Genomic DNA, 121,896 nt, shown 5'->3' with positions numbered 1-121,896 from the left:
GGAAGTACCTTCGGGGACTTCAGGGGGCTGGGGCTGCAGTTGAAGGAAGGCTCTGGGAGCCTTGGAAAAAGGGAGGCCGAAGGATGGAAGAAAACGAGGTTGCAAGGCAGTCCTGCAGAGAATATAAGCATGACAAACGTAAAGGGTGCAGAGAGTCGAGCGAGCATTGAGAGTGGGAGGTCGTGAGCATGATTGGAATCCCATCATTGTAAACCTTTCTTCGAAGAATTTAGCATGGATACTTGTCTTCTCTGCTTGGGATTTGAAGTTATTTTTTCCGAGAGAGAGAGAGAGAGAGAGAGAGTGTTATTCCATTATGCAAACCAATCGTTAAGCTATAAAAGACAAATGAGATGCAAACAAGAAAGTCTCTCATGCAAGCAACTCTCTCTCACTTGAACATGAGAGAGAGAGAAGAAGGGAGGAGAGAGGAATATATATATATATATATACACACACACACAATCCTTGTCTTCTCTGCTTGGGATTTGAAGTTATTTTTTCCTCTCCAGAGAGAGAGAGAGAGAGAGAGAGTTATTCCATTATGCAAACCAATTGTTAAGCTATAAAAGACAAATGAGATGCAAACAAGAAAGTCTCTCATGCAAGCAACTCTCTCTCACTTGAACATGAGAGAGAGAGAGAAGAAAGGAGGAGAGAGGAATATATATATATATATACACACACACACACAATCCTTGTCTTCTTTGCTTGGGATTTGAAGTTATTTTTTCCTCTCTAGAGAGAGAGAGAGAGAGAGTGTTATTCCATTATGCAAACCAATTGTTAAGCTATAAAAGACAAATGAGATGCAAACAAGAAAGTCTCTCATGCAAGCAACTCTCTCTCACTTGAACATGAGAGAGAGAGAAGCAGGGAGGAGAGAGGAATATATATATATATATACACACACACACAATCTATATAGAAACACACACACACACACACATACATATATATATATATATAGATTGTATGTATATGTATATATACAATCTATATATTTATGTTTGTTTCTATATAGATTGTATATATACATATATGTGTGTGTGTGTGTGTGTATACATACATACAGACATATGTATGTATATATATATGAGAGAGAGAGAGAGGGGGCGGATAGAGAGAGAGACAGAGGGGGGACAATGAGTGAGAGAGAGAGAGAGAGAAGGAAAAAAGCTCACTCTAGGAGAGAGGTTTCTTTTTTTTTAAATTGCTCGGTTGAACAAAAAATTGAAAAAAACTCCCTCAAAAAGCTCTCTTCATACCCCAACTCTCCTTTTGAGAAGTCTTATAGTCTTACAAGCCTCAACAAAAATCTTAACCATACCTATCTTGATAAGCCACATGTCAAGTTGCATAAGTGGGAATCTTAAGTGGTTTGATGTTCATCGAGTTGCATAGTTGAAATCTTGATTACTTTGATGCTAGTCTGCAAAAGGTCAATGAAGAGGCAAAACATGTCAATGTATTAGTTTTCCCATACCTAAACACTTTATCCACCAAGTGGACTCCTCAAGATTTTAATGTGGCACCCCAAGAGAGTGGGACATGCCTGCTAGGATTCACACCTGTGAATTACAAAATAATAATGCAAAGCACCAATTTTTAGCCTTTATATAGTTCATACTAGATGGTAGAATTTGTTGGCTTTTGGGTGGTGTTGTGAAGTGGATGGCGTAAGAGCTTACTTACGTTCAATTAAGCACGTGCAATTATGTTTCTTCTAAGTTTTAGAAAGAGATTGTGAGTTGAGGCCACCCTAACCAAGCTCAAAGCATTTGTCATGTGTCCCACCTTGCTAGTTTTCTCTGTTTTTGTGCTACTCCTCTGTTTTTGTGCTACTCCTCTTACAATCAATGCACCACTTGACAGTCTAGACTATCCTACTATTTATTCTTCCATAGCTCTTGAGCCGAGGCCCGGCACTTTATAACATCCTCGCCAAGTGTAGAAGTTTTGATTACTTATAGTAAGTACTAAACACTTGCTTGCCTTTAGTTGTACCATCTTCTCTACAAAATTGCCTCCAAAAAATCGAGCTCGTCTTATACTGTGTCCCTTCCTCACTAATGACATTGAGAACATCTACCTTTGACCTACCACCCTGCCTTTTTTCAACTATCACAAGCTTTCAAAAAGGCAACATGATCGAATTTCCTAGCAGTTGTAACATGTATGGTGCACTCTATTTAAAAGCTGCGGATTTTTCTTGCTCCATGGATGGTTCACTAATATGTATGGAGGGCCTACTCTTGCACCTTGGCCATGTTGCTTCAATTGTAGCCACTTTACATGTTATCTACGAGCCCACTTGTTGTAAATGTTGTGTTCACATCCAATAACATCTTGAGAGAGAGAGAGAGAGAGAGAGAGAGAGAGAGAGAGAGCTAGCTTAATAGATTGGCACCACTTTGATGGTGACTAGTAGTTGTTTGACGTCGTCTTTCTAAATGCAACATTACGCATTTTCAACTACCATTATTGTTAAAACTATGGTGCACCATAAGCGACGACAATTGTTGCATTCAAGGGTGTTGGAGGCAGAGAACATATTAAGGTCTTTGATACGTAGTTAGGTGGACATTTTCTATAGCCATAACAAGTTGTGCTTGGCTCAATCGACAAGGGCTTTAACACACATAGATAGAGAGAGAGAGAGAGAGAGAGAGAGAGAGAGAGAGAGAGAGAGAGAGAGAGAGAGAGAGAGAGAGAGAGAGAGAGAGAGAGAATTGCCTTGTAGGCCCTATGTCTCCTCTACGCTTGACTGTTGTAGCTTTTGATTGCATTTGCTGCATAGACAACAGGGGTTGAGATGCTTCTTGTCATGGGTTGAAGGTCGTTATGTAACAAAACTGCAAGGTGTCAATATCTGGGTAGTAGGAGAGAGAGAGAGAGAGAGAGAGAGAGAGAGAGAGAGAGAGAGAGAGAGAGGATCATCTGAAGGTAAGGTGCCCTTCCTAGTGGAGGTTGTTTGCAACGCGGTGGTTGATAGAGACCCTAGTTGACGCCGAGTTGCTTGGTGCTCAAGTCGACACTACGGTGGCGCTCAAATTTCTTTTTTTCCAAAACCTTGACAAACCTACATATGAGAAATTTAGAGGTCGACTACATTGGAAGGTTTCATACTATACTAGTACGGCCGACTGCCGAAGGTGGTCTCTCTTTCTCTCTCTCCCTCTTTATCGTGCGCAGAGGATTTTTGGAATGTAGCCTTCATTTCGCAGTTATCGACACGTGTAAAGTGCACTCTCTCTGTTGTTGCAGAATACATATAGCTTGTGTAGGTTTTCTCACCTTCAAATTTAAAAATTAGATTGAAATTTGCAAGTGGATTGCACGAAACCTAGATTCTCTTCGAGCATTGGGCGGCGTCTTGTTGTTTAAGAAGTCATTAGGCAAACCAAGCAACCAATTAGCACAATAATCTAAAAAAATTATGAAAATTGCTTGAAAAAAAAAAGAAAAATTGCATTGGCAGGAGCAAGGAAAGAGGCAGCAGGAAGTTCCCAGTTTCGGATGGGGCTGGAGCTGCTATGGCGGCTTCTCGTGGACAAGCTCTGTCTCTGATCAACTGCTTCCGTGCACACCAGTCGGACAAGACTCCGTGGCATAAGCGCTCTCTGGTTCGGCTCCCACAGCCAACACCGTCAGCTCTTGTTTCAGTTCTTTCCGAGCGTCAGCGCAGCAGGGAAATCCACCTCAAAGCTGGACCTAAGTGCTACAACCATGTAGACATAGAGCAGCCCCCTGCAGTTGATAGCGAGAAAGCTCCCGCTCCCAGGAAGGCCAGGCGAAGGAAACTGACCCCTACTGAATGTGAAGGAAACAATGGCAGCACTACGTCAAGAAGAAAAAAAAAGCAGGAAGTCTCCTCTCAAGTTAGGAGTGTAGAGAATGCCGAAGATACTTGTAATGAAAACAGAATGTTGCATTTTGCTGCATGCCACACATCAGGTGGAGAGAAGAACGAGAAGATGTCTGCCTCTGAAAGCAAACGGGCTTTATCAGACAATTCAGGCCATCCCGTTAGTCATGTAAGCCTAAAACATGAAGCAACTCGTGATGAGAAAAATACTTCTCGAGCTGCCTTAGAATCTCATTCAAGGCAGCACAACACAAGTCCTAGTGTTAACAAGATTGACTTTGGCAATGCCACTAGCAGTTGTAACACCTCATTGGAAGAATCTCAACGGCTACCTGCTAGTGAGAATAACTCTATACATTCAGTATCACCCAACAAAAGAAAGCCTGGGCAACGACGGCGTACGAAGAGTGATGGCGAGCTTTCTGAGCAGGCTTGCAGTTGTAAAAAGCCTGATAGAGTTAACAATCCTCAAGCAGCGACATTGGAGTATGATGCCAAGCTAGCAGAAAATGCCGTTAATCTCACAGAGCCTTTGATATCTTTGCCATCTGTGTCCTCTTTTCAGTCTGTTGTAAATTTTGACAAAGATGCAGACGTGGTTGTGGACAGCAATGCTGCAGGATTGAATGAAGAAGTTGTCAAGGTTAGAGGAGATAGGTCACATGCGGGAGGTGATGAAATGGCTTCTGAAGGTGTAGCAAAGGGGCGCAAAAGTCTTTTCAGAGCGCTCAAGAGTGTCAAGAAGAGAAATTTTTTTCAGAAGCAGCTTTCCACAGATGAGCTCAATGAATCTAAAGAGCATGGTGAAGGTCCTAGAGTTTTTGCACCTGATCAGGGTATGTGCACTGTGCGGTGGCTTGTGAAGACACATTTGGATGTGAACCAAAAACTTTTTTTGGTTGGAGGGCATCCTCAGATTGGTTCATGGCATCCCTCCATGGCGGTAGACTTCTCCTTGAGTGAAGAAACAGGGAACTCAAATTTGTGGCAAGGGCAAATTCAGGTTTGTTGTCGTTCTGCAAATATGTGTCGAGTTCTTGCTTGTGAGTTGCCCTTTATCCTTCTATCACAGCAATTGTTGATACTTTTTTTCTTAATTTTTGACTGGGCTTTAGGCAGTACATCCTATGCCACTAAAAAAATAATAGCCTAAAGTTTTTCTTACTGAAGTGATGGTACTGATCATGGTTTGGAAATACTAGCAACTTTCTGGGTTTTACACAGTGCACCTTATGAAGCTTACAACTTTATAGACTAAAAGATTCCTCGTCAGGAGATTGTACTGCTCCATAAAAAGAAGTGGCTTAACTGACCACATTTTGAGATACCGTTGGAGTTTCTTTATACATTGAATTGATGCTACTTATTTGAGTTCCTATCTTTTTATCAAGCCCGTCTATCGCCTTTAAAAAGTATGGCAGAAATTCAGGTAGAGGGCGAGCATGGAAGGTTTTGCAAAGCAAGATTTGTGTCAACAGGTGCAAATTGCAAATCAATGTACAGGATGGTAAAAGTTCTCAAAGATCTCTATCACGTAACGTACTAGAAGCGCATCTCTTGAGTAGCAGATATTATTGACGGCAGAGTCCTTACATTTCTTGAGCTATGGATTGCCATCTGACTGTTCTCTTACGTCTGTGTGGCATAAAATACGTGGGAACAACGTGGGACTTGATCTGGATTCTTGACTCTTCACCCTCCGATGAAGATTTTGCAGTACCTAGTCACCTTGTCATATTCATGCATGTGAGAGATGATGTTTGTATGGTTTTTTGGATGTTTAATGCGAGGTTAGGATCTGCTTCGTTTTAAGTGGATCTGGGAATGTTGTGGATTGTTTAGTGGTGTATTGAAGCCGTGTCAGCAGGTATGCGGGTTTCACATAGTCAAATTTTCCTTAGAGCTGTGGCAGCTGTTTAAGGTTGAGTAACTTATTTTCTTCATCTATAGTGTCACTGTGCTAATTCCTGATTTTTGAGGACTTTTCTTTTATGCTTAAGACCTATTAATACGAAGTCTTCCCTGCATCTTGATTCTTTTGGTATGGTAGAACCAAGCAGGTAGACCTTGGTTAATGCTAGAGTGTGTGTGTGGTAGCATTTGTTTGAATAGTTATTAGCAGAGCCTTGTGATGTTTGTTTGGACTGGTGCTACCAAATGATGATGTTGCAGTCATTGATGTGGCAGAGTGTTGGATGTAGTGACGATGTGGCAACAAATGCTAGAGTGTATGTGTGGTAGCATTTGTTTCGATAGTTATTAGCAGAGCCTTGTGGTGTTCGTGTGGATTGGTGTTACCAAATGATGATGTTGCAGAGTGTGGATGTAGTGATGATGTGGCAATTTTGATGACAGGGCAACTGTGAATGTGGCACTTGATGACATAGAATCCCGGTGGTGCATTATGTGTGTCAGTGGAGAGCTCCGCAAGGGCAACGAAACCCACTATGGTGCAAGCGGGTCGCTAGGCTTTTATAGTATGGCCTATGTGCCTCTTTCTAGCTGAAGTTGTACAATGAGACTCTCTTGCAAGTGGGCCGCATACCTGTTCTATGAGGTCTTGCATTGACATGTCATTGCTATTTTAATCACTACGATAGGACAATTATCAAGAGGTGATAGTTTTGCGGCCAATACCACCTCTAGAGCGGCAAAACTGCCAACTCTGGAGGGCAACTATTTCTGCTCCGCGCTATAGTTGGTGGGTGTTCTTTGAAGCATTCTTACATGGTCTCAACTTTTGGTTCTGCAATTTATTCTGTGATCGGAGTCTACAATCTTTTATCGCCTATCAAGCCTCAATGGCTGGTTTAAGTGTTATGTAAGGTAAGTTCTTTGCTTCCTATCAGGCAAACCGATATTACAATTTGTAGTAGATTTGATGAGGCATATTAGAATGATCAAGAGTCTCATTGGGAACAATATCTCCCGCTAGTACAAGCAATTTTGAACGACTTCTATTCCAGTCCATTGGTAGAACTCCGTATGAGGCAACATTTGGCCATCCGTTCAAGCCTTTGACTCAATCGGTCAGTTAGTTGCCTGATGTCAATGTTGAGAGCCAGCCCTTGGAAGAGGTTATTTGGAGTATGAAGCCTTGGTTGAGCAAGGTTCAGGAATCTTATTCAAGGCAAGCTAAGAAGCAACATCAGGATGCTACTATCAAGGAAGCGGATTGGGTTCATCTTAGAATCATGAAGCAAAGGCTTAAGCAAACATGAAAGAAGTGTCCCAAGTTGTCTTCGAGGATGTTGGTCCGTTTCTGGTCATTAAAATGATAAATGATGTGTCTATGAAATTGTGGTTACCTAATTTGTGGTCAATCCACAACGTTTTCCATGTTTCTTGGTTGAAGTTCTTCGAGAGGATGAACGAGAGATTGTAGACGAAGCTGGAGTCATGGAGTCGGAGTAGATTTTGCTGCATCGCTTTTGCAATGGTTCTAAGGAGCAAACACGGGAGTATTTTTTGACGTTCACGTTCGACTACTGTTCTACTTATCATACTATCCGCACACGAATAAATTTGCTAGATTGCACATTGCATTGAAAATTTACCTACTCATTTAAGTTATCAATTGGTACCAATATATTCCATGGGTCTGTACCTTGCACTTTCCTTTTAAGGGTGAATCTGGGCTTATCTTGGATTCATCTAGGTATATCAATTGGTACCAATATATTCATAAATCTTTTTTGTGTGCACAAAAATCATCTTCATTTATTTGTAGCCGTAGCTAAAAATATGACATCCCTCTAGTTGTCCTCAACTGTAGGGCTTTATGATACTTATACAGGATGTCTGGAAAATTAATCAGTTCTGATTCTGCCATCCACTGAGCATCTAGAGGGGAGTAATTCTTGAACTTTACGGAGTACTTACGAAGAGTTCTTCCAGACTTTAGCTGGCGCTTCTCATGGTGTATAATCTGTTCTGGAAGAAGTATTTCTTCAATTTCATGTATCTCAGGGGAATTTTTAGTAACTGGGGTTTGCCAACGAAGGGTTGTAGAAGGCTCATGTGAAAGCACTATGGATTTTCCAAGTCTTTGGAAGAATCAAATTTAAGTGCGACATCAATTATCTGTTCTAGAATCTTAAAGGACAATAATATCTGTTGGAAAGTTTTACAACTTTTCCTTTTTGATTGGCTCGTTTCTTAAGTCTAGCTTTGTTTTTTTTTTTTTTCGACACACCAGAGGGCCCACAAGGGGAGGTGCTTATCCCTTCCAAATATTAGCCATGTTACATGGTCGGGCAAGGGCCGCGTACCATCGGGCAAGAGCCACGCGTAGGCATCACCATGGCCACCTAATTGATGCACCACATGCTGGGAACGACAGAGAGAACTCGTAGCAACCAGCTAGGAACCTCCTCCTCGGGTGACCCACCCCAGGAGGAGGATGCACTCGAGTGTCCAAGGGCAAGAGCCCTAGCAACGTGAACACCAGGTGAGCACAAGGTGTCCCTCTAGAGTGTGACCCAACAGGGGATTTGAACCCACAACCCGTAGGTTGAGAGGCCAAAGCCTTACCGTTAGACCAACTCTTTGGGGACTAAGTCTAGCTTTGTTAAACTTGAGAAGAACAAATTGTCCTTCAGCTAGCTTGAGATCGTGATGATGTCTATTTGTTGCTTTCTTATGCTTTTATTGATATCTAAGGATAGCGTGTTTCACTTCCGTGTAAGCAGTATCCAGGTCTCGAACAAGTTCATCAGCTACGAATATCTTATCCTTGGTGAGAAGAATTGGGGGAAGGTGAAGTTTGCCGTAAATAACCTCGAAAGGAGCTGTTTTAGTAGAGGAATGTAGAGTGTTATTATGGGCAAATTCTGCGAGAGGTAGATACTTGTCTCATTCTTGTTGGTTATCTAAGACATAGCACTTCAAAATGTTTTAGGACTGTGGAATTAGCGATTTTGCTTTGTCCATCTGTTTGAGGATGATAAGTTGAAGAAAAATTTAGCTTAGTTTCTAGGTTCGTAAAAAGTGCCGCTAGAACTTACCGGTCATTTGTGGGTCTCGGTCATTAATAATCGTTTTAGGCATACCAGGATGTTTTAAAATCTGGCCACAAAGATCTTGGCCATGTGATCAGCTTCGATGGTCTCTTACTGGAATGAAACGAACTTGCTTATTGAATCTTCTATAATAGTCTAAATTGCATCATTTCCATTGGGAGTTTGTGGCAAATATATTATAAAATCCATGGCAATACTTTGCGAGGGTACTTGAGGTACCAATAGGGGTTGAAATAAGCCAGGAGTTTTATGGCGATTATAGTTGGCTTTTTTGCATGGTATACATTCTCTGACGTATTTATATCTGTCAGTTCGCTAATAAAAGTATCTTTCTAAGGCTTGTATTGTGGACATTATGCCTCTACTCGTGCATAAGGAGAAGCAAGACTTTGATGATCCGTCTTAATAGTAAAATTTGCACCCAGAGGGTAGTGCTTTTAAACTGAGAGCATGAATAACTTCCATGAGTCCCTTCTCATAGATGGAAGCATGAAGCTCTGCATCACGAAGTTGTCTACTTCGATAAGCTATTGCGTGGTCTTCTTGATTAAGAACTGAGCCAATGCGATCGCCATAAACATCACACTGTACTTCAAATGGTTTTTGAAGATCAGGTACAATGAGGATTGGTCCATAGGTGAGAAGGTACTTAAGCTTTTCACAAGCTTCCTTTGGTTTAGCCCCCCATACAAAGGATATTTTTTTCTTTGTGAGATCATGGAGAGGCGCAGCAACATGCGCGAAATGGCGAATAAAACGTCTGTTGTCACGAGTCTCTGGCAACTAACTTTACTTGTCGATTTCTTTTTGGGGGAATTTTGTTTGACTTGTTTTAAAGAATCCCTCTAGAGTTGCATGGTGTGAGGTGGACAGTAAGAGTCTAGGCCGGAAGGTTAGCGAGCACTAAAGTTGGACAAATGGATTAAGGTTAGCCACGGTGGGGCTACGAGTGTCAATCGCCTGATAGCTGGCCGACATTGCATTTTTCGATGTGGTTCCAGTGGTGATTGATGGTCAGACGATCCGTGTGAGTGCCATGGAAGCATCTCCTAAAATTTAGGGAACTACTATTTTGGACCTGAAAATGTGTTCGCGTCATTAGCTCTAGAATGACAAAGGGAACATTTTACTGCTCTGTTGCCAAGTAAACTGACGCACTAGTTGAGATATTTTTACCTAAGTTGGCCAAAGTCGGAAATTGTGTAACAAACTGCTGACGTGTAGACCTACTGAAGAACGGAGCTACCGGCCGAGGGGCCTAAACCCTAAGAAGAACAAGTAACAAAAGAAGTGCCACAAAGTGATGACGTGGTTGCCCGAGAGTAGAAATCCTAACCCTAATTTTTGCCAGAAACCCTTACTGCTAAAACCCTAATTTTGGAAATCCTAACCCTAAAACTTGCAAACCCTAATTTTGAAAACCCTAACCCTAGAACTTGCAAACCCTGATTCTGTTGCCAAAAACCCTAAAACTGCAAAAACCCTAACCCTAACCCTAAGGACAGATTTCCGCGTTTTGCGCTGGCTGATGACGTGGCAGGCTGTACGGATTTTCGTGATTTACGCTGGCAACTTTTGGCATTGCTTTTTGGACCAGAAGCTTTTGAGTTTTAAAAGCTTTTTACTGTAACTACTTTTCAGGCCAAGGGCCTTTAGATATGAGGTTAGGGCTCATTCTCTGGCATGCTTCCTGGCGAAGGTGCAGAGTCTGGAGTACCGGCTTGTACTTTGTTGATGCAATATAAAGAAATACCGAAAGGGGCGCCAAGGTTTGGGGCCAATACTCTCTGGGGTGGAATTCCGCCACTCCGTGTCACGTGTCGTCTCTCTCTCTCTCTCTCTCTCTCTTTCAGTTCAGTTGTTATTGAAGTGCTAAAAGTCTGTTCAGTCTGTTCTTTTCTATTGGCACGTGGTGCCCGCCTTGTGACAGTGGTATCAGATCATCAGGCGTGTGCTTTTTTGAAAGCGTCCTACGAAAGAGCAGACAAAGCAAACTGCTCATGTTTCACAGGGCATAAGCCATTAAGATCACTTGCAAACGAAGGATCCAAGATTTGTTTCGAGTCACTGTTTTTCTCAGAGGCAGGGCCATGTAGATGTTGATAGCTACCAAGTAGCATACTCCAAGTACTTGGCAAGATTTCAAGAAAAATTTTGCCCGAAGTTATATGGTTTCTGACATCTCCCTTCGGAGTGCAACTTCTGGCAGAGTGGGGTATCTTGAAATGCTTGCCATGGAAACCCTAGCAGATTATATCTTGAATTTTCTCGACATCTCTCAATAGATGTCTCCTCACGAGCAGATGACCTTGGAGGTTCGGTGTGATTGCTATCTCTTGGGACTACCATCGCCGCCAAAGAAACACTGTCTGTCCAAGAGCTGATGGACCATGCTGTGCTCGGCTATGACCTCATGGAAGGAACCTAACCCTAATTTTTGGTGCAGGTTTCAAGATGGAAAGTCAGTCGACTTTTCGAGCTCGACTGATGTCGAGATTGCTTTTTAAGTTTGAGTTCTGTTTGATCTTGTTTGGTGATCCTGTTTGGAATTTGTTTGAAATGGTTGGTATCTCTTTTGAACCTGTTTTAGTGTCGATTTAAATTGTTTGACTCTGGTTTGATACTGGTTTCAATGATTGGTGATTTTACTCCCGGGTGGAGAAGTGAGAAATACCGTTTTGGTATTGTTTGAACCTCGGAATGACGCAGGTTGATGCCTTGGGAGCGTTTGGTTGTATGCTTGTAAAATAATTGTTGTTGTGACTCCCGGCCCAAACCTGGATGGTTATGCGGGAGGAGTATTAAGAAGTCTTAGCAGTGGTTACTCTCAGCACCTCCAAACGACGCAGGCTGCGGTCTGGGGGGCGTTTGGTTGTAAAAGGCCTCTATATCTCCCAGCCCAGACCTTTTTAGGTTATGCGGGAGGAGTGATGAGAGAGTCGTTGAATATCTCCCGGCCCGGACCTTGTTAGGTTATGCGGGAGGAGTGTTCATGCGGCTTTATGTTTCTATATCTCGTAACATGCATATGTAATCATTTGTGTTGCATTGTGATGTGCCAACCACTGAATATTCCTAATTGGATGAGATTGCCTAGGTATGTAATTCTAGTGCATCAAGACACTTGTGGAAGATCAATACGGTCTAGATGTGATGGCTAATTTTACTACGCCGGAATATCAAGAGTTCCGATCTGGACGAAAGGAGAAGCTAACTCCTTGATCAAAACAGTCGAAAGGAGAAGCTAACTCCTTGATCAAAACAGCCGAAAGGAGAAACCAACTCCTTGATCAAAAGAGCAGAAAGGAGAAGCTAACTCCTTAATAAAAAGAGCAAACTGATTGTCCCTCAGAATGTCCCTCGAAAATTTTTGAGCTAACTTGAGTTGTTTTGCAGATATGCTATAATCGAGGACGATTACTCTCTATCAAGAAGGGGAGATGTAACAAACTCAGTGATATAAAAACGCGTTTCATGCAGATGAAACCCCGAAAGCCCGAAACCTATGAAACGTTTTGCCGAAACGCATGAAACAGACAGGCATTTTTTACGAAATGTTTAAAATTGGGGCTTTTTTTCCAGAAACTTTGTTCAATAGAAGTATTTTGCTAAATGAATCAATGATGCATCAGTTATGATTCATGAAACTAGTGGCTGTGTTTTAACTTTCATCAATACTGAACATCTCTTTGATCGTGCTGGCTTGAAGTCGCTTCTAAGCAGTGAGCACTGAACAATGAGCACGTCTCTCTCTCTCTCTCTCTCTCTCTCTCTCTCTTGTGGACATTAAAGTCTAGAGTCATGTGTGCTACATTGTATACATATTTATCATATTTTATTAATATATAATTTAATGTCGTTTATGAAACTTGTTTCATGTTTTTGATGCTATGAAATGAAACGTTTCAAAACCTCAAAACCTCGAAACGATCGAAACCACGAAACGTTTCATGTCACACTGAACAAACTGCTGACATGTCGACCTACTGAAGAATAGAGCTACCGGCCGAGGAGCCTAAACCCTAAGAAGAACAAGTAACAGAAGAAGTGTCACAAAGTGATGCCGTGGTTGCTCGAGAGCAGAAACCCTAACCCTAATTTTTGCCAGACACCCTAATTGCTAAAACCCTAATTCTAGAAACCCTAACACTAAAACCTGCAAACCCTAATTTTGGAAACCCTAACCCTAAAACCTGCAAACCCTAATTCTGCTGCCATAAACCTTGAAACTTCAAAAACCCTAACTCTAACCCTAACCCTAACCCTAAGGGCAGATTTTCGCGTTTTGCGCTGGCTGAAGACGTGGTAGGCTGTACGGATTTCCGTGATTTACGCTGGCAGCTTTTGGCATTGCTTTTTGGACCAAAAGCTTTTGAGTTTTAAAAGCTTTTTACTGTAACTGCTTTCCAGGCCGAGGGCCTTTAAATATGAGGTAATGGCTCATTCTCTGGCATGCTTCCTGGCGAAGGTGCAGAGTCTGGAGTACCGGCTTGTACTTTGTTGATGCAATATAAAGAAATACCGAAAGAGGCGCCAAGGTTTGGGGCCAATACTCTCTAAGGTGGAATTCCGCTAGTGCGTGTCGTGTGTCGTCTCTCTCTTTCTCTCTTTCAGTTCAGTTGTTATTGAAGTGTTAAAAGTCTGTTCACTCTGTTCTTTTCTATTGGCACGTGGTGCCCACCTTGTGACAAACTGGGCGAGGTGTCACGCTGTGAGCAATTCTGCCACTCTGGGAGAGATGGGGCGAGCCTACAAGAGAAAGGGGGTGCAATTTTCCGCAGCAAGCCAGATTGCAACAGGTACACGAGCTATGGAATGCTTGCTTACCCTCTTATGTACAGTGCGGTGCCAGGAGTGATGCCCTGCACGCTACGCACTACTCTCTCTCTCCCCTACGAGCAGTTATGTTATGCCCCTCAAGTGGGTTTCTCATTTGACCAATGTACAGTTGTGTGGGCTCATGCGCAATTGCCGAGGCAAGAGCCTCTTGCACAGGTACTGGATTAGCTAGTGGCTAATCCCCCGCAAGTACAGGTAAATTCGGAGAGGTTTCACGTGAGAAATCTCGTTCGATTCAAAGGGCAAGTAGCCCTACAAGTGCGGGAGCTCGAGGACTTGCTACGGATGCGACCGGCACGCGAAACGGAGCCCGAAACAGGGAATTACAGCCTGCTGTGTATTTTTGCAGGTTTAGGGTTTTGGCCTTAAACGGTCGCTAATACGCCCAAGAGGTTCGGGGACCGCTGTAGAGGTGATCTGGCGCATTTTCAGGGCAGAAAACAGAGAATTCAGCGTGCTGCAGATTCTCGCCAGGTTTTGCAAAGTGTCCGTATGTGTCGGGGGAGTCATCTATTGCGTGGGGATACTGATTGTGAAGCGTTCTAGTATAGTTATGCTATCGAAATAGGGCCAGAACAGTCGGAATTCAGCCTGGATTATGCGGGACAGCTTGTAGGAAATCACAGGTTTAATTCCCTCTGTTAAAGAATAAAGAAATACCGAAAGGGGTGCCAATTTTGGGGCCTACAGGTTGTCGGCGTCTGCTCAGAGCATTCTAGCTTCCGAGCGGTGTGTGTGCTTAAGTGTTAATTCCCGTCGCAAGTTTCCTTTGCACATTCTCTGTGTGTCTAAAGTAAAGAATTTCGGGTGAAAGCCAAAGCCTACCGCCCCACGGGCAGTTTTCAAGGTTCCGTTGCCGAGACATCAATCACTTTTTCCTCAAAGAGTGAGCCTCGGTTGTTTTGGGTAAAGACACAGAGTATAGGAACGCGGGATTACACTATGGCCGACAAAGGGAAGGGCATTATGGAAGAGGGTTCCTCTTTGAAGGACAGACAGGAAGTTCCTATGGTCTTCGAAATTGGCGAGAGCTCACGGCCACGTCAGTTTGTACCTCCTATTGATGTGAATGTCCCTCCAGTAGTACGGGGCTTTATGACTAGGCAACTTGAGGATGATGCGTTCAGGACTTAGTTAGTTGCCGCGGTGAATGTCTTTTCGCAACTGGTGAAAAATCGAAGGTTTATGGAGTACTTGCAAGCGCCACCAGTGCAAAGCAAAATAGGCAACCTACACCGCGTACAGAGCTTGTTGAGGCTCAAGTCCAAGTACTTCATGCGACTCAGCAGGATAGGGAACACTCGCATGTTGTGGAGTCAGGGGCTCCAAAACAGGTTCTTCCTGTGCTTGAACAGGTGGCTAGAACGCCTATTGCACATGTTATGCCAGTTCAACCCGCCACCTTTCAGAGCCCGCATGTTGTCTTGAATGGACAGGGAACTGGTTACCAGGCAATGCACCCAGTTTTTCCACCACCCACGGTACATCTGGGTATTTCGGGGGTGGATCAATGTTCCAAAGTATGGCTAGTTATGCGCCTGGAAGTCAGTCCTACATGCCAGGAACAATGTTTGGGGGTATGCAAGGCATGATGCCAAACCCCATGTATGGTAGTATCGGCATGCAGCAAGGTTTTAGTGCAACCTTGGCCAATTTGGGGTGCCACAGGGTCATTTTGGCATCCATGTTGTAGACCATTCCTTATGACAACTTGGGGGGCACTGGAGAAGCCGAAAGCTTACAAAGAAGGTGGTGTAGCTGTAAAGTTCAGCACTTTCGTCCAGTAGTTTGATACAGCTTATACAAGAGGGAATTTCACAGAGGCCTTTAAAGTAAGGAAAGCTGCCACTTTCTTAAAGGACAATGCGCTTACATAATGGACGACTCTGTTAATGCAAGGACAGGCACCCGCCACTTGGGTTTACTTCAAGCAAACGTTTGCATCTGCTTGGTTGTCAAATGAATTTGAAGCCGACGTCATGACAGATTGACACCAGCTTACTTCGGCTACATGCAAGAGCTTGCTGGAGTACAATAAGAGGTTTTGTAATGCGTTACTCTCAGTGACCTCCTACATATTTGTGCCATTGACAGAGCAGATAGAGTACTGTTTTGGGCTGCCTAAAGGGCTTCGTGATTATTGTACCAAGAACAAAGTGGCTACCCTCACTCAACTTATGGAAGTTGCTAACACTGGTCTTGCCTTGTTGAAATGAGAAGACAGTGGCTTTCCGAGCAACGAGAAAGAAGGGCAGCAAAAGAAAAATTCAGCAAAGCAGCCCTTTACGAAAGCGGCTCCTGAAGCGTCCCAGGGGCCAACGAAGTTCAATAAAGGCAAGGGTTCAGCCGAGACTTCTGGAGCGTAGGCAAAGAAGTAGAAAAGGAAGCCTTTTATGCGTAAGACGCCCGAGGAAAAGAAGGTGTTGATGGCTGAAAACAAGTGCTTTATATGCGAGCAGACTGGTCATTTTGCAGCCAAGTGTCCACAAAAGAAAAGGCCAGATGACAAAGAGGATAGGAAAGGAAAGAAGCCTATGCCCTCGGCAAGTTTAGTGCCAGACATGTTGGGTGATAGGCCTAGTACAGATGCCAGTGAGTTATGCAGAGCGTGGGGTAAAGTTAGAGACCAGATGACACTCATCTTCTTTGATCTAGGTGCCAAAGCAAACTTTATCACCCCATAATTAGCTATGAAGCTGGGCATCAAAGCTGAAGAGATCGGGTACACCGCAGAGGCAGGATTGGCATGTCCTGGCCACTTAGAGTGCGTTACTCCCATCATTGGAAAGCTGCGTCTGCATATTCAGTCGTATGTGGACACAAAAGAGTTCTACATCATGTCGCCGGAAGAATGTGATGCCTTGTTGGGGATCCCGTTGGATGTTCCGAGTGCATGGAGTCTTGGATGCCTACAACAAAAAGATCACTGTACAGCATAGGGGCAAAACTCACATCTTGGATATGTAAAGCTAAAAGGAGAGCCAGTCCCTATAGTATCTGCTTCTGCTATCACTTTTGTAATAAAGAATCATCTTTCTGCGTACTTGGTTTTTGCGCGTGATGTTTCAGATAGCTGTTAGTCAAATTTATCTGTGTTAGATAAAGTCATGTTAGCATTTCTGCAAAAGTTTAATGGCTGTTTTCTTGATTCATTACCGTCTCAACTACCGCCGGAGAGGCCGGAGGATCATGCGATTGATTTGATACCAAGTTGTAGCCCACCAAATAGGCCACTGTATAGGGTTAGTGAGGCGCCTCGGAAAGAGATTATGAGCCAAGTGGAGGAGCTCTTAGAGAAAGGGTTGATTCAGCCTAGCTCGTTGTAAGGTGCAGCGGAATGAATGTTGTATTTTCTCAAGATTAGTGATCTTTATTGCTCAAGGTTCCTTTTAGTTCTTAGGGAAAGAGAGAGCTTTCCGTCTTATTGAGAGTGCTATGATCACGAACAAAGTGAGTGGATATTGTGCGTGCAAGTGAATGAGACTGAGAGAAGGAGAGAGAAGAGATACGACACCGAGAGGTTGTAAAACCCTCCTCCGAAGGCCCCACTCTCGTCGGCGAGAGTGGTCTACTTGCTTGCACAAAGGTGTACAATGCGTATGCAATGGACTATGCAACTTTGTCTATGCCGATGACGACGACGACGACGACGATGACTACTACGATGACGACGACGACGACGGCGACGATGGCTGAAATCTGAGATCTTCTAATCGCTGAATTTCGGGACTGTTTCGGTGGCTGAAAATGACTGTTTTGGCTGCGTTTTCTTGGCTGAAAAATGAGGTTTCTTAGGGCTGAAAACTGATGGTCTTTACGGGCTGAATCTGCTACACTTTAGGTGAATAATGCCGGTCTTAATTTGCTGCTGAAATCCAAAAACGCCAGGGGCTGAAATTGGTCCTTCTGTCGCCGGGGTTCTGCAAATGCCATAACGCTAGGCTGATCTGTTGTGTCGTGATGACTCCGGGGCTGATCTGCTGTGCACAAATCGCCAAGGCTGATCTGATGCAAAAACGCTAGGTCTTTTGTGGAGAAAATGCCAGAGTAGTCACGGGGGTTGGTCTTGCTGAGAAGTTGCCTGTTGAGCAAGGTGCTCCTGCTGCCTCTTCTGCCAGAAGTGCTAACTTGGGTTTGCTTATATATTAACTTAGCAAAATTGCCCTACCTACTTTTGTTGGAAAGTCACTTAAAAATAATAAGTGAAAATAACCAAAAATACGAAAATAGGCTAAATGCACTGGAAAATTCCCCTAACTGATGCTAATGGATTCTGATGGGAACTCTGATGATCATGCTGTGTGCAACCGGAGGATATGCATCTATGCTAAGTGACTGGGCATGCACGGTCTACGAATAGACTCACAAAAGTGCCAGATCACTGCTAATCTAGATTGACTGAACCTTGCTGTGGTGTAGCTTGTCCACGGACACATAGGGTTGAGATGTGTCACGTGACACTCGTCACCCTATTGCTCTCCAGTGCTCTTAGTACAGGAAAAGGATGGCTCGTGGAGCATGTGTATTGACTACCGTGTGTTGAATAGGAATACCATCAAGAATAGGTTTCCTATTCCAAGGATTGATGATATTCTTGACTGCCTAGAAGGTGCGGCGATTTTCACTAGGATCGACCTTAGAAGTGGATACTATCAGATTCGAATTAGGCCTGAGGATGTGCACAAGACTGCGTTTAGAACGACATTTGGTCTCTACAAGTTCTTAGTGATGCCATTTGGTCTTACGAATGCTCCTGCTACGTTCAATAGTATGATGGATAGGATCTTCCGTCCATATCAGAACTTTGTTGGCACATTCTTTGATGACATGATAGTCTACTCGAAGAATGAAGAGGAGCATAGGCATCACTTGACCATTGTGTTCGAAGAGTTGCGTAGGAATAGATTGCTCATCAATGGCAAGAAAAGCGAGTTCTTCTTGGAAGAGATCCACTTTCTCGGACACATTGTGTCAAAGGACGGTGTCCGAATGGATCCTGCGAAGGTAGAAGCAATCAAGACATGGCCAGCTTTAGGAGTGTGCACGATGTCTGTAGCTTCTTAGGGCTATGTTCTTACTACAGAAGATTCATTCGCAACTTTGCAGAGATTGCTTCACCTTTACATGCTTTGCAAAATAAAGAGGTCACTTCAGATGGAACCAAAAAGAGATTTCAGTTTTTAACCTCTTAAAGAAAAAGATGACTTCAGATTCAGTCATTGTTTTGCCAGATATCAGGAAGTCATTGTGGTCCAGTGTGACGCTTATGGCAGTAGCATTGGTGCAGTGCTAATGCAAGACGGCAAGGTAGTAGCCTATGAGATCAGAATCTTGCAAGGGCCAGAGATGATCATGCAGGTCTATGAAATAGAGTTACTGGCTGTGATTCATGCGCTCTTAAGGTGGAAACATTACGTGCTAGGTGCTGATTTTGTTGTCCAAACGGATCATCAGACCTTGCGATACTTTCTGACACATTCAAAGCTATTGGAAAAGCATATGTGATGGGCAAACATTCTTTCCATGTTTCACTTCCAGATTGTGCATGTGGAAGGCAAGAAGAATGTTGTGGCTGATGCGTTATCCAGAAAGCCACAAATTTCAGCTGTGTCAATTCCTTATTATCATGAGCTTGATGACATGAAGGAATAGTATGCGATGACGAAGATTTTGCAAGGATCTTCGAACAGTTACAGGAAGGACAACGTCATGAGCAGTACCTCCTCAGACATGGTTTTATGATGATGCATGGCAGACTCTGTGTCACTAGGCCATTGCGACAAGGTCATGGTAGAGAGTCATGTCCCACGGTATGCAGGGCATTGTGGTATAGATGCTACAATGAAAGTGGTCGAGACATCCTTTTATTGGCCTACCTTGAGGAGAGATGTGGATGTCTGTGCGAGCATGCGTGATTTGCCAAAAGGTCAAGTTTGACAGGCAAAAGGCACCAGGGCTGTTACAGCCATTGCGATTCCAGATAAACCATGGGAAAGCATAGCTATGGATTTTATCTTTGATCTTCCCAGAACACAGACAGGAAATGATGGAATCTGGACCATTATTTGCAGATTCAGCAAGCAAGCTCATTTCATTAAGTAACATGGTATGCCACAATCGATTGTGAGCGATCGTGACCCACGGATGACAAGTCTATTCTGGAGAGGCATATTTGAGAATATGGGCACTACGCTTAAGTTCTCATCGTCGTTTCATCCACAGACAAATGGGCAGTTAGAAGAGGCAAATTCTACTGTCTTGGATCTGCTTATGTGCTATGTGTCAGAGCACAAGGCGAAGTGGGAGCAGTATTTGGCGTTGGTTGAGTATGTGTACAATAATACAATGCATTCTTCAACAGGCAAAGCACCCTTTGAAATTGTGGAAGGTCATGTGAAAGTTCCTCCCATTTTGCATACCAAGGAAAAGATCTTTCAGGCAGATCAATATGTACAGAATATGGATGAAATGTACCAGAAGATAAAGCATGCCCTTGAAAGGACACAAGCAAAGCAAAAGAAAGTTTGCTGATCTTCACCGTCGTGAATTGTTGTTTTCACTTGGTGATTGGGTACTGTTGCGGTTTGAAAAGGCACGCTTAAAGAAGCAAAAAGGTAAAGAAAGTCTCTTTACAAAGCTTAGTATGCGTTACTATGGGCCTTTTCAAGTAGCAGAGAAGATCAATGACGTCAACTATAGGGTGAAATTGCCTGAGAACTGGAAGATTCACAATGCCTTTCATGTGAGTCTTCTCAGACTATTTATTGGTGATGGCAAGAGGATATGCCAGTTGAAGAGCAACCAGAAGTTGAAGAGCTTGATGAAATATTGGTCCGAGAACAGATCATGGCAAACAAAGGAAAGAAAAGTCAAAGGCAAGGTTACAAGGCGGTATTTGGTAAAGTTCAAGAACTATCCACCTATGGATGCAAAGTGGATGGAAGAGAGCGAACTGTTAGAGTCACCAAATGCATTGCAGCTTTACCTTGAAGCCTTTGGTTTACCACCTACATATTCTCCAACTCAAGAAGAGCAAAGGTCAAAAGGAAAGAGACCTGCGCTCGAGGGGGGTGATCCAGGAGCTAGCACTTCTCATGTATCTATGGATTTAGTGCAATAGAAGTGTATCCTGCTTGGCAATTGCACTTGGGGAATAAAAGTTTTGTCCAAAAGTTTGTTCAATGCTATAGAAGTAAGTATGTCTTGTCAGTTGTCAAGAGCACAATAATTGCTTCTGATGAGTACATGTTGACGCATTTTTAAACTGCTGGTTTATTATGCTTGAAAGGATTCGAAATGTACTAAAGTTATGGGCTCTATTAGAGCCAATGGCACAATGTGAAAGCTATCCACTATGTCAATGGAATAGTCTCACAGGTAGACCATACATGAGTTAACAAGTGTTGAATACACAAGAGTGTTAATTATGAGCATGTATGTCTCGTACCATGTTGACCAGGTGTGTACACACGAAAAGGTTGAGAGCCGTGTTACGGTGTCCATGAAGTTTAATGGATTGATATTCATGCAAACAAGGATGTTCGCGATTTCAAGAGGGGGGTATGTCACGAGTCTGTGGCAACTAACTTTTCTTGTTGATTTCTTTTTTGGGGAATTTTGTTTGACTTGTTTTAAAGCACCCCTCTGGAAATGCCAATGCCCGAGTTGCATGGTGTGAGGCGGACAGTGAGAGTCTAGGCCGGACGGCCAGCGAGCACTAAAGTTGGACAAATGGATTAAGGTTAGCCACGGTGGGGCTACGAGTGTAAATCACCTGATAGCTAGCCGACATTGCATTTTTCGATATGGTTCTAGTGGTGATTGATGGTCAGACGACCCGTGTGAGTGCCATGGAAGCATCTCCTAAAATTTAGTGAACTGCTATTTTGGACCTGAAAATGTGTTCGCGTCATTAGCTCTAGAATGACAAAGGGAACATTTTATTGCTCTGCTGCCAAGTCAAATGACGCACCAGTTGAGATATTTTTTAGCTAAGTTGGCCATAGTTGGAAACTAGGCGAGCTGTCACTCTGTGAGCAATTCTGCCACTCTGTGAGAGATGGGACGAGCCTACAAGAGAAAGGGGGCGCAATTTTCAGCAGCAAGGCGGATTGCAACAGGTATAAGAGCTATGGAATGCTTCCTTACCCTCTTATGTACAGTGCGGTGCCAGGAGTGATGCCCTGCACGCTACGCACTACTCTCTCTCTCCCCTACGAGCAATTATGTTATGCTCTCAAGTGGGTTTCTCATTTGACCAATGTCCAGTTGTGTGGGTTCATGCGCGATTTTGCTGAGGCAAGAGCCTCTTGCACAGGTACTGGATTAGCTAGTGGCTAATCCCCCGCAAGTATAGGTGACATTCGGAGAGGTTTCACGTGAGAAAATCTTGTCCGATTCAAAGGGCAAGTAGCCCTACAGGTGCGGGAGCTCGAGGACTTGCTATGGATGCGACCGGTACGCGAAACGGAGCCCGAAACAGGGAATTACAGCCTGCTGTGTATTTTTGTAGGTTTAGGGTTTTGGCCCTAAACGGTTCCTAATACCCCCAGGAGGTTCGGGGACCGCTGTAGAGGTGATCTGGCGCATTTTCGGGGCAGAAAACAGAGAATTCAGCGTGCTGCAGATTCTTGCCAGGTTTTGCAAAGTGTCCGTATGCGTCGGGGAAGTCATCTATTGCGTGGGGATACTGACTGTGAAGCGTCCTAGTACAGTTATGTTGCCGAAATTAGGCCAGAACAGATGGAATTCCACCCGGATTATGCGTGAGCTTGTAGGAAATCACAGGTTTTATTCCCTCTGTTAAAGAATAAAGAGATACCGAAAGGCCAATTTTTGGGCCTACAGGTTGTCGGCGTCTACTCGGAGCATTCTAGCTTCTGAGCCGTGTGTGTTCTTAAGTGTTAATTCCCGTTGCAGGTTTCCTTTGCACGTTCTCTCTGTGTGTGTCTAAAGTAAATAATTTTGGGTGAAAGCCAAAGCCTATCGCCCAACGGGCCCGTTTCATCTGTAGTATGAATAAAGTCCAAGGAAACTTCGGACATCATTGTAAAAATGCTACTGATGGGTTTTGATGGAAATCTGATGGTCATGCTGTGTGCAACCAAAGGATATGCATCTACTCTAAGTGACTGGTCATGCACGGTCTGCGAACAGACTCACAAAAGTGCCATATCACTTCCTATTCTAGACTAACTTGATTGACTGAACCCTGGTCATGCTGTAGCTTGTCCACGGACACATAGGGTTGGGGTGTCACGTGACACCCCGCCTCCACCTCCCTCTCCACCACCCTCTCCTCCTGCCCCTCCCATTTCTCCCACTCGTTTCGCGCCCCGTCTCACACTCCACCACCTCCTGAGGAGGCAAGACACTCTCCAACAGCTCGGAGATCTATTGGCATGGAGCCGTCTAGCTTGGGAGGGACCACCTTACTTGAGGATGCCACTCTCAGTGCAAGCTTCCCCATTTGAGTCAGTCCCTCAAGGGCTAACCAACTTTGACATTCGCCGGAGTTGGTATTTTTTCAGTCACAACTTCGTGCGTTTCCTTGGTATCCATCTCTTCACCTCGAGGTAGCTTGCTTTAGAGTACATGTTCTTTTTCTAGCTTCTAGAGGAGCAGATGCCTTGGAAACAACGGTTGGTTTCTCCTTCCCGCTGTGTGGCACGGACTACACCGAGTGGACTATGTACACAGTGCTGGATTGGCTCCATGTTCAGGCTCTTGAGTTCTGTCACCACATGGGGGACTTGGGGAGTAACAGACTTGATACTAACCCTATGGCAATTTGCTAAGTTCTCGGTGATGTTCCTTGATGCAGCAGGCTGTAGACACACTGTGGTATACTTCTTTGCAGACATCCAAAGTACGCCTTCCTATGTATATGTACATAAGGATATTTGGACAAAGGATGCAGCTTGACGTATTGCACACTCATCTTGGGCATGGATCGGATAGTCACTTCAAGCACGCCTATCTTGGGGTCGCTCGGATGTAGATTACTCCTCATCCAAGCCAGCTTCGAAGATTGCCAGACTGGTTGCTGCGGCAACCTCGGTTTTCTCTCATTGACCCCATGAGGATAGTCTCATGGAATGTGCAGGGGCTAGGTGGACCCCGGTATATTGAGATGGGAGTTTTAAGTGATGCTTTGTGGGTGGCGCGATTGATGTACTTATGCTTTAGAAGCACTATCTTTATGAGCGCTTGTCCAATGTTGACAAAGAGGTTTTATTAATCTGCAGCTCACAACATTATATCCTAAAATTTTATACCCCAACACAGTGCAGTTATTAGACATGTGTACACTTTGCAATGCTCTGGATAAAACACACATTCGAGACATAGTTACATGGTGAACTCCACATGGAAGCCTTAAGAACAAGGAAACATGCTCCATAAACTCAGCCATTCCCATTCCCACTCCTCATCTTTTAATAATAAAGGTGTTTTGGATTTCACAATGTTGAAATACTAAATCTTGATTGTCTTTATTGTCCAACTGTGTCCTGCAATGCTACATCTTGAAACATAGGTTGCAAGGTAGTCAAAGTCACACAGCGACACGGTGTTCCACAAAAAATTGTAGCACTTTGAAACGAACATGCATGGAGTGGATCTCCCGACTACACAGACCGCCTACAGACACGCGTCGGACGAACCACCCGACCATAGCCACATCCGGCAGCTCCCCCGTGCTGGGGCCATCGTCCGAGGACAAAGAGGCTTGCACCCGTAAGAGTGAGTGTCCCATACCACCCGGCCTCACCTTCTCGAGGTGACCTCGCGCACTCCTAGCCTCGCGGGCTAACCACTGGCACTCTGCCAATGGGGGTCGATAACTGCAAATGAGGCCTTAGCCTCCCTTTTATAATAATGCCCGGCCACATTGGCCGCGTTCACACTACGTCCGTCCGGACACTGGACGCCCATCCTGAAACTGGCCTGTTTAATCCAAAAAGGGTGGTAGACCTTAGACTTAAACCTTATTTGCTTTCACCCATTTAATGTGTCGCCCACTTTACCTATACTTTCAAGACACAACAAAGGGGAAAGGGATACAGGCTGCTAGATTGCACCTGTATGAGAAGACCGACACTAGACTGGCCCCTAAATTAGGCGCCCCTTTCGGTATTTCTTTATTCTTTAATAGAGGGAATAAAAGCTGTGGTTCCCTACAAGCTGCCCCGTACAATCTTGGCTGAATTTCAACTGTTCTGGCCTGATTTCGGCAGCATAACTATACTAGGACCTTTCACAGTCAGTATTCCCACGCATTGGATGACTTTCCCGACGCAAACGGACACTTTGCAAAACCTGGCAAGAATCTGCAGCACAATTCTTTGTTTTCTGCCCCGAAAATGCGCCAAATCACCTGTACAGCGGTCCCCTCGCGTCCCTGAACCTCTTGGGGGTATTAGGGTCCGTTTAGGGCCAAAACCCTAAACCTGCAAAAATACACAGCAGCCTGTAATTCACTGGTTCGGGCTCCGTTTTGCATGCCGGTCGCATCCGTAGCAAGTCCTCGAGCTCCCGCACCTGTAGGGCTTCTTGCCCTTTGAATCGGACGAGATTTCGCACGTGAAACCTCTCCGAATCACCTGTACTTGCGGGGGATTAGCCGCTAGCTAATCCAGTACCTGTGCAAGAGGCTCTTGCCTCGGCAATCGTGCATGAACCCACACAACTGTACATTGGTCAATTGAAAAGCCCACTAGAGGAGCATAACATACTGCCATAAGGGGGAGAGAGAGAGCAGTGCGTAGCGTGCAGGGCATCACTCCTGGCACCGCACTGTACATAAGAGGGAAAGGAAGCACTCCATAGCTCTCAACCTGTGACAGAAAACTGAAAATGAGCCCTCCTTCCTCTAAAATGAGCGCCACTTCTTCGTGCAAGAGGAAAGTGCACAGAAATGTGCCACTTGGCATATTTACAGGCTATTTCCCGTTCCGGGGTTGCCGCCTAAAAATGTCCCGACCGGTTGTGCAGTTGACTTCACGGCAGAGTAATAAAATGTTCCCCTTGTCATTCCGGAGATAATGACGCGAACACATTTTTAGGTCCCAAAATAGCAGTTCCCTAAATTTTAGGAGATGCTGCCATTGTATCTTTCTAGGTCATCTGACCCTCTTTGTACACTGCAGCCACACCAAGAACTGAAATGTAGCCTCTGTAGCAAAGGATTCCACTTTGGCTAGTCAATGACCCCACTTTGGCTAACCATAGTCCTTGTCCAACCTTAGTGCTCTCTTGCCCTCAGGCCTGGACTCCCTCTGAACAGTTCCACACTAGCTATGCAATGCAGGGCAGTTAGATTTCCCGAGGGGTGTTTCCAAAAAGTGAAAATGAATAAATAATAAGAAAGAAATCAACAAAAAGGATAAGGATCTGATGGTACCCACTCTTTACATCTATCTTGCTAAACATAGCTGCTCCTTCTAATTTGTCCAAAATATCATCAATTCTAGGTATAGGGAACCTATTCTTGATGGTATTCTTGTTCAGTGCACGGTAGTCGATGCACATACGCCATGAGCCATCCTTTTTCTGCACCAACAACACTGGAGAACAGAATGGAGATGAACTGGGCTGAATCAACCCCTTTTCTAACAGCTCTTGTACTTGGCTCATTATCTCTTTGTGCTGAGCCGCACTAACCCTGTACGGAGGCTTATTTGGTGGGCTACTGCCTGGCACCGAATCTATCGCATGGTCCTCGGGTCTCTCTGGCGGTAATTGAGATGGTAATGAATCGGAAAAACAGTCACTATACTGTTGTAAAAATATTGACCTTTCTTTATCTAACACAGATAAATTTGATTCATCACAATCTGACATTTCACGTACAAAAACCAAGTACGCAGAAAGATGCTTTTTCATTACAGAAGTAATAGCAGAAGCTGATACAGTGGGAATAGACTCCCCTTTAAGCTTTACATCCAGAATGTGAGTCTTTCCCCTGCTCTGTACAGTGATCTTTTTGTTGTAGGCATCCATGATTCCCTGTACACGAAACAACCAAGGAATACCTAGCAACACATCACATCCGTCCAGTGGCATGATGTAAAATTCTTCAGCATCTACATAGGATTGGATACGTAGGCGCAACTTTCCGATGATGGGTGTCACAGCCTGTGTATGGCCAGGACATGCCAAACCTACCTTTGCTGTATACCCCATCTCTTCAGGTGTGATTCCCAACTTTGAAGCCAATTCTGGGGAAATGAAGTTGGCTTTGGCACCTGGATCAAAGAAGATAAGCACTGTTTGATCCCTGACCTTTCCCCACGCTCTGCAAAGCTCACTTGCATCTGAATTTGGCTTGTCGCCCACCATATCTGGCACTAGACCAGCCATGGGCCTCTTTCCTTTCCTGTCCTCCTTGTCTTCAGAATCAGCTGGCCTTTTCTTTTGAGGACAATTGTAAGCAATGGGGCCAGGCTGCTCATAGATAAAGCATTTGTTCTCTGACCTCAGGACCTTCTTTTGTTCTTCCGACTTGCGAGGAAAACGTCTTTTCCATTTCTTTGCTGGTCCCTTTTCTGATTCACCCGTAGCTTTGCCTTTCCCTACGTTGGCTGGCTCTTGAGTCGCTTTAGGAACCTCATTGGGAACATACTTCTTCGCTGAATTTTTCTTAGCTGACCCTTGACGCCAGTATTAAATTCACAATCTTCTCCCTTGAGCAAACCATTGCTAGTGTTTGCTACCTCGATGAGCTGCGTCAAAGTAGTGACTTTGGTCTTCGTGCAGTACTTTCTCAATCCTTTGGGTAGGCCACAACAGTATTTTTCAATCTGTTCTGTCAATGGCATAAACCTATAGGAAGTTACTCGAAGTAGAGCTTTCCAAAACTTCCGATTGTAGTCATCCAGATTCTTGCAAGTGGCAACATTAAGCTGGTGCCATTCTGTCATGACATTCGCTTCAAAGTCATCAGATAACCATGCTGCTGCAAAAATCTGCTTGAAGTAAATCCATGTGGACGGAGCTTGCCCTTGAAGCAATAAAGTTGTCCACCATTGTCTCGCATTCCCTGTCAAGAAAGTGGCTGCCTTGCGGACCTTTGAAGCCTCTGTAAAGTTTCCCCCTGCATAGGCCTTGTCAAATTGCTGGAGGAATGAGAGAGCCTTCTTCCTGTCATCAAACCCTGTAAAGGTCGTGAATGCCACACCTTTGCCACCTTCTTTGTACGGAGTTGGCTTCTCCAGTGGCGTTAAGTTGTCATATGGAAGTGACCGAAACATGGGAACTACTGTTAGGGTTCATTTGTGTTCCTTGACCGCTATTAAGTTGACCTGGAAATGCCATATTTGACTGTTGATTTGTAATTCCAGCCATACCAGAATTTGTCTGTGGCATCCCAAATTGGCCCTGAGCGCTTTGAAACCCTGGTAGCATGCCCGTGACACCATACATGGGGTTAGGCATCATTGTTTGAGCACCCCTGATCACTGTTCCTGGCGTGTAAAACTGATTTCCAGGTGCATGACCAGCCATGCTCTGGAATACCGATCCACCTCCAAAATAGCCAGGCTGTATTGAAGATTTCCCGAGGGGTGTTTCCAAAAAGTGAAAATGAATAAATAATAAGAAAGAAATCAACAAAAAGGATAGATAGTAGTCACACGCTGGTGACACATCCGGACGGCGTCTAGGCTAGATCCCCTCTCTTGCGAGCGGGACATAACATACTTCCCCCCTTAAGAACCATTGATGTCCTCATCAATGAAGTGGGGATATTGAGCTTTCAAAGCTCTAACCGATTCCAAAGTAGCAGACCTTTTAGATTGACCCTTCCATTTAGTTAAGTATTCGTCATAAGTCTTTTGGCGCGAATGACGGGTAGGATGGTGTAAAACTGCCGCTGGTTCTCTGGAATATACTTAGTTTTCATACCTTGCCATACATTTTTCTTGATTGGCACAACAACGTCGGCCTTGCCTAGTTTTTCTCTAAGGCGGTTGACATGAAATATTGGATATACACTAACATCCGAAGGAAGAGCCAGTTTATAGGCAACTTGGCTAATTTTCTTTGTGATCAAGAACGGATCACAATATCTAGCTGAAAGCTTATAATGCTTTCTTGCTCGCATGGTCTTGGAATCTTTGGGTATCTTCAGATAGACCCATTGTCCCACATCTAGAGTCCTTGGAGATCTCTTTTGATTAGCATAAGTAGTGACTCGATCACAAGCCGTTCTTATACTATTTTTAGCCAATTCGAGCATTTCTTGCATGTCATACAAGAAATCACGAGCTTGGCATTCCGTGACTTTCTCTAAGCCAATAGCAATCGGGGATTTAGGCTCAAATCCAACATCAGCATGAATGGGCTAAATCCAGTAGCAGAATTCTTGCTACTATTGTAGGCGAACTCTAATTGTGGAAGATACCTTTCCCAATTAGACTGCCTCTGAGAGACATAAGCTCTCAATATGTCCTCTAACTTCTGATTCATCCTCTCAGTTTGTTTGTCGGACTCAGGATGGTCAAAAGACGACATACTCAACTTTATTTGAAGATGAGCAAACACATCTCACCAAAATTGGCCTGTGAACTTAGTATCTCGATCACTGACGATATCCTCTGGCAGACCGTACAGCTTGTAAAGCTGATCGACAAATAAAACTACCAACTCATGGCTTTTTACTGTCGACTTCGTTGGTAGAAATTTCGCCATTTTTGTAAGTCTATTGACCACAATCCAAATGGCGCCATTGCCCCGGCTAGTATTTGACAAATGAACGATGAAGTCCATGGAAATACTTTGCTACTTGGCATTTGGGATTTCCAATGGATGTAGCAGGCCCATTTTCTTTAAGCGCTCTGCCACACTGAGTGCATCTCTTCACATAGCTCTCTATGTAAGAGCGCATCCTTGGCCAATAGAAATATTGCTTGACCAAAGCCAAAGTTCTTTGGATGCCAGGGTGCCGAGCGCTAGGAACATCGTGGCATTCGAACAAAATCCTTTGTCGAATCTCATCGATTTCCGGCACGCAAACTTTTTCATTTCTGAACAATAGTCCACCTCTAATGGAATATTGTTGTTGTCTCGTCTCTCTAGCACGACTCACTTGGGTTTGCGGACCTCCCAAGCGTGTATGCCCCGCTTCGACTTCGTTCCATATCTTGCCAAAATAGCTATCGGAACGACATAGCCCTCGGAGAGAGAGATAGAAATCCGTTGAGATTTCGGCCATAGACAAGGCATTAACCTTAGGAATCCTGCTGAGTGCATTGGCAACTCGATTGCTGGATCCTTTTCTATAACGGATCTCAAAGTCAAACTCTTGCATAAGCTCAACCCATCTAGCCTTCCGGCCTCTGAGATCACCCTGATCATAGACATAGCGCAAGGAATGATGATCTGTCCATGCAACAAACGTAGAGCCATACAAGTAGTGTCGCCATTTTCTCAAGGCGTGGACTACGGCGTAAAGCTCCTTCTCATACGTTGGATAATGCATCTCAGTGTCAGAAACTTTCTTACTTTCAAATGCAACAGGATGTCCATCCTGGTATAACGCCGCACCAATGGCATAATCACTAGCATCCGTTTCAACCACAAACGGTTTGCTAGGATCCACAATGTGCAATATTGGCGCAGTAGTCACCAAGTGCTTTAGTGTCCGAAAGCTTATGTGACGCTCATTCGAGACAACAAAGGGGTTACCTTTACGGTGAGGACCCGAAGTCTTTGGTCCTTTTGCCCCTCCTTTTAAAAGTTGCGTAAGCGGAGCAACAACTTTGGAGTAGTCTTTGATAAATTTGCGAAAGAATCCTGTAAAGCCTAAAAAGGACTTTACTTGGCACACATTCTTCAGAATCGGCCATTTCCGTACTTTATCCAACTTTTCAAGGTTGCATGAGTTCCATCGCGAGTAATAATGTGACCCAAATATAGAAGCTCTTTCTTGAAGAATTCACACTTAGAGGCCTTAGCATAAAGCTTCTCAGTTCTCAGTAACTCGAGAACAACGCGTATATGCGCTAAGTGCTCAGACAAACTTTGGCTGTAGATTAAGATGTCATCGAGAAATACAACAACGAAGTTGCCTAACAATGGTCTCAGCAGATCATTCATCATCTGCTGAAATGTAGCTTGAGCATTGGTCAAACCAAAAGGCAAGACCAAAAACCCATAGTGACCGTAACTTGTATGGAAACCCGTCTTGGGAACATCTTCCAGTTTGATCCGTATCTGATGATAGCCTGATCGCAGGCCTATCTTTGTAAAATACAACGCTCCATGGAGCCAATCTATTAGATCGTCCATGCGTGGGAGCGGATACTTATTTTTGACAGCGAGCTTATTCGACTCCTTGTAATCCACATAGAAGCGCATAGTGTTATCCTTCTTTCGAGAAAGTAACACTGGCGCTCCCTACTAAGATTTACTTTGCCAAACTGTCGAGATAATCTTTTAGTTGCCGCTGAATCTCGTCCTCCTCGGTTTTACTAAACCGATAGGGTTGCTTTGAGAAGGGCTGACTATCAGCCACCAACTCAATGCCATGATCTACTCCTCTCGAAGGAAGCAGCCAAGAGGTAGATCATCAGGAAAAACATCCTTGAAATCAATCATGATTTCTCGGATAAGGTTGGATTCGTTGGAATCCCCAAGTTCAACAGAAGCACATGAAACATTTTTACGAAATTTAGTGACAAAAGTACCAAACACTAATGAATCAAACCAAGCAGATGGTATAAAGATACAGAGTCAACATCGCAGACTTTGTATCTTTATATATTTTCAAAGGAGTAACAAATGGTATTGCAAAACCATTATTTACAAAAATCTGATTACAAAACGAAATAGATACGTGAGGTATGTCTTGTTTAACAAAAACAAGAGAGTGATGTACATAGTCTATATACAATGAGTCTTGTTTATTATAAAACCATGGAATTCCTAAAATAACATCTGCTCTATCCAGGTGCATAATGTGGAAATCCAGGTTCTTTTTGTAATCAGCTAGCTTAAACCATCCGATTCCATACATCCGTATCCTCGCCACGAGCCATCTTCACACGTGATACTCATGGTCACTGTCCCGCGTCCGTAGGCTAAGTTTCCGCACCAATTTTGCATCCACAAAATTATGTGAGCTTCGATTATCAAGGAGTACGGTCACATCGTGACCATTGATCTTCTCGGGGAAACGGAGAAGATCGTGCTTATCAAACACTTTGGTGCTAAAAGTACAATTAATGCATGAATTGTGCGCTAAATGAGGGATTTCAACTTGAATGACATCAAAGTTACCTGAGATCTCGTGAATTTGAACCGAAGGACGACCTTGCGGTTTCTTCATCTTCTTCTTGGGACAATCCTTGATTTGGTGACATGGCTTGCCACATCCGAAGCAAGTCCCCTTCTTCATTGCATCAGCAATTGGAGCATTTTTGGCTTTCTTCTTCTCCTGAGAAGGTCTCGGCAATGATTGAGACCTTTGCTAGAATCGGGGTCGCTTCCTCGAAGCGCCCTCACCGGATTGATGGTCTGAAGTTCTTTTCTTTCATAGTTCGCTCCATTTATCAAATGGAACGGAATGTCCTGGCCTTTGCCACTACATCCTCGACGTCAGTCGGGGCTTTGTCCTTGATTAAGGCCCAACGGTAATCTTCATGTATTCTCAGCAGGTACAAGTGCACAGCGTGCGTGGAATCCACCTTGCTGAAGGTGAGCGCTTCTTTGAAAGCTGTCGTGTACTTATCAAAAGACAGAGCTTTCATCGAAAGACTCTACAGTTTGGCGTAAGCTTTCAAAGGATCCATTTTGGCAAAATCCTTCTTGAATTTCACACAAAAGGCAGCCCACGTCGTAGGCTTCTTTGTCATATCACGCCACCAGGTAGCGCAAATAAAGAGGAATCGTTTGAATCCTCCGTTCATCATGCTCCCCATGGAGGTCGAAACACGTGGTCCATTGGTGCAACCAGTTATTTACGGCCAATTCCGTACATTCTTTCTCTTCTCGTGAGAAATTAGTGGTTTTGTACGGAATGGTGGTAGAGGGACCACCCTGTGAACGCCCAAAAGCAGCAACTTGCGTCCACAGTTGTTGGAGATGGGTTTCGCCCTTGGAAATACGCGCAATCATCAACTGACCTGTATTTTCCAAAGCGGTAAGCCGAGAATTAAGCCCTTGCACGGCCCCTTCGAGAGAGGCCAAGCGAAGGTTTGTTTGAATGTTCGCGTTTTCTAGAGCGGTAACACGCTGGTCGAAGCTCTGGAAAGTGCTTGTAATCCTTGTGTATAGAGAATGCGCGAACGGAATTTGAACGTTACCTGGCGCGTCATCATGCTGCCCATCCGGGTCGGAGGAATCCATGGCGAAATCCGTGAAAAATTGGAAATTTCACACGCAATCGGGCCCTTTTCTACACTTTTCGATCACCAAAAGTTATACTGTGAAGAGCTCTACGCGTCGGCGTGAGCACCTCAAGGCGAGCAGGTGATGGTGGGGGCACGAGCAGGTGAGAGATAGATAGATAGATAGATAGATTTTATTATCGTCCTCGGAGGTCAAATATGACCTATGGGACCAAAGTTACATGTGATGTAGTATGTGTGTAACAAACTTGGACACTCCAAGTCAAGAATCAACCGCGACAGCACCAAATAACCACTTCAAAACAATTCACAGATCACAATAGATTTGCACTGGCCCGGCAGAGTTCCGTGCCTAGAGATATTGGCCCCAAAGACTGGCGCCCCTTTCGGTATTTCTTTTTGTATTAATCAATCATCAAAGTACAAGAGAGCGGTTAGGGTTTCACTCTCATACTCTGCGTCCAGATGCTCTGAGAAGTGAGGCCCTCACCACTAATTTAAAGGTTACAAGGGATGCCCAAAAGCAGAGCCCCAAAAGCTTTTAAAATCAAAAGCATCAGTTCTCTCTCTCTCTTAGAGAGTCTTTTCTCTTTTTTTTTTTATATAAAAAAAAAGCAAAAGCAAAATTCGCGTCGCTCATCATTTTCCAAAAAAAAAAATAAATATTTTTTTTATAAAATAATCCGCCTCCGCGATTTCCGGAATTTAGGGTTTTTGGCAAAAATTAGGGTTTGCAGGAATTTTAGGGTTTCTGGCAGAAATTAGGGTTTCTGCTGTCCGCCACGTCATCACTTTGTGACATACCTCCCTCTTGAAAGCATTGTAATCGACCGCGATTACGCCTGCAAAACCGACAAAAGCCATAAACCGTCTTAGCAGACACTGACTGTTAGTACCTACGTACTAGGAACACACATCTAGCACATGTACAAAATCGACAGTCACATCACACGACATCACAGGACATCACCAGACATCACAGGACATCACATGACATTCAACATTCATTCGGATCTTAGACCATGATTTATCGGCAATGTAGCTAGCAATCACATCTAGGTCCAATCGGGACCTCATCGATGTCCGATTGACTAACCCCTATTGCAACCATGTCTATTCGAGATCAATCAGACCAAAATGCTGCAGTCATTTCGGCTATCAGTTCCTGCACTCACAAGAAGTCAAGAACAAATCAGTATCATAATCAGGAATTCCATTTCATAAAGTCATCCAGTAGAATACTGTCAGCTCTCAGTATCCCTGAAGCTCAAAGAGACATCAGTGACTTCAGTATCAAAATCGAGGCATCTGTTGACAAAGGAGTGGAGCGACTCCCCTCTTGTGCATCCCACTGCACCAGATCTTCGGCCAAGCTGAGTTTCTGGGTTCCGTTTGGAGTAGACTATGCTAAACCAAAACATCGAGGTAAAGTTTCACAATCCGAGGAGTATCTGCTAGGTCCTCCTCCTCCATCCACTTCGCATCAAATGCAGGAAAGTTCTTGAACTTAACCAAGAACCGCCTTCGGACTTTACCTTTCTTCGTATCATTATGTGCCAAAATCTGTTCAGGAACAAGGATCTCCTCGTTTTCTTCCACTTCGGGTAGCTCATCAGGCTCCCCATCATCAGGCACATCACCCTTAACAGGGTTCAAGAGACTCACATGCAATGCATTATGAATCCTCCAAGTATCTGGCAGGTCCAATCGGAAGGAGACATCATTTATCTTGTCAGTAATCTGGAAAGGTCCGTAGTATCACATACTAAGCTTTGGAAAAAGCCTCTCCTTTCCCTTTTTTTTTCCTTAGGCGTGCCTTCTCAAAAGTAAGAGCACCCAATCATCCTCCTTCAGTTTCCAGTCGCGACGATGGCGATCCGCTGCCTTTTTCTGTCGTTCTTGAGACTTCTGTAAAGTCTCGTGAACCTTGGCAAAAGCCGTATCCAAATCTCGCGAATATTCATCCGCTTCAAATTTCTAATCTTTCGTGCTCAGGAAGGATGGAACCTTCGCAGCAGTTTCAACAATCTCTCATGGCGTCTTCCCCGTCGAAGAGTGTATCGTGTTATTGTAGGCAAATTCCACCAAAGGTAAGTTCTTTTCCCATTGAGTCTTCTGATGCGAGATACAAGACTTCAATAAATCTAAAATCACTGAATTGGCAATCTCAAATTGCCCGTCAGTCTGCAAGTGGAACGATGACGAGAACTGCAACCGCGTCCCAATGTTCTCCCAAATTGCCTTCCAAAACAAACTCATAAATCTGGGGTCTCTGTCGGAGACAATCGTCTCAGGCGTGCCATGTAATCGGAAAATCATCGTGATCATTCTGTATTCTCGGGAGATGAAAAAAAATGAAATCCATTTCAATATTTTCCCAGGGGCGGGTGGGTGGGTATGGGTAAAGGCTGTAACAATCCCTGTGCCTTATGCCTGTCAAACTTGACCTTCTAGCATACCAAGCAACTGCGCACAAACTCTTCCACATCCTTCTTCAGTCTCCGCCAAAAGAAATCTCTCTCTACCCCTTTCATGGTGGTAGCAATGCTGCGGTGACCCGTAAAAGGTGGACAGTGGCAATCAGTCATAACCTTTTCCCTCAACGGCTGTGTAACGCACAACATAGTCTTTTTCATCAAGTAGCCTTCCCGAAGGGAGTATCCAGCTACTGTCTCCCCATCCCGTATCCGTGTGAAAATATCTGCAAAATCTGTATCTGTGGCACACTGATCGACCATATCCTCGAAGCTCCTATGATGTATCGCGGAAATAGCCAGAACCAACGGTTTCCGAGACAAAGCATCTGCCACCACATTCTTCTGTCCCTGCACATGGACAATCTGGAAGTGAAACTATGACAAGATGTTCGCCCACCGCATCTGCTTTTCCGAAAGCTGCTTCTGTGACAAGAAGTAGCGCAAACTCTGATGGTCTGTAAAGACAATAAAATCCGCTCCGAGTAGGTAATGCCGCCACTGAGTAAGAGCATGGATAACCGCCAAAAGCTCTTTCTCATAAATCTGTGCTGTCATCTCCGGCCTAGAGAACAAACGGCTCTCGTAAGCTATGACATGGCCTTCTTGCATCAAGACCGCACCCAGACTACGACCACAAGCATCACAATATACTTCGAATGACTTCTGCAAGTCCGGCAAAGTCAAAATAGGTCCCGTAGTCAATTTCTCTTTCAATGTCTGAAAGGCAGTCACCTCTGTGGGTCCCCACGAAAAAGGTACTCCTTTCTGTGTCAAGATATGCAAAGGGGAAGCAACCTCTGCAAACTTTCGTATGAACCGCCTGTAGTATGAACATAGTCCCAAGAAGCTTCTAACTTCACGGACATTCCTCAAATCGGGCCAATCACGGATAGTCTCTATCTTGGCCGGGTCCATTTGCACTCCTGTTGTGTTGCTGACACAATGTGACCCAAAAAGTGTATCCATGGTAGGAAAAAAATTCACTTTTCTTTGCATTAATCACTAGCGTGTGATCTCGTAATGCCTAAAAGACTTGAAGCAGATGATCTCTGTGTTCTGCCTCATTCTTCGAGAAAACAATGATGTCGTCAAAGAAAGTGCCAACAAATAGCCTGTACTCTCGAAAAATCCTGTCCATCATCCGGTTAAATGTCGCAGGAGCATTGGTTAAGCCAAAAGGCATCACCAAAAACTCAAATAACCGAAAAGTCGTCCGAAAAGCTGTCTTGTAGACATCTCCTGGCGCTATCCTGATCTGATGATATCCACTCTTCAAGTCAATCATGCTAAAGCACGAGGATCCCTGTAACCTGTCGAGTATATCATCGATCCTAGGAATCGGAAATCTGTTCTTGATGGTGATTTCGTTGAGAGTGCTATAATCGATGCACATTCTCCAAGATCTGTCTTTCTTCAAAATCAACAACACTGGAGAGCAATACGGTGAAGTACTAAGCTGGACAAGACCCTTTTCCAAGAGGTCTTTCACTGAGTTCATAATCTTTTCATTCTGTACTCGGCTCACACAATAAGGTGGCCGATTCCGTGGTGTGCTTCCAGATATCAGATCAATGGTATGATCTTCAGGCCCTCTCAAAAGCAATCGGCATGAGCGTGGAGAAAAAAAATCTTGGCGTTCTTTTCTTCAGGTCAAAACATATTCAACTTTTATCCATGGTTCAGTTCTCCCAAAAGAATGAGTAAGAAAACTGAAGTTCATCAAGTACAATCTCTAAGCCCTTCATTTATCAAAGTCGCTTTCTCGGCCCGGTAGTCAACCACGGCGTAGTTCTTGTGGTACCAAGGGATCCCGAGTAGAACGTCACTCACGTGCCCTGAACACCCCTGTCATTGCAAACGAAGTTTGCCAATGCTCGGTGTAATGGCAACATCCCATCCGGGTGCCAGTCGAACTACCTCCGCCAGTGGCGTCAGTCTGTCGGGCGCAGTTCCAAATCGAGCCGCCAATTCCAAGTGAAAAGAAGTTGGCCTTGGCTCCTTCAAAAGAGCTTCTACATCCTTCACTTTGCCCCCAAAAAAAAAACGGCAAAGTTTGTACTTTCATTCATTTGATTCGGTGCAAGTCCCACGCCATGTGGTACCAGTTCTGCTTTTCTATCTGCCTTTTCTGCCACATTCCTCAGCTGCTCTCGAACTCTCAGACCTGTCGTCGTCTTTATCATTCTGTTCTTTCTGTGCCTTATCAGGGCACTTTGCGGAAATATGTCCATGTTTCCCGCATCCAAAGCACTTCCCCTCTCTGATGAAGCGAGCTCTCTCCTCAGGAGTAAGCTTGGGTCGTGCATCCTTTTTTTTTTCTCTGGGTTGCTCTTTTTCATTCTACTTTCATTCCCAGAAGTCTGTTTGGCTCGTTGTGTCATGGCCTCATCTGTGGGGTAAGTCAGACTGCCAGAGTGAATGGCAAAGCCCCGCTTCGCATGACTCATCAACTCCTGAATAGAAGCTGACTTCTGTTCCAAGCAGTGATCTCGGATCTCTGTAGGTAGACCCAAGGTAAACCGCTCAATTTGTTCTCTGAACGAGATCTTCTTGAATGAAGAGGCGGGTAGAAAAGAGCTCCAGAATCTTTCACAATAAGAATTCACTGTATCGCTCTTGGTCATCCGGAGATGGTTCCAAGCAGCTCGTATATCTCGCTCAAACTCTTGAGTCAACCAAGAAGAAATAAAAAGCCTCTTGAATTTCAGCCATGTAACTGGCACAGTCTTGCTTAATAGAAGCGTGGACCACCAAGTAGGAGCATTCCCCTCAGAGTAAGAGGCAGCTCTCCGAATCTTGGAGTGCTCTGAATAGCGTCCTCCCGCGAAAGCGATGTCAAACTGCTGTATAAGAGACAAAGCCTTCGAAGCATCTGAGTATCCTGAAAAGTATCAAACTTAATCGAGTGGCCACCTTCCTTAAACTCTCGGACTTTCTTGCTTTTATCTTCGAGAAAGTCATACTGGTTGGCTTTGTAAAAAAAATTCTTCTTGTTCGCATAAAACTTTCCGTCATCGGAGTCTGAGCTGTAAGTAGACGAGTCCTCAGTAGAACTGTCAATCTCTGGGCGAGATGTAGCCTTCTTTGCCTTTTTCTTGCCCTTTCCGAAGCTTTGTGTCTTGCTTCACTTTTTTGCTTTTTCCTGTCTTCTTCGCTCTAATCCGAGGAGCTAGAAGAACTGTCAGAAGAAGAAGAAGAAGAACTGGGTACTCCTTCAAATCGAACACGCTTCTTCCGTTTCTTTGCTTTGTCGAATGTCGATTGACGACCCAAATATCCCGGGAAGTCAGTACCTTTGTTCTGCTTTTTGCCGTGCTTTTTGCCTTTCTTTTGCACGTCGAAAAGCTGAGCAATCCGTGCATCAACCACGTTCTCCAGTTCCTTCTCCGTATATTTCTTGGAGACAGAAGGTTTCTTGAGAGCGGGTTTCGGGAGTGGTGTTGTGGTTCTCTGCCACTCCATCTGTACCTCTTTCCAAGAGGTCTGGTTCATATATTTTACCATCTTCGGGTCCTTGGCAAAATTGAGCATCATCTTTGTTGCATCGCCAATCAATTGACGATGCTCCATCTCTGTTTGCTCCGCCTGAGTAGGCTGAGGCGGGCCATACTCTCTGTCTGAATCTTCGTTGTGATCCCAGCCCGCATCTCCAGATGCAGAGGGAGTCGACTGATCATTGCCTGAAGCCATAGGCGCCGCGGAAAAAAAAAATTCGGGGATCGTATTTCCCGTAGAAGAGAAATCGGCCGTGCTCTGATACCACTGTAACAAACTTGGACACTCCAAGTCAAGAATCAACCGCGACAGCACCAAATAACCACTTCAAAACAATTCACAGATCACAATAGATTTGCACTGGCCCGGCGGAGTTCCGTGCCTAGAGATATTGGCCCCAAAGACTGGCGCCCCTTTCGGTATTTCTTTTTGTATTAATCAATCATCAAAGTACAAGAGAGCGGTTAGGGTTTCACTCTCAGACTCTGCGTCCAGATGCTCTGAGAAGTGAGGCCCTCACCACTAATTTAAAGGTTACAAGGGATGCCCAAAAGCAGAGCCCCAAAAGCTTTTAAAATCAAAAGCATCAGTTCTCTCTCTCTCTTAGAGAGTCTTTTCTCTTTTTTTTTTTATATAAAAAAAAAGCAAAAGCAAAATTCGCGTCGCTCATCATTTTCCAAAAAAAAAAATAATTTTTATTTGTCTTTTTTAATAATCCGCCTCCGCGATTTCCGGAATTTAGGGTTTTTGGCAAAAATTAGGGTTTGCAGGAATTTTAGGGTTTCTGGCAAAAATTAGGGTTTCTGCTGTCCGCCACGTCATCACTTTGTGACAATGTGTATGGCTGATGAGTGACTCTTGATGCTCCAAAATTGTAGTGATGAGAGTCGCAATGGAGAGCCCACACTTTGGCTGGGAGAGGAAAGTTTATGAAGCTCAATATACTTCTAGAGGCATAGTTACCTGAATTTCTAACTCCACTATTTCCCATTTCCCCCTTTTTAGTGCTGTTGCTGTTTTCATTTCTGTTTCCATTTCCCTTGATTCCTATAGTTGCTGGAAAATTTCTCCGTGTCCGTTTCCCTTACGGTTTCTATTTTTGTTCCTGTTTCCTTGTTTCCCATAACTATGTCTAGAGGCGATCGAGCAGGGTGCAAACAGCCATATTTTTAGTAGAACACATTGTTAACGTATATTACCTTCAAGACCTTGTATGTTAGGTTTAGAGGCCATAGAGCAGGATGCAAAACAGTTATGTGTCTAGTAGAACACATTGTGAACATATACTACCTGCAAGACCTTGTATGTTAGAAGTTCGGGAACAATTTCTTACTGTTAGATCTTCACTCTTATCTTGTCCCTATTTTGCAAAACAAACATGTTATGTATTGTTATCTGTTAACATTGAAATGCGCCACTTGTGCTTGAGTCGTTCCTGCATAATTTGAGAGGAAACCTTCTCTCGTTTTGTTGAGGCAGGTACCCTTTGGAATAGCTTCAGAATATAATTATTATGTACGAGTTGGTGATGAGAAAAGCAACTATATAGTTTGGAGACCTGGACCCAGGTTACACTTTGCAACTCCTCCCAATGGATTGCAAGATACAGAGGTGATTATCAAGGATGATTTAGATTTCAGCATAGCGAATAAGCTTCCTTCCCTTTTATGGGAGGGTTTAGAGAATGACATTGGACTTCCGACCGAGCTTAAAAGATTTTTTGGTGACAAGATTATGCTGGAAGAGTTGCCTGATTCAACAACTTTGGAGAGTGATTCAGGCATTAGTGCTTCTAAGCACAAGGGCCAGCCTGAATTGAGTTTGCAGAAGCCCATTATTGAGGCTCCCAAGGAGGACTTCCAGCCCTATCAGCAGGAAATCCAAGGGGATGATGTCAACGGTGAAGCTTTACAAAGTGAGGCAGAGGATGTTGCTTTTAATGAAAAGCCTCAGCTGCAAGGGGCTACCATTCCTACTGTGCAATTGACTCCAAAGCTGCAAAAATACATCCAAATGAGAGTTTTCCCAAGAGAGGAACCTTGGTTGCTGGAGTCCATGATTTTGGCTGAGAAAACTGAAACATTAAAGCCAGAAGCTGCGATTATATGTGAGTCAGGCCATGAAGAGCACATAGATGAAAGCCAGGATACAAGCGAAAAAATTGCTGAAAATGAAGTAGAGAAACAAATTGAAATTTTGATCAATGCTTCAAAGTGCACTATGGAGCGAATAGCAATTTTAGAAAACGGCAAGCTTGTTGAGCTGCTTCTTGAACCTGTAAACTCAGATATCAATGTTGGGAATGTTTATTTGGGAATTGTGAAGAAGCTACTCCCTGGTATGACAGGTGTTTTTGTGGACATTGGTCATCCTCGTGTTGCTTTGTTAAGTATTACCAAGAATGTGTACCCTTTTACATTTCCACCGATTGTAAGTGGCAGTTCTGCAGATGATAAACTCAATGATGCTGAAGGACATCGTTTAGGAAAACAGGGATGTGCATCAGTGGATCCTGGTCAATCTGATGTGAAATTCAATGCTGTTACAGAAGAAGATTGGGAAACAGAGATTGAGGACGATGAAGAAGTTGAGGACCCAGAAAGTTTGATTGATGTGGAGGACCTTGCCGACACTGGTAGTCATTCAGATACTTCTGAAGGAGGTGAAGTTGGTGTAAAGAGGAGAGGCAGAAAACTACTGGTAATGAAAGAGAAAGTTACCAGGCCAGTCACTGTGAATTTTGGCCAAAGGTATACGAAATGGAGAAAGGTCGAAGAAGGGATGCGAATTATTGTGCAGGTGAAGAGAGAACCTTTAGGGAAGAAGGGGCCGAAAGTTTGTGCCTTTCCTCAGCTCTCCAGCAGGTTCTGGGTAAGCTTGAAGTTTGTTCTGAGAAAGATGTCGTATTATGTGGATGACCTTGTCAATAGCCTTATCCCTTAAACTGCAGGTGTTGGGCTTGGGAGGAAAATCAACAGGAGTGTCGAAAAGAATCAATGGTCCAGAGCGTAAACGATTAAAAGATATAGCCAACTTATTCCAGAAGCCTGGGTTTGATCTGACAGTCAGAACAGAAGCTGCTGGTCAAAGTCAAGAAGATCTGGAGAAGGATTTGGCACGTTTATTGGAGACATGGAAAGACATAATGGAGCAGGCTGAATCTTCTTCAACCGCTGCTCAGAATGGACAAGACGGTGCAGTCCCTGCCTTACTACATAGAGCAATGGGGCAAACATTATCGATTGTAAGAGATTTTTTTGCTGAGAAGGTCAGTCTGCGTTCTTTGAAATTAGTAACTTGAACTAGCTTGAAAACTTGAGTTGTTTGATGGAATAACTGCAATTTTGATTTACTTTTTTTTAGGTACAAAGAATGGTAGTTGACTCGGCCCAAACTTATCATGAGGTATCTCTCAATCTTCTTGGTACAAAGGGAGGCAATTGGTTATTGGGAATTTTTTGGGCATATTAGAAGGAAAGAGAAATTGATCCATTCTACAAGAAGAAAGACCATTAGTAGTCTACCACACAAGAAGATCACCCAAGAAAAAAAAAAAAAGAGAAGATTTTGACTTGTTGAATGCATAAGCCAAGGCTGAGAGGACCAACTTACCAAGCGGAAAGTTTGTTTTAAGGGAGTTTTATGTAAAGACGTAGAAATATGCTGGGAAAGAGAGAGCACTGAAGTGCAGTTGCTGTCAACATGAGGTATGCTGATCATAGAGTGAATCCCGGCTCAAGACCTCTTGTCTCATATCCATAAATCCGATTGCTCTTTGCACGCTGCCTTCTTGTCATAACATTTTCCTCTTCTTAACAAACATTGGTGCCCACAAAAAACAAGGTGAAGGTTCACGTTGGTATTCTAAAAGACTAAAATGAAAGGGAAGTCAAGCCATGTAATGCTGCGAAATGAAAGGACCCATTGACAAACTAAAAACAAGAGAACATTTCAATTGTTTGCATGAAAAGGTAGGTCCAATCAATGTAAGGAAACAATAAAATTACAAATGTCCATGAAAAGGTAGGCCTAATCAATATAACTTAGGTATTGTTCTATAGAATTTTGTTTTTCCCCTTAGGAATTTTCTGGGGTCCTGCAATTCTGGTTGATTTTGTTCATGTTTTGGTCTTCTTGATTTTGGGTCATTCATGATGTCTTAATCACCTTCTGTGTAAGTATAGTCTTTACGATAATGATGTGACTCTAAGTTTGCTTAGGTTGTAGTTTAAAGTTGAAATTAATAATACTTCTCTTTTAGGATTTCAGGTCTTTCATTTTTGACATATCAAGGGTGACCTTTGGCAGAATAAAAGCCTGTTTTTCAAAAAAATTGAAACATTTCAAATCAAAGCAACCTGATATTTTGAAGATTTTTTCAATTTGAAATGTTATGTAAATAGGATGACAGTATATAGAGACATGACGGCATGCAAACTTTATTAAGGAAAATATGTTGCACATTCTCATGTTCCGACTCTTGTTGTATTGCAGGTCACATATTATCTGCAAGAGGTTGCCCCTCAGTTGCAAAATCGTGTTGAGCTTTACACCGGCACAACGCCTATTTTTGACGTCTTCAATCTTGAAGCTGACATTGATAATCTTTTGAACGAAAGGTATAATGTTTCCTTGTTCTAGTTTATTAATATTGTTTGAAAAGGGATAATTATGGTAAAGCTCCGTTTTTCTCAAAGTGAAGATAAACTTTTATTATTTAACCTCAACTAGCTATTAGTGCATATAGCTTTTTTGCTTTTGGTGATTTAGTGGAGAGGAATGGTGGTTTTGGCAAGTCTTTTTTTTCCTTTTCTGTTCCAGAATTTTAGAATAGTCATAACAGACATCTCCTTGCCTGAGATGTCAAAATGAGATATTTTTAGCACGAGTAATATGCTTCTTTCCTTGATGTTGATCCATGGGTATATGAACTGAAAGTCTGAACTTATGAAGGTGTATACATGTATAAATGACATCGCGAGCCCAAGCATTGATGCTTAGAGGACTAGGCCAATAGTTTAAGTACAGAAAAATTGTATCTGACAAGGGAAACTTTCTTGTGCCCAAAGTTGTTCTAGCTCCGACTATTTAATTCAAGAGATACAGAGGTGTTTTCGATCTTTCTTGTGGTATGTTAACTGATGTAGTTGTCGTGTGCTAGTTGTTTGCAGGCAGTCTCTGCTCATGGCTTCTTTTTAAGAGTCTTGTTATGGTTCTTTTATGGGGCCCTCGTTTTCGTCAACAAAGAGTAGTAGCAAAAAAGGCTGCTAGATGAGACTCTAATTCATCTGCAAGCACCTTCAAAAATTTGTGATTCATGAAGAAGGTTATTATTAAGCTAAATTCAGAATCATACTCAATTGCGAGAATTGGAATGACGTAGACATTAAAAGAAATTCAATATTGCAGACATGCAGTACATCAAGTTGTTCTGCAACTTTTGACATGACTAAGATAAATTTATCATGCAAGTAAGATTAAGAATGATCAACAGGTTGCTTCACAAGGAGGATTTGCATCATTTTGAGAAACATGAAAACCACGGAGTATCCTAATTATAAGTCCCTGCAAGTAAGTTTTGCCATAGAATGTAATGGGAATTGTTTTAAGGAGTTACCGACTTTTACAATAACTGGGTGTTATCAGGCTTTTAATCTTATAAAGATCTTAATGGATGGTTGTCTTTATGAGTCCCATAGTTGCCAAAAAAGTCATTTTTAACATTTCAAAACTTGTTGTGAAACGTTTCGAAGGTGAATGCTTCCTACTAGTCGCTATGTCACATGGTCTTACACAGTTTTTGCGTTCGCAACTCAAGGGGAGTTTTGGAATCGCTCCTAGTCTTTTATAATTAATTTCTACGTCAAGGCGTTGTATAAATAAGGAATATTTATGGCTTGTCACTCATAGTTGTTGACGAAAGTTCTGAGGTGGCGTTTCTTAGTTTAGCGAAACTGTTTTGAAACTTTTGATACTCGTTTCATACTCAAAACTTGATGGCTACTATGTACGTGACTGTCAGCTATAGAACTGAACGGCATTCTTTTTCTCAGTTTTCTTGGAGTTCTATATTCTTTCTGAAAGTTCAAGAACTAATTCTGGATATATTCTAATTGTGCAGCTCTCTATGCTTGTTGTATACTGTAATTCCCAGTTCTTAGTTGTCCATTTCTCAAGTTTAGTCATGCTTCAAGGTGATATTTCAGTAAGATCATCATTTATGAAAGCAGTGTTGAGTCTGGGGTTAATACTTGGCGACATTGCCAATGGGGATAATCTTCCCCACAGCCATACACAAGAGGGTGGGTATCAGATGGGCAGAGCTCGAGGAATTCAGCAACTAGAAAACTGAGGACGAAGAATACCAGAGGTATTTAAATGTCTTCTTGCAAGAATACTTTCCACAATTTCCCTAGAAGTTGCACGACAAATCAGAAGGTTGGTGTGGTAGCAGCAAGTTCAGGGATGGCTTCAAATTGCATCAGCTAATGCCCTAAGAAAGGGCAAATTTTCTGGAATGTTGGTGCTGTTATCAGTTGAAGAATTGCACTTGCTGTAGTTGCTCGTGATCGCTAAGGAAAGCATAAAGACCGCCCAAAATCGGGCTACCTTTTATACTAACCAACATCGATAGCCTCGTGACCTTCAAGAGGGGATTTGTGTGTGCCTAATACCTGTAGGTAGTGAAGGATTCTGAAACAATCCGTATGGTCAATGTTCAAAATTATCGCAATACTGTGGGCCATCTTAATTTATCTAGAAGATTAAGATTAGTGATGTCTCCTCTACAAAGTGGATCTACCCTCCGACGTAATCGTCCATCTTGTGTTCCAGGCTAGTCCCTTGAAGGAGTGATTGGGACAGGATGAACAGTTCGTTCTTTCGGAGGAAATCCTAATTTTGGAGGATACCACTAATTATATTTCACTTGAACTCGAATTGGTTCTTGATCAAAGGGTCAGGCGATTTTGAAAGATGGTCTCAAAAGGGTTCTTACCCCAAGTATTTGATCAGGTGGAAGTATCGACTCGAGTCGAGTGCTACCGAGGAATTGGTATCGTTGAAGAGTCGTTTCCCCGGTTTTATAACTGAGGATGTAGATGAGGACACCAATCAAAAAGAAAGTGAGAAGTGTTACATCCCTAGACATTAGGATGGGCGTCTGAGCTATATGTCCTCCCAAGTGTGAACATGGCCACCTCTTAAGTGAGTCTAGGCCCTTGGCAGCTCTACCCGCACACCCAATTGGTGTGGGTTAGGTGGTATGGGACACTAGCCCTTGTGGTAGAAGCTAGCCCATTGGATGCAGGCTTTCAAGCTTGGTGGTGAGCGTGTATTGGCTCTATGGCTAGGAGATGAGCTTGCTGTCTACTCACTAGGTTTGTCTACTGTGAGTTTGGCATGTGTCATGTCATGTCATGTGTACAGGTTGGATATATGGCGAGGGACTAATACTTCTGTATGTAGTTTGTGTTTTTTTTTTCCTGGGGCGGCGAGGGGAAGGCCGCGGGGCGTTGGGGGGTTGCAATTTGCTTGTTGGAGGGCGGGCGCGCAATTCGCTTGTTGGAAACGTCTGGACTGTTTGTCATGCCTTACAACAGTGCAGCCTTTAATTTGTTTTTTTGGAAGTGTGCTGTCAAATTTCAATCCTTGGACCAGACATACCTACACCCCATAGGTCATGTCATTTGAATGTTTTTCCCCTAAAAAGGCAAAGTTGTCGATTTGGTGCAGAGTTCAATTACCTAATGGTGCTTACCTAGTGATACAAGAAACCGAAGCTTTAGTTACAATAGATGTCAATGGTGGTACTGGCATGCTGGGGAAAAATATGAAATCAGCTGCTATCTTGGAAGTAAATCTTGCTGCTGCTCGGCAGGTAGGTGTTCTTCTATCTCTGGTAGTAAGGATGTTGGGTGTACTTTAATGCTGACACATACAGTTGGGTTTACCTAAATGCTGACACATGCGACTTACAGATAGCTGCTGAACTACGACTTAGAGACATCGGAGGTATTATTGTGATTGACTTCATTGATATGGATGACGAAGGTAATCACCAGTTTTGAAGTGAATTCGTACCCTTCTTGATGGTTTAAGGTGTACATACTACATAGTTTTTTTTTCCCCTTAATTCCCGGACATCTTACTTGTGGACGTTGGGTGGGAATACGTCTGTTAGTTTCTAAGTTATTCTTCATCCTATTTACTTGTTTTTATTCATCATTCAAAAGAGCTTCAGAATGCTATTTTAAGTGAACATAAGGGCAAACCTGATTTTGAAACATGATTGGCTCTGCATATTTGTTTCTTGACTACAGAGCACGAGTCCCTTGTGTATGAAGAGATGCGAAGAGCAATTCTTTCAGATCGTTCAATTATTTTTCTCTCCGAAATTTCCGAGCTAGGTCTCATGGAGCTGACAAGGAGAAGGGTAAGTCTTGTAAACTGCTCGATTTTTGTTGTTGTTTCTGTGGTTGAAATTTTTGCTGTCATGAGTATTTGCTTTTTTTTATTTCAACTTCTTCATTTTTTAAGCTCGAGTCTGGGGTTGGTCAAGACTGGTCATTATGAACTCAACTAGAAACTAAATTTCATCATCTTTTTCAAGTTTAACTTGGTTGTGAGTACATTGAAGGATCTTGGTAGGGTCAGAATTATTGAAATGCTCAAATTTCACCTTATGGAAGAAGTTAATTTTTTTTCCCGAGAGCTATGGAGATGCTTTAAGCTATCTTTTCTTTTTTATAAAACGCATACATTTTGAAGCTATGATGCAGTATGTTCTGGGTGATTATGTGTTTGTGTTTGAGGGCAGGTGGGGGTGTTTGGTTCGTAACTGCGTGCGCGCGTGTATTGGATGGGTGTGCGGTGTTTCTTGGGATGGGAAAACTCCTCCCATCAAGGACTGAGGAGTAATATAAGTAGGAACTGTAGGAAGAAAAATTTTCAGGTCGGAAATTGAGAAGAAGGGCATATGGGAAGGTAGACATCTCATTGTTATTGGTGGAATAGAGGAAACAAGTCGATTGGATGCATCAACTGGAAATTGATGTTGAGAAAAAGGTGCCGACCGAGGTAAAGCACATCCCAAAATCTCAGAAAGATTCCAAAAATCTTCACCTCCTGCATAAGTTGTATATTGCTCTGAGGTAACAGCTGCCTACAATTCTCTGACAAGGTCCACCAAATATTCATGATCAAAAGCAATTGTTGCGTTAGCCTTGAAAACAGGAGAAACCGGAGGGTTCCGTGAGACGGGAGGGTCTTGTGAAGTTCCATTTGTTGCCTCTGCCGACGTCAAAGTTTGATTCAGATTTTCCTCCGCCGAGAAGGATCGTTCCTCTTCTGAGAACAAGAACAAGGCTGAGCTCTATTACCACTGGAAAACACAGAGCGTATGGACCTCTTAAATCGTCTACAAGTGCAAATGTGACCTTTCCAAGTTCTTTTCAAGTCTTTTAGTCAAAGTTTTACGTGTTTCATTGAGTCATCCGTTTGGCGGTTGATTAAGGTGGTTAAGATTCATACTTAGCTTTGGGAAAAGCTTCTCCTTACCTTCCAGTTTCTTAGTTGCTCCTTGTCAAATCTAAGAAGCACCCAATTACTTTCCTTCACCGCCAAGCCGCGTCGATGCTTGTCTTTTGCTTTCTTGTGCGGTTCTTGAGACTTCTTTAAAGCCTCCTTAACCTTGGAAAAAGCGGTGGCTACAATATCATGTGCCTGACAAATTGTGTCCTAAGTGCACAAGATTGTCCGAACCTCCTTGCCACCGCCTTTCCCATCGATGTATGGTTGTTGTAAGAGAACTCCATAAATGGAAAATATTTCTTCCATCGAGACTAATTTTTAGAGATGACACTGAGTTGGTAATCTCTGATTGCCCAGCGGTTTGCAAATGAAATGTTGAAGAGAATTTGAGTAAACTGCCAGCCGAAAAATGTGTGATACGAACAACTATTGAAAGGAGTGAGAGTGGGATGGGTGCGTGTGGCGAGGAAGAGTACACAGTGTATGGTGGAGTTTGTAGTGAGATAACGCTCATTGACTCCTTATTCATATTCGATATAAGAATAAGGTTAGTTGTGAGTTAGTTTGTGTGTGTTAGTCCAGCCAAATTGTCCTTTACCCCAACAACCTTCCACTTAACGGACAATGTGTCCTAAGTGGAGTGAAACAAAACTATGTACAAAAACCTATATGATTGTGAAGCATGACATTGGCTTCTTCCCACACCCATAAGCTCTATGCAATGTGCAAACCGCTCCACAGATAAGCTCTTCGTAAGCGCATCTGCAGGGCTGTCCTTTGTATGGACCTTGACAAGCTCGATCCGCTTATCTGCCTTGCTGGCCTTTGATGCTACAACGTACTCAGCCTTTGTAGTAGAAGAGTGGAAGACACGATCTCCAAGAAAAAGCCCCTCCAACAAATATGAAAATATAGCCAAATGTAGACAACCTATTGACTATATTCCCTGCATAATCTGCATCTACGTATCCAACTATGGATATCAGTGTTTTGAAACGTGAGCACTTGCTCGCCGTACTTTTCAAGCACGTGAGGTTATGTTTCACTGCATCCCAATGTTTCTTGCTAGGGTTAGCCATGTAAAGGCTCACCATTCCTATTAGCCATCTTGGCCTTTGCATCATCAAATGTTGGAGAATCATTCTTGCTAAGTTTCATGCTGTCATGGGGGTACTCGATGCCTCCCCCCCGTGCATATTGAAATGCTCCAAGACCTTCTGAATGTACGACTCTTGAGAAAGCTCAAGAATACCGTGTGTGTAATGGAAGGGCACCACCTGCAAACGGAGAAAGAACAGACTGAACAACTTTAAGCACTTCAAATAATACACGACACATGAGATGCGGAGTGGCGGAGTTCCATCCCATGAGAGCACTCGCCCCAAACCGTGGTGCCCCTTTGGGTATTTCTTTATATTGCTTCAACTTAGTACAACGTCTAAAACTCTGCTCTACATCTCCGGTCGAGTAGAATGATAGGGGAAGAGCCCATGTAACGTACTTAAAGTCCCTTGGCCTCTCTAAAAGCAGTACATACAAAACACCCAGTCTTAAAAGCATCTGTTCCAAAAAAACTCACGCAAAACAACCAAAATGTGCCAAGGCATAAAATGTGAAAATCGGTATTGCTACCACGTGGTAGTGTTAGCGCGATTTGGGGACTGTTTGTATAGTCTGCCACGTCTGCATATCAACGCAACATCCGGCAAGGTCACATGTTTTTACGCAAGGGAATTGTGTGAGCGCCTTTATTTTTAAGCCCTAGGGCCTTGGAAGTTGGACCCATTAGACGGGGTCCCATAAGTTGGTGGGAACTCTCTTTAAAAAGTTGGGCCACTTGGCAAGACTTTGCAAGTTGGTAAAACTTCTTATGCTGCTTCTACAGTCTACTTCTTCTGTTGCTTCTTCTCTTGGGTTTAGGCCCCACGGCAAGTTGGCTTGGGTCTCCAATGGCTTGACACGTCAGCAATTTGCGACATCCCCCCTTCTTGAAAGAAGAGTAATTGCTAGCGATTACAATATATGTGCAAAACAACTCAAGTTAGCTAAAAAATTATCCAAGGGTCATTTCGAGGGACATTCAATTTCCTCATTCTGGATCGGAGCTCTTGATATTCCGGCGCAGGAAAATTTGCCATCACACCCAGACCGCACTAATCTTGGACATGTGTCTCAATGCGCTAAAATTACATACCCATGCAATCTCACCCAATTAGAAATATTTAGTGGTTGACACATCACAATGCAACACAAATGCTCATATATGCATGTCACAAGAAACAATGAACGTTGCGGCTGAGCACTTTTGCGAGACAGACGGTCTGTGGCATGAAGCTACTCAATGACTACCTCGTCCTTTCCTTGCAAATAATCTAAAAATGTCCGGGCCATGAGCTCAGAGGATTGATACAACCAAACGCTCCTCAGATCACACCCTACATCGCTTGACAAATTCCAAACAGGATTCTCAAACAATTTGTCAAACAGATTCTCAAACAAAAATTCAAAAGTGTTGCAATTCAAGTTAAGAGAGTTGAGAAGCGTAGTAGGGAAGGATATGTCACGTGCACATCTAACCCTATGTGTGCGTGGACAAGCTACTTCATGACAGGGGTTCAGTTAGCCTAGCTTAGGAAGTGTTCTGGCACTTTTGTGAGTCTGTTCACAGACCGTGCATGTCCAGACACTTAGAGTAGATGCATATCCTCTGGTTGCACACATCATGATCATCAGATTTCCATCAGAACCCATCAGGAGCATTTTTATAGTGCATAGACCTATTTTCCCTATTTTTGATATTTTTCACTTATTATTTTTAAGTGACTTTTGTTGGGAACTGGTAGGGCAAATTCACTAAGCCAATACTTAAGAAACCTAGCGCTAGCACTTTCTGGCAGAAGAGGCAGCAAGAACTTCGGTTCAACAAGCACCTTCTCAGCAGGACCCTCCCCTCAAGCAGACCTAACATTTTTGCATCAGCAGAGAGCTAGCGTTTTTGCAGCAGGACATAGATTTCAGCCAGCGTTTTTGGATCAGCAAGCAAGCTTAGCGTTTTGCAGATTTCATCGCGACAGAACTCAGATCTAGACCAGCGTTTTCAGTTTTCAGCACATAGAGACCGCAGAGCAAGTCTCGATCCTCTCAGATCTCACCATCCCGCAGCAGATCCTCCCCGCACGGTCAGATCCATTGAAGTTTGCAGATTCAGCCCGGAAAACACAGATTTCAGCATCTGCGTTTTCAGCGCGTCATCGTCGCATCGTCGCCATTGACATCGTCATTGACATAGAGTCTGAATTCAGCAGATAAAAGGTTTGCAGATTTCAGCCCTTAGCGTTTTCAGATTTCAGCCTGTCTCGTCGTCGTCCTCATCGTCGTCGACATCGTCGGCAAGTCCAAGCATTGTAGAGATTTGTGCAATCAATAGTAGACCGCTCTCGCCATCGAGACTGGGGCCTTTGGAGGAGGGTTTTGATAACATTCTGGTGTCGTATTCTTCTCTCTCTGTCTCTCAGTCTCAGCTCCTTCATTCACAGTGTTCACCACTTTGTTTGTGTCCATTGCACTCTCTCACTAAAGGAACGGAAGGCTCTCCCTTCCGTAAATAAAAGGAACCTTGAGCATAGTTCGGAGCATTGATCTTGAGCAAAGTTCAACATTCACTTCCGCTGCACCTTACATTGGTATCAGAGCTTTGGTAGTGTTCTGTATCACTCAATGAAGGAACCACATTTTTTTTTTTTTTTGCTTGTTGAGGTCGCACGTAACCCAAGACCTGTTGGGCGTGTCGATTCCTAATCGTGTTTTTGAAGAGTGACAGGAAACCCAAGAAAAAAGGGCTTGTCCAGCCTCCCCTTGTTTCTCTTTTCACTCATTGAGAGCGGACCGTGCACTTAGCGGCCGACCAATCGACGTGAGGTGGGAACCAATCGACGTGAGGTGGGAAAAAGCAACCTTGGTGTGAGCGCAGGGCCGCTAAGGGGGGCGCCCGCGGGAAAGAGAAGAGCTCGGGTAAAGAGAAGATCCTTCTCTAACACAGATTGCAAGCTAAAGAAGAACCTCAAGACCCTCAAGAACCTCAAGAACTCAAGAACCTCAAGGACCTGAAGAACCCAAGAACCTAAAGAACCCAAGAACCCAAGACCCACAAGAACCCAAGTTCCTCATGAACTTAAGAATCCAAGACTTCAGTGGATGGTCATCACCCAAAGCAGAATGGATACTTCGCATGGAGGTGGTCAGCATGGCACTGGCGAAGAAGAATTTTCCCCACCAAGAGGTTTTTCTGACCCTCCCCCTTCCCCATCTACGCCAAGGATTGCACTAACTCCTATGGAGGCTTTCGACAAGATGATGATGGACAGGAAGTTAGAACGCGAAGAAAGAAAGGTTATTGTGCGTGAGCGTGAGCAAGTGCGCTTGGCGGCCGAAGAAAGAAAGGAGAAATACGAACAAAGAATGACAGCACGCTTGGAAGCCAAAGTAAGACAAGCCGAATTGGATCGTGAGCGCGAAGAAAGACAAGCAGAAAGAAAAGCAGAATTCGAACGCGAGAATGAAGCAAGAAAAGCGATGAGCGACCAACACATGAAAGAGTTGTTGTGACTTTTTTCTATTGTGCAAGTGCAGTTTGAACAGAATCAGGAGCAGGAGACTCTCTCAGTCTCTTTTTTTCCAAAGCTCGACACACAAGATTTGCATGATGATTTGGATGATAATGATAAGAATGATGAATTACATGATAATGATTTGAATGATAATGAAGAAAAGCATGATGATTTGCATGATAAAGATGTGATTGTTCACAAGGATGATGGTTTAGTTGATACTTTTTCTAGTGAAGCTAACCTCATTGCAGATTCGATCAATCACGGAGAACCGATCTTGGCTCTCGAGTGGAGGTCCAAAGAACCCCCTCAGGAAGTTTCGATCTCTCACGAAGAATCGATCTTGGCTCTCGAGTCGAGTTTCAAAGCACCCCCACTGGAAGTATTATGTGTTCAAATGATTAATCGGCACGCATTGTTGGAGTGTTTCATTCGTGATGCTTTCTTGTATTTTCTTATGTGATCCCTTTTCATAGGCATGACATATTGTACGATGACCACGGATGTATGCGGATTACTCATGAAAAGATGAAATGTTTGCCTTCAAGGAATTCACATTCCATGTCTCTTCCTTGGCATGACACAGTATTAGAAAGAGCACAAGAAGGATTGAGCATCAAGCATCGGCATTTCCATTGTGTTTTGCCACAGTTAGATTGATTTAGATCAAAATGTCAAGGTTCGATTCCATTGTTTGCGTGTGTTCGATGAACGGTTTGGCACTCCGTCTCTATGTTCATCTACATTGCATGCACAGTTTTTTAGGAAGACTAGAAATTTTCCAGTCATTTTACGTGGAATGGCTATGTTCATGTTTTTGTGTTGGAAGTGGTTTCAGGAATTTTCATCCTGGGAGATTCTTGAAGAAGGTAGACGCATGAGTATTGAAGCATTGAAGGAGCCATAAAAGACTTTGTGTCGCTTTTGCCGCGGCCCAAACAAGCAAGCGTTGCAGACCTTTATGAAGTTCAAGTATCGCATGACCCACGTATCAGAGTGGGCCGGCGAAGAGTCTTTTCCAGGATTCTAGACGCTGTTGGCGATCTCCCTCGACGCCATACAGTTCGGTACCAGTACCTCACTTTGAAAAGGAGGGGATGTCACGTGCACATCTAATCCTATGTGTACGTGGACATGCTACTTCATGACAGGGGTTCAGTTAGCCTAGCTTAGGAAGTGTTCTGGCACTTTTGTGAGTCTGTTCGCAGACCGTGCATGTCCAGACACTTAGAGTAGATGCATATCCCCTGGTTGCACACAACATGATCATCAGGTTTCTATCAGAACCCATCAGGAGCATTTTTACAGTGCATAGACCTATTTCCCCTATTTTTGACATTTTTCACTTATTATTTTTAAGTGACTTTTGTTGGGAACTAGGTAGGGCAAATTCACTAAGCCAATACATAAGAAACCTAGCGCTAGCACTTTCTGGCAGAAGAGGAAGCAGGAACTTCGATTCAATAGGCACCTTCTCAGCAGGACCCCCCCAATCAGCAGACGTAGTGTTTCTGCATCAGTAGAGAGCTAGCGTTTTTGCATTGAAGACCAGCCCTGGCGTTTGCATTCAGATCAGCCCCGGAAATAGAAAGACAACAGATCAGCCCTAGCGTTAGCAGTTCTCCACAGTAGGACACAGATTTCAGCCGGCGTTTTTGGATTAGCGAGCAAGCTTAGCGTTTTGCAGATTCATCGCGAAGACAGAACTCAGATCTAGACGAGCGTTTTCAAGTTTCAACACATAGACACCGCAGAGCAAGTCTCGATCCTCACAGATCTCACCATCCCGCAGCAGATCCTCACCACACGGTCAGATCCATTGAAGTTTACAGATTCAGCCCGGAAAACGCAGATTTCAGCATCTGCATTTTCAGCCCGTTGTCGTCGCATCATCGCCATCGATATCGTCACCGACATAGAGTCAGAATTCAACAGTTAAAGATTTGCAGATTTCCGCACTCCTCTCGGTTTCGAAGACAGATTGGTGTTTTTACACAGTGTCAATTTCCCTACCATTGTGAATTGGACACAATGAAGACACAACATGTTGAAGATTCATATTTTGCAAGGATCTATGATTAGCTTGTTGATGGGCAACATCATGAGCACTATATGCTGAAGAATGACTTTCTCATGATGCATGGAAAGTTATGCCTTACTAAACAGTTACGGTCAATGGGTATCGTGGATTTGATGCGACAGTTAAAGGGGTTGATGCATTCTTCTATTGGCTAGCTTTACATCAAGATGTGTGCACATTTGTAAGATTATGCTTAGTATGCTGGAAAGTCAAATTTGACAGGCACAGGCATTACTGATCCCTGATAGGCCATGGGAAAGCATATCGATGGACTTCATCTTTTATCTTCTAAGAACGCAAACAAGCAATGATGGAGTTTGGACTGTCATTTGTAAGTTCAATAAGCAAGCCAATTTTAATCCTGTTAGGAAGAAAATAAAGCCAGAACACATGGTCAAGATATTCATGAGCAATATCTTTAAGTATCACGGGATGCCTAAGTCAATTGTCAGTGAGGACAGGGATCCACGTATGACGAGTCTTTTCTCGAAGGCATTGTTTGGTAACATGGGCATTACGCTAAAGTTCTCATCTTCGTTTCATCCACAAATTGATAGACAATCAGAAGAGACAAATTCTACTGTGCTAGATTTGCTCAAATGTTTTGTGTCAGAGCACAAGGCAACTTGGGAACACCATCTCCCATTGGTTGAATATGCTTACAATAACATTGTGCATACATCAATAGGTAAGGCACCATTCGAGATTTCAATAGGTAAGGCACCATTCGAGATTGTGGAAGGAGGAAAGAAAGTCCCACCCATTTTGCAAACTAAGGACAAGATATTTGAGGCAGACAAATATATGCAAGATATGGATGAAATATATAGGAAGATAAAGATTGCTCTGGAGAAGTCTTAGGCTAAGCAAAAGAAAGCTCATGATCGTCACCGTCGTGAACTTGTATTTTCAGTTGGTGATTGGATACTTTTGCGCTTTGAAAAGGCCAGGTTAAGAAAAAAAAAAGGCAAGGAACGTTTGTTTCCAAAGGTCAATATGCGATATTATGGTCCTTTTCAAATGTCAGAAAAGATCAGCAATTCAGCTTGCAAGTTGAAGCTACTAGAAGGCTGGAAAATACATAATGCTTTTCATGTCAGCTTCCAGCGACTAGAATGTCACTGCGCACAGGAAGAACATCGTGTAGGTCCCAAAGAGTGGCGCCCCTTTTGGTATTTCTTAATTCAATTAAGAAGAGGATCCGGACATGTAGATTAAAGTCTCACAAAGCTGTCCAAACCTGGCGAGGGCTGAAATTGCAGGTCGATTTCGGCAGCTTAACGACGCCAAAACTCCTGTCGGTCAAAAGCGCATGTTTAGGACAGATTCCCTCGCAATTTAGAAGCTTTCTGGTGAGCTGTAACAGAAATTCAGCGCATTGTAATTCCCTGTTTTGCCACTGCCAAGAGCCCAAACCCCTGTCTAAGCATGCCAAGGCCTTCTCGAGGCTCCCCGGTGTTCTTTTCAGTTTAGGAGCCAAACCCTAAACCTGCAGAAAAACACAGCAGGCTGTAATTCTCTGTTTTGGATCTTTTTTAGCGGAGTGAACGCGTCTACGTGTGTCCCAAGGGCTCCCCACGCAATGGGACAGCCCCTCCTTTGATTTGGACAAGATTCTTGTTCCCGAACAAATATTGGCACATAAGCAAAGGAAGGTTAGAGGAAAGGTTGCAAGACGCTATTTGGTGAAGTTCAAGAACTATCCATCTTTGGATGCTAAATGGATGGAAGAGGGTGAATTGGTTGATTCACCTCAGCTATTGCAACTATATCTTGAAGCCTTTCAGATGGAACCCACAGTGACTTGATGTAGCCCTATGGAGCAAGGTGACCTAAGCCTCTTGTTGTGCCACAAACTTGTGACACTCCGCACTCTTGCAAACATGCACAAAACTGCAAGAGTGGCCCCAACCCCGTAGGCTCTCTTTTAGATGTAGGTAGGTCCGAAAAGCAATGACTATAAAAAACTGGTGCCCCAAGGGCCAAAAGCCTGGTGCCCAAAAAGTCTAGCGCTTTCAAAGATTGAAGACAAAAGGTAGCATGCGGGTCCATACTGCCACATCAGCACCGTACTCACTCATCATCACGTTGGACGTGGCAACTCCCGTTTTGAAACTCCATGGCTACTATGGCATTGGATGGGTGCATGATGGACCCTTTTAGGGAATTCCCATGGTAGCCATGGAGTTTCGAGATGTGGAGTTTCAAAACAAAGTTGCAACCGTACTCATATGGTTAGCTGAACCATGCCCGCATGTAAATTTGTTTTCATACCTGTCTGGAAAATGATGTCATACTTGACCAAAATTGGCAAGAATAATTTCAAGCTAATGAGGTTTATGAGGGTGTTAATGATGATGGAATTTCGAGTTGTTTCAAGACTATAGTAACACGTGCCTGCCATCTACAATCATTTGTGTTTCTCCAAATAAATTTGGTGTCTCGTATGTCTAAACCCTTGAACATGAAACGTACTCCCTCCATATCCGTTTCCCGTATGGAAACGAACTTTATTGCAAAACGTGGTTTCAGAATGTTAGGACTGTTTTGCTCCTTGTCTAAAACGCCACCCGAGAGGTTTCAAGATAAATGTTGACATATCTACATGGATACTAAATGATTACGCACATTGCACAACATCTGAGAGTAAGATATGATCGAGGTGTATTATGTGTGAACACATGGCTTGTGACTTGAAACTTCAAATAGTAAATAAATGCTAGCTTTCAAAAACGTTCCCCTAAGATATCTCATGGAAGAAATGGGTCTCTTGGCAACTGTGGGAATTCCACAACGGCTGTGCCAGTCTTCTCTTTTAAACACACACACACACCCCTCCCCCCCAAACCGCACGTTGGTTCCCTAGAAGAGTGCATATACTATGTTTGAGGATGTCACTTCATTCTCCTATCCCTGTGATAGCAGGGGTCCAAGGCTTGGCAGGAATGCTAGGTTGATTTCTGGTGGTGGACGTGTTCTTTGTTTGGAGCATGTTGGTGTGTATATGGAGTTGTGTTTATGAATGCATTTGTCCTAAATGGTGACAAATAATTGCTTATACAAGTTTTACAGGTTCGACCAAGTGTGTCCTTCATGATTAGTGATCCTTGCTCTTGTTGCCATGGAACGGGGCGTGTGGAAGCATTGGAGACAACCTTTTCCAAAATCGAACGAGCAATACTTCGCCTTGTGGTACAGATGTTCTCACCAAATGGCATCTTTACATGTTTTACCGTGATAATGCTGTATTGAAGCTGTTTGGTTGGGGGGGGGGGGGGGGGGGGGTGTGGTGGTGTGTGTGTCTGTTGTTGGTCAAAGCAGTGTTAGGGTCCCATGACATCATAAGGTCTCACATTGTGAGTTGAATTTATTAGTTCAGTATTCCTTCGTGCAATTCTTCTCATGGTAGTGAGTTCTTGATTGATTCAGAAGCTTTTTCTCCCAATGCAATATAGCACAGGTAATCAAGGATGTAGCTACAAATGATGTTGTTGATTGTCATTTTGTTGTATAGGCTAATCATACTGAAAACATACATTTCGAGGGACGAACATGGAAGAAAGTGCTACTCCGCGTTGATGCAGTTATGTTTGAATTCCTGACAAGGAAGCAGCGCACAGCTCAGCTAAGTAGCTCTCTCAAGGTTTACATCATCTTGAAGGTCAGTACTCTTAAGTCAAGTCTTCATTCCTACATGTGCGTGATCTCTTACCAGTTTGATTGATTGGTAGGTTGGGAGAGATATGAGCAGGGGATCGTTTGAGCTGATTGAATTAAAGCTGGAGAATGAGAAGCAAGCCTCTCGAAGTGCACAGCAGCAACGGACATTGCGCAAAGGTGGTGGGGGGAAGAAAGGTGCAACCTCCAGAACGTGACACAGTTTTGTAGCTCTCCTCTCCGCTTGAGAGCTTATTTCAGCAGGAGCGGAGCGGAGACTAGTGGCGACTTCTTTTTAGTATTCCAGAAGACAGTCTAGTCATCAAGGATCTAAATATCCAACATCGGCCTGTCTGAATGTGGCTGTAGCAGAAATTTTGATTCTCTGAGGGTTCTATTAGTTGAGCATTATCCAGTCTCCATCGATGCAAAAGGGGTTGGATGCAAAATTTAGTTTCTTTTTTTCTTAATTGGTAAAATTCTTCGTCGTTTTGAAGATTCCCGTCAACTGTAAAATAAGGGGGCGGGGGGCATTTAACGCTTTAATTTGCAATATGGGACAAAAGCAAAAAAAAAGACTTTAATGTTTCTGTGACATCCAACTAATATACTTTCAAATGTGGTATAACTAGTTAAAAAGTCAAGTTTCAAACTTTCCCAAACGTTAGCCTGACTACCATAAACTATAAATCTATGACAAATTGTGAAAAAGAGATCTCAAAAAATGATCTACTTTTTCAGATGTAATTTTTCATGAGATCGTTTCTCCATTGAATCTTCAAGTTCCTGCCCATCGCTGTCAAGTTGCGAGTCTCTTGATCCTCGGACCTTCGAGTTATTCCAAGAGGAACTTATTAAGAAACCCCTTGAAAACATTCTGTTGAGCTGCGGATTGTTTTGGAGGGGTTTGGATTCTACCCTTGAGATGGTGTGCATGTGTGTGTGTGTGTGTGTGTGTGTGAGAGAGAGAGAGAGAGAGAGAGAGAGAGAGAGAGAGAGAAAAGAAGAAGAAGAAGAGAGTTTTAAGGTCGTAGGAAACTATCCCAAGAGACCTTAAAGGTCTAGTAGATGAGGAGGGTTGAACTCAAGACCTCTTATTTAAGAGGGAAATGGCATAACCAATCTACCACACTTGGGTGATAGAAAGGTTATACCACACTTAGAGAGAGAGAGAGAGAGAGAGAGAGAGAGAGAGAACCTTTGTATGTCACAGATAGTGTATCGAGTGCCAAGCCAATAATGCAGCTAGTGAAATCATGCATTTCACTTTCATTGAAGGAGGAGATGATTGACAATAGCGCAATGTTTATATTCACTAAAATAGTAGCAAATGGGAGTACCAAAAGGATGAGCATTGAGGGCATCACCACAGAATCAGGTAATGTGGTTGTTGCTCATATACTCTCTTGCGCACACGTTTAAGAAAATGTGTGTTTGCAAGAGTTGGAACTTCTATACCTTTGGAAGCCATCTTTAGTTAAACAGATAATTCAATGTTTTCTTGAGAGAGATGGAGGAACTTTGAGGTGGACATTTCCTTTATCCACATCCATGCTATAGACATGGAACGTAATCGTGGATCTTCAGACGAGAGATAATATAGGTCTTGGTTGCTTTTTTTGGTTCGATGTCATCAGAAAGGTAGCCTTCATTATGTTTGGCTTGATTAGAGTAGTAAAATGAATGAGAGAGAGAGAGAGAGAGAGAGAGAGCACTTGTGAAGACACCGTTATACGATAGTGGAGCCTTGGGACTAAGTGGCACGGGCATGGGAGGGTGGGATCTATGGCCGAGGGATTGTGGACCGTAGATCTGGAATGTTGGTAGCCTAGATTACTTTTGTAAAAAGTAATCTAGGGTATCCATGTTTTGAAAGTAATCCAGGGTGCCCCCTTTCGCGGGCGTGGATTTTGAACCCGTTACCTCACCCATGAGAGGCACATACCTTAAACACTACGCCATGCACGCGCTTTGAAACGTGGGGGCCCTAATTTACTTAAAACATGTATGCACAAGGGCGACGGCCGAAAGTAATCTAGGGTACGAAAGTAATCTCGGGTACCCTATATTACTTTCGGCGCTGCCACTGGGATCTACGGCCCACAATGTTCCATTGTAGATCCTACCCTCCCATGCTTGTGTCACTTAGTCCCGAGGGTAGTGGAGGACAAAGTTATTGAGGGCATGTCGTAAGCATGAATATAAATGACATTTATCCTTGTCACAAAGAGTTAGTGTTTGGCCCTATGCTACTTATTATATGTATCTTGGATCTCTATTTCATGTATCATTTCAAGGGGGGAAGGAGAGAGAGAGAGAGAGAGAGAGAGAGAGAGAGAGAGTGATGAACACCCTCTCCTTGTAAAAGATGAGAGCTCTAATCGATATCTTACGTACAGTGATCCTCAAGCATCCAAAGTCATGATTCAAAATGTGCTAGTTTATTGTTTTGTGCGTCTCTTATTGAGATTTTTTTTTTTTGGTTTTATGGGATTGTTCCCACACACCCTCACCCATATGTCGCTTGGGTTGAACCATAGCGGATGAAGTGTCATATTAGGAAAAATAATAAATTTTCTTTCAATTCCTAATATGAAAGTATCTTTTGGATAACTTCTCTTAGCAACTATGGTGTGCTAACAAAAGTGTAATAAATTTGCTATTGCTACATAAGCTCCTCTCTTTGGTTTGTGGGATTTGCTCGATTTTTTCTTCGCTCAAAAATTCTTGCTCGATCTTTGGAATTCGTCCTCCTTTTGAGGTACAACCACGACTACCTTTTCTCACCATGTATCTAGTTTACGTATGCTATAGTTGGGATTAAAGCGCAAGTGGCCTCTTATATGGATATGGTCGACCGTCCGCTTAACTCACTTATCACTAACTCTTTGTATATACTCACTTATACTTTTGTGGATAATAAGGTTTTGGGAGATAACCCTTCAAATGAATTCTCTGCGTACTGTGTAAGATCTCTATGTATCTCTCTGTGTGTGTGAGAGTCGATCCACGCTCCGCTCTATGACTTCAATTGGTATCAGAGCTTGGTTCAGTGCGGATTTGCATAATCGCGCGCGCGCACTTTTCAGGCAGATTTCGGATCCGGAGCTTGGAAATTCACACTCGGCATTCCGGGAGTATTTCCAGCAGGTGAAGCAGGCAGCCTGGGGTTTTATCCCCCTTTTGAAGCCGTTTATGCCCTTAGAATTTCATTCTGAGCACTACATCAGAAGATAGGTTTCAATCGCAAAGAAACTTGTCTTGTGTAGATTGGCAAGCAGGAGGTGGTCGGCACCAATATCGGCATCGACATACATCACTCATTCGTCTTCAAAGCATCATCTATAGACCAGGTACACATATATTTCATCAGATATATATATTGCAGTCTGCATTGCTACTTTTTGTGCTTGCCAAGTTCTAGGGGAGGTGTGCCCATACGACGGCTTGACACCACTGGTATGTATTGCAGATTGATGTACTATGATTGTGGGTCTGCTAGTTGTGAGTCACGCTAGCAGACAAACCGCCGTAGCGGTCATAGGACAGTGATTGTTCTATTGTAGGATGTATGCTAGTTCTGGGCAGTTTGTTGAGCCATCTGTGAGAGTCGTTTGAGGTTTTTTGAAGCCAAGCACTGGGGTCTGGGTTACCCAGTGTGAGGTGTACTAGGTTGCTGGAGTTCCCCTGTACACGCATCCTCTTCGGCGACTTTTATCCCATAGGATGTATCACTTTGTGTAGACACTGGATTGCATCTTATGCGTCAGGCCGTTGAGGCATTGTTCAGGGTTCAGTCTTGAGACAGATACAAGTTTTTTCATTGCCCAGACAGGAGACAGTGCATGCTTACAGGATAGCATATTACAGAGATTTTCAGATTTGTCATTGGTCAGCTATTTATGATTGTTTTTTGAGCTATCTTTTGGTTCCCAGAGCTCTGTTTACAGGGGAGACTCTGTCAAAATTTTTCAAATTACTGACAGTTCCTGAGGAGAGGTGTTCAGCTTGTTGTTTACAGCTTGTTTACTGTGTACAGAGGCCACTTTACAGGGGAAACTCTGTAGGATTTTTCCCAGAAGTAAACAGTTTGGCAGATATGGCATCTTCTCAAAGTGAGACTCTTTACAACATAAAGAAGCTGGATGACACAAACTTTCCATTCTGGAAGAAGCAGATTTGACAGGTTTTGGTGCAGAAAAAACAAGTGAAGCCACTGAAGCTCAAAGGGGAGAGAGCAGAAGGTATGGCTGAAGATGAGTGGGAAGAGCTTGACGAGTTAGCTTGTTCCACAATCATGCTGACACTGACAGAAAATGTTTACTTCAACGTAGCAGAAGAGACTACACCGTACGGCGTATGGCAAAAGCTATGTGGTAAGTACGAGAAACAAAGTGCTGCTTCTCAGATTTACTGGCTCAAGAAATTGGTGGATTTGAAGATGAAGGAAGGGACAGCTATGTCAAATCATCTCAATTAATTTCACACAATTTCAGCCAGTTAACAACACAGGAGATAGTCTTTCCAGATTCAGTGAAGGCTATGTTTCTCTTAATCACTTTGCCAGACTGTTGGGATACTTTTCGTACAACGTTAAGTAATTCTGTCGCGCCAGAAGGTCTTACAAGTGCCAATGTAGAAGGCAGCTTTCTCACAGAGGAAGTGAATAGGAAGAACATTGACAAAGGCAAAGGCAATAGTGCTTTGGTCGTTCGAGGGAGACAACAGTCTAAAGAGAAGAAGGCACAAAACCGAAGTAAGTCTCGTGACTCGAAGTCAAAGGATGACATAGAATGCTACCATTGTGGCAAGAAGGGTCACATGAAGAGAGATTGTACGAAGTGGAAACAAGAAAAAGGCAAAACAAAGAGTTTTGAGCAAGATGAAAAGAAGAGTTCAGTGAAGATTGAAGAGGTGAATGTCACAAGATCTGGTTCAGACAGTGATTCTGGTATAGCAGTTGGTGACATCTTCCTCACAAGCAATCTTGATTCTGTTTTCTTGACTGCAGAGAATGGACATGCTATGAGTGATTGGATTATCAACTCAGGGGCATCTTTATATGTTTCTCCGCACAAAGAGTGGTTTACATCATACGTGGCTACTAAAGATTATATCACACTTGGCAATGAGCAGATTTGTGACATACTTGGAGTGGAAGATGTGCAGTTGAAGTTTCAGAATGGATCTTCTTTATGGCTCAAGAATGTTAGACATGTTCCAGCAATCCGAAAGAGCTTGATCAGTACAGGGAAGTTGGATGATGCGGGTTATGTGGCAGTTTTTTGGAACAACGCTTGGAAGATCTCCAAAGGTTCGATGACTGTAGCACATGGCAGCAAGTCAGGAACTCTGTACACTTTACATGTTTCAGAGGTTAAAAACCATGTAATCAATGTGATTGAGCAGCAAGTGTGTCACTGTGGCATCGTAGGCTGGGACATATGTCAAAAAGAGGAATGGAAATACTTTGTCATTATGGTTATTTGCCTAGCTTTTCATTTCAAGATTTCGAGTTTTGTGAGCATTGTGCTTATGGTAAGCAAACACAGGAACCGCACAGATCAAAGAGGAATCGTAGGGACGAGCGGTTAGCTCTTGTGTACAGTGATCTATGCGGACCAATGCTTAGTTTGTCACTAGGGGGAGCAACGTACTTTTGTACATTCATAGATGACTATTCTCGCAAAGTATGGGTTTACTTCTTGAAGCACAAGGATGAGGTGCTCAAGGTCTTTAAGACATTCTTGCAGCTTGTGGAGAATCAAAGTGATCAGAAACTGAAGTGCTTGAGAACTGATAATGGTGGAGAGTACGTTTCCAAAGCTTTTCAAGACTTTTGTGAAGCAAAAGGGATTAAGCGAGAACTTACTGCACCATATAATCCTCACAGAATGGGATTGCAGGACGTATGAATAGGACCATACAAGAGAAGGTCAGAAGCATGTTGTCAAATGCTGAGTTGCCTGATGGATTTCGGGCGGAAGCAGTGGCTACAACAGTCCATTTGATCAACAGGTCTCCTAGTAGGGTTTTGGATAAGAGTGTAGTGGCCGAGATGCTATGGACATGCAAGGAACCTTCGTATAAGCATCTCAGAGTCTTTGGTTGTGAAGCTTATAGCCATATTCCTAAGGAGTTCATGAATAAGTTAGAACAAGGAGTTCATGAATAAGTTAGAACCAAAGAGAAAGAAGTGTATATTTCTTGGCTACGGAGAATCGGACGAGATGGGTTATCGGCTTTGGGATCCTGAGTCCAGAAAGCTTATTCGTAGCAATGATGTGCATTTAATTGAAGCCAAGTTTCACGCTAAGCCAGCGAAGACAGAGGAGATAAGAAGAGTTGTCTTCAGGGAAGATGGACCTAGTGCTAGCATAGCAAGACAGCATTGTCAGGCTCAGGAACAACCTATAGTGGCTAGAGAGGCAGAATCAATCGTGGTGAGACGTTCTGAGCGTGTCTCCAAACCACCTGATCGTTATGTGCCATCTCTAAATTATGTCATGCTCACAGATTGCGGAGAACCATCTTGTTACAAGGAAGCATTACAAGTGGTTGACTCGAAAAAATGATAGTTGGCCATGCAGTCAGAGATGACAGCTCTGCATAAAAACCAGACATGGAAGCTGGTTAAATTACCACAGGGCAAAAAGGCTCTACCTTGTAAATGGGTTTACAGGTATAAGATCACCGCTCATGATAATCAGCCAAAGTACAAAGCAAGGCTTGTTGCCAAGGGCTTTAAGAAAGAACAAGGCATTGACTTTGATGAAGTCTTCTCTCCAGTGGTCAAGATGACTACATTGAGATGCTTTCTTGCATTGGTTACTATATTGGATTTGGTGTTGCACCAAATGGATGTCAAGACAGCGTTCTTGCATGGTGATTTAGATGTGGAAATTTACATGCAGCAGCCAGAAGGGTTTGTTGAGAAAGGCAAGGAAGATTTGGTATGCCAGTTGTTAAAAAGTCTTTATGGCTTTAAAAAATCACCGAGGGCATGGTACCATAAGTTCCACCAGTTTATGCTTTCTCAAGGTTACAAACGTAGTGAGCTCGATCACTGTCTATATACAAAGAAGGCTAAGGATGGCAGTTGGCTGATCCTTATTTTGAATGTGGATGACATGTTGATTGCTGGCAAACACTTGGAAGAAATTTCAGCTTTGAAGTCAAAGATGGAAAAATCATTTGACATGAAAGACATGGGTGAGGCAAGTCATATACTTGGTATGCGCATTGAGAGAGACAGATCAAAGAAGTTGATTTGGTTATCTCAAACAGAGTATATTGACAAGGTTTTGCAACGTTTCAATATGGAGAAGGGAAAGGCATTGAGTGTTCCATTGCCACCATACGTGAAACTTAGCAAACAAGATTGTCCTGTGTCTGAGGAAGAAAAGGCTGAAATGGATAAGATTCCATATGCGTCTACAGTGGGTAGTTTGATGTATGCAATGATTGCTACACGTCCGGATATTGCATTTGCAATGGGAGTGGTTAGTAGATATATGTCAAATCCCGACAAGAAACATTGGGAGGCAGTGAAAGGTATCATGAGATACTTAAAACATACAAAGAGTATGCGCATATGCTATGGTAGTCAGGATTTGAGTGTCAGAGGATACACTGACTCAGATTATGCAGGAGACTTGGATAAGAGGAGATCTACATCAGGCTATGTCTTTACATTGGATGGAGGTGCCATATCATGGCGATCTCGATTACAAGATTGTGTTACGCAGTCTACTGCAGAAACTGAGTATGTTGCAGCAAATGAGGCATGCAAAGAGGATATTTGGCTTGGTAGATTGGTAGCAGACTTGGGAATCAAAGTAGAAATGCCAGAGTTATATTGTGATAGTCAAAGTGCTATACAATTGGCAAAGAATCCAGTGTTCCATTCGAAGACTAAGCATATTGATGTGAAATATCACTTCATTAGGGAAGTACTTGAAGACAAGCAGATACAACTGCTGAAGATCCACACCAAGGACAATCCTGCTGATCTACTCACAAAGGGACTTCCATGAGAGGGCTTTGTGCATTGTCGTGAGTTATTGGGCATTGGATAGATGGCAGCCATGTAAATCTTTGTACATTTATGTTCATAGATTTACAGTTACTTAAAGTGCCACATTGGACTTTAAGTGGGAGGTTGTTGGGATTAAAGCCCAAGTGGCCTCTTATATGGATATGGTCGGCCGCCTGCCTAACTCACTTATCACTAACTCTTTGTATATACTCACTTATACTTTTTGGATAATAAGGTTTTGGGAGATAACCCTTCAAATGAATTCTCTGCGTATTGTGTAAGATCTCTGTGTATCTGTGTGTGTGTGTGTGTGTGTGAGTCGATCCACGCTCCGCTCCGCGCTCCGCGACTTCAGCTATGTAATGCATTACAATACCCAACAATCCAAGAAGATCGATGTAATTTTGCATGTACTTGTTTAGTAGTAATGTTGGGTCATGAAGAGTAAATGGGGAACACATCTCCATAGGCAAATATGGTCCATTGAAGGGAGTTTATTTTGCCAAATGGCCAAGATAACATTCTGGCTTCATGCACCTAGTTTACACATGCTCCCTAATGCATTAGAATGCCAAATGACACTGCTAGAATTTTATAATATTTGTTTAGCAGCATTGTTTGCAAAACAAGAAAAAAATGGGGAGTATGCCTAGGGATAAGTGAACTTGAATGCTATAAGAACTTGCAATTATTCGAGCTTGAAGAAGGTTGGCAACAAAACACCATGGACATCTCTGCAGGAAAATATGCTCAATTGAAGGGAGCTTATTTTTCTTGATGGCCAAGGCCACATTCTACCACCGTGTGCCTAGTTTATGCATGCTCCACATAGTGCATTATAATGCTCACCAATCCAAGGAGACAACTACCATATTTCTTTACTAATTACCATTGAAAGAAGAAACATAGTAACCACACTGCTCAACTCTTCCATCCAATCTCAAGAGTAGTCAAACTAGAAACTAAATTATATCACATCAGTCACTATTATCCATTTAATTGATCTCAAAGTACCCACGATTTGAAAGTCAATTCCAATGCTAAAGAAGCCGACAATGCAATCCCTTGTCTCTTTAAAAAGTATGAAGTGAGTTCACATAAGAATTCAACTTCAATGGTCTTCCCTTCCAGTCATATCACTCCAAACCAAAATCAAGCTAATGTCGGGCTTCATAAATCATCAAATAATAGAAAGATGGAAATCCCACAAGTCATCCCTTCCCAAGTTTAAGGTTTGTTTATATACGAGGTACTTTTGAAAGGGTGTTACTTTTTAATTACTCAAGGGTAAGATTCTTTAATACCGAAAAGCTTCATAAGGGGTTTTTATTTCATGGAGAGAAGTGAGTCAGGTAGGGAATAATTACCATAAGAGAACATATCTATAAAGGCTTTTAGTCTATGTCAAATCACCAATAAGGCATATGAGATTCTACGGGTTATGGGTAGACTCATTTCAAGAGGCCAAAAATGCATGAGAGGTGTCTCCTGATGGCAAAGCCATATAAAACGGTGTAAGGTTAATTTCTAGACCTAAAACGAAGAGGAGCTACATATTCAAGACAAGCACTACTCCCAGGGGTAATTTTATTATCAAAAAATGTTAGAATCAAGCATATCAAGGATCAAAAGGTAACTAAGCCTTGAGAGGAGAATGAGTAAAGTAAGTAAAAAGAAGTTATATCACTGTGTGTGTGTGTGTGTGTGAGAGAGAGAGAGAGGGGGGGGGGGGGGGGGGTGCGTATGCACACGCATGCATGCATGCACAAATGAGAACACCAAGGCCATACATTTTTTTTAAATATCCATTTTTGAGTTAGCACTCTAAATCTTAACTAAACAAGGAGGCAATGGAGCATAGATGTTTTGACAATGCTTATAGTACAGGATGACTTACACCAATATAAAATATCAAAAGATTCAAGCGGCCTTGTTTGCATTTAAATTGAAATTCCGCCTATCCATGAATAGAACAATGATAATGACACCAAGTTTTCTTGTCTTGGGGGATGGCTGTAAAAAATAGCCCCAAAAATATGCAATAGAGAGGTGCTCCTAGCTTTCTACAAGTGCATAGATGAGGCTCTTATGACGAGCTCTCTGAAATTGTAACGTGCACACAAAAATAGAGGTTTTTCCTCCTAGATTAGTGACTAAGCACAATCAAGCAAATATTTGAAAATTTTGATCAAGTGATACCCAAATGATATATTCTTGGAGTCTATGAAGTACTCTCAAGAAGAAATTTTGACATACACTAATGGAGATGAATATCAAAAAATTTGAGTGTCTAATTTTGGAGTAATTAAAGGAAAAATCAAATGAAACTTAAATAATAACATAATTTAGGTCACTATCTATCTTTTCTAAAAGAAGAGATTAAGCAGAGAATTAGAATTCTATTTACAATGCATACTCATGCTTTACTAGTGAAAATTGTATGTGTACATAGGTTGAATGCATGCTTGGAACACTAACCAAGCTTTTTAGTGGGGTCTTGAAAAAAGTTGGGTGTGAGGAGAATTTTTTGTAAAGTTTGTTGAAATTTTGCAAAGACTAGCCTTTTAGATTCTACTCATCAAGATCTTTAAAATGGTCTATAGCATGATAGGGTATAGCCAAGTGATAAATTCTAAAATAGAAGTTAGTAAAGAGTTAGTCTAGCAAAGTGTGGAGCAACTGGAGCAGCTTTTTGGTACCACCTTATCATCTTTCACCCCACAATCAAAGGCTAAAGGCTACTTTAATTTCTCAATTGAAGAGCTCATTAGAAAATGCAAAATCTCTTGTACAAGCGCAAAGCCACACTTCTATGAATGCATGAAATACATGATAATTAATCCATAAATAACTAAGAGAGTAGTGGTTGTGACTAGTCAAGAATATGTAGTGGCTGTGACTAGTCAAGAATATGTTTACTAGCTAATTGGAGATTAACCAAGCATTGGGTGCAAATGTAAGTACTAATGGAGAGAGAGGAGATGCGAATAGAGATCATTAGTATCCAGTTTGTGTTTGAGAAACGCTAATCACGTTAAGTCTTGGATGCCATTTGTTAGGTTTGCATGGACTAGTGAGAGTAGCATTCTTTTGTATTTCAAAATTTTGTACTTCACATTTAGAATAAAAATTTCATCCCAGTTTTCTTATATATCAAGAATTCAAAAAGTGGGTGTCATTGGTCTTCATCTTCACTATTGAATAACAATTATCCTAAGCGATTTAACAATAGATAGAACTCTCAGTGGCATCCATTTAAACAAAATAATCAAGCGATTACTTTTGATGAATAAGTTTGATAGGTGTCATTGAACCTATCAGTTGTTATCTATATCAAATTTAAAAACATCAACACTAACTACTATCCTAAGCAGTACTGATCTTTTGTGATCAAGTGCTAGGTATAACACCTTTTTATTTTTGATAAGCCATCAAGAGGTAGTGACTCCCTCCTAATCCATGTTGAGGTTCCAACATTTTTTAAGTGGTTCTTTCATTGCATCTCTTTTAGTCATATAGACCCGCAGAAATGTTTGTAATAGTAAGAAAGCTAAACACATCCACTTGTCAAAACACAAAAAATTTATACTCTTTTCTAAAAGAAACATAATACTTTTGTCCAAATCCTTTAAGTTTAGAATGCTTCAAGTCAAATGGTACACATGTATGTATGTATAGGAAAATATGTTTGTGTGTCTTTTTATGTATGTATGACACTATTGCATGGGTGCTAAGCAAATACTAAATATATGTTTGACAATGTGTGTGTGCACACTCCATTAGGAGAAGTTTGAGGTCATTTTTTGGCCTATAAAAATGGTAGCGAGAGAAAGCATTTTTTTTTTTTTTTAAATGTAGAAAATAAATTTCAAAACACAAAATATGGAAACAACCTCCACCTTTCTATCATTTGCATGGAGTGCCATTTTTCAGGGCCCCACATGAAATGTCACATTCAAATCTCTTGGGAATGCATCCCTTTCCCAAAAATTCTCCCTCCGAGAGCACCGATTTTCTCTTTTGGTCCACATCCTAAATTTTTCCTTTCCCAATTCCTTTAACACCTTTCTCTGCACCATATCCAACCCCATCATATTCTTTTCCATAGCCAAGCTTTGACCTTGGTATTGAAACCATGAATTTTGCTAGGAGAGGTATATACCATCTCCATCTTGAGTTGAAAGATAGATATTCCCCCTTTGAAAAAGAAATGGGGTTTGTGAAAATACTCCTCATGCCATTGAAGCAATGAGATTAGAGGGAAAGAAGCACATTGACTTGTGGATAGATGGTAAATGGTATCCCATAGCCCCATCGCTAAAAGCACCCCACCATTCTTTAAGTTCTCTTTATTGATGAGATTTGTAGGAGATGACATAAAAGATCTATTAGGCTTTATATGAAACCTTGCAGTGGAGAGGAACATTTTTAAGTTGAAGAACTCTTAGGATTCTCTTAGCCATCAACTTCAAGAAAGCAAGGAGGAAGGTGAGAAACGTGCAATCATTTCTAAATATAGCCAAGAGAAAGAGGACAAAGCTTGGCCTTAGACAAAGACAAAGAAATTTGAAGAATACTGAGATTCTCAAGTGAGGAGGAGGAGGTTGTAGCAGAAGAATCAAAGTAGTGCGGTAAAATTTGTTTATTTTTAAAGTTGGTGTCTTGTTTTGAAAGTTGGTATCTTTGGGTGCTATAGTCTTTGTTTGTGTTTACTTGAGGTCCTTAGTTCAGCCAGACTATTTGCAAGGAAACATATCATTTTGTGAATTGATTCCACATGTTCTTGTTGAAACCTATTGGATGAGAGAAGGTTTGAAGGTCTTTTTTCCAAAGGTCAATGGAAAAGCTTGCCTTTTTCTCTTTACTTTCTCACGTGACTTCTCTGTCCATGTGCTCTATCTTCAATGGTTTTTGTATTTGATGGAACACTTCCACTATGGGAAGATCTTGCTCTCCATACTTTTGGACAACATCTAGCACATGTTTCCAACATCAGTTTGATCAATGAACTTTTTAGATTCTATACAATAATAGATATGGTGTGTTGTACTCCAAAAATCCTTTATCATGCTCTTTCCACTCTACTAGAATAGCAAGGCAACAGTGATTCTTAGATCAAAGAGAGCTTGCATATCATGCAGCATCACATACTCCTTAGTGTTTATCTTGTAGGTGGACAAGGTTTCTATGCCTAGTAAGGGGTCAAGCTCTTCCTCTAGGATTTGAATGGACTCCTCTATCTTTGTGACGTTCCTTGCATTGAACTCTACAACATCTAAAACTCTTTTCTTTGAATCCTTTTCATTTCTTCACTGAACAAGTGTCTCTTCAAAATCTATCTAATTGAGAACTACTGTTATTTGCAAGGGCTTGGACTCTCCCTCCTCTATTAAAATAAGACTTGAAAATAGGAAGAATGCAAAATCTTCAACCACAAATTTACATTCCTACATACAAAACTTTTCCAAATTTTGACCTTGGCACCCTCAAAACTAGCTCCTGAGAGGTGTCCAGGGTCAAAGATTAAACTTCACAAAAACAATCAGAATAAAACCCTAGACTATGAAAAAACGCTGAAATGAACAAACTTTGCTCCAAACAAAATATATATCAAAAAATTTACAGAATAAGTCCTATTACAGTTTTCAATTGAAATCATCAAAATGTAAGAGCTTTTTTATTTTTGAACCTATTTGTATTAAAATCTTTCTATGCCACTCACAAGTTTTATGAATCTCCTTCCATTCATCTTTAGATATTGCCAACATATTGGCCCATGTGCTCTTTGTTAAGGTTCTTGCTTTCAAAATAACATAAAGTGTATATAGTTGCTAACCTTGTGGTCTTTTGTAAGGTTAATGAATATCTTTTGAAATTTTGGGATCTCAAAGGAAGCTCTCCAATTGGAACATTCAAGATTTCCCTGACATAGGCAAACTTTGTTGATAGCTTGACTTGGTAGAGTGTGTTCCTCAATCTATCATCAATTGTCTCTTCAACTTCTTCAATGTCCATGAAACTCCTCCTTCTAGAAGGATTTCTTAGAAAAAGGGAGAAAAAAAAAGTCACCATACCCATCCATGATATTCACCAAACCCAACTATATATATCACACCATACTAGACAACGCCAAACATATAGTTCTGTGAAAGGTGTCTCCATTACACAATTTTAGTATAAGTGGAGGCTATCCGATTATATCAAATTTGCATAGCAAGGATGCTCTTGAGGTCATAGGAGTACATAAATAAGCATCACACTATTTAGCTTGCATTTTCAAAGTGTGTCCTTCTTACGTGAAAATACCTTGCACAAAAATTGGACCCCTTTCTATGGGGGATAGAATTTGATTGAAATCTTATACTTAAAGAAGTGTGTCCTATGTATGCAATTTTGTATGTTTGGATGAGCCTCCATGGACAATGAATTTGTGTACCAAAGACACATTTCCAATGGGAGAAGATTCAGTAAGTATTTCATAAGGTGATTGCCTAACTTTCCCTTATAGACACCAAAAAAAAGAAGGGAAAAGAGCACCTTTGTGTCCTCCAAGCATCATTTTGAATAGATGACGGCGCTTGAAATTTTGAATAAAAATAAATGGATTAGATAAAAGTGAGGTTTAGAGGAGTTTTAGGCTATATAGCATCTCAATCATGAGCCTCAAAATTCATGCTAAACGATCAAATCCAAGCAAAATGGCAATTTTCAGCCTTGAAAGTTGTGTAGATTCAAATCTTGCTTCCGTATTTGTGCATGCCTATATAAGGAGGAGGGCACCCTTAAACTAGAACTTTCATCCATTTTTTCCTAACTTCCCCTCGAACGCTCATTTCTTTCCCTCCCTCTCATTTCTCCTACAATTTTGAACACTTCCACACTCATTCAATCTCTATTATAGGTTGGAGTCACGGATTTTGTACAATGGTATCTATCTACTCTCTATTGCCATCTCAAGAGCCTTGGATTACTACTATTGTCAACACAACTTGGTAAGCATGTTGTACTATTGTTGTTACCATTCCTACTTTTCATATATGTGTCTCCCATACTTGAATCCCGTGTAATCGAACAAGCCTCCGCATACACTATTTCTGCGCAAGGAGGGCACATATTTCTCTATACTCATTTTTGAGATTTTTGCATTTGTGTTCCCCCTATGTGAATATAGTGTAATAATCGGATAAGCCTTGGGGAAGTATGTGTTCACATAAGGAGGACACTCACTAGCACTTGAGAAGTTTTATAAGGTGTGCCCCCCTACGCGGACTTAGTGTAGTTGTCCAAGCCTCTGGGGACTCTGTTTTTGCATAAGAAGAACACTCACTAGCACTTGGGAGTTTCTACCAAGTGTGTTCCCCCAATGTAAATTTAGTGTAATCAGGCAAGCATTCAAGTGCTTTGTTTTCATGTAGGGAGGACTCTCACTAGAACTTCAAAGTTTTCACAACGGGTATCCCCCAAACACAAGTTTAGTGTAATTGGACAAGCCTTCAAGTACTTTGTTTTTGTGTAAAGAGGACACCAATTAAAACTTTGTCTTTTTCGTTTAATTTTTGCTTTATATTGTAGCATTGAAATTTAGTTATGGAAAGGACCAAACAAACTGCAAGGAAGGCCCTAGAGAAGATTTCAAGAAGGAAAGATGCATGATTATAAGTTACATGTCCAACAAAAAGTGGAGGTGGTTGATCCAAACATATCCCACTATTTGCTAAGTGACACACTAATTACTAAGATAAAGAATTGGCTAATCAATATAGATATTAAGACACGAGCTTCTTGTCTGCCCCATCATGAGAGGTATGTTTTTTTTGCAAAACCTAGTTAAATATGAGGGTTTAATCTTTTTCACAAAGTCCTTTGCTCTTGTCACACCTCACACTAGAGTCTTATTGCAATTTACGTAATTGATAAGACATGTTTCATATTGAACTCCCTTGAAGGCCTCCATGGAATGGCTAGGCTATAAGTATACTTTGCTCCTATTTTTGTATTTTTATACTATAATTAAGTCAATGCTACATATGCTTTGGATCTTTATGGAATAGGACTATCTTAAGGTTGATAGAGGCAATTGAGAATTGTCCTCCCAACACAAAGCTCATGAATGACATGCAGATCCTAAATGTGAAGGTATGGTATTGTGTAAAATGTGGGAAACATCCTTAGAGAGATGCCTTGGACATTATATTGTCTCTAAGTATTTACTTGAAAGCTGGTCAAGTTACTCGGTAGAGTTTCCACTAGTTACCCTACACTATATGACTGCTCCGTTTAGTCATAGCCTAGTCTTGATACCTATATATTGGACCCAGTAATCATATTTTGGGGTACACGAGGCTACTCATTTGATTTTTATCTTGTACTTAAGAGATTATAGAGCTCATGAGCACTCAGTGCTAGTCATTGTATCATTTAGATCTTCTAACCAATCAATTCAGAGTTTTAAATATGAACCAGTAGTAAAAAGCTTATTGCGAATTTGAATATACATTCTCAGTTGTCTCATTTCATATTTTCAATCTAAACTCTTTCATTTTAGTTTAATTCATTTTTTTGTGTGTTTTGATGTCATGTCATGGGTGAAGTCTAAATTTTTCATGTGGTTATCTAAATTTTGAAGTTTCCATCTGGTCATTTGATCATGTGAACTTGTCTAGTTACTATGAGTCTAACCCTAAATAGGTGTCAAGTGAACCACCTCATTCTATTTGGGCAATCATGATGGTGAGCTGAAGCTCTTGATAGTAACCCAAGTCAGAGTCAGTCAACCATTTACAATGCCTCCATAATGTTCAACACGAGGACTAAGAGCTGCTACAACATTTACCAAAAATCAAGATTGCATCAATACAATGGTAGAGGAATCAGAGCAAGAGTATGATGATGAGCATCATTACTCTCAAGGAAAAGAAACCAAAGGAAAACCGGGTATTGGAGGTGGTAAGAATGTCAAACTTCTGAATACTTAGCACATTATCACACAAGACATTAAGAGAGAGCTAAAAGACATTTTGAGAGAGCTGAAAGATGCTCTTAGTCATAGCTTCTCGTCATTTAGCTAGGAAGGGCAAAGCAAACACAGACACAGACTATCAGAGACTCACAGAAAAAACCTTGTCGAGGAAAGGAAGCCAACATGGTTAGAGAAATTGATAAGGTCTACCACGTCAGATTGAAGAGATGGGAAGTAGACACTGATTATGAAGAAAAGCCTATACAAAAAGAGCAAGAAACAGAGCATCATGCAAAACTCAGATGACGGGAACAAGAATTAGATCATCATGCAAAATGCAGACATGGGGAGAGGTCTACTTATCTGAGAATAGCATTTCCTACTTTCAGACCTATTTGATATCTCCTCCCTCTCACAAGCCAACATATTATCTCTCCCTCTCTTAATACATCTCTCTATCTAATTATTGTTAACCATCTCCCACTCTCTATCTCTCAGTACCCTTTCACTATAATTGTGATATGTTTTGCTCTTTCTCTCTTTGAGATCTCTCTATATCACTCTATTCCCTCCACTCTCTCCCACATACTTCCTTTCTCTATCAAAACCAAATTAGACTTTGTTTAGATGACACCTTTCACTTTTCAATTATGCACATTTAAGTTCTCAACATCGTAATCACAATGAAATTTTTCAATATTTATCAAAAAAGAAATTACAAGGAAAATTTAGACCACATGGTCTGGGTGTCCAAGAGGTACAATAATTATATTGAATTCATTAGCTTTCAATATATGGTACAATGCTAATTGAACACTTGAAGCAGATCCTCATGGGTTAGTTTGCTTTAATGGATAAACTTGTTATGGTTCACATTAAAGCCAAAGTAGTATGCTTGTTTGCAAGCCTTGTACGGCTTTCTCTATGCCACCCAATCTACAAAGTCTCCATGTGTACATAATGGACTATTTGCGATGTGAACTATATACATCTCACCTCAGATCTGTGCATTGATTGTTTCAACCACAAATTTCTCGTGCATGTTTGTCTTGACAATAGTATGTTGCACAAATTGGGATTCCATTGTAATTGTTCAATCAATGTGCTTCGAGGCTTGAATTGAGATTCCCAACAATTCACTAGTAGTCAAGTTTCTCCCCCATTCCATGGGAAATATGCTCGGTACTCTAGCTAGACACTATGATTGTGTTACAAATCTTCCATGTACGATCCACAATGTCATTGCAGAATCACATGAATTGGTCCTTTGAGCCTCTTCCATAAGCACAATCTGTTCAGTTATCCCAAGAATTGATACCCCAAAAGGATGATGTAGTAGCACATAACCAACATTTTTTATGTTTTTTTTGCATTTTCCGGCTTTAGACCCTAAGCATCCTGGGCATTGAAATTTATTGCCTTTGGTATATGACAGATTCCCCACATGGTCTTATGTATGTCGGACTCCTCTACCACCATTTCCTCTTCATGTTCATTGCATTCTTGAGTGGCCACTCTCTGAGCTGCTTGCACACCTCTCCAATTACGTACAACATTTTGTGTTAGGTACTCTGGTCGATGCAAAGCATTTTCTTCCTCACAATCTACATGCTCCATTTTTTTTTGCTTCCTATAACATTATTCCCTTTGATAGCTGGATATTGATAGAGAGGAGTGCCTCTAATGTGATCCCTAACCTTTCTTGCAATAGCTGATCATGTTGATAGAGAGGAGTGCCTCCAATGTGATCCTCAACCTCTCTTGCAATAGCTGCCGGAGTGGGTGCTCACCCTTGTTTTGTGCGACAAGCCAACTTATTTACCAATGGTCCAATTCCATGATATCTACCCTCTACAAAAGCTAGCAGTTTTAAGATTTGAAGCAAAGAGTGGGATAGATTAGACACACATGCATCATACAAACTCAACATCTCTTTATTGGCCTTGCATGCTAACCACCTTGCATGCTTTGTTTTTGCAAAGCTCATTGTAGAGGAACAATCCATTTGTGACAAATTACAGTCCGCCACTTTGTCGAAGACCCACCAAGATTGTATATTTCTATACAGGCCAGTCACTTCATCCTCACTTCTTGCACAATGCCATAATTCACACAAACACTTGTGCTCATCCTGAAAATTCTTATGGACACATTGAGTAGTGTGAATTTGTAGGCTTTGCTCCTAGTGAAACAAACACGAACACTCTCATCCTTCCATAACATTGTTGGGGCCATTGTTGAACACTATGTGGATTGCTTTTCAGTTTGCTCCTACCTCATCAACCATGAATTTCCTAAAATTAGCTGGGCAGTGTCCATTATCCAGCAACATGATATTCATCATTTCCCATAACATTATTTATGTCTGAGTGTCTTCTTCTTTCACCTCACATATAGCAATGGTTTTTATCACTTGAATTTTGAATAGGCATAGGGCTGGTAAATGTCTCAATTAAATGAAATAAGATTCATAGCCTACTCAAGAAAACTTACGTAGGATCGTACACATGTGCTGCCATTGTTGACAACCCACAAACCTACATATGTGGTCAAAGCAAACCCAACTTCTTCACAAGTATCCATTCCCATCATGTCTTATTCTATTGACTTTCTTAACTCTTGACCCAAGTCTGTTGGTTGACATTTTGAATACATGACATCTTTTGTTTGGATTGGTGCACTGTCCTGGAAACAATATACCATGGAATTGCCCATACCTGCACATGTTCTTAACCTAAGCAATTGAAACTTTGCTCCAACTCCAATCCTTGTAGTAGTGGCTTCTTCCATCACGTGCCTAAATCTGAAAATGCAATTACTATGTTACTATCAAATTGTATGAAGGTGGACTTTTTTATCAAAAAGACTTATAGATTTCCTTTCTGTATAGATCAATGGTCACATCTCTTGCAACATCAAGAGAAGTTCATTTCTATTTAGTTGTTCTCCATTTTCACGAAAAACTGATCCCATTACCATTTTTTTTTGCACGATTTAGTTGCAAATGCCTAGTGCCAATCATAGGCATTTCACAAAACAGATGGAAAACAAGCTCTCTCGTCCGTTGGATTGTAGATTGTAACACACCTTTGGCAAATGGATGGTTGTGACTTTTAAGATGGATGAACAAATGGGTCCAATTGTTCTTAATGAGCAAGTGATAAATAGTGCAAGGGAATTCCCAAATTAGAACTAGACTTTGCCCACAATGAAAGCACTTTAGAGCTCCATTTGTCGAGCTTAACATACCCATGGATGCAATTGATGTCATCAACTTTCCCGTCCATGATGTTTCATTTGGGCGTGTGTTTATTGCTTTGATGGAGCATGTAGTATTGTTGCAAATGAGGTGTCCACCACATTTACTTTGCTTGATAATAGACGGATACTTCATTCTTGATTATACAGGTTTCACCTACAATGGCCATCGTACATTTGCTCCATTCAAATCATTTTTGAAACACCATTTGGAACAGGATTTAGCTCATAGACACAATCATCGTTAAACTCTTGAGGCACTTCAACCATCTTTTTCCTGATTGCGCACCTTGAATCATGCTATTCAACTTGGGATAAGGGTGGCTATTGAGCACTATGTGCTCTAGAGTACTCTGTGTTTTCTGGCTCTTTTGTGAACTTGCATGAATGTTGTGATCTTTTTTTTGTTCTTTAATCCAAACTTATTTCACAAAACACTGAGGTAGAATCTTGTGGTTTTTTTTTGTCACAAAGAGTAACAAAACTTTTTTTATCTTCATACAAAGTGTCAGATAGCTCTACTATTGCTATGTTTTGAGTTGTGGACATATCTCTACCCTTAGTGCTAGTTGACCCCTTATTCAACACCAATAGGAATCTCGTAGAAAGGGAAGAGTCCAATATGAATTGGAACTGGTCCCCAAATATCACGCCATCTTTCACTTGGATTTGTATGTCTCCCTCAGGGGGTAGACAAGATTGCAAGCATTTTGCTATTACTACAACCCCTACATATCTATGGTTGACCATTGCAAACCTTGTCAGACAACCAAGGAATACTGGCTGAACACAAACAGCAACCAAAAACAAAATTAACCTTGCAGGTTGAGGAAGAAGCCATGTCTCCAAGAGAGTGGGATAGGGTGAAGTTGTATAGAGAGTTAAAATGTGTTATCTTTGAAGGTGAATTTATAGACAATGTGTAGAGCTTATATCTTATATCCCATATATATCCATCTCCCCCAATAGGCATAAAAGGGGGAGGGGGAGAGAGATTGAGAGAGAGAGAGAGAGAGAGAGAGAGAGAGAGAGAGAGAGAGAGAGAGAGAGAGAGAAGGAAGGATAGATTGAGAGTGAGGAAGGGATAAAGAGAGAGAAAAGGGGATAGAGAAAGAGCTAAGATAGAAGGAGAGAAAAATAGGGTGATATGGGAGGAAAGAGAGGATGAGAGAGAAAGATACAGAGATAGATAATTAGAGATAGAGAGAAAGAGAAAGGGAGAGGGAGAGAGGGAAGGAGATAGAGATGGAGAAAAAATCACACAGAGAGAGATAGGGATAGAGAGTGAGTGAACAAAATAAAATTAATATATTTCCTCTGCCTCTCTCCCTCTCCCTCTCTATAATCCTCTCTCTAACTCTCACTCTCCATCTCTTTCCATTTCTCCCTATCTCTCTATCTATATCATCTCTCATTTTCTTATCTCTCTCTGTCTATCTCTCACCATATCTATATTTCTCTCCCACCCTCCTCCTATTGCTCTTTCTCTATTTCTCTCCCTCTCTCATCTCTCTTCTTCCAGCTCTCCCTCTCTCTCTCTCTCTCTCTCTCTCTCTCTCTCTCTCTCTCTCTCTCTCTCTCTCTCTCCTTCCTTATATATTTCTCGCCCTCTCTCTCCTTCTTCTTATCTCTCTCTCTCTCTCTCTCTCTCTCTCTCTCTCTCTCTCTCTCTCTCTCTCTCTCTCTCTCTCTCTCTCTCTCTCTCTCTCTGCCAAAGTGTGGGCTCTCCATTGCGACTCTCATCACTACAATTTTGGAGCATTGAGAGTCACTCATCAGCCATACACATACTACATCACATGTAACTTTGGTCCCATAGGTCATATTTGACCTCCGAGGAAGATAATAAAATCTATCTATCTCTCTCTCTCTCTCTCTCTCTCTCTCTCTCTCTCTCTCTCTACACGTGTAATAGCACGGGTATGCTCATTGCGAATGGTTTATCTTTGTGGAGTGGAACCAATGTATTTACATGTAGAAAACATGATGGGGATAGTATGATTGACTATATGCTACCCTTCGAAGCCATCATGTATCAGATAAAGAGTTTTATGTTTGGCCAATGGACCCCGGAATTAGACCATTGGACCTTATGTATTTTCCTTGCATGTGGATAAGCAACTAAGCATGATAATATCAGCCAAAGGGAAGAGAAGTTATCACTATGTATGAATTTCAAACGAGCACCAATGTACATCAAAATGGTTGAGCAAAAGTTATGGACGACAAAGCTTCAATATGATGCACCATTGGAAACTAAATGGGAAGCTTTCAAGAAAGTTATTTATTCTTGTGCTGAAAAATGATTTCCCATAAAGCTAAAGGAGTACGAGCGGAAGTGCGACGCGAGAGAGAGTGCGAGAAGAAGAGCACGACGATATGGTGAACTCGCTCTACTGTAATGTGTAGAGCATAGTGAGTTCTTATTAGGTTTTTACAAAAGAATATGTGTACATACCTGGCAGCCTGCCCACTTACCTGGGCGACCACATTGGGCTTTATACCCCAACAACCTCCCACTTAAAGTCCAATGTGGTACTTTAAGTGTGAGAGAAGCTACTATACAAGCTAATATACAAGAGATGTAGAGAAGTGATGTACTACCCTACACCTAACTGCTTGCGAAAATGCGCAAAGCTCTCTGAGGGAAGTCCTTTTGTAAGTAGATCAGAAGGATTTTCTGTGGTGTGAACTTTGATAAGCTGAAGTTGCTTATCCTCGAGCATTTCCCTGATGAAATGATACTTCACATCCACATGCTTTGTCTTTGAGTGATAAACTGGATTGCGAGCCAATTGTATAGCACTTTGACTATCACAATATAACACAGGCATCTCTTCTTTGATTCCCAAATCTGTTACTAGTCGATTAAGCCAAATTGATTCTTTGCATGCCTCTGATGCTGCAACATATTCAGCCTCTGTAGTAGACTGAGTAACACAATCTTGTAATCTAGAACGCCATGATACTGCTCCACCAGCCAATGTAAAGACATACCCTGACGTAGACCTTCGGTTGTCTAAGTCACCTGCATAATCTGAGTCTGTAAAACCCTTTACACTTAGCTCCTGACTCCCATAGCATATACGCATACTCTTTGTAGCTTTCAGGTATCTCAATATTCCTTTCACTGCCTCCCAATGTTTCTTGCCTGGGTTTGACATGTATCGACTTACTACTCCCACTGCAAATGCAATGTCTGGGCGAGTAGCAATCATTGCATACATCAAACTACCCACTGCAGACGCATATGGAATCTTATCCATTTCAGCTGTTCTTCCTCAGACACAGGACAATCTTGTTTGCTAAGTTTCACATATGGTGGCAATGGAACACTCAATGCCTTTCCCTTCTCCATATTGAAACGTTGCAAAACCTTGTCAATATACTCTGTTTGAGATAACCAAATCAACTTCTTTGATCTGTCTCTCTCAATGCGCATACCAAGTATATGACTTGCCTCACCCATGTCTTTCATGTCAAACGATTTTGCCATCTTTGACTTCAAAGCTGAAATTTCTTCCAAGTGCTTGCCAGCAATCAACATGTCATCCACATTCAAAATAAGGATCAGCCAACTACCATCCTTAGCCTTCTTTGTATATAGACAGTGATCGAACTCACTACGTTTGTAGCCTTGAGAAAGCATAAACTTGTGGAATTTATGGTACCATGCCCTCGGTGATTGTTTTAAGCCATAAAGACTCTTTAACAATTGGCATACCCAATCTTCCTTGCCTTTCTCAACAAACCCTTCTGGCTGCTGCATGTAAATTTCCACATCTAAATCACCATGCAAGAACGCTGTCTTGACATCCATTTGGTGCAACACCAAATCTAATATGGCAACCAATGCAAGAAAGCATCTTAATGTAGTCATCTTGACCACCGGAGAGAAGACTTCATCAAAGTCAATGCCTTGTTCTTGCTTAAAGCCCTTGGCAACAAGCCTTGCTTTGTACTTTGGCTGACTATCATGAGCGGTGATCTTATACCTGTAAACCCATTTACAGGGTAGAGCCTTTTTGCCCTGTGGTAATTTAACTAGTTTCCATGTCTGGTTTTTATGCAGAGCTGTCATCTCTAACTGCATGGCCAATTGCCAATTCCCGGAGTCCTTCATTTGCACTGCTTCCTTGTAACATGAAGGCTCATTGCAATCAGTCAACATGACATAGTTCATAGATGGAACAAACCTATCAGGAGGTCGCGTGACACGTCCAGATCTACGCACAATAGGTGGCTCAGGCTCAGCCACAACCTGTGGTTCCACTCTATCATGTCCTTGCTCCTCTTGAGCCCTGACATTTTGTCTTGCACGTGCAGGTCCATCTTCTTGGAAGACAACTCTTCTAATCTCCTCAACCCTCTCTGGTTTAGAATGATATTTGGATTCATTAAAGTGAACATCATTGCTGCGGAACCTTTCTGGATTTGGGATCCCAAAGTCTGTACCCCATCTCACCAGAATTACCATAGCCTAGAAAGATGCACTTTCTACTCTTTGGCTCAAGTTTGTTCCTAAATTCCTTTGGAACGTGAGTATATGCCTCACAGCCAAAGACTCTGAGATGCTTGTATGAGGGCATTTTGCCTGACCATACCATCTCTGGCATTGAATCCTTCTGCAAAACCTTGCTAGGAGATCTATTTACAAGATGAACAACTGTTGATACAGCTTCAGCCCAAAACCCATTTGGCAGCATACTTCTGACCTTCTCTTGTATGGTCCTATTCATCCTCTCAGCAACACCATTTTGAGGAGGATTGTAAGGAGCAGTAAGTTCACTTTTTATACCTTTTGACTCACAAAAGTCCTGAAAGGCCTTTGAAACATACTCTCCACCATTGTCAGTTCGTAAGCATTTAAGCTTCTTGCCACTCTGATTCTCCACAAGTGTCACAAACGTTTTGAAAACACTAAACGCTTCATCCTTGTGCTTGAGAAAGTAAACCCATACTTTCCTCGAGTAATCATCTATAAATGTCATAAAGTAAGAAGCTCCCCCTAGAGATAGGTTAGGCATAGGTTCACACAAATCACTATGAACAAGTGCCAACTGTGTATCTCTTCTACTGCTTCTATGCTTATGTGGCTGCTGTGTTTGCTTACCATACAGACAATGTTCACAGAATTCAAAATCATTAAATGAAAATCCAGGCAAATAACCAGAACGAGACAAGATTTCCATTCCCTTCTTGGACATATGTCCTAACCGGCTATGCCACAAAGAAACGTTCGGCTGCTCGGTTACATTGATTACATTTTTAGATACATTTGATACATAAATCATGTAAAGTCCTCCTGACTTTACTCCATGTGCTACTGTCATAGAACCCTTGGATATCTTCCACATGTTCTGTCCAAAAATGGTGACGTAGCCAGCATCATCAAGTAAACCTGTGCTGATCAAGCTCTTTGTAATTGCGGGAACATGTCTCACATTCTTCAACGTGAAAGAAGAGCCATTCTGAAACTTCAATTGAACATCTCCAACACCTAAGATCTCACATGTTTGCCCATTGCCTAGCCGAACATGATCTTTAGTGGTCACATAAGAAGTAAACCACTCCTTGTTTGGAGACACATGAAGTGATGCCCCTGAGTCTATAATCCAGTCACTCAGTGCATTTCCATCAGATGCTGTAAGAAGAGCTGAGTTGATTGTATTCTTCAAGAAGTAGATGTCTCCTGACACTAGACTGTCATCCTCTGCAATAGTGTTTGTCACATTTATTTCTTGAATCTTCACTGAGGACTTGTTCTTCTCACCATGGTCTTCAGCTTTCTCTTTGCCTTTTTCTGCTTTCCATTCTCTACAGTCTCTTTTCATGTGACCCTTCTTGCCACAATGGTAGCATTCTATGTCACTCTTGCCTTTAGCACTGCGGGACTTGCTACGAGACTGATTCCTCTTTCCACCTTTGTACTTTTCTTTGGTCCTTCCCTTGACAACTAAGGCTGTTCCTTTGCCTTTGTCCATTGTCTTTCTATTGGTTTCTTCAGTAAGCAGACTTCCTTCTACACCTGCTATGTTCAAACCATCTGGAGGTGCAGAATTACTCAAAGCTGTGCGAAAAGTGTCCCAACTTTCCGGCAATGTGATCAACAGGAACATAGCTCTAACAGGTTCATCAAACTTGACACCTTGAGCCGACAACTGACTATAGATTGTGTTGAATTCATTCAGATGATTGGACATAGGTGTCCCTTCTTTCATCTTAAGTCACCAAGCTTCTTAAGCCAGTATACCTGTGAAGCTGCACTCTGCTTCTCATAAAGATCACTCAGCTTTAACCATGCTTGATAAGCCGACATCTCGTCTGCTACATTGAAGTAAACGCTTTCTGCCAAAGTCAGCATAATGGTAGAAAGTGCCAATTCATCCATTTCGCTCCATTCATCTTCGTCCATATCTTCTGGTTTTATCCCCTTGAGCTTTATAGGTTTTATCTACTTCTTTTGTACCAACACGTGCCAAATCTGCTTCTTCCACAATGGGAAATTGGTTCCATCCAGCTTCTTGATATTGTAAAGAGCAGTGTCCTGTGATCCAGCCATAGCTACGCTTCACAGTAGTTTACTTTCCTGGGAAAAATTCGGCAGAGTTTCCCCTGTAAACTGACCTCTGAACCAATATCAACCTGCCAAATGAACCAAGAAAGCTTCAGATTCTGCAGAAATTTTGGCAGAGTCTCCTTTGTAAAATGGCTCTTGTGTACTCAAAAACAGACCAAAAAACAGCTCAAAAAACATTGTCTCTCTGACACTGTAAGCTGCGGGTAAACCTGTCCTGCACCTGTATTGTCTCTCACTGTCCTGTCACTGTCCTATAAGCATAGACTGCGACAATGCCTCAACGGCAGTAAAGCAAAGATGCAATCCCAACTGTCTAACTCACAGTCAAGACATCCTAGCTGCCTATCTAAGGGTGCTCGAGGGATCGCTCCAAGACCTGTATCACCGAAAGGATCTCAACATTCGAGAATCCCCTAGCTCAATAAAACCTCACTCGACCCTCAACAAAGGCTGCAGTAAATCTGACAGTACATAGACGTCCCACAAAGTCATACATCCACAAATTTCCCACTATATGCTGTAACCGCTGCGGCGGTTGTTTGCCGCATGACTCACAGCCAGCAAACCCTCAACAGACATACATCATCTCTGACAATACATCCCATGTGGAAGTACCTACAATGTCAGGATGAAATCTGGAATATCAAGCAACAAACACAAGCTACCTGATGAACTAGTGGATGTCGCCTATAGTCTGTGTGTAGATGCGCCCATGTCGTATGTGACACGCCTCCAAGAACTGTGAGCCGTCCTTCGATGTGTAGACAGCCACAAATCAACACTCTGGGAGTGTCTATATCCTCTGCACCTGCAGTCGTAGGCCGAAAACCCCAAATTTGCAGAGTCGGATCTGCACCCGTCGAGACCACGTAGTCGAAAATGGCCTGCGCAGACCTTTGTCGAAGCGAACGGTGGCCGAGATGACCTCAGAATGAAATTCTGACAACACCTAGCCCTTTGGGCTATCCCACGAGATTTGGGGCCGTGTCTTCGCCTGTCGAATTTCTCTCCAATCTGAGCTGGTGACTCTAGCCTCCTGCAGTGTTGCCCCGAGCCTCGATCTGAGCTCTGATACCAGTTGAAGGAGTACGAGCGGAAGTGCGACGCGAGAGAGAGTGCGAGAAGAAGAGCACGGCGATATGGTGAACTCGCTCTACTGTAATGTGTAGAGCATAGTGAGTTCTTATTAGGTTTTTACAAAAGAATATGTGTACATACCTGGTGGCCCGCCCACTTACCTGGGCGACCACATTGGGCTTTATACCCCAACAAAAGCATCTCCATGGTATCAACAAAGATGGATCACTCAAAAGGTGAATTGATAAAGAATGTCAAGATGCTCGAAAGTCCTTGATAAAGCTTGATGCAACTATGGACACAGACAACTATCAAAGTCATTTGCATACATACAAGGCATTGATTCAAAAGAAGAGAAGAAGATGGGAAGTAAAGCAACAACTTTTTCAAGTCCAAGAAAAGGCACTTGCATGTGGAAGATTTTGGAGAAACTTGAGGGGCAAACGGGTTGAGAATGTTGGTAACTTGAGTCTTGTGGATATTAACACACATTATAGGCAATTATACGAGGAACCAAATGATGAAATAATGCCATTTTATGGTTCACTCCCATGTATGCTCTTTTTTTTAACTATTGAGGTGGGCTTGGCCACTCGCAAAGCGGGAGATCTTCAAGGTATCAAGCCAGAGATGATCAAATGGACGGGAGATTTTACCCATGAGTGGATGTGTGATATGTTCAACCTTGCACTTCAACATGGTATGCCTTATGATTGGAGTACTAATTGGGTCAAGCCTTTGCATAAAGGAGGGTATGTATATAATGTAAATAACTACCAGACTACAATGATTGGGTCTCTTATGGAAAAGTTGTTTGGGTTCATAATGGAGATGAAATTGAGTGATTGGGTTGAAGAGAATGAAAAGCGTGCAAAAGGACAAGCGGGTTTTTTTCAATGCCACAGTACCATTGATCATCTCGTCACTCTTCTTGTTCTCATGGAGGAAAGTCCGTTAAAAGCTAAGCAATTGTATTATTGTTTTGTGGACCTTAAGAAAGCCTTTGATCTGATTCTATGTAACAATTTATGGAGAAGGATTGAAGAACTCCAAGTGCCAAGTGAGCTGCGGTTTCTTGAATATATGAGAAGGTGATGTGTCAATTGCGCATGGGAAGAGGAATTTCAAAAACTTTTGTAAGCACTATTGTGGCTAAACAAGGATGTCCGTTGTCACCAACTCTCTTTGATCTATGCATCGATCAATTGGAACAAATGGTACTTGACTTTATTCAAGAAGAAGGCATTGAAGAGGTCACTATTTGCAATGTGGTAATCATGCTTTTGTTGTATGCGGGGGTGGATGATGTAGTGCTTCTAGTACACACTTCAGAAGATGCACAAAAGCTTATGGTTGTCCTTGAGAACTTTTGCTTGCATAGTGGGTTGATTGTGAATGAATCCAAAACAAAGGTTATGCTTGTAAAAACCAACCATAAGGAGAAGCATTGTGTACAACAATGAGACACTTGAAGTTGTTGAGAGTTTTAAGTACCTTGGCCTTGCGATTCCATCCAATCACAAGTGGCATGAATGTGCAATGCGCCGTTTGGAAGCGGGAAAGAGAGCATATTATGCATTTGAGAACATGTGTAATGCAGGAAACATCAAGTGTTGGGTTCTCAAGAAGTACCTTTTTGATGCATTGGTGACACCACCGGTTCTTCTTTATGGAGTTGAAGTGTGGGATGGGAGCATCTCAAAGTCTACTTGGAAAGAGTTTGAGAATATCCAAAAGCGTTTTCTTACAAAATTTCTTCAAGTTAAGACACAAACACCATATATGCTCCTACTTCTTGAGTCTGGATCTCTTCCAATTGAGGTTATGGGCATGGAAAGGGTTGTGGAGTACATGATAAAGATGCGTCAAAACCCCTCACATCGACTTCCTACGATTGCATAGGAAGCAAGCAAAAAAGTTCAAAAGACGCATAAAAGCAAGATCTTAAGCACGGGATGGATGCAAGACATAAATAAGTGGTTTGGGAGATGGGATGCATTACACTTTCTACATGATGCTTCAGTTGATTCCCAAGTGAATGAAGCTTTTCTACAACACCAATGTATTATGGCTTGGGAGAAATCCAGTGGGTCAGGCTTCATACATTACACCACCCATATTTCCCCTAACTACCAAACCATGTTCTTCGCTGAAAGAGGAATCCATACTCACTATTACATGCTTGAGCCTATCCCCTTGTCGACGATACGCACTATTGCAGCCATTTCCTTCGATCCGAGACAGGGCGTTGGGGAAATGGAGAAGAGTCAAATCTATTGTGCATATTATGCTCATTGCAAGTTTGAGAGTCTGAGTACCACCCACTACTAGAGTGCTCAGCTTTTGGTCACATCCGAACTTGCTTCTCTCACATTGTCAACCATGACTTAGACCTACACACTTTCCTCTCCTAGCCACAGTGTGGGCTCTCTCCATTGCGACTCTTATCACCACAATTTTGGAGCATCAAGAGTCACTCATCAGCCATACACATGCTACATCACATGTAACTTTGGTCCCATAGGTCATATTTGGCCTTCGAGGACGATAATAAAATATCTCTCTCTCTCTCTCTCTCTCTCTCTCTTAGTGAAACTGTTTTTTAACCCTTTTTTTAGACTACAGATCCAGTTTGGGTGATCTATAGTCTTAATGAAAGAGCACTGCGCCTTCTACGCATTGATCTAAAGACAAAAAAAAATTAGAGTTATGGAAGGTGTTTTTGTAGTAGCATTTCTGAAGTGAACATGTTAAAAAAAGTTGACTCTCATCTCTTATTTTACATACAATGTCTTCTGGTACTCGCAAGGGTTCTTCTACTTCAACAAGGTGCACAACCATTTTAGAAAATGATCCAAAATCTCCTAAGTGTTGAGATAGCAACACAACCACGCAACCTACGACATTAGAAACCATGACCATGGCATACTTGGTATCATTGCAAGAGACAGTAAACAAACAAGGCAAAGGTTTACGGGCACTTCCAATGGAGAATGGCACACTAAGGGTACTTATGGACACTTGAGATACAAACAACACGTTTGATGCAACTTGAAGAGGAAGTCTGGATGTATGCGACATGAAAAATGTATGCACAAACAAGTCTTGGGCTGATGTATGTGGTAACAGTGTGGTTCCTAATTCCTCACTCATGCAAGCTATGGTTCAAACAAACAATGTTGAGAATGTGGATGTGGAGGAGTTGAAGGAATGGGAGCGACGTTCCAAGAATATTATTATTCGTGAAATTCCCAAAGAGAAGTTAGAGACACCTTCTTCTCTTGCCATTTTTATCAAAGATTTCTTCAAAACCCACTTTGGCATGTCCGGAGTTATGGTCTATAGAGTGGTAAGGAAGGAGCTCCTTGCTCGGGAGAATGGCCAATTGTATGCACCATGCGGGATGAGACCAAACAAAAGATTATCCTTGATAATAGTTGGATCTATTTGAGGGATACAAAATGTTTTGTATGTGAAGATTGCACTATTAAGCAACAAAATATGCATCGCAAGGCATATGAGGAAAAGAATAAGAAAAACAAGGAGATCTCTCACAAAGAAAATGTGCCCAAGGAGGAGGCAAGTCCCTCGAGCAAATAGGGATGCGTGGCCGATGAGACCGAGTTACAATTGAAAATATGCTTTTGGAATTGTAATGGATACCCATGATGCGGGGGTTGGCATTGATGAACTAACAAGCAAAGCCGATGTTGTACTTCTTGTTGAAACTTGGGAGCATGATACACAAAGTATTAACGGCTTGAAGGATTACAATGTGCATTCATTGATGTGGTCAAATAATCTCAAGTGATGAAGAGGGCAAGGAGGGGTATCATGTATGGTTAAGAAAGGATTGTAAGATTTTGTATCAATTGTGAAAGATGACAAGTTCAAACGTTATGTATGGCTGAAAATTATGACACCAAAAAGAGCACCCATTTTTGTAGCTGGTTGTTACATTCGTCATCATGATTCCCCCTTTATGCTTGCATGGATAGAGATAATCCATTTTTTGATTTAGAAGAGGACATTGCTTATTTCAAAGGCGAAGGTGATGTTATCGTATTTGGGGATATGAATGCTCACACAAAAACATTGCAACATGATACTCAACAATTTATATGCCATACATTTCAAGGGAGTTGGAGGAAGTTCACTTGTATGACCGTACTTCAATGGATGAGAAAGAGCTGGATCACAATGGAAAGTTTTTTTTACACATGTGTAATAGCACGGCTATGCTCGTTGCCAATGATGTATCTTTGTGGAGTGGAACCAATGGATTTACATGTAGGAAACATAATGGGATAGTGTAATTGACTATATGCTACTCTCCGAAGCCATCATATATCGCATAAAGAGTTTTATGTTTGGCCAATCGATCCCATAATTAGAGCATTGGACCTTACGTATTGACCTTTCATGTGGAGAAGCAACTAAGCATGCTAATCTTAGCCAAAGGGAAGAGAAGTTATCACCTTGGCCTTGAGGTTCCGTCCAACCACGAGTGGCATGAATGTGCTACGCGTCATTTGGAAGTGGGAAAGAGAGCATATTATGCATTTGAGAACATGTGTAATGTGGGAAACATCAAGCGTTGAGTTCTCAAGAAGTATCTTTTTGATGCATTGGTGACACCGGTTTGTCTTTATGGAGTTGAAATCGTGGGGCAGGAGCATCTCAAAGTCTACTTGGAAAGAGTTTGAGAATGTTCAAAAGCATTTTCTTACAAACTTTCTCCAAGTTAAGACACAAGCAACATATATGCTCCTATTTCTTGAGTCGGGATCTCTTCCAATTGAAGTTATGGGCATGGAAAGGGTTGTGGAGCACATGATAAATATGTGTCAAAACCCCTCACATCGACTTCCTACAATTGCATGGGAAGCAAGCAAAAAAGTTCAAAAGACGTATAAAAGCAAGATCTTAAGCATGGGATGGATGCAAGACATAAAGAAGTGGTTTGGGAGATGGGATGCATTACAACTGCTACATGATGCTTCAATTGACTCCCACGTGAATGAAGCTTTTCTACAACGCCAATGTATTACAGCTTGGGAGAAATTGGGTGGGTCACGCTTCATACCTTACACCACCGATATTGCCTCCAACTACAAAACCATGTTCTTCACTGAAAGAGAAAACCGTACTCACACCTACATGCTTGAGCCTATCCCCTTGTCGGTGATATGCATATCTCACCCCCCCCCCCCCCCCCCCCCCCCCTCTCTCTCTCTCTCTCTCTATCTATCTAACTAGGTGCTTAAGAGCTCAAGACTCTCTCCCTCTCTTGATCTAACTAGGTACTCTCTCCCTCTCTTAATCTAACAAGGTACTCTCTCCTTCTCTTGATCTAACTAGGTGCTTAAGAGCTCTCTTGATCTACCTAGGTGCTCAAGAGCTCTCTTGAGCACCTATTTAGAGAGAGAGAGAGAGAGAGAGAGAGAGAGAGCTAAAGAGAGCTGGAAGGAGAAAGGCCTAGAGAGAGAGGAATGGCAAAGGAATTTCTTTTTTGTTATCGATATCTTTTCTCTCTCTCCATATCTCTCCCTCTCTTGATCTAACTAGGTGCTCAAGAGCTCTCTTGAGCACCTAGTTAGAGAGAGAGAGAGAGAGAGAGAGAGAGAGAGAGAGAGAGAGAGAGAGAGAGAGAGAGAGAGAGAGTTGGAAGGAGAAGGACCTAGAAATAAAATGAAATGAAAGGTTATAATAACGTCTTCAAAAGGCCAAAGTGATCTATGAGACGAGAAAGTTACAATGTGGTGGATCTGATACAAATTCAGAGTAACAAGAGTAATAAGATGACAAAATGACAGAATGAGAAAATGACAAAATAAAATACTATGGAATCCTAAACTGCTAGGTGTGAACTAAGAAGCTAAACAGCTAGCTGGGATAGCTAGATCACAGGAGATCCAACATTGATCGCTAGCAGATCTCATCAATCTCCTCCATGGTCAGTAGTATGACCGGGTGTCGTGCATGTCGGGCCAAAGTGATCCGAATCCTCTGATGTAGCCTCCATCGATGCTGTGTAGTACTCCGTAGTGGTGGGCGTCTGGATCTCCCCAGCTCAGTCGCTCGGTCGATCAGTGTGCCTCTGGTGTAAGGCGACGAGCTCTACTATGGTAGTAACTCCTCCGGGTGTCTAGTGGTAGCTCTAAAGAAGTCTGTGATCTGTCTGTGAGACTGGCTAGTCTCTCCTCTCATCAGGCTCTCTCTGTGTCTACTCAGCTCGAGCAAAAACAAACCTAGGAATCTTTGATCCTCGTATCGCATGACTCTAGAGAATTGTCCAAAGCCCTCTCTGAACAAGCAATGGAAGCGGCCTCATATCTCGTAGGAGACGGGGCAGTGGCATGTGTAGTGCAACTCTGTCGCAGGCTCGATGTCACACAGGGGGCATGTCCTAGCCTCTGCTAGTACTCCGCTGTATCTCCTAGTCTGGATCCGTAGCTAGAGTGAAGATGTGCGTATCTGACCAATAGCACATCGTATTCCATGAGACAAGTGTGTGTCCATGTATCTGGGCCTCGTCACAAAACATCCTCTGTAAGCTGAAGGAGATGTTCTCTGTAGAAAGCCATCTTCATGCCCAAATCTTGGGCTGGCTGTATCCATGTCCCCCTGGTGTCTAGCTGAGTCAAGTCCTGGCGAATGAGCCTGGTGATCTCGGACTGTGTAAGAGTCAGAGAGGGTGCATCCAGTGATTACTGGAAGGGAGGAAATTTGTCTATGCTAAACGCATGCGCATGAAACCATGATGTCATCTCCCCATACCAGCATGCTGTATCTCCCTGCATGGCTAACTGTCGAGAGGACTCAAGTGCAATGCATGCATATCTGTCTCTGGGAAGTTCCCACATGCGGTGTATGAAGGAGACAGATCTGGTGAGCACCTCAACCACTAGTGGTGGGGCAGCTAGCTCTACTCGTACAATAGCACGTGGTACTGAAGCCTTGGCTCTAAAGATCGGCGAGATCATAGGGACCAGAGGCTTCTCCATGTCCTCCCATCCATCACTGTGGCTTGTCCTCTTATGATGATTAGTGAAGGTCCCCAAATCTCAGGTCTATAAAGCAATGCAGAAGCCACCAAAGTGTCAAAGAGCCAGAGCTTCATCCGAGGCTCCTGAAACTGAACCTGTGAGCACATCCTTTCCAATTTACCCAATGCTGCATGGGCTCTGGGCAATCTAGTCTCTGCTGCCCTCCTCAATGAAAATGCTGGCCCACTAAAAACCACTCCAAGGTAAGTGTAAGCATCTGGATACTCCATCTCCTGGCCGTATGTGAAAAGGAATTTCCTTTTTGTTATCAATATCTTTTCTCTCTCTCTCTCACCCTCTCACACTCTCCCTCTCCCCCGCTCCCTCGCTCTCTCTCTCTCTCTCTCTCTCTCTCTCTCTCTCTCTCTCTCTCTCTCTCTCTCTCTCTCTCTCTCTCTCTCTCTCTCTCTCTCTCTCTCTGTGTGTGTGTGTGCTAAATGGGTGCTAAGATCTCTCTCGCTTGCACTAGTTGGGCACTTAGCACCCAGTTAGCAGAGAGAGAGAGAGAGAGAGAGGGGGGGGGGGAGGGAGAGAGGTAGAGACATGCATTTTTTTAAGCTATGGTAAATTGATTTGCTCTCTCTCCTAGTCTCACCCTCTCTCCCCCCTGCGCCTCTCTCTCTCTCTCTCTCTCTCTCTCTCTCTCTCTCTCTCTCTCTCTCTCTCTCTCTCTCTCTCTCTCTCTCTCTCTGAGAGCTTGTTGACTGATAGAACAATGAGAGGAATCACCCGATCACCCATTTTTTGTAATATCTCATTTTTGGAGAGATTATTCTTTATGGAGATGTGCCTCTCAAGAGAAATATATATAAATTAAAGTTTTGTAACCCTAAAGAGACTTTTTTTATTAATCAAACTATTGCGTTTATTGTGCCGTGTCTGTGTGATTGAGAGAGAGAGAGAGAGGGGAGAGAGAGGTCTTATCTCTTTGCTATGCATGCCATGGAGCAGCCATTGCAAAGCCAACACCACCAATGAGTTAGCAATGGCGAGGGCTTCACACCAATGCCAAGCTTGCGAAGTTTTGGTTTTGTCGTGAGGCGAGCTCCCACAAGCTTTTGAGTGAGCTATCTTGCAAACCATGTGTCTGTTTTGCGAGTTCTTCATACCAGTAGGTTTACAACAAGTACAACTACACGTTAGGATCATACAAGTTGAGAATTGGTGACCTGTAAAACAGGCTGCATGTCTTCATACACGATTGTTGCACCGAGTGGTTATGGATAGGGTATAGGGTCAGAGTCCATAGGGTAGCGACCTCTTGGTAAGTAGAGTAGCCCCTGTGACTTCCGAGGTGATTCGAGGACTTTTGGTTTTTTGGTAGCGAAAGCATTGTAGGTTGTATTGCAATCATAAGAGCATAAGATGTTTGGGTTTGATTTCCTCAAGTAGTGATTGTCCTAAAAGGTCAACGAGGTGATTGACAACCATCTATTTCCTTCCATGTGCTTGCGGATTGAGCTACGTCCTTGGCCATCATCTTGGTATTTTGGTTTAGTTCTCGTTATTCTATGTCGAGCCCTACAAGGTATACGTCCCTCTGGTTTGCCAGAGACTTGTAATTTTATTTTAGGTAGGATCCAGGAGTTGGACTCTTGAGATCCAGGAGAGGTGCTCGGGAGCGTGTGACTCACCTGAATTTTCCGACATAGGTAGTATTAGTCGTGTTTTAGTGTTTTAGGGTTGATGGTTTGTGATTATTTGTGAGGTGATAAAAGCAAAGCTAGTTTGTGTGAGGCAATGAAGCGCTTTTCTAATCATAATTGCAACACCCCATATGGTATACTGTAGGAGTAGTTGTAGATAGGACATGTTGATTATGATCTAGAGTTATTTACAGAATCATTTGCTTGTGTGCTTGTTTGCGTTTAAAATCCTAGAAAAGTTTGATCCTTAGGGTAAAAATGCAACAAAAAAGCTCTTTGGAATATTTGTGCATGATTGAATGATGCTGAGCATATAAGAAAGCATATGCAAGAGATCTGTTGAGAAAATTTACAATTCTGGATCATCAGACATCATACGTGTATGATGTCCTAAGGGCTAGTAGAAGGCCAAATTTGACAAAATAGGTTGCACCAGAGTGTTCCAAAGGGTGTTTTACCCTAAGCACACCTGGAGACTAAAGTTGACCAACACTAAGTACCCAAAAGACAAAAGATGGAGTGTCAAAAAGGAAAAAAAAAAAGAAACTTGTGATTTTGATCATATCTTTGCATAAAAATTGGTAAAAGTGCTTGAAAACTAGTGTTGGAGACTTGGGGATGTTTGTGGATAAAGTTTGGACAAGAATCCATCAACAGACATCATACGCGTATGATGTGTGAGGAGTGAACCTGACTGCCAAAGTGACCTTTTGACTTTGTACCCATATTTTGCAAGATGTGTTGGCACATACACCAAGTTTCATTTCATTTGGACATATAGATTGGATATTGAGAGGATTTTACTATTTTTGAGTATTTCCTTGTCAAAAAGTGGCAATTTTATGCAATTTTGACTTCCAAATTTTGTTGTGAGTACATGTGCATGTTGTACACATCAAGGGGCACCTGGGGTAGAAATAGAATTTCATTCTGACCAGAAAGATATCATACACATATGATGTCCTAGAGGCCAAAATTGAGGTAAAAAGGTACATCTATGTGCACCTTTGTGATCTAGAGCATTTAGGAAGAAAATAAGAAAAATTCATCTATGTGCACCCTTGTGATCTAGAGCATTTAGAAGCATTTTTGGACTTGTAAAGCCCAGAAGATGGATAGGCTAGGCAAAGTGAATGCTTGAATTGATCATATCTAGCACAAAAAGTGTTGAAATTGAGTTTACAAAGCTACTGTGAGTTGCTTGTGGAGTGGGAGACCTATGGAATGAGTCTCACTTCATTTTGACCAGCTAAACATCATACGCGTATGATGTTTGAAGGGCATTTTTAGAGACTAGAGTTGACATCAGAGCTGACCAGAGTGTTAAGCACCACAAAATAAGCTTAGAGACCATGTTTCATCCAATTTGGATCATCCTTGGCTCAGAAGACCTCCCAAAAAATCTGACAATAACTAAGATATATTAGGGGAGATTGACATGCCTGCAGGTGTCTGAACCACAAAGTAAGGCTGGATTTGGACAAAGCACAATAAGGAGAGTCTAAATTTCAAGTTTGGGCTAATTTTGAGCACCCAAAAATCATACCCGTATAAAGTTTGGAAGCTCATTTTAGGGCTCAGGTAGTAGTGATTTTGACTATCCAGGACCTTTCCTTGTGACCCTAGGATCCCATTTGTCTCCTTTGATTAGTGCTTAGAGCTCACATAGGGAATCAAGTCCTTATTTACAATTGTTTGGTTGCGATTAACCCTCTAGTTATACCGATCAACACCATAGAGTACTTAAGTTAGAATCACTATTTTGACAAGAATTGCAAAGTCAAAGTTTTGTACAAATAGCCAGAACCAAGATTGTGAAGTATGCCCAATAGGAACAGGGCCAGAAAGCTTTGGGTTGATTACAACAAATACAAAGATATGGCATCTCTCCAAATGCAATCACGATGATATTTTAAGTCAAGGGCTATTGAAAAAAGAGTTCATGCTTGTGCTTGACATATACGCCAAACGTGGTTTACTTCGAAAATCTGCTTGACGAATTTCTTGTCCAAAATGTCATCTCTTGTAATGCACTAATTGTGCAAGGCAAGCAACTTTGGGTTGTTTTTAGCGAATGCAATACGCGAGTGTTTCTCTAGACCCATACCCCCTGCCCTCCCCTTTACTCTTGTACCCTAGTGGTTTGCAAATAGCATGCATCGGGCATTTTTCTCTAAGGTTTTACACCGCGTGGTATTCTTTGCACTTGTAATATTCACCCCTATCACCTGCTTTGTGTAGCTGGTTGTCTCTTGCCTTGATCCGATTGTTGAAGCTCAACTTGTGGGATTCCCTCCTCTCAGGACTGATGGTGCTACCTACCTCAACCAATATAAATAGAGGTGAGGGATGCTTTTTTCCTCACTTAGCCTTGACATTTGTGTGTGTGTTTTGGAAAGGGAGTTAAGTGTGGGTGAGTGCCTCTGTTGATCTAAACCTTGACTTCCTGTTCAAAATAATGCTATGGAGTCGGTTGATCAAAAACCTCCTCATAGGTTGATGCTGCACATTTTTCGAAAACAAGAAAATCATTTTTTGGTTTTTCTAAAAACATTCTACAAAATTATAAAAAAACACATGTTAGCAGCAAGCTAACTTGGACACCATTTTTTGGAGCTCTCACTGTAAAAACACCTATTATTCTGATAAATTGAGAAACTATAACTTCTATTTTATGGATAAACCTTTTGTAATTGATGAGCCGGGGCTACAAGCTTCCAGATTATATCAACCTCTCATTACCCATCTTTAGTTAAAGCTCCCAGATTATTAGTTTTGACTACCAAAAACCTTGGCTAAGATATAAAAGCCAATTTTTGTAAGTTATTTTTAAGTTTTGGATAATAAAATACACATCGTGAGCTAACGGCGCTCACTTCTCTCCTTCTCGCGCTTCCTACTCCCTCTCCGATTGTCACATTGCAGTTGCATCTATTGCATTGCAACCGCAAGTAAGAGCTCTATGCATTGACGTAAGCATTTCACGATATTTCATAGCTTAGGCGTTGCCGGACCCGCGGCCTAATTTCATCATAAGTAGGAATGTACACTTCAAAATAAAAAACTAAGCATAGGCGGGTATTGGGGCATCATTGCTAAGCATTTAGATGCATTCTGGGTAAAAAACAACTAGGTCAAAAATCCACTGTTGTTAATAATCGTGATTTTTTCACTTGACATAAAGTGGGATATGAGACCATAAGCATGTGTGCTTAGGTCTTATAAACATGTCCTAGAAGTTTCGTTACGTTTGGATGTCATTTGATGCTGTAACAGATGTGATTTGTTTGTCGATGAGCGATTGGCTTTTGGTGATTCAAGTCACTTGAGTGTAGCTTGAGTTAGATGCGAGTTGTTTGTTGTTTTTTGAGAGATTGACAACATTTTGTAGTCTCTATGCACTAGTCGAGTCATCTTCGTCCCATAGATTGACAATTTAATCGTGGTTCTCGCTAAATCTGCAATAAGATAGGAGTGAAGTTAGACACCCGTTCCACATTTGGCGCCGCTGTCGAGGATCGAGGAGACCTAAACTAGGGAAAAACATGAGCGTCTTGTGAAGTTATCCTTTAACTTCCTCTAGGATCTCCTAGAATCAAAATTTTCTTTTCAAAAACCGCATAGCTTAAGATTGTCGTCTTTTGCTGTGTGGAGGTAGCTTGGAAGTAATCATACTTGCTGAGTGCCTTTAGGATTGTAGGATTGTAGAACTAGATTAGGATTTTGAGAATGATTGATAGACGAGACAAGTCTTAAGATCAAAGCTTAGGAAACCATTAAAAACATGAAAACAAGTGTTTGTGGACACATTCCACAACCCCATTGTATGGGAACCTAGGAGTAGGGTAAGTAGGATCCGAGGTGGATTTCAGAACATTGCTCTCTCCAAAAGAATCATTGTGAGTTGTTATTTGAAGTTGTAGAATTTCATGTCTATGGCTAGAAATAACATGAAAAACTCCAAACCACTCAATCCGACTGGAGAGCATGCTTAAAAGTTGTATGAACCAGTGGGTAAGCTCAAGGACACATTGAGGTAAAAATTTCAAGAGTTTGCAAAAACTCAAATTATTTTTTTTTTTCTTGATATTTTAGGCCAAATTAAGTTTTGACTTGATTCATAGGCTTAAAATAGCTCATGAAAAGACTGTCCATGGAAAAAGTGCAAAAAAATGTTCATTTTGGGCATAAAGTAAATAATCGCGATTATTTACTTTCAGCTCAAGTTTGACCAAGGTTTACACCAGTGACTCATTGCATGTGTACAAACAACTTTTGTAAAGGCACATAGGATTTGGATCACCAAACTGGCAAAAAATTGGGTAAAAACTAAAGTTTGTACTGACTTTCGGGAACTTGAGTGTAAATTGGAAAAAAAATTGTCCAAACTCAATGAAACTTGATTCATAGGCGTATATTCTTGTGATAGACATGTGTACATGCTCACTTGACCAAAAAGATGCAAAAAGTTGCCAGAAGTAAATAATCGTGATTATTTACATTTGTCCCATTTTTCAACTTTTTTGACTAAGTTAGCATGCCATTAGTTTTACCATGTTATAATAAGCCCACAAATCAAATTTGGTAAGATTTGAATAATTGGATTGAAAATTGTGACCAAATTTACAAAGTCAGTCTGCGGATACAAAACTGATGACCATTTGACAAAAAATAGTCCAAACTTGATGAAACTTGGCTAGAGACCTTAAGTTGAAGTGCTTAACAAATCTGTGTCAAGGTTGGAACAAAACTTGCAAAAAATTAGATGGAGTAAATAATCGCGATTATTTATATCTACTTCAAAAATTGACAATCTTGCACATTTGAGTATACCACAAGGTCAAGCATATCAAGTAGACTTGGATCACAAAAGTGAGATTTAAGCCAGATTCTTGAAAACCGAGTGTGCGGACACAAAACAGTTGATAAATTTGAATAGATTTTGTCCAAACTTAGTGAAACTTGTCCAGGGATCTTAACAGGTCGTACACTTGGCAAACCAAACCAAAAAGTGCAAAGAACTGACAAAAGTAAATAATCATGATTATTACTACTGCTACACAAAGACACCAAATTTGACTTTTGAACTTGTACAGTGTTAGACCAACATAATACAAGGCCACCAGGAAATTTTGGGTTCAATCGAATCCAAATTGGTACATGTTCACTCAGTTTTTAGGTTGCAGATTAATCCTTTGATTTTCTGCCAAAGTCGAATCTGAAAGTCCCAATTACTGACTTCCATAGCTCGATTTGAAGTAATACACATAGACCAATCACAATAGCTAGCAAAAACTACACCGTCTTTGTGAAAGAATAGCTAACTTGATCAAAATTGTATAGGAATCATGTTGCAGACAAGGAATTGGCAGTTTGACTGAAGTTGCAATCAAGTCAAGTGGAAGAAATTGACAACAAGTCAATCCAAAGGTAAGTACTCTATCAAGGGCTTCACAAGTCTATGTGAACCTTAGATCTGGTCGTGTACTAGGAAACCAAGGCATATTTGGAGAAACCTCCAATAGAGTATCCACCAAAGAGAGTGTGAATCAAGGCAATCCCTTGTACACTATCCTTGAAGAAGTCTTAGACAGTTTTGCAGATTCAACATGTGAAATGTCGTCCTACTTGACTCACTCAAAAATCGGAACGACAATGCGCTATAAGCATATACTCTCTTTTTATAAGACTAATCTCCATGGAGCTCAGGTTTACTTGGATCCTAACAAAGAGTATGCTATTTGCATTGATGACCATGGTATTGAGTTTGAAGAAGAGATCCGGGAAACAAACAGGGAAAAATGTACATGGATATAAACGAAACTCAGTATTTACAAGTTGGAAACCCTGATGTGATAGACAAATGGGGGTTAGAAGTAAATACTATAATTCTAAATATGGTAGAAAAAGAAGGACCACCAACTTTAGAATTTGAGGGATACGATCAAGTTGATTTGAAGCCTTTGAAACGGCTTAGTACATACAATCTTAGGATCGGAGTCTATTGTTGGGAGGATAGAAATGTAAAAGATCTTCTATGGACTTCGCATGCCAAATCAGGACAATTAACGTCCATGAAGCTCATCTATATCTTCAAGATCAAGGATAAGGGATCATCAGACCTATCAACTTACTTGTTTAGGGATTGTTATAACAACAACTTTTTTATGATGACTCCTGAGGAGGTAGAATAAACCAAATACCAAGGGTATTCCATAAGGGATTGGATATTGGGCCAAGGACCAGAAACTACTCCAAGAGATGAACACCGTGAGAGATCTTCTAAGAGTAATGTTAAGAAATGAGAAACCACCTCATCACGAAGAAAACCGGGTGACACTAAAGCTAGTCCAGGGCTACACGAGTCACTATTTCCAATAGACTAGTTTGAAGGACTCTGAACAGGACCAACTGTCACGAGACCGGGATTGAACCAAACAGACGTATCAGACCAACTGATTTTCAAAAATGGGTCAAAGAATACAGTGGATCAGGAGATCCATACGACCACTTAGTAAGCTTTAAGCAGGTGCTAAGAGTAGAACGCATATTCGATTTCCATAATCAATTCGAGGGGTTTGGAATGACATTAGAAAGAAAAGAATTGACATGGTTCAAAAACATTCCACCAAGGTCAATCATGGACTTGAATACCTTAGCTCAAGGATTTGTAGCTGCTTGTTCCAAAAATACAATATGGTAGCTCAAATCTACAGCTTTAAACAAAAACAAGGTGAGTCTGCTAGGGATTGTGCAACTCGAATGAAGCAATACATTGCAAGATGCCCAGAGCTAGAGATACTTGTAGAAGAACGACTAGTATCATTGTTTCTAGAGGGACTGCTAAACAAAGAACTTCATGCTATAATGTATAGCAAGAAGCATACAACCCTAGAAGGGTGTGTGTCAGATGCTATTGACTTAGGAGACAATTGTGATATTTTCAACAAAGAAGATGTCCCTAAGGATAACCAAAGTGAGAAAATAGCATCCACAAAACCAGCTCAAGTGGGAATGGCTGCTGCAGCACCACTTTTAGCCATAGAAGTTGCTCAAAAGGATGAATGACATGCAAAAAGCACCTATGAGAGGACTAGGATAAGAAATACCTCAATAGGAACAACCAATTAGGCCGCAATCGAGGGTAAATGGACCAACCATGAGACCAATGAGTGCTATTACCGACCAAAGTATGATGGGAATGTTCAATACATGCCTATGAGGCCACAATGACAACCCATGTATAGACATGGCCCTAGCTCAAAGACCATCGATGGGTATGGAAAGACCTCAGCTTACGTTGGATCAACAACCTCCATATCCTGGACATAATGTAGTGCCTGTAAAGTACATGCATCCAGAGGGAGTCATAGATGAACAAGCACTAGTGCCTGTTACACCCTATGCTGAGCCTAGTCCATCTACAGTAATGGTAGAAGGAGATTGGTATATTCACACCCACCACCAATGGAAGAACCTGTAACGTATACTCCACCAAAGCTTGCACCAATGTATTATGTGGCTAATCAAGGTGTTAGACCTCCTATGGTAAGACCCATGATTAAGCCTAGAATAGGAAACTGTCATAATTGTGGTGCAGATGATCATTGGAAAAATGAATGCCCAAAGCCTGACAAAAGCCTCAAGCCCGTTGAAGCTTATTGCATACAATGTTGCAAAAAGGGAGGACACTTCCCGGAAGATTGTCCAAAAAATACTTTAAACAAGGGTAAAACAATAGTGGCGTAGTCCAAGTGATACCTAGTAGCTCATCAGAGAGTGAACCGATTGTTCCAATCAAGGTATACACCATAGCTGAAGCTAGCAAAAAGAAACATAACTCCTCTGATGATTTGGAGAATACAAAAATTTCCTCTCAAAAGACCAAAAGAAGTAGAAGTAAAAGGTATGAAATGAGAAAACAAAAACAATGGGCTGAAATTGAGGAGAAAGCAAAGAAGCTATTCTAGGAAAAGGTGAATGAAACTGGAAGCGAAATCAAGGAAACTACCGTGAAATCTGGAGGATCAATTTTGGTTGAGAAAATTTTTGAGCCTATTAATGCAGCCTTGGAAGCCTACCAAGCAGGTCTTAAAGCATGCCAAAACATGGAAAACAAATGGAAAAACTATCCTTCTCCAGACATGGAAGCAGCTAAGCTTGAAGCTTATCAAAATTTGGTAAGAATCACGCAAGAGATGCTAGAAAAACAAAAACCCAAGCTCGAAAGTATGGCAAAACCTGAGGAGCTTGTGGTAAGAGACACTAAAGAAAAATCCAAAGTGGTGGCAGAACCCCACCTTGAAACAAAAGAGCAAGAACTTATAGTGCCGAAAAGCGAAGATGCCTTCGACGGAATTCCATTCGTAGAAGAAGACTGGCCATGACACTTATGGAAAAAAGTTAGAGAGATCAATGATGAGAGCCTAACACTTAAGTCAACTCCTATAGAGGAAGTTTGGTTAGACAATCTACCGCCTGCTATGGACATGGATGTACAATCCTTGTATGGGGATTGCGGATCTGAAGCTTCAGGGATGTCTAAACCATTGACCTTGAAAACATTACTCTCTTACTTGGGAGATAACGAAGATGAATCCATAGTGTGTAAGACCACTCAAGTCAAAAGAGCGTATGGGGAATGCAGATCTTAAGCTTTAGGGATGTCTAAACCATTGACCTTGAAAACATTACCCTCTTACTTGGGAGATAACAAAGATGAATCCATAGTGTGTAAGACAACTCAAGTCAAAAGAGCGGAACAAACCCTAAAAGTAGACAACATTCATTCAATCATGTCTACACCCATCCAATGCACTCTTATTTTAGGAGAACTGTTGAAAATTAGACCATACCTATGGAATGATCTACAGAAAACTCTAGAGAAGGTGGGAATAACCGGGCTAATTGCAAAAAATTGGGAAAACTTGAAACATGAAATGGACAACAAAGAGATTCGATCTGTTCCAATGAACAAAGTTGAAGAATACTACGAAAGGGAAGAAGGAAACACAACCCTTCTAGTGAAATATAATGACATAGAAATTATGGCAATCCTGGATAGTGGGGCAGGCATAGCCATAGCCATGAAAGCAGTATGGGAATCCTGGGGATAGCCAGCCATTAGAAAAACTCAAATGAAATTGCAATTGGCTGATGGGCACATTGAAAGACCATTAGGACTGCCTAAAAAAGTGATAATTAATTCCCGTGGGATTGAATATTAGAACACTTTTGCCATAGTAGATTTTGAGAAGAAACTCGATTACGAAATCACATTTTTCAATACTCAAATTTTTCAATAAAGGGTTATTTCTTCAATTAAAGCCAAAAAGGATTACAAGGGAGGCAGGAAGTAATTACAGAGAGAGGCAAGAAAGTTTACAACTCATGAAGATCCTCTAATATATGGTCACATAACCAAGTATCGCAAGCACCAAACATGTTAGGATGCTCACCCTCTGGAATGGTTCTACGAGAAACAGCTTGAGCAATTTCTTGGGTATGAGCTTAGAAAAGAAAAGGACCTCTAAGAGGAAGACTCCAGAATGGTATCGAGGCAAATCTTGGAATAGGGGATAAACTGCACAAGCAAGAACAACCTTGCAGAGAACCCAAGATCTCGTGTCCTTTTGACGTAGTAGTATCGAGGGCCAAATCCCAGAGCCTCTGTAATCATAGCCAGTCGACTATTGTTGCGAAAATGGTCTCTACCCAGAGAGTCACTCTTGTGAGATGTCGCCATGTCTTCCATATCGTCTGGCCCACACAAGAATTTGGCTGAGGGAAGAGGAGATCTTTGTATCGCTCTAAGAACTGTCTTTTTGTCTCATCTGCACTCTGCAAGTGAGAGATGCATACAGGAAGAACCTAGTCTTCTTGCCAAGATGCCATCAGATAAGAAAATGGCTAAGTTACAAGAGAGTGAAAATCGCAAAAATAAGAGGATAACAAGTGATGATAAAGAAGAGATTACCAGCAACTTATAAAGAAGAAGTAGCATATCAAAGAAGCCCCAAACGCAATGACTTATTCAAGAAGATGGGTTATTAAGAAAGATTTTCCATGACTCCCATATTATATTAGCAGATTTTTGGGGATGAAAAAGTGTAAGAGAGAAGTCAAGTTGAAAGCGTTAACAAGAAATTAAGTCGCAAGACGTATCCAAGAAGCTTCATCAATTACGTATTTTTATTCGAGTTGAGGACAGCTCTTTCTTTTTTTGTTAGGGAGAGATGCTGCCTTCAATATACTCAAAGACCTCTTGACCAACAGTCCTGTCCTCATCAACCCTGACTAATTTCACTCCTTAGCTCTTCTTTACCCGAGGGAGTTTAACAAGAAATTCACGTAGACCCCAGTCCCTAGATATTCCTCAGATGAAGTGAAAATGTTTGAGTATCGACTTTGTTACAAGTCTTCCAAAGACAACTGGAAACTATGATTCTATATTTTTCATAATAGATAAACTCACTAAGGTGGCTCATCTAATTCCATTCAAGCAGACAACCACCACCATCGACATAGCCCAAGTATTTGTCAAAGAGGTAGTAAGATTACATGGAATCCCTGCAAGAATCATCAATGATCGGGATGCCAAATTTACTTCTAAGTTTTGGCAAGCCATGTTTTGATCTCTCGGTACCCAACTGAATCTCAGCTCAGCATATCATCCGAAGACTGATGGTCAAACTAAGTGAGTGAATCAAGTCATTGAAGATATGCTTCGAGCATACTGCAACCAACAGCCCCAGCAATGGATAAAGTTTCTTCCCCTAGTTGAGTTTTCTTATAACTCTTCTCACCATCGTAGCCTCGGGATGCCACTCTTCCAAGCCCTATATGGTCAGGAATATTTAGTCCCTCTTTGATTAGCCGACTCAGCCCTTCATGTTCCTGCCACTAAGTCTACCCTGGAAGAGATGGATCATCAACTTCTAGTCATTAGAGACAACCTGAAGAGAGCTAGCGATAGGCAAAAGAGCTACGTTAATCTTCACCGCTCCGCTAGAAGCTTTAGCAAAGGCGAACAATTTTTCCTCAGAGTCAAACCCAAACGCAGCTCCTTAAAGCTAGGGAAATTCCGTTAGCTTGCATTTAAATATTGTGGACCTTTCGGAATCAACTCAATATCTCCCTTTTGTCCAAACCCTTGATCATATTTTTGGTTGGTTCTTTGGAACAACTTATAATTATTCTTCAAGATAACGATGGTACTTTTGATGTAATTTTCTTTTATGGAATTCAAGCATCTCTAGTCAATCAATTCTTTTGAGATTCAAATCATCTATGGCGTTTTACAAGTCTAATTGTTATGATACGTGAGGGGTAGTGTGTGTGTGTGTGTGTGTGTGTGTGTGAACACCTGCCTTAGATGTTGTAAGTGTTCTTCTTCAGAAGCACTGTAGACTAGAATGTCATCGAGAAAAATGATGACAAATTTGCACAAGTATGGCTTACAGACACTATCCATAAGTGTCATGAATGTTGCGGGCGCATTGGTTAACCCAAAGGGCATCACCAAGAACTAGTAGTGTCCAAACCTTGTTCAGAATGCAGTTTTGGGTATATCAGCAAGTCAAATACGGACTTGGTGATAACCTGACCGCAAGTCTATTTTTGTAAAAATGCGAGCATGAGTGAGTTTGTCGAACAACTCATCCACTGGTGGCAATGGGTACTTGTTCTTAACCGTAACCGCATTTAAGCCACGGTAGTCTATGCACATGCACATACTGCCTTCTTTTTTCTTCACTAATAGGATAGGAGAAGCCCATGGTGAAGAACTGGGTTGTATAAACCCTCTGCTAAGGTAGTCAGCAAGCTGACGTTCCACCTCAGCAGCTTCAAAGTAACTCATACGGTAGAGCGGTTTACTAATGACAGGTTTACTGCCTGCAACCACATCGATGCTATGTTGCACCTATCATGTCGGTGGTAATTCTGGTGGCAAATCATTAGGAAAAACATCTTGAAATTCCTTTAATAATTTATGTAACTCACTAGAAATGTTTGCTTGTTTGGAAGTAGCAATTGGTGGAAGAGATGAGAGAGAAGCATGCGGCGTTGAGGAATGTTCAACAAATTCAATGTTAGAGAGAAAATGAGACAATGAGTAACACAAGAAAACTTGATCTATTTCATTATCAGAAACGAGCTGCATAAGCTCAACTGTATATATCAACGGTGAAGAAGGCACATCCTTCTCTCCTAACAACAACACATGTGTGCCATGGGATTCGAACATCAAGTTGTTGTGCTCATAGCTACGCTTCAGTGATGGTCCTAGGCTATGCAACCATTCCCTACCAAGGACCACGTCTGCCCTCTCCATGTTCATAACCTAAAAATCTAAGGATGTGGAGTAACCTTGTACTTCCAACGGAATAGCTCGGACTTGAGTATCCCAGATTTTGGTATCATGTCCATTCATCATTTCTACCTTGTAGCGGTGGGTACACAGAGTTTGAGGCAATTTGAGTTTTTTCATCAATCTGTAATTGATGAAATTGTGAGTAGCACCGTCATCTACCAAGATGCACACGTTGTGCCCTTGCAAAGATCCGTGCATATGTACTAACTCATGTGATCCGAAGTTCTGTTGCCACATGGAAGCTGTGAGACAACATTCATGCACCACCTCAATGTGTGTTACTTCCACTGTAAAGAATCGTGAGGAAGACTCAAGAGGCAGCAGTTGCACTGTGTGCACTGCTTTCTCCTTGCCATGAGCAGCAAATTTCCCCTTGGGACAATCCTTTTTGCCATGACTGCTTCCTAAACATTGAAAACATAATTTCTCTTTCTTAGCTTTATCAAAGTCCTCAGGAGAGAGAGGACCTCTGGACCCCTTGGGTTTCTTAGATGCTTCTAAATTGGCTACTATAAATTTCCTTTTATTGTGCCCATATTGTGTGCGTGTATTACCATGTGTATTAGCAGACACGTGAGTATTATGTGCTTTCTTTTCATCTGGATCATCGTGAATATGTGCTTTCACCATGGCTTTCTCAAGTGTTTTAGGGTCTTGGGTCTTGACGTGCTTCTTAAGTTCTAGTATCAGACCTCGTGTAAATCCCCGTACTTGCTGAAAGTTATCTAAGCATTTCAACTTGAGGATAACATCTCGATAGTGAGATATATATTCAAGTAATGATGGGTATTGACGCATGGAACACGTGTCCCAAGCTGTCCAATTCTGATCTGCCTCATTTGTATGCAAAATTCTTTGTGAAACATAGCTTCAAAAGCTGCCCAACTCTGTGGTATGATATTCTTCTCCTTGAGAGACATTCACCATTTGTAGGCCTTGCCTTCCAGAGTTTAAGCTCGTTTGCAGTGCTCGGACTGCGTCCGGAGTACGCCGTAAGGCGTGAATTCCATCCCACTTGCTGAGAAAGATATTCACTGCATCCTTATTGCGATCGCGGTCTTCTCCCTTAAAAGTCGATGGTTTGGTGTTTATCAACAACTCATCCACCTCTTTTGCAGTGAGAGTATGCAAAGTATCAGCAATTGGACCTTGTCCCGGATTAGAAGGGCCTTGGCCCTGTGTAGCAACGTGCTCATGCATGTGCGTGTCAGCAGGACCCTTGGACTGATGTTGCATTAATTGGATCACTAACGTGGATGATTTAGTGACGTTTTTATTTAAAGATTTAAAATTTCCTTCCATGACTGATATGCGTGTCTGAAGTGCACGAAATTCTTGAATGTCGAGCAATTCATAGGTGTCGTTACCTGCCGTAGCGTCACGAGGACTCTCCACGAGAGCATCCGACCACAATATCTGAATCCATGGCGACACAGTGCAGTGCAAGGAATAGCAAGAAAAATACATGATGTACCGCACTTGTAATTATCGATAAAGAATCTCATTGATACCGATAATTAGCCTTGCTAATTTCGTTTGTTCTCCAATTGCCGCTGAGGATGTAATCTTGTTCCGGATTTCAAGAAAACAATGCAATAGTGTAGGTGTGTTTGCCTTGAGCACTCGTACTGCACTTGGTTGGTGTATGTTGGATACCTTGTCGATGACTTGAATGAAGTTACGAATCAAGAATATGCAGGATACGAAGTAGAAAATAGCAGCTTGCCTTTATTTTTCCCGGCCTAGCCCTTGCTTGGCTCTTGCGAATTTCCTAGCTTCGCCCGAAGCTTCACAAGAGGGAAGGGGGGGGGGGGGGTACCCCACTATGGGTACCGTCCCCTAGTTGCTGAAAAAAAATCGTGGCCACTAACCCCCAATGGGTTGGGCGCCCACTAGGTGTGAAAAACCAAGTGCTCACCAGCTATGGCGGCCTGCAGACAGCGCGAGGGGGGAGCCTTTGCTCACCCCGCCTTCGATGGTGGTCGAGGGCCTTTGTTCCAGGCACGGGAAACACTTAGTGCGCCCGCGCAATGACTTCAAGCCCGAGAGGGTGCAAATCCGTGCAGGTCGCTTGTCGACCCCTTGCCCTCACAAGCGGTGTTTCCCACACCGTCGGCTTGGTCGTCCTCCTCACAGGGGGTGAGATCCATGGCCTCAGTGACCCCGACATGCAAAAAGCATGCAAGAGGTTGTGTGGCTCTCCTCCTCCACGGCTGTGCCTTCCCAAAAATAGTAACCTTGCTCTTGATACCAATGTTAGACAAGGGGAACTAGAACCTAGGAGTCCACCTCCCAACCACCCACTATATAGCATGGCTCCTAGCCCTTTGCCCTAGTTGGACTCCCTTTCCACACTGCCTAGCCCGGCCTTGCCCTTGTCTAGTCCGGCCTTGACGTTGTCCTGACATTGGTCCAATAGCAAGTGCAATATAGCATCGGTTATGGTAATAGGTATTGGCATAAGGGTTATAGTTGTAATGGAATTAGCCTTTTAAGTTGAGTTGGAGCGAAATGTGAATAACATATTGAGCATTTCCTTGATTCTTTTATGTGTAGATGTATAGTGAGAAAGAAAGTGCTTGGATGGAGAGAGCAACACTAACACATTACTTCATAACATGGCATGAACAATACTTCTAAAAGAGAGTGAGAGTTTAGAGAAATTGACACCAATAGAGGACTGGATTAGTTGGAGCCGGTCCCTCCTCCAATAGGCATTTGTATTATAGATTCTTCCATGACGGAAGAATTGTTTACAATACAATTGATTGTGTTCCTTGAGACCTTCTTGATGAGGTGAAGATGACAAGCTTCACTCACCAAGCATTAGCATGGTAAAAACAATAAACATGATTAGCATGAACTTGAAGAATGCCCAGCCTCAATCCCAAGACCTCAAACACCATGAAAGGTGAGGAGAGCTGGCAGGGAGTGAGGAAGAAGAGAGAAGTAGAAGTAGTTCTACGAGAAAGCAATAACCCCTTGCACATAATCACTCGTAGATCTTGTAGCATAGCTTAACATAGTGATAATGGAGATTAGAGAGATTGATAAGCAAGCATAAGAATTCTCTTGTGTGGATTTGCATCCATAGCCAAGACCTTGTTGTAGTAGGCACTCAACTTCTCAAGCTTGGAGAAGGAGATGGAGTTCTTGCTTCACAAGAGTGTGTGAAGAGAAGAATGAGAGAGAGAGAGAGAGAGAGAGAGAGAGAGAGCTCGTGGGATGCTCAAATGAGAGAGAGAGAGAGAGAGAGAGAGAGAGAGAGAGAGAGAGAGAGAGGTAGCTTGGTCGACCCCCTTCCCTAGGCTTTCCTTGAAGCTCATTGGGCCATGTAGCCCTCTAGCCAATGAGATCTTGGTTCCCTTTGGGCAAGGTGTGTAGTCTCTTGACAAGTGTCCTTCTTTCCCTCTTGTGAGGTTAAGCTAGCACCCCCAATGCTTAAGCACATCCCATGCTTAAGCACAGTCCTTGCCTGCTTGAGCAGTGTGCCTCTACACCTGACATGTGGCCCCTTTCCTCTCATGAGAGTACGGGCCCTTGGTGAGGTGCATACATGCTACTCATATCCCTCCTTTGTAGGGCTCGCCCCCTTCTTTGTAGTAAGTTATTTGACATGGTAATCAGGCAGGCCCCCTACTTAAGCACAACCCTTGCTTAAGCAAGCTGTCCCCTTGCTTGCTTGGACTTCAATTGACTAAAGTTTAAAAATAAAAGACTATGTCCTAAGGCTTTTAACAGTTACCTTTTTGGAGGCTTTAATGAAGCCAACTCTAAGGTCTTTTTTTCCATTGGTTAGCCTTGCTCTTTGATAGACCATTTCTCATTTGGGCCCCTTTACCATTGGCCCCGTGTTGAAATAGATCTATAAGGACATCTGTATCTTAACCCTTGTTCTTGTTTATTCTCCCACATTAAGTGATCAGTTTCATATGAGAAAATCATTTGGATTGGTTAGATATTAGATTTGATGACATTATCTCTCTCTTGAAATCATAGTCGTCCTCGACTATGAGGTAGAATAGATAAAGTCGTAGTCATTTGTCAATTTTACTTAGCGGGTAGAGGATCCCTTTTTACCCTACGACATCTTTCCAAGATGGATGACTAATCCATTTGGTGCTTGGAAGACATATCTGCCGCAAGCATGTTTGCTCTTTAGTCCATTTCATTCTCTTAAAGTAGAGTGACCAATTCTACTTGGTGTTTGAGAGACGTCGTCATCACAAACATGATTCTAAGCATGCATACTATTTAAATTTGTGCACAATGAAAAAGAGAACTAATCTTATAAGACAAAAACATGGATCATTGAAAATAAATTGGTACATTTGCTTACCCTAATGTAGCATTGTAAGCATTGACAAGGTTCATACTATCCTTAAGCTATATTCCTTGAATCCATCTAGCATCTTCAAAAGGATAATTTTTAAATTTAATAAGATACCGTTGGATAATCGTACCATGTAGTAGCACCTTGTCTTCATGCAGAAGGACAACTTTAGGTTGTAGCACCTCTTCTTGGTCTTCAACTTCGGGAGGGTCTTCAATAATTGGTTCACTTGGTAGCTCGCCTTTGTAGGGCTCAAGTAGGTTTACGTGAAAGGCATTGCATATGAGCCAATGATTGGGAAACTTGAGTTGATGAGCCATCTCATTGATGTGCTTCAAGATTTGGAAAGGACCATAGTATCTTTTTGCTAGTTTAGCATAATACTTTTGATGGCCCGTAGGATTTTTGCCCGTTGTTGCCTTAATCGAGCCTTAGGAAACTTGAGTAAGACCCAATCATTTTCTTTGAACGTTAAGGACCTTCTGTGCTTATCAGCAGCGCAACTTTTTGTCGTTGTTGAGAGATGGATATAGCCTCCTTAATCTTTTGAAAAGATTCTTGTAGGTCGCGGCTATACTCATCGGCACCAAAGATCTTCCCATGTACTTTGAGTAGCAAGGGACTTTTAGGTCTTCCCTCAATGATTTCAAAAGGTGCTTTTCCCGTAGAAGTATGTATAATATTATTGTAGGCATACTCTACAAGAGGTAAGTACTTTTCCCATTGTGAGTGTTGATCTACTTCGATAATATAAGTCTTGAGTAGATCGAGTATCGTAAGATTGGCTATCTCACTTAGGCCATCCGTTTGTGGGTGATAGGCCGAAGAGAAATTCAATCTTGTTCCTAGATTTTCAAAGAGATATTTCCAAAAATTACCGGTCGTTCTAGGATCTCTATCTGACACGATGGATGTTGGTAATCCATGGTGTTTGAAAATCTGAGATATGAAGAGAGTTGCCATTTAGTGTGCCTTAATAGTCCTTTTGACATGAATAAAGTGTGCTTGCTTGCTAAACCTGTCAACTATTATTCATATTCCCGTATTCCCATTGATAGACTTGGGTAATCCAAAGATGAAATCCATGGATATACTCTCCCATGGTGAATTTGGGATAGGCAATGGCTGGAGTAATCCAGGTTGCTTCCCTCTATCATATTTGGTCTTTTGGCATATTACGCATTTTGAAACATACTCTTGTATGTCCACTTTTATGGTAGGACAATAGAAATACATCTCTACTCCTCGAAGAGTAGGTTGAATTCCTCTATGTCCCGCATAGGGAGGAGCATGGGATTCATACATAACTTTCTCACGAAGGGAACGGGTAAAACATAGCCTATTGCTGTGGAGAAGATAACCATCCCAAGGTGAATGGTTCCTCTTTCTTCCCCAAGGCAAGGGCCGACATTATGTCTCTAAAATCAGGGTCAGTAGCATACTCATCTATCATAGAAGATAGATCATTGTGAGTAGCTATAGACGCCACATTAACTTTTGGTCATCGTGAAAGTGCATCGGCCACTTGATTGTGCTTACCAGTAATGTGAGTAATATGAAAATTAAATTGCGAAAGAAAATTTGCCCACCTCATTTGTTTGTCAGACAGCTTGGTTTGCGTCATGAAATACGAGACTTTGGTGGTCAGTTTGAAGAATAAATGGAGTGCCCAATAGGTAGTGCTTCCATGTGTCTAGGGCATGTAGAATAGCTAAAATCTCTTTCTCATAAATGCCCAAGACTCGTTCATCCGTATTGAGTCTTCGCCTCTCATATGCTATGGCATGTCCTTCTTGAAGCAAAACTGCTCCAAGGCAATCACCACAAGCATCACATCGGACCTCAAATGGCTTTGAGAGATCCAGAAGCATGAGGACTGGTTGAGAAGTAAGCTTCTCCTTGAGCTTGTCAAAAGCATTTTGCTCCTTAGCTGTCCATACATACTTAACGTTCTTCTTAGTTAAGTCATGTAGTGGTCCTGCTATTTGAGAGAATTTTGCTATGAAGCGTCGATAGTATGCACACATACCGATAAAGCTTCTTGGCTCATGTAAATTATTTGGGTTAGGCCATGCTTTTATTACCTCTAACTTTGATGGATTCATACAGATACCATCTTGAGAGATAATATGACCTAGGTATTGAATCTCTTGAAGGAAAAATTCGCTTTTCTTTTTGTTGAGAAAAATCTTATTCTCCCTTAATGCTTGAAAAATCACTTGGAGATGTTGCTTATGTTCCTCCAAAGACTTGGAGTACATGATGATATCATCAAAGAACACTCCAATGAATTTGCGGTAAGGTCTAAATTTTTTCTCCATTAGACGATTGAATGTAGCTCGTGCATTAGTCAAGCCAAAAGGCATGACTAGATATTCATAAAGACCAAACGTTGTGCGAAATGAGGTCTTTAGGATATCTTCATTCACTATCCTTATTTGATGATAGACACTCTTAAGGTCAATCCTATTGAAGTAGGTAGAGCCTTGTACCTTATCAAAAAAATCTTCTACCCGAGGCACATGAAATCTGTTTTTGATAGTGATATAGTTTAATGCTCGGTAGTCCACACACATACAATATGTACCATCCTTCTACCTGAGGCACATGAAATCTGTTTTTGATAGTGATATAGTTTAATGCTCGATAGTCCACACACATACAGTATGTACATCTTTCTTTTGCACTAAAAGGACTGGAGAACAAAAGGGAGAGGAACTAGGCCTCACCATCCCTTTGTGTACCAATTATTGTCCTTGCCTCATGATCTCCCCTTGTTGAGCTTGAGAGACTCGATAAGGAGGCTTGTTAGGTAGTGAGCTTCCTGGAAGGAGCTCAATACGATGGTCATCATCCCCTCGTTTTGGAGGTAAGTCCATAGGGATATCATCGATGAACACATCTTGGAATCGTTTTAGAAAATTAGACAAGTCTAACTCTTCTTGATTCCTACCAGTTACATTTGATGAAACATTAGGATCTTTTAAAGACTCTTTGACAAAAATCATGTACGCAGAAACTGAGCTCTTCATTGATTTATCAAAAGGAGGAGAATTTACAAGTGGAATAGTGCGACCACGCTCACTAGCATCTATATACATATTCTTTCCCCTGTAGGTGAAGTAGATTCTCCTTTCAGGGAACTTCATTTTGGCAGCCACGCAATCAAGCCATGGCGCCCCTAGGATAGCATCCTCATGTTGGAGGGGAGAGATGAAGAAGTCTTCTTTGTCGACATAGCTTTGGACATGAAGCCTTAACTTCCCAATCAAGGGAGTAACGGAGGCTTGCTGTCCCTTGAAAGTTGTGTTAGCCATTACCATATCTCTCATCTTGAAAGCTTGAATGCCCAACTTGGTGGCCACCTCCATTGATATGAAGTTGTGAGTAGAGCCAGGGCCAAACAAGATGAAGGCATCATGCTCTCTTACCTTTCCCCAAGCATAGGAAAGTGATGATCCTTTGCAATGAGCATCCTCTTTTGGAGCTTCGATGGTGGAAGCTCTAGGAGTCTCACTGCGAACATTCTTTTTGGGGCAAGAACGATAGCCATGTCCTTGCTCCCCACACTTGCGAAAAGCTTCAAGCTCTTCATGAGAGAGTTTGGTTTTACCTTTGTAAACTCCCTTTTCCTTGGACCGATGGTTGTTGTTGTTGTTGTTGGAAGTGCCTTGGGAAGAATTTTGAGCATTGGTCTTCCCCTTTGCATCATTTTTGTCTTTGTTTTCCATGGGCTTGCCATTCCATCGAGCCCCTTGATGGAAATTAATGCGTGAAGCAACCATGGTGTGATGGATTACTTCGCTAATAGAACTAGGCCGTTGAGAGTTGATGTATTTGGCCATCTCTTCAGGTAATCCCGCACAGAATTGCTACCTTTGCTTGGCGATGTCTATCTTTTGAAAGACAGTAGCCTTGAGATGTAAATCCCAAAACTTGTCTGCATACTTGTAGATAGACTCATGAGAGAGAAGCTTCAAGCTGCGCCATTCGGTAAGCACTTTGTCCTTTGCATCGCTTGCAAGGAATTGCTTCATGATGGAAACTCATAGAATTTTCCATGTCTTTGGGGCTTCTCCATTGCCACGAAGGCTAGCCCACCATTGACGAGCTGATTTTTGAAAGTGCATAGCTACATGGCGTAGCTTGGAGGACTCCGTAAAGCCCTCGTCTCCAAAGGCCGCATCAAATTGCTGGATGAAGGCCAACACTTTGTCGGTAGCACCAAAGGTGCCATCATAGGTGAGAAAAGAGATACTCTTTCCTCCCTCCTTGAACTTCTTTAGCTTTTGGGACCTTCGCCATGCAGGGAATGATTTGCGATGTCCTCCCCTCTTGTATTATCTAGGAGAATAACCATAGCTTTCATCGAAAGAGGAGGAAGGTGAAGAAGAGGGAGAAGAGGGTGACCTCTTCCTAGCCCTTTTCGTCCTTGGTTTCCTCTCTTCTCTTTCAGAATGATGAGGAGAAGGACTGCGTGTTGATCTTTTCCTCTTGGGAGGAGTGGGCGATCGTCTAGACCGCTATCTTTGTGGAGCCACATCTTCAGAGGAACTTAAATTTTCATTGCTTTCTTGCTCTTTGTATTCCTCCTCTTGTATGGGAGAGAGTCTTCTTTTGGGGGTCTCATCATGAGGCCTCCTAAGCTCTCTCTCCTCATGGAGAGGCAGGGAAATTCCATAAGCACGAAGTTGTTGAGTGACTTCGGCTTGTAAAGTAGGGTTTCCCATAGCTTGCTACAACCTAGTGACGAGATAATTCACAAACATAGGAACTCATTATTAGCGCCTTCATGTGAAAAATAAAAGCTATCGATGTTCATTCTACTCTCTTGATTATTGTCAGGCATGTTAACAAAATTTATGTATGTACTTATTGTATGCTTTGTCAATTCAAAACCTTACTTTCCACTCCTCGTAGCCTTTGAAAATCGGCTTTTAAGTATCTACACCCACGGCTCGAAGTGGTTAATTATAGAGAGTAGAGGAGTAGGTCTAACATAGCAGAGTTTCCAAGGGCTAGCTCCTTTCGGACTTCTTATGGCTCAATAATGGTAAAGTCATAGGCAAGTCTAAAAAGACTCCATTATTAAGTCCAAAGCTCCCGAGGTGTGCACCATGTTAACAAAATTTATGTATGTAGTTAGTGTATGCTTTGGCAATTCAAAACCTTAGTTGCCACTCCTCTTAGCCTTTGAAAATCGGCTCTTAAGTATCTACACCCACGGCTCGAAGTGGTTAGTTATAGAGAGTAGAGGAGTAGGTCTAACATAGCAGAGTTGCCGAGGGCTAGCTCCTTTCGGACTTCTTATGGCTCAATAATGGTAAAGCCGTAGGCAATCTAAAAAGACTCCATTATTAAGTCCAAAGCTCCCGAGGTGTGCACCATATCCCACATAGTGGGCTCAACAAAACCGATAATAGATCCCAGTTCCACTTATCCTAATATAATTAACAACATCAACCATTTATAGGCTACTTAAGGACCTCTCTTCTTAAGCAAGAAAAGAGAAACCAAATGATCTGATATCAATGTAATGGAATTAGCCTTTTAACTTGAGTTGGAGCTGAAAGTGAATAACATATTGAGTATTTCCTTGAGCATTCTTTTGTGTGTAGATGTATAGTGAGAAACAAAGTGCTTGAATGGAGAGAGCAACACTAACACATTACTTCATTAACATGGCATGAACAATACTTGTAAAAGAGAGTGCGTGTTTAGAGAAATTGACACCAATAGAGGACCGGATTAGTTGGAGCCGGTCCCCCCCTCCAATAGGCATTTGTATTATAGATTCTTCCATGACGAAAGACTTGTTTACAATACAACTGATTGTGTTTCTTGAGAGCTTCTTGATGAGGTGAAGATGGCAAGCCTTACTCACCAAGCATTAGCATGGTAACAACAATACACATGATTAGCATGAACTTGAAGAATGCCCAGCCTCAATCCCAAGACCTCAAACACCATGAAAGGTGAGGAGAGCTAACAGAGAGTGAGGAAGAAGAGAGAAGTAGAAGTAGTTCTACGAGAAAGCAATAACCCCTTGCACATAATCACTCGTAGATCTTGTAGCATAGCTTAACATAGTGATAATGGAGATTAGAGAGATTGATAAGCAAGCATAAGAATTCTCTTGTGTGGATTTGCATCCATAGCCAAACGCTTGTTGTAGTAGGCACTCAACTTCTCAAGCTTGGAGAAAGAGATGGAGTTCTTGCTTCACAAGAGTGTGCTAAGAGAAGAATGAGAGAGAGAGAGAGCTCGTGGGATGCTCAAATGAGAGAGAGAGAGAGAGAGGTAGCTTGGTCGACCCCCTTCCCTAGGCTTTCCTTGAAGCTCATTGGGCCATGTAGCCCTCTAGCCAATGAGAGCTTGACTCCCTTTGGGGCAAGGTTGTAGTCTCTGGACAAGTGTCCTTCTTTCCCTCTTGTGAGGTTAAGCTAGCACCACCCTTGCTTAAGAACAACCCTTGCTTAAGCACAGCCCTTGCCTGCTTGAGCAGTGTGCCTCCACACCTGACATGTGGCCCCTTTCCTCTCATGAGAGTATGGATCCTTGGTGAGGTGCATACATGCTACTCATATCCCTCCTTTGTAGGGCTCGCCCCCTTCTTTGTAGCAAGTTATTTGACATGGTAAGGAGGCAGGCCCCCTACTTAAGCATAGCCCTTGCTTAAGCAAGCTGCCCCCTTGCTTGCTTGGACTTTAATTGACTAAAGTTTAAAAATTAAAGACTATGTCCAAAGGCTTTTAACACTTACCTTTGGAGGCTTTAATGAAGCCAACCCTAAGGTATTTTTCTCCATTGGTTAGCCTTGCTCTTTGATAGACCATTTCTCATTTGGGCCCCTTTACCCTTGGCCCCGTGTTGAAATAGATCTATAAGCACATATGTATCTTCACCCTTGTTCCCGTTTATTCTCCCACATTAAGTGATCAGTTAAATATGAGAAAATCGTTTGGGTTGGTCAGATATTAGATTTTATGACAACAGTAGTACAGTTAGAGGGTGTTGGTAGCTCAAGGGGTGGTAATGGATCCTTCACCCAATAGTTTGCACCCTTGCGAGCTTTCTTCACTTTTTTGAAATGGAAACTTAAATCCTAAACTTAAAAGCGTAACCTTAAACCTAAATCTAAGCCTTAACATGGAGCTAAACTTAAATCTAGATTTACATTTGTAGAGCACTCTCTCAGTAGTGTGTAATTTTGCGAGACGAAATGCATGCCCATCATCACCACATCAATGCCAAGACCTGGGCAGGCCTTCTTTGTGATTAGGTTGTGTGTCGACACCCTAATAAATCTAAACAGTAGCAAGCTTGGAAGCTGAGAAGGTTCCCAAACAAAGTAGAGTGATTGGGAGAGCACACAACCCTCACTACCTAAGATACACTATCTATACTACTCACCATTTTGGAGTAGGATCAACTTGACACCACCATTTTAGAAAGCTTGAAGGCACTGAATTCCTCCCTATGCATTGCAAATCCCAAAAAAGGCGACCTTCCTTTACTAGATAAACACGACTCTTCAACATTGGAGGAGAAGCATATAGTAACCTTCAACACATGGAGGAAGGCCATGATCCTAACAATTTATAATAACTGGATGAGAATGGTGCCACCTCCTCGCCATATTATGAATGTTTTTTTTTTTTTTGCGAGGGGCCAAGCATGTGAGCACGTAATGCATTGATCTTTATTTTCTTAACCATGTTTAACTACCGACATGTGCCAAGTCCATAAGTTCTAATTTTCCATTCTTGCAACCTTTAAACAATTGATTACTTAAATACACATATGCTTTGAGATCAATTTTCCACACAAAATATAGGAACATCACTTTGGAGCATAATATTTAGGGTGCATTTACAAACGTCCGCGGACGTTTACGATGCTCAAACTCCTGCAATGTCTGTAGCCCCAGTTGCATAGATCCTACAAACAACACAAGGTAAGCCACGTGGCATCGGATAGGAGGGAGTGGCGGAGTATGGAAGCGACGACGCGAAGCACGTTTGTGGAACGCAGTGCACACCTTCATCATCGCCAATTACATCGGCCCGCATCTTCCGCCGCGCCCCCGCCCCCGCCCTCACCCTCACCCTCACCCTCACCCTCCTCGCTTGGAATTCGCCGCCGCTCATGTGTGGTTTCTGCTTTCAACATCCGCCTGGTATATTCCCTTCAATCAATCTGATATATAATCATTTTGTCCGTCTGTGTCACGTCTTTGTATCGTTTTCTTGCCTTGTTGCAAGATAGAGGGATCGCCAGACTAACTAACTTGGCATGTCTAGTTTGGTATTTTATGGGATAATATTGGCTTCTGATTTGGTAGTTCACTTTCTGAAGATCAATGTCAAGCTTGCTTCCCCCCCCCCCCCCCATCTCTCTCTCTCTCTCTCTCTCTCTCTCTCTCTCTCTCTCTCTCTCTCACACACACACACACACACACACACACACACAAACGAAAACCATCTTCTATTAAACAAACATATTGTGGGCACATACCGTACAAATTGATGATAACATTAGAGGCATGGTTCAAATATCAAGCTACAAGAGTATGTGGGGGCATAGTTCAAGTATAATTCGATTCTCGTCTTCTAGCTCTCCCAGCCTCTAAACTAATTTTGCCACGGCAGAAGGTTCTCTTTGCTCCTGCAACATTACCCTCTGGTGAAGGATGACTCTGATTGTTCATATCGGAGGATTGTACTTCGCTTCTCACCTAGTAATACATCAGGACTCCTCGCAATATTTGATATAACGGTTCTCTCTATGCAGAAATCCATTCAATTGCGGTTGGAATTTGAGCATATACTATGATCAAAGCACTCAAAGAAATGAGCCCAATTTGCACCCTAGGAGGTGATTTTAGCAAGCAGGGGATTTTGAGGACGTTTTATGCCTTGTGAAGAGCACCATATTTGGCATGTATGTCCGGAGGAGCAGCAGGTTGTACTATATGATGCTCCAATAGATGCTGCCTCATTAATTTGAAACCTCAATCACTTTCCCCTTGTCACATGCATAGTTCACTCAACCTTCAGCTGCTATAAAAACAATCGGCCATTCCTGTGCCACAGATAGTCTGCAAAAAACTGTCAAAACACTCATGAAATCTTCATTAGAATATGAGAAATCACTTTAGGATCTCATCATTATATCTCCAAAAAGATTATAGCTTGCAATGTTGCAAGAAGGGATCTTCTGTTAGACACTTTGCAATTGACAAAGAGCACTACTGGCATAAAATAGGAAAAAACGATGCTCCTCAGATTCCACCCTTCAAAGTCTTGTCAAGGTCACTCTTTCTCTTGAAAATGTAGACAAGATGCAGACATAGGTCACTTGATTAAGAAAAAACCCCTCTCCTTGTATTTGTTTCATCAGTCCAGAACTTGCTGCCTTCGTCTGTTTAATGCTTTTCCTGCAATCAGCCCACAATTATTTGCGCTTGGCTAAGGCCATCACAGTTGGCACGCATGTCCACAAGGGCATCATCAAGTGTACTATGATGCCGTAACTGATTCTGGTTCTGTTCAAAACGATTCAGAGTTCTTGGCCTTGCTCGTTTTGAGCAAACCTTGGAATGCGAGAGCTTGTCAAGGTGTAGGGAATGGCCCTGCAGAGGCCATTCCTTGAAATAA

At 42.1% G+C, this 121,896-nt stretch overlaps 2 protein-coding genes across 4 annotated transcripts in view; both read left to right on the top strand.

Moving 5' to 3' along the window:
• Positions 1-3,452: 3,452 nt before the first annotated feature.
• RNEE/G (RNAse E/G-like protein) lies at positions 3,453-59,512 on the top strand. 2 transcript variants are annotated; one of them, XM_086529994.1, is made up of 11 exons: positions 3,457-4,871; positions 40,529-41,920; positions 42,000-42,317; positions 42,413-42,454; positions 43,544-43,668; positions 46,784-46,928; positions 47,029-47,101; positions 47,371-47,483; positions 58,340-58,459; positions 58,782-58,928; positions 58,999-59,512. In XM_086529994.1, exons 1-11 carry the CDS (start codon positions 3,537-3,539, stop codon positions 59,140-59,142), a joined length of 3,954 nt encoding a protein of 1,317 aa, XP_086386120.1. In that variant the 5' UTR covers positions 3,457-3,536; the 3' UTR covers positions 59,143-59,512. The 2 variants fall into 2 exon arrangements, 1 of the variants encoding a protein (XP_086386120.1); XR_015190363.1 differs by lacking the exon at positions 58,999-59,512 and having other exon boundaries at positions 3,453-4,871; positions 58,332-58,459; positions 58,782-58,921.
• Positions 59,513-120,172: 60,660 nt separating this feature from the next.
• LOC147440201 (SSUH2-like protein) overlaps positions 120,173-121,896 on the top strand; it is a 3,458-nt gene continuing 1,734 nt past the window's right edge. Inside the window, exon 1 of one of the 2 annotated variants that reach the window (XM_086529991.1) lies at positions 120,173-120,416. In XM_086529991.1, coding sequence (XP_086386117.1) covers positions 120,234-120,416 — 183 coding nt within the window. In that variant the 5' untranslated portion in view covers positions 120,173-120,233. The remainder of the gene's footprint in view (positions 120,417-121,896) is intronic. The other variant, XM_086529993.1, reaches the window with a different exon arrangement.

Source organism: Adiantum capillus-veneris, chromosome 15, assembly GCF_014529385.1.
Source record: "Adiantum capillus-veneris isolate H3 chromosome 15, ASM1452938v2, whole genome shotgun sequence".
NCBI classification, from domain to species: Eukaryota; Viridiplantae; Streptophyta; class Polypodiopsida; order Polypodiales; family Pteridaceae; genus Adiantum; species Adiantum capillus-veneris.
Note: the sequence above shows the minus strand (reverse complement) of the source record. Positions and strands in the feature narration are given on the sequence as shown.

Coding starts and splice junctions, on each gene's coding strand:
- RNEE/G (XM_086529994.1), top strand. CDS start 3,537: ATGGCGGCTTCTCGTGGACAAGCTCTGTCTCTGATCAACTGCTTCCGT. Junction 42,455..43,543: donor CGGCCCAAACTTATCATGAG/GTATCTCTCAAT, acceptor GTTGTATTGCAG/GTCACATATTATCTGCAAGA. Junction 58,460..58,781: donor GAGCAATACTTCGCCTTGTG/GTACAGATGTTC, acceptor TTTGTTGTATAG/GCTAATCATACTGAAAACAT.